General features: G+C 43.9%; 6 protein-coding genes, 1 long non-coding RNA gene and 24 other non-coding genes across 34 annotated transcripts in view; 29 read left to right on the plus strand and 2 right to left on the minus strand.

The window, feature by feature from the left end:
- Positions 1-1131: 1131 nt before the first annotated feature.
- On the plus strand, positions 1132-19055 carry bphl (biphenyl hydrolase like). Of its 4 annotated transcripts, none has more exons than XM_061737321.1 (9): positions 1132-1268; positions 4705-4826; positions 5646-5812; positions 6015-6168; positions 6589-6720; positions 10396-10519; positions 16334-16589; positions 16771-16846; positions 18767-19055. In XM_061737321.1, exons 1-9 carry the CDS (start codon positions 1219-1221, stop codon positions 18886-18888), a joined length of 1203 nt encoding a protein of 400 aa, XP_061593305.1. In that variant the 5' UTR covers positions 1132-1218; the 3' UTR covers positions 18889-19055. The 4 variants fall into 4 exon arrangements, with proteins under 4 accessions (XP_061593305.1, XP_061593304.1, XP_061593306.1 ...); XM_061737320.1 differs by having other exon boundaries at positions 1144-1268; positions 4702-4826; XM_061737322.1 differs by lacking the exons at positions 16334-16589; positions 16771-16846; positions 18767-19055 and adding an exon at positions 10606-11006 and having other exon boundaries at positions 1145-1268; positions 4702-4826.
- Positions 19056-29775: 10720 nt separating this feature from the next.
- trnav-uac (transfer RNA valine (anticodon UAC)) lies at positions 29776-29848 on the plus strand. The gene has a single exon. It is a non-coding gene; the product is annotated as a tRNA-Val (tRNA).
- A 1950-nt stretch (positions 29849-31798) lies between these two features.
- On the plus strand, positions 31799-32819 carry LOC133457937 (uncharacterized). The gene is made up of 5 exons (XR_009783912.1): positions 31799-31926; positions 32017-32050; positions 32314-32441; positions 32585-32647; positions 32759-32819. It is a non-coding gene; the product is annotated as an uncharacterized LOC133457937 (long non-coding RNA).
- Positions 32820-34692: 1873 nt separating this feature from the next.
- trnav-aac (transfer RNA valine (anticodon AAC)) lies at positions 34693-34765 on the plus strand. Its single transcript has one exon. It is a non-coding gene; the product is annotated as a tRNA-Val (tRNA).
- Positions 34766-35927: 1162 nt separating this feature from the next.
- Positions 35928-35999, plus strand: trnad-guc (transfer RNA aspartic acid (anticodon GUC)). Its single transcript has one exon. It is a non-coding gene; the product is annotated as a tRNA-Asp (tRNA).
- Positions 36000-36667: 668 nt separating this feature from the next.
- trnav-aac (transfer RNA valine (anticodon AAC)) lies at positions 36668-36740 on the plus strand. Its single transcript has one exon. It is a non-coding gene; the product is annotated as a tRNA-Val (tRNA).
- A 1163-nt stretch (positions 36741-37903) lies between these two features.
- On the plus strand, positions 37904-37975 carry trnad-guc (transfer RNA aspartic acid (anticodon GUC)). Its single transcript has one exon. It is a non-coding gene; the product is annotated as a tRNA-Asp (tRNA).
- A 668-nt stretch (positions 37976-38643) lies between these two features.
- Positions 38644-38716, plus strand: trnav-aac (transfer RNA valine (anticodon AAC)). Its single transcript has one exon. It is a non-coding gene; the product is annotated as a tRNA-Val (tRNA).
- A 1903-nt stretch (positions 38717-40619) lies between these two features.
- On the plus strand, positions 40620-40692 carry trnav-aac (transfer RNA valine (anticodon AAC)). Its single transcript has one exon. It is a non-coding gene; the product is annotated as a tRNA-Val (tRNA).
- Positions 40693-41855: 1163 nt separating this feature from the next.
- Positions 41856-41927, plus strand: trnad-guc (transfer RNA aspartic acid (anticodon GUC)). The gene has a single exon. It is a non-coding gene; the product is annotated as a tRNA-Asp (tRNA).
- A 668-nt stretch (positions 41928-42595) lies between these two features.
- On the plus strand, positions 42596-42668 carry trnav-aac (transfer RNA valine (anticodon AAC)). The gene has a single exon. It is a non-coding gene; the product is annotated as a tRNA-Val (tRNA).
- A 1163-nt stretch (positions 42669-43831) lies between these two features.
- On the plus strand, positions 43832-43903 carry trnad-guc (transfer RNA aspartic acid (anticodon GUC)). Its single transcript has one exon. It is a non-coding gene; the product is annotated as a tRNA-Asp (tRNA).
- A 668-nt stretch (positions 43904-44571) lies between these two features.
- trnav-aac (transfer RNA valine (anticodon AAC)) lies at positions 44572-44644 on the plus strand. Its single transcript has one exon. It is a non-coding gene; the product is annotated as a tRNA-Val (tRNA).
- Positions 44645-45807: 1163 nt separating this feature from the next.
- Positions 45808-45879, plus strand: trnad-guc (transfer RNA aspartic acid (anticodon GUC)). The gene has a single exon. It is a non-coding gene; the product is annotated as a tRNA-Asp (tRNA).
- A 668-nt stretch (positions 45880-46547) lies between these two features.
- trnav-aac (transfer RNA valine (anticodon AAC)) lies at positions 46548-46620 on the plus strand. Its single transcript has one exon. It is a non-coding gene; the product is annotated as a tRNA-Val (tRNA).
- A 10952-nt stretch (positions 46621-57572) lies between these two features.
- On the plus strand, positions 57573-57644 carry trnad-guc (transfer RNA aspartic acid (anticodon GUC)). Its single transcript has one exon. It is a non-coding gene; the product is annotated as a tRNA-Asp (tRNA).
- A 668-nt stretch (positions 57645-58312) lies between these two features.
- trnav-aac (transfer RNA valine (anticodon AAC)) lies at positions 58313-58385 on the plus strand. The gene has a single exon. It is a non-coding gene; the product is annotated as a tRNA-Val (tRNA).
- Positions 58386-60284: 1899 nt separating this feature from the next.
- trnav-aac (transfer RNA valine (anticodon AAC)) lies at positions 60285-60357 on the plus strand. The gene has a single exon. It is a non-coding gene; the product is annotated as a tRNA-Val (tRNA).
- Positions 60358-62258: 1901 nt separating this feature from the next.
- trnav-aac (transfer RNA valine (anticodon AAC)) lies at positions 62259-62331 on the plus strand. The gene has a single exon. It is a non-coding gene; the product is annotated as a tRNA-Val (tRNA).
- Positions 62332-63495: 1164 nt separating this feature from the next.
- trnad-guc (transfer RNA aspartic acid (anticodon GUC)) lies at positions 63496-63567 on the plus strand. The gene has a single exon. It is a non-coding gene; the product is annotated as a tRNA-Asp (tRNA).
- Positions 63568-64230: 663 nt separating this feature from the next.
- trnav-aac (transfer RNA valine (anticodon AAC)) lies at positions 64231-64303 on the plus strand. The gene has a single exon. It is a non-coding gene; the product is annotated as a tRNA-Val (tRNA).
- A 1899-nt stretch (positions 64304-66202) lies between these two features.
- Positions 66203-66275, plus strand: trnav-aac (transfer RNA valine (anticodon AAC)). The gene has a single exon. It is a non-coding gene; the product is annotated as a tRNA-Val (tRNA).
- A 1165-nt stretch (positions 66276-67440) lies between these two features.
- trnad-guc (transfer RNA aspartic acid (anticodon GUC)) lies at positions 67441-67512 on the plus strand. The gene has a single exon. It is a non-coding gene; the product is annotated as a tRNA-Asp (tRNA).
- Positions 67513-73394: 5882 nt separating this feature from the next.
- trnal-uaa (transfer RNA leucine (anticodon UAA)) lies at positions 73395-73467 on the plus strand. The gene has a single exon. It is a non-coding gene; the product is annotated as a tRNA-Leu (tRNA).
- A 1169-nt stretch (positions 73468-74636) lies between these two features.
- Positions 74637-74708, plus strand: trnad-guc (transfer RNA aspartic acid (anticodon GUC)). Its single transcript has one exon. It is a non-coding gene; the product is annotated as a tRNA-Asp (tRNA).
- Positions 74709-75374: 666 nt separating this feature from the next.
- On the plus strand, positions 75375-75447 carry trnav-uac (transfer RNA valine (anticodon UAC)). The gene has a single exon. It is a non-coding gene; the product is annotated as a tRNA-Val (tRNA).
- A 2255-nt stretch (positions 75448-77702) lies between these two features.
- LOC133458833 (proteasome assembly chaperone 4-like) lies at positions 77703-79624 on the plus strand. The gene is made up of 3 exons (XM_061739033.1): positions 77703-77918; positions 79155-79230; positions 79398-79624. Exons 1-3 carry the CDS (start codon positions 77703-77705, stop codon positions 79481-79483), a joined length of 378 nt encoding a protein of 125 aa, XP_061595017.1. The 3' UTR covers positions 79484-79624.
- Positions 79625-79772: 148 nt separating this feature from the next.
- LOC133458834 (nuclear factor 7, ovary-like) lies at positions 79773-82617 on the plus strand. Its single transcript, XM_061739034.1, has 2 exons — positions 79773-79792; positions 81082-82617. The coding sequence occupies exons 1-2, from the start codon at positions 79773-79775 to the stop codon at positions 82526-82528; spliced, it is 1467 nt and encodes a 488-aa protein (XP_061595018.1). The 3' UTR covers positions 82529-82617.
- Positions 82618-88361: 5744 nt separating this feature from the next.
- LOC133457938 (interferon-induced protein with tetratricopeptide repeats 3-like) lies at positions 88362-89937 on the minus strand. Its single transcript, XM_061737326.1, has one exon. It carries the CDS (start codon positions 89899-89901, stop codon positions 88555-88557), a length of 1347 nt encoding a protein of 448 aa, XP_061593310.1. The 5' UTR covers positions 89902-89937; the 3' UTR covers positions 88362-88554.
- Positions 89938-114762: 24825 nt separating this feature from the next.
- On the plus strand, positions 114763-117671 carry LOC133457940 (forkhead box C1-A-like). Its single transcript, XM_061737327.1, has 2 exons — positions 114763-115060; positions 115526-117671. Exon 2 carries the CDS (start codon positions 115920-115922, stop codon positions 117297-117299), a length of 1380 nt encoding a protein of 459 aa, XP_061593311.1. The 5' UTR covers positions 114763-115060; positions 115526-115919; the 3' UTR covers positions 117300-117671.
- A 9059-nt stretch (positions 117672-126730) lies between these two features.
- gmds (GDP-mannose 4,6-dehydratase) overlaps positions 126731-141581 on the minus strand; it is a 170805-nt gene continuing 155954 nt past the window's right edge. The window contains exons 8-9 of the mRNA XM_061739035.1: positions 131880-131948; positions 126731-127329 (exon numbers count right to left, since the gene is read on the minus strand). Of these exons, the coding sequence (XP_061595019.1) occupies positions 127267-127329; positions 131880-131948 (132 nt within the window). The 3' untranslated portion in view covers positions 126731-127266. The remainder of the gene's footprint in view (positions 127330-131879; positions 131949-141581) is intronic.

A 141581-nucleotide genomic window follows, 5' to 3' on the forward strand; every position in this document is an offset into this window, starting at 1 on the left:
CTGCAATAGATATTCTTTTTTTTATCATTTTAAAATTGACCTGTTGAAAATCATTATTTGTCATTGACCCCAGTGTTTATTTTATCCATATTTGTCACAGCTGCTGTTTAAAGGTCTGAGCTCAGACTTGATCATTCATTTTGATCATTCGTTTTGATAAGTCATCTTAGTTATTAATTATTAATAACTATGGTAAGACAATTATTAATAACCCTCTAATAACTGAACCAGCACCCCCTTTGTGGCACAACATAAATGGTGTGAAGCTTTTAATATACCAGCTTTGTGTCAAGTCTGTGTAAAATAATCCAATATTAATTTTGAAAAAAAAATTACTTAAATTTTTTTTTAATCTTCATTTAAATTTTTTTAAATTATGATTATTGATTATTTTTTACGGTAATTGATACCCCAACTTCTCTGAAACGGAAGCATACATCAGATGAGTTTTGTGTATTTGACGTGACCTGAGGTTGGACTCTTAACACTTTTCCAGCATTTATTGTATTATTGCTTATATAAATATTGTATGGAAGGATATTTATTAATGACATTGCAGTAGTTTATAAAAATCACATTTTTCTTGTGAAAAGGTTCGGCGTCATAAGCTCAGGCTTCAGTCTACACCGTTTGGTCCTTGGTTTTTAGTTAAAATTGCATACAATTGTATATATATATATATATATATATATATATATATATATATATATATATATATATATATATATATATATATATATATATATATATATATATATATATATATATACCAAAAATGATATATATTTTTTGTATAACAAATAATGTGGTTGTGGAAATTGAAAGGACCAATAAACTAAACTAAACTAAATATTCTGTTCTTGTTTGGATCAGTTTCTGTGACAAAGTGCAGAAAAACAAAACACGTGCTTTCGCCGTGACGTCGTTTTAAGGACGTCCCTGATATTTAATGCTGAATGGTGATTGATTAGTTGGTTTTAAAGGAAAATTGCAGACATTATTCTTGAAATAAGCTCTAAAAATTACTTGTGAGGTTTTTCCAGGGAGGATTTCACTTAGAATGTCAGTGATGAAAGTGTGGAAGGATAACAGCAGCTCGGACTTCCTTAAGAGCGCTGGGTCGCAGGACTGCAGGACTGCAGGGCTGCCTGGACTTTGGCCCCGCGGTTCGGCCCCCAGTCCCCGGTTCGGCCCCCAGTCCCGGACCGGAGCTGCAGCATGACGCTGGTCTGGAGACGCCTGTGGACGCGCAGCCTGCACACTCGCTGGTAACTGCTTTATTATTCCAAAACCGTGTCGAGGACACGAGAACCTCCGAGAAAAAACACACGGAGACGAGGCAGGAAATACACGCCGTTCAGCCGGTTATTCCAGGACTCACCACTAGATGGTGCTAAAACCCTGAGATTATAACCACACCGGAAACAGAAACTTTTTTTTTTATTGAAAATATCTTTAACAAGGCATCAAACTTTATCACATTTTTTTTATAAACTTTATTTAACATTTCAAAGTACAAAATTCCTTTGAGGAAACATTTGCTGCATCTGAAACATAACAGCTCACAACACACAAGCGAATATGTACCTATACATTTGCTTTCCACGATAATCTTCTAAGATTAAATAAAATTTAAAAAAATAAATAAAATAATCACAAAATAAAATAATCACAGGGGTTGACATTTCAGCAAAAGTGTTTAAGCGTAGCAAGATTGTAACTTAAAGAGCAAGAGACTCTAACATGGTTTCACATAAATCATGTATAGACTGATTTTATTTTGATAGTACCTTTATAGATGTTATATAATTTTTTATTTCATTTTTGAAACAGACTTTGGAGGGTTTGCTGTTTTTCCATTTATTTGTATGTATATGATGTTTTCCCAAAATGAGAATTATGTTCACCATCTTGGAACCTTCTTTGGCAGACCATCCATATAAATCATGACCTGAACTTGCTATCAAACTGTATCAAAATGCTTCAAGGATCAGGTGCATTTGAGAGAAAACAGGAGGAAAAGAAAATAAGGAAAATGAAAATGAAAATAATCAAGGGGCTCTAGGGCTTATCCAATAAATTATATTCAACAATTATGTTCAAAAGTTGTATTGCATTTCTTTTTGTCATCAGTTTAAGGGCTTTAGAAAAGTGAAGGAATTTGTTATGGAAAACACAAGATCGATATATCTCTGCTGTTTCTCATCATCAGTTGCTGCATGGACTTGGAGTGCAGTCTCCTGACGGCTCTGGTTGAACGGCCCCACAAACCATCTCCGATCGCGCTGTTTTCTTTACTGAGATCACAAGAAAATCAGAACAGTGATCTCCTCTCCATCCTGTTTATTTATCTTTTTTTTTTTTTTATATACACATGTGTTTATTGATTTTCTTTTAAATCAAAACAAAACAGTATTGCACATAGACAGTTGCACATAAAATTAAGCGAAAACCCCACCCTCCCCCCTCCCAAAGGGAAATCAGAAAAAAAAAAAAAAAAAAAAAAAAAAAAACAAACAAACAAACAGGGAACGACATTACTTGTTTGAAATATCAGATAGATGATGCAGAGGTTACATCAATATTTCCAAATGAATATATCTCCTTCAAGATTCTAAAAATTCTCCAAGATCACAGTTCTCCAAGAACGAAAGAAAGGGATTCCAGATCTCATGGAATTTGGCTGATTTCTTTTTCATCGTGTACGTCAGTTTTTCAAGGACAAGGCATGTTGATAACTCCTTCAGCCAGCGACCAATCGTAGGGCTCTTAACATCCTTCCAACATAGAGAGATCAAGCGTCTAGCTTGTACAAGACATAAGTCAGTCATTTTCCTCTCTTTGTTGTTCAGCAGACAGTCTTCCGGATACAAATTGAGAATGCATAGTTCAGGGCAATCAGGGACTGGATTTAAGGTCATTTGAGAAATGCATTTTACAACTTCATTCCAAAACTTATGTATCTCAGGGCAACCCCAAAAGCAGTGAAATAAAGTACCTTTTTCCACATTGCATTTCTGTTTATTTATCTTTTATCACCTGTTGGTGTTTATTTATCTTTACTCCACCAACTCAAAATATTAATCACTTTTCTAAGCGAACGCAGTTCAAACAGCAGGTGTATCCGCCCCTTTAATCTGATTGGTTGCAGATCGTTCCGTGTTGAAAAAAAATATTTGTGGATCGAGTCACGTCAGGGGAGTCTCAAAAGTCACACGCAAATCCAGCACAGCTCACAGACAAAAAAACGTTTGTAAATCAGGTTATATTTGTGTGTGCATCAAAAATACATTTGTATATCTTGTCCTACGCACGTGTGAATTGTTCTGTGCATTTGTGAAACGGTGTGTGTATTTGCAAATTGGTCTGTGCATTTGTAAAACTTGTCCTGTGCATTTGTCAATTATGAGACTGTTCTAGCTCCATAGTTTCCTTCAGAGCAGCCGTGAGATCAGATCTCAGACCGAGGGACTGGCACTGATCCCAGAATACAGATGCACCACCAGGATTCTGAGGGCCGATCACCGATAACCGATCACCGATCTCCAAAATCAGTATATGCCGATCACCGATCACAGCGTGAAATTCATAAATTCTTCAATATTGTTGTCTCATGTACAACACTGACATTGTATTATTGTATCAAAATTAGCAGATGAGAAAGTATCATGAAATTACTGTTTTATTTCAAGCTGAGGCAGCGTGGAATATTTCCCTCTAGAGACTCTTAGAGAGGATTTCGACTCATGTAGATTATTAACTTCAGCTTTCCTGTGGTAATAATTATTTACAACATGTGACCAACACAGAAACAGCAGACATGTCACTCTCTTAGAGTTGATACACGTTGTAAACTATAAACCTTAGTTTTCTTTTGGAACGAGGAATTAAATCCTAAAATAAAAATTAATGATGAATTATTAAGGTTTGCTAAAGGTTTAGCGATAGCATCCGCCGCGTGTGAGGAAACTCTTCACACTAGAATCCAAACGTCACTCGTGAAGCGACTGACACGACGCTTGTCCTGGTTAAAGCTTTGGACTGTATGTAGTTTGGTAAAACTCTGACAGACATTTATCAGTAAAATAATCACGAAGCGGCAGCGTGAACCGGGATCCAAGCAGCTAACGACCCGTTTAAACCCGATATCTTCTACAACCACAAACGGCTGATGATCAAGACGTATGAATCCATTACCTTACGATGTAGTTCTTTATCTTTCTTGCTGTTGTTTATAGGTCTCTGTTACAGCTGAGTTAGCGGCGTTGCTCCTTTTCTGTCTTTGCCTTAGCGGCTCCAACTCTGGTAACTCAATAAACTCCTTGATGAGAGACACTTTCAAATGTCTTATCAGCTTGTTGTGTTGAAATTCTTTTATAACATTCCTCCTCGGGGAATCTCCTTTGGACACTTTGCAAACTGCAAATGTGTTGTCCTTTTTTGACATTGTAAAACTCCCGTACCGTTGACGCCGGTCACGCCTCCTCGGTCTGAGGTGTTTTAACGCAGCGCCGGCGGCATTTGTTGTTGTAAACGTCATCTGATCGGCTGCTTTGAACTATTATGTTCTGATCTCCGATCAAAACCAATAGGGCCATTATCGGCCGATAGCGATCGGTTGCCGTTCGATCGCTGCGTCTCTATCCCAGATGTGCAGAGTGTTGTTCAGTTACAGCTAACCCTAACCCTGTGTTCGTCCAGCAGCTCCTCCTCGTCCTCCTCGTCCTCCACGTCCTCCGGCCGGCGGCGCGTCAACGGCGTGGACCTGTACTACGAGCAGACCGGCGGAGGGAAACACGCTCTGCTGCTGCTTCCTGGAGCTCTGGGTAAAATAAAAGCTTCTAATGACCAAACCCAACATCTCTGGGTAAAATAAATGCTTCTAATTACGAAACCCAACATCTCTGAGTGAAACTCAGCTCCAGCAGGGTCTGAATGATCTGAATGAATGAGCGGTCAATCTGGGACCTTGTGAATACTGGCTCCTACTAAAGCCTGATTTAAGGTTCTGCGTTAAACCAACGCAGAACCTACACCGTTGCCGTGACGCCGTTGCCGTGACGCCGTTGCCGTGACGCCGTTGCCGTGACGCCGTTGCCGTGACGCCGTTGCCGTGACGCCGTTGCCGTGACGCCGTTGCCGTGACGCCGTTGCCGTGACGCCGTTGCCGTGACGCCGTCGTGAACCTTCGGACTTCCCCGTCACTCCATTTCTCCGCGGTGCTAAACCCCCCCAGAGCTAGTTGATACTTTGTTTAGCTTCCGGCTTTTCCGGTCACAGAGAATCAAAGAGATAAGGACAACTATTGTGCAAAAAACCAAAACAACCCAAAAAAAAAGAATCACATACACGAGGAAAAGAGCGCTGAAAGTTCACGACTGCTTCACGAACCGGAACCGGAAATGCGTTGCTACCAAGCGAACCAATCACAGCCCTCTCCGTCTGCGTTGGGTCTGCATCTCCTCCACGCGTAGTTACAATTTTTGGGAGGTGCTTGGAGGCTACGGCATAGCTACGGAGAGACTCCCGCGTAGCCTACGGCGTAGGTTTAACGCAGAACCAGAATTCAGGCTTTAGCCGTGTCCAGTTAGCCGTGTCCAGTTAGCCGTGTCCAGGTGGATAAACATGTCTGTTTCCGGTTCCAGGCAGCACCAAGACAGACTTTGGTCCTCAGCTGAAGTCTCTGAACAAGGAACGCTTCACCGTGGTTGGCTGGGATCCCCGCGGCTACGGCCAATCCCGTCCCCCGGACCGGGACTTCCCCCCAGACTTCTTTGAGAGGGACGCCAAGGACGCCGTGGATCTGATGAAGGTCTGTGGATTTATCTCTGGATTACAACAACCGCGATGCTACAAGCAGCTTCCTCTGAAAGTCTTGACAGGAAACTAGAGACTTTCGAAATAAAAGTTGGAAATATGATCAGGTGTAAAGTTTAAAACAGTGACATGATGTTTGACCCTGAAGCTTCATCTGCAACATGTTTTTATTCAGTTCTTTGTTGTTTCCCCGGCAGACGCTGGGGTTCAACAAGTTCTCTCTCCTGGGCTGGAGCGACGGAGGGATCACCGCTCTGATCGCAGCGGCCAGGAACCCCGACCGGATCAATAAGCTGATCGTCTGGGGAGCCAACTCCTTCGTGACAAAGGACGACCTGAAGCTTTACAACCGTAACTCACTTCCCTTTACTGCCATCGCAGAAACAAGCAGACTTTCTCTGTAAATGATGGTGTTTCTCACGTGTGTTCTTGGGTGTTTCTCACGCATGTTCTTGGGTGTTTCTCACACGTGTTCTTGGGTGTTTCTCACGCGTGTTCTTGGGTGTTTCTCACGCGTGTTCTTGGGTGTTTCTCACGCGTGTTCTTGGGTGTTTCTCACGCGTGTTCTTGGGTGTTTCTCACGCGTGTTCTTGGGTGTTTCTCACGCGTGTTCTTGGGTGTTTCTCACGCATGTTCTTGGGTGTTTCTCATGCGTGTTCTTGGGTGTTTCTCACGCATGTTCTTGGGTGTTTCTCCCGTGTGTTCCTGCAGAGGTCCGAGACGTGTCCAGGTGATAACTGATGGTGTTTCTCCTGTGTGTTTTCTCTCCAGAGGTCCGGGACGTGTCCAGGTGGAGCGCCAAGATGCGTCGGCCCATGGAGGAGGTTTACGGAGCGCAGGCCTTCGCCCAGACCTGGGAGGGCTGGGTGGACGGCATCGCCCAGTTCGCCCAGCGGAGTGAAGGTGAGGACTCATCACGCTTTCCGCCTCGTTACCGTATAGAGGGAATGCATTGATGTCACTTCCCCCCTTTACTCCCACTGAGTGGCAAAAATGTCTGCAACTAGTGGAGAAGAAGAGATAACAGCTTAAATTATGGGCTTAAATTAGCATCAGTTGGACTTGACAGTGACCCGTACAGTTACCAAGAACCAGTGGTCCATGGACATTAATATTTGGTACAGTTACCAAGAACCAGTGGTCCATGGACATTAATATTTGGTACAGTTACCAAGAACCAGTGGTCCATGGACATTAATATTTGGTACAGTTACCAAGAACCAGTGGTCCATGGACATTAATATTTGGTACAGTTACCAAGAACCAGTGGTCCATGGACATTAATATTTGGTACAGTTACCAAGAACCAGTGGTCCATGGACATTAATATTTGGTACAGTTACCAAGAACCAGTGGTCCATGGACATTAATATTTGGTACGGTTACCAAGAACCAGTGGTCCATGGACATTAATATTTGGTACAGTTACCCCAAGAACCAGTGGTCCATGGACATTAATATTTGGTACAGTTACCAAGAACCAGTGGTCCATGGACATTAATATTTGGTACAGTTACCAAGAACCAGTGGTCCATGGACATTAATATTTGGTACAGTTACCAAGAACCAGTGGTCCATGGACATTAATATTTGGTACAGTTACCCCAAGAACCAGTGGTCCATGGACATTAATATTTGGTACAGTTACCAAGAACCAGTGGTCCATGGACATTAATATTTGGTACAGTTACCCCAAGAACCAGTGGTCCATGGACATTAATATTTGGTACAGTTACCCCAAGAACCAGTGGTCCATGGACATTAATATTTGGTACAGTTACCCCAAGAACCAGTGGTCCATGGACATTAATATTTGGTACAGTTACCAAGAACCAGTGGTCCATGGACATTAATATTTGGTACAGTTACCAAGAACCAGTGGTCCATGGACATTAATATTTGGTACAGTTACCAAGAACCAGTGGTCCATGGACATTAATATTTGGTACAGTTACCCCAAGAACCAGTGGTCCATGGACATTAATATTTGGTACAGTTACCAAGAACCACTGGTCCATGACATTAATATTTGGTACAGTTACCAAGAACCAGTGGTCCATGACATTAATATTTGGTACAGTTACCAAGAACCAGTGGTCCATGACATTAATATTTGGTACAGTTACCCCAAGAACCAGTGGTCCATGGACATTAATATTTGGTACAGTTACCAAGAACCAGTGGTCCATGGACATTAATATTTGGTACAGTTACCAAGAACCAGTGGTCCATGGACATTAATATTTGGTCATGAATCCAGTTTCCTGATATTTATATGTACTTAATTTCTACGCCGGGGAAATACACGAAGCAAAGCTTGAAGGCTTACAGAAGTCTTGACGCTTGGTCTGACTTCAAGGCAGGATTTGTTGTAAAAATTAAAGTGATGAGGACACCGAACTTTGTGATTTGACCGTTTAACGTTAGCTACCCAAAAATCCAACATTACCTGATACAAAATGGGAACCACAAATCGTTTCGGTGCCTGGAATCCAGTTGTTTCTGTGAATTGCAGTGATCCATTTGTTTCTCTTAAGCTTATTTTTCGTCAGTCTGTAAAACGATAACTCCGATTTCTTGCTAAATCTATGAGTACAGTCGATCGCACAACAGCTCTTTCCCATTTTAGATGTTTTCCAGTTGCTCAAACTGAAAGTTTACGCTGACACTCAGTCTTTCTGCCACTCAGTCTTTCTGTGACGTCATGCAGATTCCCTCTATTGGCCCGATTATAAGACGATCCTCTTTTTCAAGACTCAAGTTTGAAGAAAGACTTTTTGAACACCAAATTCAATTTTTATACAGAAAATAATGACAGTACATCTGAAACAAATGATTATAACAATATATTGGAGAGAAAAAGCCTGTTATTTTGCCTCATTGAAATCATCATGTTGAAGTTTGCATCATAACTTCTCCTCAGCTGCCGGTTTACCTGCCGATCTTACACCCACTTTTCTCTAGATTGTGGCTACGTTTCTCCATTTTCTGTTATCTCTTCGTTCGCTATTAGGGCCATGCAGGGGAAAAGATATTTGAGAGGGGAAGACTTTTTTGCGAGCAAAAAGTCGAAATGTTGAGAAAAAAGTCGAAATGTCGAGATTAATGTTAAAATACAATTTCAAGAATAAAATCGAAATTTCGAGAATAATTTTCTCGAAGTGCATAATGAAAAAAAAATCTTCCTCCTCTAAAATATTACTTTTATTTTTCTCCTGCCTGGCCCTGATACTCTTCCGTATGCTTTGGCCTGGGGAGTTAAGTTCAGAATTCGCCTCCTCCTACTTCTCCCCTCTGTGGGGTTGCCGGTGGCCTGTGTTCCGGGCTCTTCCGTGTCGGCCTCTGGTCTCGCGGGTGGCGGGGTTGCTCCCCCCCCTCCCCCACTATAGATACACTTCAGGTGGAGCTTTGTTTGGTTTATTACACACACACACACACACACACACACACACACACACACACACACACACACACACACACACACACACACACACACACACACACACACACACACACACACACACATATAGTCACTTAGTCACATGCATTTACACACACACACACACACACACACACACACACACACACACACACACACACACACACACGCATGATCATACACACACACACACACACATAGACATACACACTGGCTTGTTCACCTGCATGCTGGCTCTCTAGTTTTTGGGTTTAGGTAGCGGTAGCGATAGCTTAGCTCAGACTGCGATCAGATCTCAAGATTTAGGTCGATTGCTGTTATTGTTTTGGTTGGCTCCGTGCCGGTTTCGTGCTTTGTTTGTGGTTTTTTGTTGTAGATTTCCAGTGCTTGACGTGTGTCTCCGTGTGTTCCTGCTTCCTGGATTGGCAGTGGATGTCGTCACCCCCCCCCAAAAAAAAAAAAAAAAAAAAAAAAAAAAAAAAAAAAAAAAAAACACTGGGTTTGTATGTGTATATTTATGTATGTGTACGCATATGTGTGCGTATATATGTATATATATTAAATATAGTAATAATGCACACATATACACTTTTGGTTTCTACCGTCATGGTATCAATCAATAATATGTGTGCAGACAAGGTAAAAAAAAAAAAGTTCAGAATTCGCTTTAAAGATATAGAATAGAAGACTTTATTGATCTCCCAGAGGAGAAATTCAATCGTGCAGCAGCCAAACACACACACACGCTCAACGGTTTATACAAAAATATTAAAATAGAAATAACCAATAAATAGCTAAATAATTAAAAAAAGAGCAATATAAAATGTAGAAAAATGAGCAATGTACAAGAGAAAAAATAGTAAACACAAAAAACGGCGCCTCTAGCGTTGTGATGGGTATGATGTCTAGACCCCGAATGTAAGACGACCCCCACTTTTTCAGTCTGATTTCAATGCAAAAAACACCGTCTTATATTCGGGCCAATACGGTACTTTCAAATACGGTACCTTACCAGCAGAGGAAAGCTTCTGGTTGTTGTGTGTTTGAGTGAATCTGTTCCTCGGTAGGGAGTTGTGTGTTTGAGTGAATCTGTTCCTCGGTAGGGAGTTGTGTGTTTGAGTGAATCTGTTCCTCGGTAGGGAGTATCTGCAGGGAGCTGCTGCCCCTGATCCGCTGCTCCACCCTGGTGGTTCACGGGGAGAAAGACCCCATGGTGCCGAGCTTCCACCCCCAGTACCTGCTGAAGAACATCAAGACCTCGCGGTGAGAACCGGCCGCCGTACCACGCCTCGTCTCCAGTCACGGGTTATTCTAGATCAACTGAAACATACTTTCCTCCCCAAATCCAGGCTGCATTTATTCCCAGAAGGAAAACACAATCTCCACCTGAGGTACGCCGACGAGTTCAACAAGCTGGCTGAAGACTTTCTGGACGAGTGAAAACGCCATCTTTTACTCGGCAAGAAGAAGAAGTGAAACCTGAACCGAAGCTCAGCATCGATGTCCGGGGTGCAGAGACGCTCCCTCACAGTGTCCAGCATTAATGTCCAGGGTGCAGAGACGCTCCCTCACAGTGTCACGCATTAATGTCCAGGGTGCAGAGACGCTCCCTCACAGTGTCCAGCATCGATGTCCAGGGTGCAGAGACGCTCCCTCACAGTGTCCAGCATTAAACTCTTTATTAACACGCACCGCAGTCCCTCCTTTTCTCCTAATGCTGCTCTGAAAACCAGACAGGAGATATTAATCCATGTCTCAGAGAGTCCTGCTCTGCTAAAGTTCCTCCGTCTGAGAGTCGTTGTGTTTGCAGATAAAGACACCAGATCCCTGACGATCACTCACTCATTTACATGGGATGTTTAATTCCTCTTTAATTCAGAAATTAAATTAAATCCGATTTAAAATGAGTAAAAATGACCATGTAAACACCTAATTTTGAATGAAAATGGCCATTCTGAATTAAACCTAATTCCGGAGTAAGTGGCTGGTTTATTCTGATTTTAAATCTGAATAGAATAATTCCATGATCATGTTTACACTCATTCTAAAAAATAAAGAAAATAAAGAAATAAAGAAATAAATAAAAGGAAAAAAGAAAAGAAAAAAAGAGAAAAATAATTAAAAGCAATAAAATACAATGTAAAAAATAAAATAAAAAAATAATTAAAGAAAGAAAAATTAAAATAAAATTAAAAAAATGAAAATGAATAAAGAAAAACAATTTTTTTTAAATGTTTACACTCATTCCTCTTTAAATTAATTTAGTCTTTCTTTCTGCTCGTTCCCTCTCCCGTCTGTCTCCATGATCTTATATTCCACTGGGCTGGTTTTCCTAACAAAGTTTCCAGATGCAGCAGCAGTAAACGCTGGTCAAGAGCAGAGACCATTTATTTAAGAAATATAAATCATTAAAAGAACACATGGAAACAGGAAACATCATCATGGTGATCTTTTCAAAGATGTAGCGGCTAAGTTAGTTTTTCTCCCGGTAGTTTAACTTCCGGTCCCCCCCCTATCCAATCAGAACCTTCCCAACCCCCAGACCTGGAGAGGAATTGGAGAAAGACCATCAAACGTGTTTCCATGGAAACCTCAATTCAGAATTACTATTTCTATGGAAACCTCAATTCAGAATTACTATTTCCATGGAAACTCGGAGGAAAATACTTTAATTCGTGATGATTAATGATTAATTCCGAATTAAAACCATCATGTAACCGTGGCCGTTGAGACACGAGTGAATCAGCGTTGAGATTCAGGTCTGGCAGAAACGTTGCAGCCTCCGGCCCGAGACAAACTCAATACATTAATTCAACATTGATTACGTGATGGATTTAGAATTGGGTGATTGATTAATTGATTGTTGATCCAACATCAGTCGTCGACTTTAACCGAACATCAGCCGTTTTTCACCATAATTCAACATTGATTCAACATCTTTTGCTTTTGTTGGAGCCAAAATGAGTGTTTTTGGTTACTTTTTGTTTTTGTTGAAAGACTAGTTAATATACTTTTGGTGTTACTAACATACCAGACCACAAGGGGGCAGTAATCACCTTGGTAACGAGTCACTTCACACAATCAAGTATTAAATAGACACACGTGTGTTTTGAACCACAGAGATAATAATGTTTCTTACCGCACGTTAAACCGAACCTTTAATTAAATGTTCTACAAACCAGGGAAAACAAATTATTTCACCATTGTGCATAGTTCAGAAATAAAAACTGGAATGTACAATTCACACAGAATAAAAAAATCAAGTATCAAAAGAAAGGAAATTATTTTAGAACTGCAGGGGATCATTAGTAACTACGCTTAAATCCACTCTCCATATATTCCATTCCAAGGAGCCCAAATGTTTTAAAATAATGATAGTTTGCTGCTTTTATAATGTAAGTCATCTTTTCCACAGGTAAAGTTGTAGACATTTCCTTAATCCAGTTAAAGAGTTTTGGTTTACTGGTTCTCTTCCATGAAAGAGCTACGACTCTTTGCAGCAGGAAACACAAATCCAGGCCAGTGATTATTTTTCAGAAGCTGCAGATTTAAACTATTTCTACCCAGATCTTCCACATCCAGGTTAAAACAGATTAGTGTCACTTAATCGTGGACATTAAGGCAAGGCAAGTTTATCTGTACAGCACAATCCAACACAAGGTCATTCAAAGAGCTTTACATCAACATTAAAAGCGGCAAGACACAATTAAACAGTAAATAACAAATAAAATGAAATAAAATGATAAGAAAGGAGGTAAAATACTAAAAGCAGCAGTTGTTAGTCAGTAAGGGCAGTAGATCCAGCAGGTTCATCTCATTCTTACAATGGTAATAATTACGTTTCTATACGGTGAAAACGTACAAAGACCAGGTCAAATGTTGACGAACATCCACAGCGTTAAAGTATCTGATTTGATTTGAAGATTTTATTTGGAACATGCAATAAGAGTACAAAAAAGTAAAAAAAACGAATACCTAAACACACATACCTACTTTAATAACTGTTCTATACAGTGATATAATACTCAATTATATGTAAATATAAATATAATCAAAAACAAACTAATCAAAGCAAACAAAATAAAACAAAACAAAGGCCAGTATTTAGTTGTTACTATGTATGTATGTACTAATAGAAGTAATTATAATGTATAGTATTACATTATCATTACTTTACTAAAATACTACAATATAATAGAGAACAATAGACAGCAATGATATAACAATATACTTGATTAACTATATAAGAGTAGATATTCTATATATACTGGTTCATATATTTACCTCCAATTATATTCATAAAAATTACTATAAATCTATATATCGACATATAAATATAAATCAATATTAACAGAGATATAGATATATAAATACTGTACGTATAATACAACTCAATATATCCATATACAACATACTACATATAACATATCTATCTATATCCATAATATACATCTATAAATATACATATATTAATAAATGTACATATCTACATGTTTATTCTCATCTGTATTTTGAATATAAAGTTTCTTTGTATCTTTTTTTAAATAATGATATGTTTCTACTTTTTTTTATCTCCGTGTTCAGGCTGTTCCACAGTTTCATCTGCAGGTCGACATTCAGAAACTCTTCAGTGTTTCTGTTCAGAACTTTATTAATAAGTATTGATAAGTATCAATAAGGGTCTCTGAGGAACAAATGAAACTTTTTTTTTTTACAAGCTTTATTGAATAGTTCTCATATTACAAAAAAACATAAACAGACAGACATACAAAACAGTCATTGATACATAAAAGTACAACAACACGGAGCCAGGGGGATTTTTAAACAAACACATTAAATAGAGAGCATAAATTAACAGTTTTACAGCTTTTTTGTTATTTGAGTCAGAGACGGAACTCAAGTATTGTTTGGTTTCATTCTCAAAAATTAAAAATAGGGGTTTTGAATGACTGAATTTGGATTTATAAATATGAAACTTTGCAAGAATAATTATTAAATTGATTACAAAAGATTCTTTAGATTTGTTTCTTTCATTACTGATGAAACCAAACAATACATTTCTCCAACACAGAGTGAAGCCAGAGTCAATTTTATCTATAATAAATCGGGATACAGGAACAAATGAAACGTTTTAGTTTCCAGTGGCGGAGCCTGGATCGATGGTGCTGCTGCTGCGCATGCGCGCGCCTCTGAGATCGATGGTGCTGCTGCTGCGCATGCGCGCTGCTCGGTGATCCATTGCTTTGGTCTGCCGCTCTGCTACAAGCAGGAAGCAGCTCTGCGCATGCGTGCCCCATACACGGACTATTCAACAGGATTCTCTCCTGGTAAATATAAACACATTTGGAGGTCTAGGTTTTATTTTAAGCTGCAAACTTCCAGTTCAGCTGTCTGTATTCCACCAGCCGCGGCTCTTATATAGAAGCTTAACTTTTACATCATCTGGATTAATATCATTTTAAAAAACACATCACTTTTCTTTGAGACTGGTTTCAGAGTCAGATTTGGCTCCTGAGACAAATGTTTAATGAGAAGTCACTGCTCTCTTACAATCAATTATTAACTAGATAAACCTCCTAGAAACCCCAAATTAATATGCTGCTGTTATTAATGCCATTCCAACAGGAACCTTGGTGTTATCTAGAGTAAACACATTATTTTATTTACACTTGGACATGTTTCTCTCCCCAGTTCAGTTAACTCTCCAGAGGGAATAAATCTGTTTTTTTATTATTACACCCCGAAATACTAACAGGAAAACACGTGCTCTATTCCAAAGAGACATTATGTTACTGCTTATTGGAATCAATTTATTAAACATATTAACTGGAAGAAAGTGTGGATGCTCCTCATAAATGTTTAATTTAAACAAGGTTAAGATTATCCATAAATTGTACCCGGCCAGTCATCATATGCAGAATTAAAAAAATCATTAATACAAACTGCTCATTTTGTGACGTTTATCCAGAAACTGTTTTACATGTTTTGGTTTTTTTCTTACACTAAAACATTTTGGGCAGAACTCGGTAGATTATTATTGATTTATTATTGATCATCTCACCCAAGATTTGTGTTGTGTTTGGTTTCCTAATGTTTCCTAGAGAAGAAGAAAAATGTTACTTTTTAATAAATCTATTTTTAATTTTGGCAACATTTTTTATGTATAAAAGTAAATTAATTAAGAAAAAACCTTGTTTTGTTGTGTTTCAGAAGGAAATGGAAATTTATTTTAAATCACTTGTTGATTCTTCTAATTAAAAGGCGATTAAGACGGTGAATATTTGCAGCCTCTCCAAAGTTATATAATACACTAATGTTGTCTAATGTTGATCTTTATACTGTATATTGTAATCCTTGTCAATAAAGATTTATTTAAAAAAAATATATATATATACCGGTAAACACATTAAACCAAGCGCATTCCAAATTTATTAAATGGCCTATTTTGCCTAAAGTTAAATAAGTAAATTTTAAAATGATGAATAAGGTCTTTTATCCTGTGGCAGAATTTCTTAAACAAAGATTTAAATTTGAGGTTTAGATCAATGTTCCTTCTGCAGAAACGATGAAGAAACACTGGATCATTAGTTTTATCAATGTCCTTTGTCTCATTGTTTCTGACACAATTGGATTTCTCTTCAAATTAATAATGTTCCACCTTTTGAATTAAGGAATTTTCTGTTTCTGATATTAATATAATTTTGTTACTGGGTAAGTACCATATTCATTCTGCCAAATTGAGAAATTATAAACCTCTTTCCTGCCCGGGTTTTATTAACAATTTTGAGATTTTTTCCACACGTCTCAAAAGAGTAGAAAACAAAAATGCAAGTAAAATAAGTCTAGACATTGCTCGTTATTTGTTATTCTGATTTAATAATTCATCTCCTTTTCTAAGCTCCATTATGTGAATTTAAATGCTTAATTTATTTTGTTATTCATATGCACCTTTTAATTCTTGTCTCGCCTTGTTTTTCGTTTTATTGTATTCCTTAAAAGAATCCACATTTTTTATTTTTATTTTCATTTCTTTTCATATTGCATTTAAATTGATATTTTTCCATTGTCTTCTTTGAGAGTTTGTATTGCAGAAATGAGCGCCCCCGTGCCTGCAGACGCCCCCGCGGCCCCCACGGCCCCCGCTGCCCCCACGGCCCCCCTGGCCGGCAGCATCTCCGACCCCCCCACCGGCATCTCGGTCCACGGCTTCTCGGAGCGGATCCTGGAGACGCTGGTCCACTTCCACGTGATGACGCTGCGCGGCGGCTTCTTCCTGTGGGTCGGTTCTGCTCCGGTTCTGTCCAACCTGGCCGTGTCCATGAGCAGCAGATACGTGAGTTTCTCTAAAGCCGTTAAACCTGAGCAACTTACTAACTAACTTTTTGTTGCTTATGTAGTTACGCCGTTGTGCTACGTTGGGATATTTAGACTTTTTAAAGACTTGATACTTAGTAGGATCATTTATGTCAGTCATTTCCTTCTATTGGGACTAAAAGTTCTTCTTGTTCTCGCAGGACTCGATGCCGTTGTCCACGTTAGTGATGGGAGACCCGTCGAACACCGCCGCCACCTCGCTGGCCCAGAGATTAGGTGAATATCAACTTTCTACAGTCCCATCGCTGCAAACATCGGTTACGTCTCTGCTAACGTCAGTTACGTCAGTTACGTCTCTGCTAACGTCAGTTACGTCTCTGCTAACGTCAGTTACATCAGTTACGTCTCTGCTAACGTCAGTTACGTCAGTTACGTCTCTGCTAACGTCAGTTACATCTCTGCTAACGTCAGCTACGTCTCTGCTAACGTCAGTTACGTCTCTGCAAACGTCAGTTACGTCTCTGCAAACGTCAGTTACGTCTCTGCTAACGTCAGTTACATCAGTTACGTCTCTGCTAACGTCAGTTACGTCAGTTACGTCTCTGCTAACGTCAGTTACATCTCTGCTAACGTCAGTTACGTCTCTGCTAACATCAGTTACGTCTCTGCTAACGTCAGTTACGTCTCTGCAAACGTCAGTTACGTCTCTGCTAACGTCAGTTACGTCTCTGCTAACGTCAGTTACGTCTCTGCTAACGTCAGTTACGTCTCTGCTAACGTCAGTTACGTCTCTGCTAACGTCAGTTACGTCTCTTCTAACGTCAGTTACGTCTCTGCTAACGTCAGTTACGTCTCTGTTTAACGTCAGTTACGTCGTTACTAACGTCAGTTACGTCTCTGTTAACGTCAGTTACGTCTCTGCTAACGTCAGTTACGTCTCTGCTAACGTCAGTTACGTCTCTGCTAACGTCAGTTACGTATAACGTCAGTTACGTCAGTTACGTCTCTGCTAACGTCAGTTACGTCTCTGCTAACGTCAGTTACATCAGTTACGTCTCTGCTAACGTCAGTTACATCAGTTACGTCTCTGCTAACGTCAGTTACGTCAGTTACGTCTCTGCTAACGTCAGTTACATCTCTGCTAACGTCAGTTACGTCTCTGCTAACGTCAGTTACGTCTCTGCTAACATCAGTTACGTCTCTGCTAACGTCAGTTACGTCTCTGCAAACGTCAGTTACGTCTCTGCTAACGTCAGTTACGTCTCTGCTAACATCAGTTACGTCTCTGCTAACGTCAGTTACGTCTCTGCAAACGTCAGTTACGTCTCTGCTAATGTCAGTTACGTCAGTTACGTCTCTGCTAACGTCAGTTACATCTCTGCTAACGTCAGTTATGTCTCTGCTAACGTCAGTTACGTCTCTGCTAACGTCAGTTACGTCTCTGCTAACGTCAGTTACGTCTCTGCAAACGTCAGTTACGTCTCTGCTAACGTCAGTTACGTCTCTGCTAACGTCAGTTACGTCTCTGCAAACGTCAGTTACGTCTCTGCTAACGTCAGTTACGTCTCTGCTAACGTCAGTTACGCCTCTGCTAACGTCAGTTACGTCTCTGCTAACGTCAGTTACGTCTCTGCAAACGTCAGTTACGTCTCTGCAAACGTCAGTTACGTCTCTCCAAAAGTCAGTTACGTCTCTGCAAACGTCAGTTACGTCTCTGCTAACGTCAGTTACGTCTCTGCTAACGTCAGTTACGTCTCTGCAAACGTCAGTTACGTCTCTGCTAATGTCAGTTACGTCTCTGCAAACGTCAGTTACGTCTCTGCTAATGTCAGTTACGTCTCTGCTAACGTCAGTTACGTCTCTGCAAACGTCAGTTACGTCTCTGCAAACGTCAGTTACGTCTCTGCTAACGTCAGTTACGTCTCTACTAACGTCAGTTACGTCTCTGCAAACGTCAGTTACATCTCTGCTAACGTCAGTTACGTCTCTGCAAACGTCAGTTACGTCTCTGCTAACGTCAGTTACGTCTCTGCAAACGTCAGTTACGTCCCTGCAAACGTCAGTTACATCTCTGCTAACGTCAGTTACGTCTCTGCAAACGTCAGTTACGTCTCTGCAAACGTCAGTTACGTCTCTACTAACGTCAGTGAATGAAATAAAGAATAAATGAATAAATAAACGTCTGTGTGTTTCCAGCGAAGAGGACCAAGAAGCAGGTGTTTGTGAGCTACAGTCTCCCGGTGACGGACTCCCGCCTCAGTCTGATGGTGGAGAACCGGATCAAGGCGGAGCTGGAGCTCCACCCGGAGCTCTTCTGACCTCCGACCTCTGGAAACGCAGCACCGCCGGCTCCTCCTCTTCATCTCCACGCAAGAATCAAGTCCACAAAAAAACTCACATCCAGTGTTTTTTACTAACAATAAATGAAGTGGTTTATCAAAAACATGTTGGCCGATGGCTTTTTGTACAAATGCATTTTTATTAAAAGAAAAATAACACTTAGAAAACAGCATTAGTGGTTGGCTTCTTTTGTTTTTTTTCTTCTTCTTTGTGTTTAACTCTTAACATACAAACTAGTAAACATACAGGGTTAGGGGTTAGGGTTATGTGCTGAACGTATTTAAAAACGTTAGATCCTGTTGGTCGGACGGCTCATGATGCGTCTACAGTTTGTGCTTCAGTCTGATTATTACGGCCCAAACGTAACGAATCATCAACACCACAGACGGGAAACTCCTCTAGGCTGAGATTAGGCCGTAGTACGACGTATAAATACTAAACACAACTAGGCCTCTGCTGCCCTACTAACCTCCACAAACATCTGGACTGTTGTGCTTCTGGCAGGTTCCAGGTTGCAGGTACGACACCAGGGCACAGGGAGCGAGGCGGGAGTTGCTAACGTGCTAATTAGAGGTATTTCAAGGAAATGAAAACTGGCATCGTTACAAAATAAATACTGAAATGTTCAACGTTAAAAGAAGAGGCTTCACGATAAAGCCATCTAAACGCTGAGACGTCATGAAACGACGGAGCTCCGACCTCCACTCGTGTCTCCGACCTCCACTCGTGTCTCCGACCTCCACTCGGGTGTCGGATCAGTTTCGTCATTAGTCTTTAAAGGCTCCGCGCAGTCAGCCGTGACCTCCGGCGGATGAGGAGGTCACGGTGGCATATTTATTGAAGACAAAGCAGAACACTGGGATGCCGAGTTGGCCAGACTCAGGACCCCCACAGCGGGCATGGTAAATAAACAAACAAGAAATAATTAACAAAAGCAAACCCATAGTCAACACAAATGTGTGCACTAGCAAGTGTGACCATGATGTGCTTAAAATAAAGTCTGTATGACCTATGGAATCAAAGACTATGTGTTATTTGTTTAATGATGTTCATGTTGTGATGTGTGCAGGTCCTAATAATACGAATAATAATGTGCAAAAGTAAACTTAAATGTTAAATTATACTAATAAATAAAGCAAACTGTGTGTAAAGGGGAGGGGTTACCGACAGGCAGACGGTGTTGGTGGTTGCCGTGGTGTGGGCGCGTCTGCGACCACCAGAGTTTGGCCGGCCGCGACCGGAGAAAATTACTAATTTCCACGTCCGGTTCTTCCAGAAAGTGGTTTAGAGCACGTTTCAGATCATTTGGAACACAATGAAAATTCAGAGCAGCCAGGAGAAAACCTGCAGTATCCGTCTTGCTTCCAAGAATTGTAGCAGATTTTTTATAGTATTTTTTTCATTATGCCCGCCTTTTTCAAAGCATGTCAGTTTCCGTAGTGTAGTGGTTATCACGTTTGCCTCACACGTGAAAGGTACCCTGTTTGAAACTGGGCGGAAATATGTATGACTTTACAATAACAATATTTGGATTTGGAAAACCACTGCAGTCCTGTTTTTGGTGCACAGGACAGGAAGGCCGACCATCTCTTTCTCGTGTGGTAAGATGCACTTAAGTGCTTATTTGTGAGTGCGCAGCCTTGACCAATGGCATGCGTCGCCAGCCTATTTAAGGGGAGGTGATGGCGAACCCGGAAACAAAGCGCGACTCTTCGCCCCCGCCCACTGCGGGTTCCGGTCGGTTCCTGTCTCGTTCCTCATCCACCTGTGGCTTTGGCCGGCTCGTGTCAGAAGCGGATCTTGTGGAAAGAATTCATGCAACTGGTACGTAGTCGGCTGGTTACAGCATTCTGTGGCCGCACTCTTTGGTTACTTTTCTTTTAATTTACTGCCGACCTGCACCTGATCACTTTTCCAGCACGTTCGTCGTTCAGCGTCCTTTCAGTCGGTCGCAGCTGCGCCTTCTGAGGATGATTGGCTCGCTGGGAGCGTCTGCAGCGCAGACGACTCGTGAAATGCAGCGAACCGCTTTAGAATAAACTAACTAGCCTTACATCGCCTGGTATGTGTCTTTTTTTTTTATGAATCCCGGTCTTGTTGAAGTTATTAGTGGCATCAATCAAGTGTTTTGTACGTCCTGATAGGTGTTGCTGGTTTTTGCCCCACTGCCGTTCTTGCCAGCGTTCTACGGGAAAAACCCAGAGCCGTGGTCTGGCTGGACTGACGCGGCCGCTCATGTGAAGAGGCTGCAAGACCTTCGAGCATTCAAGACTTTTTGATACACTTAGTTTTTAGCGTGTGTGCGTGTGTGCGTGCGTGTGTGTGCGTGTGCGTGTGCCTGTGCGTGTGTGTGTGTGTGTGTGTGTGTGTTTGGAGCGTGGTGTGAGGGATATTCTTCTTTTGGGTTAATTTGTGTTCTTTTTGTTGCCCCTGCTTTAAACCTATTGGCAGGAGGTCCATTTGTATAACCGCAGATAACAATAAGGTTTTTGGGCCGGGTTTATTGTGTTCTTTTTCTTTCCATATCTGTTATTTGTTTTGGGGCTCGAGAGCTTTTTGAGTTCGTGCGTGGTTGGTAACCACATTGGTTAATTTCTTTATTTTTCTTTCTATTACTTTTGTGCTGTTTCGTATGTTGGTTCATCTCCTAATACCCTTTTTGGTTTCTTTGCTTTCCAGGTGCTGAGCGTCCACGGCAGGGTGGCAAGCCAATCCTTGGGTGATGGTGCTTTATTTTCCGTGTGTGAATTTCACGTATGCTTAGTTTTCCTTAGTTTGCTGTGCCTCTTGATTTATATTATCCTACGTTTGCAGTTCTTGGTTTATTTAACTTACTTTTGGTTTATAGTTAGTGTGACACGTGTGTCTGCATGGTGTGAATCTCTGGACCATTGATCCATTTCTTTGGTAACCCCCCCTGCTGGTGGGCCTCAGCCCTATCCTTAGCGAGGATCCCCTCATCCCTGCCCCAAAATACGGGGATGTGATTGTGTCATATATTGTATTGTTTTAAAAGGAATCCTGGTTTTTATAGAAATTAAATAAAATAAGAATTTGTATTTTCACAACCGTTTCTCTGGTGTATTAGTCATCCGTTTGAAATCTTACGTGCGCCCTTAAAGTCTATAAGGCCTCACTCGCATTGGGTCTCATGCAGAAATTATTTTTTGTTGCACTTCCACAACTGACCAAGAGCCAGTCATTCCCCTTTCACCTACACTTTAAAATGTCCAACTTTGCAGGAAAAAAAGAAACATATTAACTGCCTGACACAGGCTGATGGCTGGTTTCTCAGCAATGCTGGGTGCTGAAGAGGTGAAACAACCGTGGATGAGCGTCTTTGGGGTCCCATAGACCCCGCTGGAGGTCCTCTAAAATTCATGAGAACCGGGCTGAGGACCGGGACTTCCAGCCGACCGAGTCCGACAAAGGCACACCGTTTTCGGACACTTTATTGTCGATCACCGGTCCTCGACTGGAAGTCCCGACCCGAGCGATTTATAGGGTGGCCATTTCCACAACACCAAAAAGGAGGACACTTTGCCGCATTTAGTGAGAAAAGAAAAAATTGCAACATACAACTCTAGTGTACTACCCACTACAATATAATTTACAATACCACAGTGATTCTGAGGTACGCTGTTCATCACAAGACAATTTTATCTATCATATATCACGTATGTGTATGTGTAAGTGAAAGGTGAAAAGTCTTTGTTCACACTATTTGAATTTATTCAATACATTCATCATTCAAAGTGCAGTACCAGTACAGCAGAACATGTAAATAAATAAATGTTTCAAAAAAAATACATTCTGGTTCTTAAATAAATAAAAAAACTTCAAAGTGCACCTGTTTTGAAAAAATATTTGGCATTAAATTGACGTAATCAATCATCTTTATTATCGACCGTAGTCAGCAGGGAAAGAGGGTAAAGGAAAACATACAATACAACAAACACAAAACATACATGGTAATATAAATACACATCAAGCTAACAAATAAAAACACAATTAAAATAAATAAAAGCAATAAAAACTATAAAAGGCATGCGTACCAATGTTTCCACATGTGCGATTGGTAGCGAACCGAGCTGTAGCGAGGGTTGGTCAGTGCTATTAAAATACCATTCCGTGATGCATGTAAGCGACCCTTGAACTTATACATGTGCATTCTCAGCAAGGCTTGAAAGGAGGGTAAGCGCAGGTCCTTAAAAAGCTCACTAGCGCTGCCACCCCTAGGAACTTTCATCAGGATCCTGAGTGCATCATTGTAGGCCACCTGGAGCTTTCGCATACTCCCTTTAGTGTATTTCACCCATAAGGGGGCTGTATATACAGGGGTGCAGTATGCTCTAAACAGATTGACCTTAACCTCAGGAGAGCAGTAGTGAAACCTCCTGACAAGCATGTTGGCTTGAGCATACAGCATCCGCCGTTGCCAGAGGTGGAAAAAGTACAAAAATATTGTACTTAAGTAAAAGTACAAATTTTCTGCTTGAAAATTACTTAAGTAAAAGTAAAAAGTACCCATTAAGAAAAGTACTTAAGTAAAAGTATAAAAGTACCTCAACTTAAATATAATAAAGTACCAAAAGTACATGGTGTAAAATGTACTTAAGTACAAAAGTAAAAAGTACAAAGTACAAAGTACAAAGTACAAAATTCAAAGTACAAAATGATTTTCAAAAGGATTGCAAAGAAATGAAGAATCCAAGAATTTTCTTACAACTCTAAATAATGGTGATATTATTCTGACCCCTTTAGCGTTTGTTTCCATTACACCATTTTAATTTCTCCCTTTTCTCATCACTGCTGCTGTCCCCCATTGGCCCCGCTGACAGGTCCACCCCCAGCCTGTAGTATGCAGTGACAACATTAAGCAACCCCAGCTGATAAAGGATGAGACTTTTGAACTTTTAAATGCCAAAACCACCTTAGAAGGGGTGGAATCAAAGAATGGTGCGCATGGACACGCGTCGGCTGCCGCTCAAGGCTGATTTATGGTTCCGCGTTACACCAACGCAGGGCCCGTACCCTACGGCGAGGCTCTGCGTCGATTTAACGCGGACCATAATTCAGGCTTCAGTCCTCATCGGTACTCGACGCGACGCCGGTTCCTCCGGCCTTCCGGCCCGCCTCTGCGGCGCAACTCTCCCGGGAGATGCGGCTCCTTCTCGGTATATTCACGCGCCCCCCTTCCTTCCCGTCCGCCTTATGGTTCCGCGTTAAATCGACGCACACCCTACGCCGTAGGCTACGGCGTAGGGCGTGCGTCGCCGCGTACCCTACGGCGAAGCTCTGCGCCGGTGTAACGCGGAACCATAAATCAGCCCCCGCTGTGCTGTTCTTTAATTTGTAGCGAGTAACGACGTGTCCAATTTTAAATATAGCGGATTAAAAGTACGATTTTTTCCTTGAAAATGTAACGAAGTAAAAGTAAAAGTACAGAAAAATGAAAGTATCAATAAAAGTACAAATTCTCAAAAATCTTACTTAAGTACAATAACGAAGTACTTGTACTTCGTTACTTTACACCACTGGCCGTTGCCTGCACATGTCAGCATCATCTACCAGCTCATCATTAATGATGTGGCCCAAGTATTTAGTAGAGTTACATACAGAAATAATTTGACCTGACAAATAAAAGAGGGGAAAGTTTAGTTGCTTGTCCTCCTTAGTCCTGCATATCAACACAACACTCTTCTTGGCATTGTATTTTACATCAAATTCAACCCCATAATCAGAGCAAATATTAAGCAGTTGTTGGAACCCTGCACTACTGGGAGAAACAATGGCCGGATCATCAGCATACATAAAATGGTTGATCAAGTTAAAACCTATCATGCAGCCGGTTCTACATTCTCCCAGCTGTAGCGAGAGGTCATCCATATACACATTAAACAGGGCAGGGGAGAGAAGCCCTCCCTGTCGAACGCCATTACCCACACTAAAGGGGGAGGATAGTGTATTTCCCCATTTGACCTGTATGCTCTGTTTGGCGTACCAGTAAGCCAGGATGCGAACAATACAACCAGGGACACCCCTCTGTTTGAGTTTGGCAAATAGCTTGTAGTGGTTGACTCTGTCAAATGCTTTAGAAGCATCAATAAACCCTATCAGCATAGAGGAGCCTCGCCTTCTGTATGTTTCCACCACCTCTTTTAAGGCATATATACAGATGTCTGTGCTGTGCTTAGCCTTAAACCCAAACTGATTGTCAGTGGTAAAATCACGTAGCCTATCTAATAACATTCTTTCTAGCACCTTTGACAGTATGCTAGCTAGGGCAATAGGTCTATAGTTGTCCATACTCCCTACCTTACCAGCCTTGTCCTTGATGACAGGCACCAACATCACTGTCAGCATGGAATCAGGCAGTATACCGTGGGTCATTAGACCGGTAAAGCAGATGGAAAGCAATGCTGCTAATCTGGGGCAAGCTAACTTGAGATGCTCAGCTGTGATATTGTCCAAGCCACCTGCCTTATTATCAGCTAACTGTCTTATAGCTTGAACACTTTCAATAGGACTGAAGTGCACCCCTTCTTCATGTAGCTCATTAACATAGTATGGCTCACTTTTAACACAGTTAAACAGGTCAGCATAGTGCTTCCTCCATAGTTCAGTTATATTAGCAGTACCGGAAACACCTTCGATGTTGCATGGAAGTGTAGCTTTGTTACTATTAGCAGTTTTAACTTCCCTCCAAAAACCTGCATTATTTTGGCCTAGCAGTGACCCTGCCATAGTGTCAGCTCTGATAGATTGCTCATGCTTGCTGATGAAGCGCACAGCGTGTTTATACCTGGCATTAGTTAGTCTTTTAAACTCTAAGTCGGGGCCCTGTCTAGGTTTCCCTGCAATAAGCCAGGCTCTATGTGCTGCCTTAGCTTCAGCATGGTGATCTGCAACATATGCGTTCCAACCTGGCTTATTCCTTGTCTTTCTATGGTTAGTGATAAGCGGCTTACTAGCCTGAGATAAAGCACATACAATATTATCATACATAGAACTCAAGTCATTACAGTGTGAGGTATTACTACAATTAACATTAGCACATAAAATGGCTTCCATGGGTAACTGAACCTGACTTAAAAGGAGCCCTGATCTCCCACCGTAATTAAAAACATCCTCATCAGATAATTTTGACCAGTATACCCTGGCCTCATATTCACCATGGCTCTCATTGGTTATCTCTGGGAGCCTGCCAATGTCTAGAGTCATCTCAATAGGAAAATGGTCAGTTGTAGTAACATCATGCAATATTTTCATGGAAACAAGCGTTGCATGAGCATCTGAAGTACAAATCACATGATCAAGCCAGCTCACTGAATGGTGAGCTTCACTATAATAGGTAAAACTGTCTGCAAAAAAATAAATTAATGCAAAAAATACACATTCCAGGTCTTAACAAGCATAAAGAACATTTGTTTTATGTAAACAACAAAAGACTGAGAAAAAACACCATGTAACAGGTTATCGACCTGAAAAATTTGTAAAAAATGTAACGTTTGTGTGTGTGCAGCAGTCCACCTGTATTTTAACTGATTTGTCCTCAGTATCCTGTTCTCAGTTTCCTGTTCTTAGTCCATGTTCCAGACCAGATATCAGCACCACTCAAGGTGACCAAACTTACTTATGATTTGTGAAAAGATCCATGTCTGTAGATGATATTCTGGTATGATAATCTTCCTGAGTGGCAGCTGGATCAGAGTTATCAGCACATGAAGTTACCACCCCCTTCAGGTTAATTGATGATTCTAAATTGGGTGTATTATACATTTCCTGAATCCTCATGGAAAAAAAAAATAAAAATAAAAAAAAAATACTCACAGTATTACAGTTTTTGTATTTTTTTTTTTTGTATTTTGTGTTCTAATGTTGTTTATAAAACTAAGCTGGTTCCTTATCTCATTGTTATGTCCTTTATATTGTGTATTTGCAGATAAAGAGCAGTTTGTGACATTAGTGGCTGTTATAGTTTCGTAGGAGCCTAATGATGCTCTTCTAGTTTAAGGCTCACAATGACCTGTAACAATGATATAGTAGGGGTATATTATACATTTCCTGAATCCTTATTGTCCTGTCAGTATTCCAGTTTTTGTATTTTGTGTCTCTGTTGTTCCTAGATGACACAGGGATAAAAGATAGTATATCATTCAGGTGAAAATTGTGTAAAAATGTGTGTTGTTTATAGTTTAAAGAGCTGCAGTGAACTCTATGTTGGTCAGAAAGATTCACATCTTAGCTTGAATGAATGCTTAGAAGGTCCAATTTAAAATGAAACCAAAGACAATATTGTGACACGTTGATAAATATCTTGTACATGAGTCTAAACCAGGATATGCAGCAGCATCTAAAGTGTAATTTTCTGAAGGGGGTGGGTAACATGAGCTGATAACTCTGATCCAGCTGCCACTCAGGAAGGTTATCACACCAGAATATCATATAGACATGGATCTTTTCAAAAATCATAAGTAAGTTTGGTCACCTTGAGTGGTACTGACAAGTGAAATTTTGGGCTCTGGCCCCTGGACTATCTTCATTCTGGCCTCAGCACTCAGCAAAATCCACCTTCAGCTGCTGCAGCAGCTCAGGAGACAACAGCACCTTCAGGTTCATCATAGCCAAGCCTCCACTGCAACAATAAACCTAGCAAAAATACTGTTATCAACCTTCAAAAATCTGTATTGTTTTAAACCTAGTACATATTCATTTCATAAAGCCCATGCATAGAATCAAAATGTTGCATTACAAGTGTTAAGTGTATATTTGTTTAATTAAATATAGTACACAAGTAACAAACAAAAGATGATAATATTTTACTCACCAAATAATTGATCCTCTATCTGCAATACTTCTGGCCTTTTCTGGCAGCATCCAACATTTTTTTGTTTCCAAGGAACTTCTGGTACATGCTTGTACAGGGAAAGGTGAAGTTGACACAAACTTGGAGCTCTGCCTCAACCTTATTGCTCTGCAATAAGCATGCAGATCGTCTTTGCTACTTTTGCTTATAATGCTCCCTTTGACCATTCCGCGTTGAACGAAGTCCGTCTTTTCGGCATGCTAACATTTAGAAACGAGACGACACATGGGAACAGGGGGCGGCTTGTTTACATTTTCAACCAATGAGAAATCAGGGAACTGAGTGACACCGCATTTAGCCAATCATATTTTAAACCAATCACCGAAAGTCTTACATCATTGGATGATTTGCAGCGTTGCCTTCAAGTGCAACTCCAAAAAGGAGGACAAATAAGCGTCCGGCTTGAGGCTGCGCAGGACGCCGGACAAGGCATTTAAATTCCGGACTGTCCGGCCTAAATCCGGACGTATGGCCACCCTAGCGATTTAGCGGTCAAAACTCGGGCCCAACGATGCCCTTCTACCCTCCAGAACATTCTAAACTCTTTCGTGGTGGTCTCTGACTCGTATTACGAACCGTGAGCCAGCGCCACGTGGCACCTTCACAACAAAGATGGGAGTTTGGCGGACCGCGACCGGAGTAAATGACTAATTTCCACGTTCGAAAAGGTTCTTCCAGAAAGTGGTTTATAGCACGTTTCAGAGCATTTGGAACACAATGAAATAGGTTTGTATGAAAGTATAAAATAATGTTATTGGCTATATCTGGGGAACCAGGCGAGAATCGTGCGGCTTCATCCGCATTCCTGTCGCGCTGAGGCGGCGGAGACCCAGCGGAGGATAGCGGGGCTTACATCCGTGTTCCAATCGTGCTGAGACGGCTGACAGCCGCGCCTCCCCTCGTCCCGGAGAAAAACTCGCCACAGCCAGCCCGGAGCCACTTAGCCTCGTGGCTTCAGCCCCAAAACAACACCTCCATCCCGGCTCACCCGGTGCCCTCCAAAAACCTGGCTCACCGTCCGACCCCGGGGACCCGCTCTCAAGCCCCCCCTCCGACCGGCCACCGGAGTGAAAGACCCAGCCTGCAGAGCTGGAGGACCAGGGCCCTGGTACCCTAAACACCCAGATGCTACTGGTACCATGAACAGCACTCTGTCAGATGCTCAGGCGCATATTGCTTTTCACTCACGTTCTGGTTTCAGGACCTTCTGTTAGGACCTTCTGTCACCTTCTTCAAAGAAAAAAGAAATGGCTGTCCTCGTTAGTATAGTGGTCAGTATCTCTGCCTGTCACGCAGAAGACCGGGGTTCGATTCCCCTATGGGGAGACTTCTTGTTTAGTACGATGATACCTACATGATTTTATTCAAGTAAACAATGGTCATTAAGAAAATAGACTCTAGCAGTTGCTTCTCAATGCTGCAGCTGGATCAGAGGAAGCTCTGATTGAGGTAGGATTATATACACACAGAAATGTCATTGAAGAAGTTCTGAAAATTTCTGTCAAGTGAAAAGAGCAATTATTTAGGACAGCATAGAGCATCACTCGGATCTGAAAGTCAATCTGCAGCAGAAGATGTCTGAGATATCCAAACAAGGTTTCAGAGGGACAGAGCAGATGTTGTGTCTACATCAGTGGTGGTCAATCTCTTTAAAACTCTGGTTGTTTGGTCGCTCTCCTCTTCTTCCTCACTGCTGATCCGTTCCAGTCCTTGTTCTGGAGCTAGTGATGGTTGATCAGTGGTCCAGCACTGAGAGATGGATGAAAATGCAGGATGATAAAAAGGAATTAAACTTTTTTCCAGGTAGGATCAGAACATTGGGTATGTCAAAGTTGCAGCACAAACCTTTGGATTGGTGCACTTACTTTGTCAGCTGTAATCAGAAACTCCTTTGGACTTTGACTTAACCTGCAGTATCCATCTTGCTGTCAAGAATTGTAACAGATATTTTTCACAGGATTTTTTTCATTATGCCCGCTGTTTTCAAAGCATGTCAGTTTCCGTAGTGTAGTGGTTATCACGTTTGCCTTACACGCAAAAGGTCCCCTGTTCGAAACTGGGTGGAAACATGTATGACTTTGCAATCACATTATATGGACTTGGAAAACCACTGCAGTCCCCTTCTTGGTGCACAGGTCAGGAAGGCCGACCATCTCTTTCTCGCATTGGGTCTCATGCAGAAATTAATTTTTGTTGCAGTTCCACAACTGACCAAGAGCCAGTCATTCTCCTTCACCTACACTTTAAAATGTCCAATTTTCAGGAAAAAAATAAACTTATTAACTGCCTGACACAGGCTGATGGCTGGTTTCTCAGCAATGGTGGGTGCTGAAGAGGTGAAACAACCGTGGATGAGCGTCTTTGGGGTCCCATAGACCCCATTGGAGGTCCTCTAAAACTCATGAGAACCTGGCCGAGGGCCCGGACTTCCAGCCGACCGAGTCCGAGAAAGGTGCACCGTTGTCGGACACTTTTTCGTCGATCACCGGTCCTCGGCTGGAAGTCCCGACCCGAGCGATTTAGCGGTCTAAACTCGGGCCGAACGATGCCCTTCTACCCTCCAGAATATTCTAAACTCTCTCGTGGTGGTCTCTGACTCGTATTACAAACCGTAAGCTAGCGCTACGTGGCACCTTCAGACATGGGAGTTTGGCGGACCGCGACCGGAGTAAATGACTAATTTCCACGTTCGAAAAGGTTCTTCCAGAAAGTGGTTTAGAGCACGTTTCAGAGCATTTGGAACACAATGAAATAGGTTTGTAGGAAAGTATAAAAAAATGTTATTGGCTATATCTGGGGAACCAGGCGAGAATCGCGCGGCTTCATCCGCATTCCCTTTGTGCTGAGGCAGCGGAGACCCAGCGGAGGATAGCGGGGCTTACATCCGCGTTCCAATCGTGCTGAGACGGCTGACAGCCGCGCCTCCCCTCGTCCCGGAGAAAAACTCACCACAGCCGGCCCGAAGCCACTTAGGGTGCGTCCCAATACTCCCCCTCGCCCTCCTTTTCTTCCCTAACCCTAACTTTTGCGCGTTCCCGTGAAGGTAGTGGTGTCCCAATTCCTCTTTTCACCTAGGGGGAGGGGGCATAACGAGGGCTAGGGGCTGAGAATAGCCCCTTCAAATCGAGGGACTTCAGATGCTGACTTGGCGAGCGAGGGGGTATGAAAATCTCCCAGAATGCTTTTCGTCGTCATTTGCGGACTGAATCAAAAAAAAAAACATGGAGGACATTTCTGGTTTTTTTGGGAGTAAAATCAATATTTTGAGTTAGTTTCTGCATAAAAATGCATTTTGATTACATTTCTCGGCGCAAACCGATATTTTACTTTCATAATATTCACTCAGTGAATGTACATAATCCCTTTTTTGTCCGTTGTTCGCTAAGATCGCGCCGGAATATGGTTACGTAAGCTACGTAAGCTACGCCGTAGGTTCCGTAAGCTACGCCGTAGGCTGCGTCTATTCAAAGCTCGCCGACCGAGGAAAACATCCTTTACAGACTCGTCTCGATTTTGAGCAAACAAGCATTTTTTCATTTTTTTGAGTCAAATGGCGAACCGCAAAGAGTAGGAGGATATTGAACCCACAAATGTAAGTATAATGTCCCATGGAATTATAAAAATCACAGTGCTTTTGTATGTTTTAACAGTTTGAACAGTACATAGAAATACCACATTGTTTATTGTTTATTTTTAATACCAAAGAGTGAAATTACCGGAGTCAAATTACTTGTTGGACAATGTTAGAACCTGGCCAATAAAGCTGATTCTGATTCTGAGTTAACGTAAGATAATATGTGGCTGTTCATGATGAGTCGGGTAGATAACATTGCCGTGTCCTGTTAACTACTCGTTAACTCTCATATTTTCTACAAATTTGTTGTATATTTCACATTACTATAAGACAGCAACGTTATTTGGGGGGGGGGGGGTTACGAAGTAATAACGTCGCTTGCTGCCTTGTTATCATAGTTCAAACGTTTTCTTTTTGTTGTTTGTTTTTTTTTTTTTACGAGGACGTTTGTGCATTGCAGTAATCACATTTCATTCCAGGGACTCCGGATCAGGTCCGACACCTAATAAGCTTTAGGACTAACAACGAGGAGAATTTCAATAAGAAGAAATATGCTGCTAAACCACTGTGGGAGTGAGTGATCTAGCTATCTGCTTGCAGAATATCTGTGATGGGGTCCTTAACCATGGTATAACTACTATTCATCACTGTTTTCTGTTACAGGAAACTCATCAAAGAGCTGGAACTGGAGGGAAAGGTGACCACAGCACAAATTGGCAAAAAATTGGAAAATCTTAAAAAAAAATATAAGGTAAGCAATGGTTATGGTAAGTTATATTATCTGCTGAAGAGATGATGCTTAACAAAAAAAAATCCATGTAAAGTATTTATTAATAATCTTCTGTAAATTGTGTGTGTGTGTGTGTGTGTGTGTGTGTGTGTGTGTGTGTGTGTGTGTGTGTGTGTGTGTGTGTGTGTGTGTGTGTGTGTGTGTGTGTGTGTGTGTGTGCTCCGGGACAGACAGTGGGGAGGCCACAGCAGCCTCATGGCCTTTCTACGAAGATATGCATGAGGTTTTGGGGTCCAGACCTTCAATCCAGCCTCCATGTTTGTTGGCGTCTTATGAAGATCCCACGCAAATACTCATGGTAAGTTTAGCAGTAAAAAAGCACAATCTTATTCCCCAGTCCTTCTTCCTATAGCTAGCTTGTGCTACGACCAGTGGTTCCTCCTGATTGTGAGTGATACGACACTACAGTACCTGAAGATCTAACTGTTATTTTCTTTTCAGAACATAATCGACCCTCCATCCTCACCGGTGTCCTCTCTGACAAATTCAGAGGAAAGCACAGAGGTAATTTTTATTTATACAGTGATAATGAACCTGGTATGGTGTTGTGGGTGTGTATGATAGTCCAGTCATGTGTGTAATCAACATGTGTATCCATCTTTTTTTTTATCTCAGAACACTTTGGAAGACGCCAGCACATCGGCCTCAAGCTCTGCCTCACCAGCTGGAAGAGGAAGCTGGAAGCTGCAGGCATCAGGTCCACTTTCCCCCGATCCCCCCAAAAAAAGAAACTCTCTATGCAGGACTTCCTTCAAGCTGAGGCAGCCAAAGAAGACAGAAGATGTCAAAAGAATGAAGAACACATGGACAACCTTTTAGAGAAAATGGTGGACCAGACACCTCATCAGCAGTAGCAGCACATACACTGCAATTTTTTTTTTGTACATATTTCTGTGCAAATTTTTTTATATGGAACAGCACCTTTCTTTGTTCTGCGTGCAATGTTTACTTTTTTTCTTTTTAAAAATGTTATTTGAATATAGCAAATAAAGCCTTTTTTACTGCGGATTCTCTCACTATCCTTATTTTACTATTACTCTTGTTGTACAGTTTATAATTTGAGACATTACCTTACTTTGAGAAACCCCAGAAGAGAAAACTGTTGTGAAACAAGTTTTATTAGACAATCTAAAAGTATTTCCAAGTGAGTAAAACCACACAAGTACAAAACTATATGAAGAACATATGGACAGGTTCCTAAACCTTTTAGAGAAAATGGTGGACAGGACACCTCATCAGCAGTAGCAGCACATACACTGCAAACTTTTTTTTTTGTAAATATTTCTGTGCACATTTTTTTATATGGAATATAAGTGCCATATTAACAGCGCTACAGCTGAAATTAAAACAGCTTTTGGCTCTCAGCTTCCTGATCAGGGTAGGGATGGAAACGAGGGGTAGGGGGAGAATTGGGACAGGGCCCTGGACCAAGTGCCCTAGATTTCAAGTGCCCTAAAATCTCCCCCTTCTTTTTTAGGGCTTAGGGAAGAAAAGAAGTGCGAGTGGAGAAAAGAAGGGCGAGTGAAGGAGAATTGGGATTGGCCCTTAGCCTCGTGGATTCAGCCCCAAAACACCACCTCCATCCCGGCTCACCCGGAGCCCCCCAAAGACCCGGCTCACCGGAGTGAAAGAGCCAGCCTGCGGAGCTGGAGGACCAGGGTCCTGGTACCCTAAACACCCAGACGCTACTGGTACCATGAACAGCACTCTGTCAGATGCTCAACGCATATTGCTTTTCACTCATGTTATGGTTTCAGGACCGTCTGTTAGGACCTTCCGTAATTTTCTTCAAAGAAAAAGAAATGGCTGTCCTTGTTAGTATAGTGGACAGTATCTCTGCCTGTCACGCAGAAGACCGGGGTTCGATTCCCCGACGGGGAGACTTCTTGTTTAGTACGATGATTTTATTCAAGTAAACATTGGTCATTAAGAAAATAGACTCTAGCAGTTGCTTCTCAATGCTGCAGCTGGATCAGAGGAAGCTCTGACTGAGGTAGGATTATATACACACAGAAATATCATTGAAGAAGTTCTGAAGACTGAAAATATTTCTGTCAAGTGAAAAGAGCAATTATTTAGGACAGCATAGAGCATCACTCAGATCTGAAAGTCAATCTGCAGCAGAAGATGTCTGAGATATCCAAACAGGGTTTTAGAGGGACAGAGCAGATGTTGTGTCTACATCGGTGGTGGTAAATCTCTTTGAAACTCTGGTTGTTTGCTCGCTCTCCACTTCTTCCTCACTGCTGATCCGTTCCAGTCCTTGTTCTGGAGCTAGTGATGGTTGATCAGTGGTCCAGCACTGAGAGATGGATGAAAATTCAGGATGATAAAAATAAATTAAACTTTTTTCCAGGTAGGATCAGAACATTGGGTATGTCAAAGTTGCAGCACAAACCTTTGGATTGGTGCACTTACTTTGCCAGCTGTAATCAGAAACTCCTTTGCACTTTGACTTAACCTGCAGTATCCATCTTGCTGTCAAGAATTGTAGAAGATATTTTTTACAGGATTTTTTTCATTATGCCCGCTGTTTTCAAAGCATGTCAGTTTCCGTAGTGTAGTGGTTATCACGTTTGCCTAACACGCAAAAGGTCCCCTGTTCGAAACTGGGCGGAAACGTGTATGACTTTGCAATAACATTATCTGGACTTGGACCACTGCAGTCCTCTTCTTGGTGCACAGGACAGGAAGGCCGACCATCTCTTTCTCGCATTGGGTCTCATGCAGAAATGATTTTTTGTCTCAGTTCCACAACTGACCAAGAGCCAGTCATTCTCCTTTCACCTACACTTTAAAATGTCCAATTTTCAGGAAAAAAATAAACTTATTAACTGCCTGACACAGGCTGATGGCTGGTTTCTCAGCAATGCTGGGTGCTGAAGAGGTGAAACAACCGTGGATGAGCGTCTTTGGTGTCCCAGAGACCCCGTTGGAGGTCCTCTAAAACTCATGAGAACCGGGCCGAGGGCCGGGACTTCCAGCCGACCGAGTCCGAGAAAGGTGCACCGTTGTCGGACACTTTTTCGTCGATCACCGGTCCTCGGCTGGAAGTCCCGACCCGAGCGATTTAGCGGTCTAAACTCGGGCCGAACGATGCCCTTCTACCCTCCAGAATATTCTAAACTATCTCATGGTGGTCTCTGACTCGTATTACAAACCGTAAGCTAGCGCTACGTGGCACCTTCAGACATGGGAGTTTGGCGGACCGCGACCGGAGTAAATGACTAATTTCCACGTTCGAAAAGGTTCTTCCAGAAAGTGGTTTAGAGCACGTTTCGGAGCATTTGGAACACAATGAAATAGGTTTGTAGGAAAGTATAAAAAAATGTTATTGGCTATATCTGGGGAACCAGGCGAGAATCGCGCGGCTTCATCCGCATTCCCTTCGTGCTGAGGCAGCGGAGACCCAGCGGATGATAGCGGGGCTTACATCCGCGTTCCAATCGTGCTGAGACGGCTGACAGCCGCGCCTCCCCTCGTCCCGGAGAAAAACTCACCACAGCCGGCCCGAAGCCACTTAGCCTCGTGGATTCAGCCCCAAAACACCACCTCCATCCCGGCTCACCCGGAGCCCCCCAAAGACCCGGCTCACCGGAGTGAAAGAGCCAGCCTGCGGAGCTGGAGGACCAGGGTCCTGGTACCCTAAACACCCAGACGCTACTGGTACCATGAACAGCACTCTGTCAGATGCTCAACGCATTTTGCTTTTCACTCATGTTATGGTTTCAGAACCGTCTTTTAGGACCTTCCGTAATTTTCTTCAAAGAAAAAGGAATGGCTGTCCTCGTTAGTATAGTGGACAGTATCTCTGCCTGTCACGCAGAAGACCGGGGTTCGATTCCCCGACGGGGAGACTTCTTGTTTAGTACGATGATTTTATTCAAGTAAACATTGGTCATTAAGAAAATAGACTCTAGCAGTTGCTTCTCAATGCTGCAGCTGGATCAGAGGAAGCTCTGACTGAGGTAGGATTATATACACACAGAAATATCATTGAAGAAGTTCTGAAGACTGAAAATATTTCTGTCAAGTGAAAAGAGCAATTATTTAGGACAGCATAGAGCATCACTCGGATCTGAAAGTCAATCTGCAGCAGAAGATGTCTGAGATATCCAAACAAGGTTTTAGAGGGACAGAGCAGATGTTGTGTCTACATCGGTGGTGGTAAATCTCTTTAAAACTCTGGTTGTTTGGTCGCTCTCCTCTTCTTCCTCACTGCTGATCCGTTCCAGTCCTTGTTCTGGAGCTAGTGATGGTTGATCAGTGGTCCAGCACTGAGAGATGGATGAAAATTCAGGATGATAAAAATGAATTAAACTTTTTTCCAGGTAGGATCAGAACATTGGGTATGTCAAAGTTGCAGCACAAACCTTTGGATTGGTGCACTTACTTTGTCAGCTGTAATCAGAAACTCCTTTGGACTTTGACTTAACCTGCAGTATCCATCTTGCTGTCAAGAATTGTTGCAGATATTTTTTACAGGATTTTTTTCATTATGCCCGCTGTTTTCAAAGCATGTCAGTTTCCGTAGTGTAGTGGTTATCACGTTTGCCTAACACGCAAAAGGTCCCCTGTTCGAAACTGGGCGGAAACATGTATGACTTTGCAATAACATTATCTGGACTTGGAAAACCACTGCAGTCCTCTTCTTGGTGCACAGGACAGGAAGGCCGACCATGTCTTTCTCGCATTGGGTCTCATGCAGAAAGGATTTTTTGTCTCAGTTCCACAACTGACCAAGAGCCAGTCATTCTCCTTTCACCTACACTTTAAAATGTCCAATTTTCAGGAAAAAAATAAACTTATTAACTGCCTGACACAGGCTGATGGCTGGTTTCTCAGCAATGCTGGGTGCTGAAGAGGTGAAACAACCGTGGATGAGCGTCTTTGGTGTCCCAGAGACCCCGTTGGAGGTCCTCTAAAACTCATGAGAACCGGGCCGAGGGCCGGGACTTCCAGCCGACCGAGTCCGAGAAAGGTGCACCGTTGTCGGACACTTTTTCGTCGATCACCGGTCCTCGGCTGGAAGTCCCGACCCGAGCGATTTAGCGGTCTAAACTCGGGCCGAACGATGCCCTTCTACCCTCCAGAATATTCTAAACTCTCTCATGGTGGTCTCTGACTCGTATTACAAACCGTAAGCTAGCGCTACGTGGCACCTTCAGACATGGGAGTTTGGCGGACCGCGACCGGAGTAAGTGACTAATTTCCACGTTCGAAAAGGTTCTTCCAGAAAGTGGTTTAGAGCACGTTTCAGAGCATTTGGAACACAATGAAATAGTTTGTAGGAAAGTATAAAAAATGTTATTGGCTATATCTGGGGAACCAGGCAAGAATCGCGCGGCTTCATCCGCATTCCCTTCGTGCTGAGGCAGCGGAGACCCAGCGGAGGATAGCGGGGCTTACATTCGCGTTCCAATCGTGCTGAGACGGCTGACAGCCGCGCCTCCCCTCGTCCCGGAGAAAAACTCACCACAGCCGGCCCAAAGCCACTTAGCCTTGTGGATTCAGCCCCAAAACACCACCTCCATCCCGGCTCACCCGGAGCCCCCCAAAGACCCGGCTCACCGGAGTGAAAGAGCCAGCCTGCGGAGCTGGAGGACCAGGGTCCTGGTACCCTAAACACCCAGACGCTACTGGTACCATGAACAGCACTCTGTCAGATGCTCAACGCATTTTGCTTTTCACTCATGTTATGGTTTCAGAACCGTCTTTTAGGACCTTCCGTAATTTTCTTCAAAGAAAAAGGAATGGCTGTCCTCGTTAGTATAGTGGACAGTATCTCTGCCTGTCACGCAGAAGACCGGGGTTCGATTCCCCGACGGGGAGACTTCTTGTTTAGTACGATGATTTTATTCAAGTAAACATTGGTCATTAAGAAAATAGACTCTAGCAGTTGCTTCTCAATGCTGCAGCTGGATCAGAGGAAGCTCTGACTGAGGTAGGATTATATACACACAGAAATATCATTGAAGAAGTTCTGAAGACTGAAAATATTTCTGTCAAGTGAAAAGAGCAATTATTTAGGACAGCATAGAGCATCACTCGGATCTGAAAGTCAATCTGCAGCAGAAGATGTCTGAGATATCCAAACAAGGTTTTAGAGGGACAGAGCAGATGTTGTGTCTACATCGGTGGTGGTAAATCTCTTTAAAACTCTGGTTGTTTGGTCGCTCTCCTCTTCTTCCTCACTGCTGATCCGTTCCAGTCCTTGTTCTGGAGCTAGTGATGGTTGATCAGTGGTCCAGCACTGAGAGATGGATGAAAATTCAGGATGATAAAAATGAATTAAACTTTTTTCCAGGTAGGATCAGAACATTGGGTATGTCAAAGTTGCAGCACAAACCTTTGGATTGGTGCACTTACTTTGTCAGCTGTAATCAGAAACTCCTTTGGACTTTGACTTAACCTGCAGTATCCATCTTGCTGTCAAGAATTGTTGCAGATATTTTTTACAGGATTTTTTTCATTATGCCCGCTGTTTTCAAAGCATGTCAGTTTCCGTAGTGTAGTGGTTATCACGTTTGCCTAACACGCAAAAGGTCCCCTGTTCGAAACTGGGCGGAAACATGTATGACTTTGCAATAACATTATCTGGACTTGGAAAACCACTGCAGTCCTCTTCTTGGTGCACAGGACAGGAAGGCCGACCATGTCTTTCTCGCATTGGGTCTCATGCAGAAAGGATTTTTTGTCTCAGTTCCACAACTGACCAAGAGCCAGTCATTCTCCTTTCACCTACACTTTAAAATGTCCAATTTTCAGGAAAAAAATAAACTTATTAACTGCCTGACACAGGCTGATGGCTGGTTTCTCAGCAATGCTGGGTGCTGAAGAGGTGAAACAACCGTGGATGAGCGTCTTTGGTGTCCCAGAGACCCCGTTGGAGGTCCTCTAAAACTCATGAGAACCGGGCCGAGGGCCGGGACTTCCAGCCGACCGAGTCCGAGAAAGGTGCACCGTTGTCGGACACTTTTTCGTCGATCACCGGTCCTCGGCTGGAAGTCCCGACCCGAGCGATTTAGCGGTCTAAACTCGGGCCGAACGATGCCCTTCTACCCTCCAGAATATTCTAAACTCTCTCATGGTGGTCTCTGACTCGTATTACAAACCGTAAGCTAGCGCTACGTGGCACCTTCAGACATGGGAGTTTGGCGGACCGCGACCGGAGTAAGTGACTAATTTCCACGTTCGAAAAGGTTCTTCCAGAAAGTGGTTTAGAGCACGTTTCAGAGCATTTGGAACACAATGAAATAGTTTGTAGGAAAGTATAAAAAATGTTATTGGCTATATCTGGGGAACCAGGCAAGAATCGCGCGGCTTCATCCGCATTCCCTTCGTGCTGAGGCAGCGGAGACCCAGCGGAGGATAGCGGGGCTTACATTCGCGTTCCAATCGTGCTGAGACGGCTGACAGCCGCGCCTCCCCTCGTCCCGGAGAAAAACTCACCACAGCCGGCCCAAAGCCACTTAGCCTCGTGGATTCAGCCCCAAAACACCACCTCCATCCCGGCTCACCCGGAGCCCCCCAAAGACCCGGCTCACCGGAGTGAAAGAGCCAGCCTGCGGAGCTGGAGGACCAGGGTCCTGGTACCCTAAACACCCAGACGCTACTGGTACCATGAACAGCACTCTGTCAGATGCTCAACGCATTTTGCTTTTCACTCATGTTATGGTTTCAGAACCGTCTTTTAGGACCTTCCGTAATTTTCTTCAAAGAAAAAGGAATGGCTGTCCTCGTTAGTATAGTGGACAGTATCTCTGCCTGTCACGCAGAAGACCGGGGTTCGATTCCCAGACGGGGAGACTTCTTGTTTAGTACGATGATTTTATTCAAGTAAACATTGGTCATTAAGAAAATAGACTCTAGCAGTTGCTTCTCAATGCTGCAGCTGGATCAGAGGAAGCTCTGACTGAGGTAGGATTATATACACACAGAAATATCATTGAAGAAGTTCTGAAGACTGAAAATATTTCTGTCAAGTGAAAAGAGCAATTATTTAGGACAGCATAGAGCATCACTCGGATCTGAAAGTCAATCTGCAGCAGAAGATGTCTGAGATATCCAAACAAGGTTTTAGAGGGACAGAGCAGATGTTGTGTCTACATCGGTGGTGGTAAATCTCTTTAAAACTCTGGTTGTTTGGTCGCTCTCCTCTTCTTCCTCACTGCTGATCCGTTCCAGTCCTTGTTCTGGAGCTAGTGATGGTTGATCAGTGGTCCAGCACTGAGAGATGGATGAAAATTCAGGATGATAAAAATGAATTAAACTTTTTTCCAGGTAGGATCAGAACATTGGGTATGTCAAAGTTGCAGCACAAACCTTTGGATTGGTGCACTTACTTTGTCAGCTGTAATCAGAAACTCCTTTGGACTTTGACTTAACCTGCAGTATCCATCTTGCTGTCAAGAATTGTTGCAGATATTTTTTACAGGATTTTTTTCATTATGCCCGCTGTTTTCAAAGCATGTCAGTTTCCGTAGTGTAGTGGTTATCACGTTTGCCTAACACGCAAAAGGTCCCCTGTTCGAAACTGGGCGGAAACATGTATGACTTTGCAATAACATTATCTGGACTTGGAAAACCACTGCAGTCCTCTTCTTGGTGCACAGGACAGGAAGGCCGACCATGTCTTTCTCGCATTGGGTCTCATGCAGAAAGGATTTTTTGTCTCAGTTCCACAACTGACCAAGAGCCAGTCATTCTCCTTTCACCTACACTTTAAAATGTCCAATTTTCAGGAAAAAAATAAACTTATTAACTGCCTGACACAGGCTGATGGCTGGTTTCTCAGCAATGCTGGGTGCTGAAGAGGTGAAACAACCGTGGATGAGCGTCTTTGGTGTCCCAGAGACCCCGTTGGAGGTCCTCTAAAACTCATGAGAACCGGGCCGAGGGCCGGGACTTCCAGCCGACCGAGTCCGAGAAAGGTGCACCGTTGTCGGACACTTTTTCGTCGATCACCGGTCCTCGGCTGGAAGTCCCGACCCGAGCGATTTAGCGGTCTAAACTCGGGCCGAACGATGCCCTTCTACCCTCCAGAATATTCTAAACTCTCTCATGGTGGTCTCTGACTCGTATTACAAACCGTAAGCTAGCGCTACGTGGCACCTTCAGACATGGGAGTTTGGCGGACCGCGACCGGAGTAAGTGACTAATTTCCACGTTCGAAAAGGTTCTTCCAGAAAGTGGTTTAGAGCACGTTTCAGAGCATTTGGAACACAATGAAATAGTTTGTAGGAAAGTATAAAAAATGTTATTGGCTATATCTGGGGAACCAGGCAAGAATCGCGCGGCTTCATCCGCATTCCCTTCGTGCTGAGGCAGCGGAGACCCAGCGGAGGATAGCGGGGCTTACATTCGCGTTCCAATCGTGCTGAGACGGCTGACAGCCGCGCCTCCCCTCGTCCCGGAGAAAAACTCACCACAGCCGGCCCAAAGCCACTTAGCCTCGTGGATTCAGCCCCAAAACACCACCTCCATCCCGGCTCACCCGGAGCCCCCCAAAGACCCGGCTCACCGGAGTGAAAGAGCCAGCCTGCGGAGCTGGAGGACCAGGGTCCTGGTACCCTAAACACCCAGACGCTACTGGTACCATGAACAGCACTCTGTCAGATGCTCAACGCATTTTGCTTTTCACTCATGTTATGGTTTCAGAACCGTCTTTTAGGACCTTCCGTAATTTTCTTCAAAGAAAAAGGAATGGCTGTCCTCGTTAGTATAGTGGACAGTATCTCTGCCTGTCACGCAGAAGACCGGGGTTCGATTCCCCGACGGGGAGACTTCTTGTTTAGTACGATGATTTTATTCAAGTAAACATTGGTCATTAAGAAAATAGACTCTAGCAGTTGCTTCTCAATGCTGCAGCTGGATCAGAGGAAGCTCTGACTGAGGTAGGATTATATACACACAGAAATATCATTGAAGAAGTTCTGAAGACTGAAAATATTTCTGTCAAGTGAAAAGAGCAATTATTTAGGACAGCATAGAGCATCACTCGGATCTGAAAGTCAATCTGCAGCAGAAGATGTCTGAGATATCCAAACAAGGTTTTAGAGGGACAGAGCAGATGTTGTGTCTACATCGGTGGTGGTAAATCTCTTTAAAACTCTGGTTGTTTGGTCGCTCTCCTCTTCTTCCTCACTGCTGATCCGTTCCAGTCCTTGTTCTGGAGCTAGTGATGGTTGATCAGTGGTCCAGCACTGAGAGATGGATGAAAATTCAGGATGATAAAAATGAATTAAACTTTTTTCCAGGTAGGATCAGAACATTGGGTATGTCAAAGTTGCAGCACAAACCTTTGGATTGGTGCACTTACTTTGTCAGCTGTAATCAGAAACTCCTTTGGACTTTGACTTAACCTGCAGTATCCATCTTGCTGTCAAGAATTGTAGCAGATATTTTTTACAGGATTTTTTTCATTATGCCCGCTGTTTTCAAAGCATGTCAGTTTCCGTAGTGTAGTGGTTATCACGTTTGCCTAACACGCAAAAGGTCCCCTGTTCGAAACTGGGCGGAAACATGTATGACTTTGCAATAACATTATCTGGACTTGGAAAACCACTGCAGTCCTCTTCTTGGTGCACAGGACAGGAAGGCCGACCATGTCTTTCTCGCATTGGGTCTCATGCAGAAAGGATTTTTTGTCTCAGTTCCACAACTGACCAAGAGCCAGTCATTCTCCTTTCACCTACACTTTAAAATGTCCAATTTTCAGGAAAAAAATAAACTTATTAACTGCCTGACACAGGCTGATGGCTGGTTTCTCAGCAATGCTGGGTGCTGAAGAGGTGAAACAACCGTGGATGAGCGTCTTTGGTGTCCCAGAGACCCCGTTGGAGGTCCTCTAAAACTCATGAGAGCCGGGCCGAGGGCCGGGACTTCCAGCCGACCGAGTCCGAGAAAGGTGCACCGTTGTCGGACACTTTTTCGCCGATCACCGGTCCTCGGCTGGAAGTCCCGACCCGAGCGATTTAGCGGTCTAAACTCGGGCCGAACGATGCCCTTCTACCCTCCAGAATATTCTAAACTCTCTCATGGTGGTCTCTGACTCGTATTACAAACCGTAAGCTAGCGCTACGTGGCACCTTCAGACATGGGAGTTTGGCGGACCGCGACCGGAGTAAGTGACTAATTTCCACGTTCGAAAAGGTTCTTCCAGAAAGTGGTTTAGAGCACGTTTCAGAGCATTTGGAACACAATGAAATAGTTTGTAGGAAAGTATAAAAAATGTTATTGGCTATATCTGGGGAACCAGGCAAGAATCGCGCGGCTTCATCCGCATTCCCTTCGTGCTGAGGCAGCGGAGACCCAGCGGAGGATAGCGGGGCTTACATTCGCGTTCCAATCGTGCTGAGACGGCTGACAGCCGCGCCTCCCCTCGTCCCGGAGAAAAACTCACCACAGCCGGCCCAAAGCCACTTAGCCTTGTGGATTCAGCCCCAAAACACCACCTCCATCCCGGCTCACCCGGAGCCCCCCAAAGACCCGGCTCACCGGAGTGAAAGAGCCAGCCTGCGGAGCTGGAGGACCAGGGTCCTGGTACCCTAAACACCCAGACGCTACTGGTACCATGAACAGCACTCTGTCAGATGCTCAACGCATTTTGCTTTTCACTCATGTTATGGTTTCAGGACCGTCTTTTAGGACCTTCCCTAATTTTCTTCAAAGAAAAAGGAATGGCTGTCCTCGTTAGTATAGTGGACAGTATCTCTGCCTGTCACGCAGAAGACCGGGGTTCGATTCCCCGACGGGGAGACTTCTTGTTTAGTACGATGATTTTATTCAAGTAAACATTGGTCATTAAGAAAATAGACTCTAGCAGTTGCTTCTCAATGCTGCAGCTGGATCAGAGGAAGCTCTGACTGAGGTAGGATTATATACACACAGAAATATCATTGAAGAAGTTCTGAAGACTGAAAATATTTCTGTCAAGTGAAAAGAGCAATTATTTAGGACAGCATAGAGCATCACTCGGATCTGAAAGTCAATCTGCAGCAGAAGATGTCTGAGATATCCAAACAAGGTTTTAGAGGGACAGAGCAGATGTTGTGTCTACATCGGTGGTGGTAAATCTCTTTAAAACTCTGGTTGTTTGGTCGCTCTCCTCTTCTTCCTCACTGCTGATCCGTTCCAGTCCTTGTTCTGGAGCTAGTGATGGTTGATCAGTGGTCCAGCACTGAGAGATGGATGAAAATTCAGGATGATAAAAATGAATTAAACTTTTTTCCAGGTAGGATCAGAACATTGGGTATGTCAAAGTTGCAGCACAAACCTTTGGATTGGTGCACTTACTTTGTCAGCTGTAATCAGAAACTCCTTTGGACTTTGACTTAACCTGCAGTATCCATCTTGCTGTCAAGAATTGTAGCAGATATTTTTTACAGGATTTTTTTCATTATGCCCGCTGTTTTCAAAGCATGTCAGTTTCCGTAGTGTAGTGGTTATCACGTTTGCCTAACACGCAAAAGGTCCCCTGTTCGAAACTGGGCGGAAACATGTATGACTTTGCAATAACATTATCTGGACTTGGAAAACCACTGCAGTCCTCTTCTTGGTGCACAGGACAGGAAGGCCGACCATCTCTTTCTCGCATTGGGTCTCATGCAGAAATTATTTTTTGTCTCAGTTCCACAACTGACCAAGAGCCAGTCATTCTCCTTTCACCTACACTTTAAAATGTCCAATTTTCAGGAAAAAAATAAACTTATTAACTGCCTGACACAGGCTGATGGCTGGTTTCTCAGCAATGCTGGGTGCTGAAGAGGTGAAACAACCGTGGATGAGCGTCTTTGGTGTCCCAGAGACCCCGTTGGAGGTCCTCGAAAACTCATGAGAACCGGGACGAGGGCCGGGACTTCCAGCCGACCGAGTCCGAGAAAGGTGCACCGTTGTCGGACACTTTTTCGTCGATCACCGGTCCTCGGCTGGAAGTCCCGACCCGAGCGATTTAGCGGTCTAAACTCGGGCCGAACGATGCCCTTCTACCCTCCAGAATATTCTAAACTCTCTCATGGTGGTCTCTGACTCGTATTACAAACCGTAAGCTAGCGCTACGTGGCACCTTCAGACATGGGAGTTTGGCGGACCGCGACCGGAGTAAGTGACTAATTTCCACGTTCGAAAAGGTTCTTCCAGAAAGTGGTTTAGAGCACGTTTCAGAGCATTTGGAACACAATGAAATAGTTTGTAGGAAAGTATAAAAAATGTTATTGGCTATATCTGGGGAACCAGGCAAGAATCGCGCGGCTTCATCCGCATTCCCTTCGTGCTGAGGCAGCGGAGACCCAGCGGAGGATAGCGGGGCTTACATTTGCGTTCCAATCGTGCTGAGACGGCTGACAGCCGCGCCTCCCCTCGTCCCGGAGAAAAACTCACCACAGCCGGCCCAAAGCCACTTAGCCTCGTGGATTCAGCCCCAAAACACCACCTCCATCCCGGCTCACCCGGAGCCCCCCAAAGACCCGGCTCACCGGAGTGAAAGAGCCAGCCTGCGGAGCTGGAGGACCAGGGTCCTGGTACCCTAAACACCCAGACGCTACTGGTACCATGAACAGCACTCTGTCAGATGCTCAACGCATTTTGCTTTTCACTCATGTTATGGTTTCAGGACCGTCTTTTAGGACCTTCCGTAATTTTCTTCAAAGAAGAAGGAATGGATGTCCTCGTTAGTATAGTGGACAGTATCTCTGCCTGTCACGCAGAAGACCGGGGTTCGATTCCCCGACGGGGAGACTTCTTGTTTAGTACGATGATTTTATTCAAGTAAACATTGGTCATTAAGAAAATAGACTCTAGCAGTTGCTTCTCAATGCTGCAGCTGGATCAGAGGAAGCTCTGACTGAGGTAGGATTATATACACACAGAAATATCATTGAAGAAGTTCTGAAGACTGAAAATATTTCTGTCAAGTGAAAAGAGCAATTATTTAGGACAGCATAGAGCATCACTCGGATCTGAAAGTCAATCTGCAGCAGAAGATGTCTGAGATATCCAAACAAGGTTTTAGAGGGACAGAGCAGATGTTGTGTCTACATCGGTGGTGGTAAATCTCTTTAAAACTCTGGTTGTTTGGTCGCTCTCCTCTTCTTCCTCACTGCTGATCCGTTCCAGTCCTTGTTCTGGAGCTAGTGATGGTTGATCAGTGGTCCAGCACTGAGAGATGGATGAAAATTCAGGATGATAAAAATGAATTAAACTTTTTTCCAGGTAGGATCAGAACATTGGGTATGTCAAAGTTGCAGCACAAACCTTTGGATTGGTGCACTTACTTTGTCAGCTGTAATCAGAAACTCCTTTGGACTTTGACTTAACCTGCAGTATCCATCTTGCTGTCAAGAATTGTAGCAGATATTTTTTACAGGATTTTTTTCATTATGCCCGCTGTTTTCAAAGCATGTCAGTTTCCGTAGTGTAGTGGTTATCACGTTTGCCTAACACGCAAAAGGTCCCCTGTTCGAAACTGGGCGGAAACATGTATGACTTTGCAATAACATTATCTGGACTTGGAAAACCACTGCAGTCCTGTTAGGTCTTAATCAACATCAAACCCAGCTTCTAACAAAGAAAAACACCAAAGACTTGGAAATGAGTTTTTAAATGCGCTCTTGCAAGAGGGAAGCAAAGTCACAGCTTTCGGAGCAACAAAGACTCTCTTGTGAATGCTGTTGAAAGTGCTTCGACATTCCCTCAGTGCATTGCCCTTTTATTGAGATTTCAAACAGGAAACTTTACCATATTCGGTACACAATGAACAATTAGAAGAAACAGATGGAGAAACAGATCAGATGATTGTTGAAAAGTCATACGTATGACTTTTCAGTTAATTAACAACTTATCTGTGGTGTGCAGAGCAACAGACATCCTTTTAAGAATCCTTAAATGGTCAAGAGGTTATTGTTGTCATCAGATGGTCAACTAACAATGGGATAGTTGTTTGGTCAGACCAAACTCAGGAAGAGCTGGCCTGTCATCTGTTAACATGTGATAACCAGCAGCCAGGGTAAAAGTCTTTAAGAACCACGAAGGTCAAAGGGGTCAAATGAGGCCCCCTCTGGACAACAGGAACTACTGGACAACTGCACAATAGTCAACTGTTTTGACAGAGCGGACAACCCCCCTAAATACCCGCAGGAAATGGTCTGTCCTGTGACTTCTGTTAACAATAGTAAAGATGTGCAAAACGCAGCAGTCAGCTTTCTCTGAGCTGACCTAATTAAGCCTATTCCGATAGTTTTATAATTTCATAAGGACAGACTTGTTTAAACACTTAAGATTAATCTCACAATTCCCTCCTGTTGTTCTTATGAACCTTCAACTAATATCCGTCCATCAGGCTTAGGATATGAGCATCATACTATAAGTTCAACATATGAGAAATATCAAGGGGAAAGTTTATAACATACTTAATGCAAATTTACTAATGCAACTATTGACAAACAAAATGAAACAGTTTACATTCTGGTGCCATCATGGACATTCTCGTCATTAATTCTGTTGGGGTAGCCACATTCTTCAGGTTAGGTTTGTTGGAGTTGCTGGTAATGGACTTCAGAATACTGGACTAATGAAGTTTGGATGGACCTTTGGACCATCGCACGGAGACACGGAATGATACAGGCAGTAAAAACACAGAACAGTACCAGAACAGTAATGAATGGAATCATAATTTTAGTCATTATGTCAGTCCAGTGTCCTGAGATCAGCCAGGACCAAAAAGTGGTACCTGCTGAGCGCCTGTCTTCTGACACGACTTTGGCCAACTGACGTAATTCGGCTATAGCTGTAGTAATATTACCTTCAGTACATCAGGGATGAATGTACAGCAGTGTTCCCCAATCATTGCACAGACTCCACCATCCTTAGCAGTTATCAAATCCAACACAGTTCTATCTTGGAGCTCCATTTCTCTAATGGCAGCCATTTCAGTTGCCACTCCTCCTAAGGCTTTAAGAGTGGAGTTAATGAACAGACCCATGCGATAATTTATAGTCTCAATCCTTAACATGGTCTTTGCGACTCCCAACTGGGGAAGGGCTGACAAAACTATCTTTTGGCTTGTTGACCAGAGTTTATGGTCATCGGGGACATCTCTACCCCAGACTGAGTCATGGGGGAGGATACCTGTGGCACGTTTAGTACGTGCGGGGGTATGGTGTCCACGAAACACAAATGCGTCTTGAACCAATCTTACCATCATACATCTACCTACCCATCCTGGTGGGAGGAGTAGATAGATTGAGTTGCCACACATCCAAGAGATATCATCTTGTGGGTCAGTCCCAACTGCATCAGGAGCTGCATAGTACTCAGTACAAGTGGCATTCGTGGGCAAAAATGTTTTGTCAAATTTGGTCGGGTCAGCTGTGTTCCGGCCGCAAGCGGCTAGATTAATGGAGCACTTAGAGATTGGGACTTCTCCTACGAATGTGGGTTTCCCAAAATCTATTTCGTTGCTGTAACAGACTGCTTTAAGGTGTTGTGGGAACGGTATTTCCTGTATCATGATTGGGGAAGACCAATCGTATGATAGGAGATGGCTAAACCCACGGCCTTTATTAGCTGGGGCCGTCCTGTTGAATCCTTTAACGTAATTTAGCAAATAGCCTGAGCTGTACCTGGATTTCAATATATCAGGGTAGTACGAACCATTGCGTGGGTCTATGGGAATGGGGTGTACTGGTGGGCTACCTGCTGACAAAGGCATTCGGCTACACACATAGCAATTAGACATGTTCTGTTCCTTAGCTATAAACCCAGCAAAATTGTACCACATGTTCATTTCAAACCGAGTCTTGGGTTGTTTGACTTCATACCACTTGCGGATTGGTATGGCCGCTATTGATCTCTTCTCTCGGGGCTCCTCTTCATTCTTCTCCACCAGGAGCCAGATTGTGGTCAAGAGGACCACAATGGCCATGATGATGAGTGGAATTCTCATGATGGCAGTGCAAGGGGGCACGACCCGTGGCTGGCGAGTAGGCGTCAGATGAGTTCTTCGGCGGACAAAGGTTTTGATACCGTCCGACTTCCGGCCTACTCAGGGTCTGGAAAGTTTTTTACTAGTTTGCACTGCGACTGGTGAACCCACGTAGATCGTTCAGCAATCTTTACTGCTGTCGGGGTCGTGATCTGGACGACAAAAGGGCCGTCCCATCGGGGTGATGACCACGTCTTTCGTTTCACCACTCGAACCAGGATCTGGTCACCTGGTTTCAGCAATTCCTGCGTAGAAGGGAGAGGAGAAAGCGGCAGCTTACAGGAACTTTGAACATCTTTCTCAGCAAACAATTTACTCATCCACATCGAAAGTGGATCTGCCTCTTCGGTTTTCTCTTGCCACGGCTCTCCCTCCCATAGGGGGAGTTGGAACGGGCGACCATGCACTACCTCAAAGGGTGTGAGCCCTGATGGGTTTGGAACGATTCTCATGTACATTTTGACTAATGGCAGGCATTCAGGCCATGGTTTTCCAGTTTCTTCCATGGTTTTTCTGAGCCTTAGCTTAACAGTGCCATTAGTTCGTTCCACTAGGCCTGCACTTTGTGGGTGATAGGCACAGTGGTTCTTTAGATTGATACCTAGGTGTTTAGCCATGTTTTGGACTACAGTGTTCACAAAATGTGCACCATTATCACTCCAAATTAATCTTGGAATGCCATGTTCTGGAATTATGTGTTTGCAAATGGCTTTAGCTACTGTGAGTGCGTCAGCTGTTTTGGCCGGGACTATTTCAACCCATTTGGATAATGAGTCAATTAACACTAGGCAATACTTGTATTGCCCACTTCTGGACAGCTCAATGAAATCCATATGGATAACTTCAAATGGATAGGTCCCTTGGGGACACTGACCTCTTTTAGGTCTTACATTGCCTTGCGTGTTGTGCCTGCAACAAGTTAGGCAGCTCCTACAAAATTTTTTAAAGTAGGTATTTAGACCTGGTGATGTATGGAATATTTCATGTACCATACTTTGCATCCCTCCTGTTGAGACATGGGATTTCCCATGGCTCAATTTAGCCACCAGGGGGAACAGATTTTTTGGGAGTACAGGTCTATTTTGCACTACATAGAGGCCTTCTAGAGTTACAGTAGCACCCTCATTTAGCCAAATGTCTTTCTCTCTTTGCGGAGCATTGTTTTGCATGTCAATCAAAATTTGAGTTGGAATGGTGTCCATTTGTGTGTTGGTCATGATGTCAGTTGTGGTTTTTTGAGCTGCTGCTTTGGCCGCTTCATCTGCTTTAGCGTTTCCTTTGGTGATTCTGTCGATTCCTTTGGTGTGAGCCTTGCATTTGCATACTGCTATTTCTTTGGGGAGCAGTACTGATTTGAGGAGTTCTTTCAATAAGGCTGCATGTTCCACTGGTTTCCCTGTGGATGTCTTCATTCCTCGCCGGTTCCATTGGGCGGAGAATACATGGAGGACCGAGTGTGCATATTGGCTGTCTGTGAATATTGTGACTATTTCTCCTTCAAACAGTTGACAGGCTTTTGTCAAGGCTTGGATTTCTGCAGATTGAGCTGATTGATTGGATGGCAGTTTTTCAGCATGCAGAACTTCGTCATCCGTGACTACTGCATAACCGACTTGGTTCTTTCCTTCAGGTGATTTTGAGGCTGATCCATCTACATAGACATATGTGCTGTCTGGAATGGGCATGTCTAGTAGGTCAGGTCTTGGTTTGCAACAGCTGTCTGTTCTTTCCACACAGTGGTGCGGGTCGCCGTCGTCTTCTGTGGGGAGAAGTGTGGCTGGATTCAGAGTGTTGCATCTCTGCAACGTCAGGTGTGGTTGGGATAGCAGTGTTGCAGTAATTGACAAGTGTCTGGCAGGCGACATGAATGACATTTTAGTGCTGGTGATTAGCATATCAACAGCATGTGGCACTTTTAGGGTGAGGGGGTGAAACAACACCAGTTCAGCTGAGGCCTGTATGGCCAATGCAGCTGCGCACACTGCTCTAACACAAGAAGGCAGTGCAGCTGCTACTGGGTCCAACCTTTTGGAGTAGAACGCTACTGGCCTTAGTTTGTCCCCAAATGTCTGTAGTAGCACTGAGGTCATGAATGTACCTTTACAGTCTACTGTCTGGATGAATGCCTTGTTGTAGTTTGGTAGGGCCAGAACTCCAGAGTTCAGAATCACAGTTTTCACCTCCTCAAATGCTTGGGTGCCTTCTGGGGTCCATGGAATTGGGTCTTTCATTGACATTTCCACGGTGTAGATGAGATCCAACAGTGGTTGTGTGAGCTCTGCAAAGTTTGGGATCCAACTTCTGCAATAATTGGTTAATCCTAGGAATGCCATCATCTGTTTTTTGTTAGTGGGTTTTGGACAATTTCTGATGGCTTCCCTCCTGTTCTCAGTCAGGCTCTTTCCTGCTTGAGAGACATTGTGTCCAAGGAAAACCACTTCCTTCTGGCAGAATTGGAGTTTCTTTAATGAGGCTTTGTTTCCAGTTTCCTCCAGGTGCTTGAGCAGAGCAATTGTTTCTTCTTTGCATTCTTCTTCTGTTGGACTGGCTATTAGAATGTCATCTACATATACCAGAATCTGGGTCATTGGTGAATGTTGATGTGTACTCAGACATGCCATTATCTCCTGAGAAAAGATTGTTGGGCTATCACAAAAACCTTGGGGAAGACGGGTATATGTGTATTTGTGGCCTTCAAACGTGAAGCCGAACCAGTGGCGGGCCTGTCGGTTCAGTGGGATGGAGAAGAAGGCGTTGCTGAGGTCTACCACAGTAAAATACTCTTGCTGGGGTTTTAGCTCGTTCAGCAACGTGTATGGGTCTGGTACACAGGGGGCCCTTGATTGGACAGCAGTGTTGACATGTCTGAGGTCATGGACTAGTCTCCATGTTCCAGTTTCAGCCTTCTTGACCGGAAAGATGGGGGTATTGCACTCACATGTGGGATCTTCAACTAGCACACCCGCTTTCACCATATCTTCAATTACTGGTCTTATTCCTTCAATTGCATCTGGTTTTAATGGATATTGTTTTAGTCTAGGTCTATGAGAGGTCTTAGGTATGATGACTACTTCCTTGGCTGTAGTCATCAGTCCTACATCGGTCTTTGATGCTGACCACAAGGTGGCTGGGACACCAGGGAAATCTTCTGCAGTATGGCAGATGAGATTCTGATGTCATTCTGTCAAATGAGTCTTCGTCTGTGCCACAGTGGTCCAGCTGAGGGCTGTTCTCTTTACTAGGCCATATTCTTTGGACTCATATTCAGCAGTTTTTGGTCCAGTTTGTGTCCATTTCTTTTCTGGCATGCTCTTAAATGTGAATGCTATTTGGCCTAGGTCTTTCCAGCGTCTCCCTGGTTTTTTGGAGAGGGAGATGTGTGGTGTGGTGTTTGAGGAGAAACACCAGAGGGTTCTTGCTTTGGTGGGCATACTGACTGTAACCCATGCATCTCCACCGGTGTTAGTGAACAAGTGGTTAACTGTGAGCGTTTGGGGGCCCAAGTGTTCAAACTTGTGGTTGTACTGCTCGTCTCCAGGTCCAACTCTCATGGTGACGTGGAGAGGCCACTTGGTTTGATGTTCACCTTTTACTGCACTGATTTTGCCCTCCAAGGCGCTTACTACTGAACCGGGACCCCCAGGTATGGGGTCCAAGGTGTAGAACTTTTTTGGTTCTCCAGTCCCTTGGATCACATGGACGTTGATCTCGTTACTTAGATCATCAGTGAATTTCCTAGCTTCTATCCCATCGTCGGTCGGGATTAGACTGATCTTTAATTTCAATAGGAGATCTCTCCCTAGAAGGTTTACTGGACAGTGTGGACTTAGCACAAACTCAGTTGTACTAACATCTCCGTCTTCGTCTTCGAAATCAATTGGTTTGGACCATTTCAGTAAACAGGTGTGGCCCCCCGAGGCGACTACTGTGATCAGCTTCTTTCCTGGCTCTACTCCTGGAGCTTTGTCTTTCAGAACTGATTTGTCGGCACCGGAGTCACACAAAAACCTTATGGCTTTTCTTGAGGGGCCTAATCTTAGGGTGTAATATGGCTTCTTTGGATCTGATGAGTTGAGAGAGCACAATTGGGTCAAGTCAAGAATGTCAACAGGGATAGGGGTCTCGTTGTCATCATCCCCTTTTTTCTCCACTGAATTCTTTTGGCGTCATTCTTGGTGGTCACCGTGATGCGGGTTATGTGGTGGTGGACGCTTCCCCCTGGGAGGCTCAGGGCAGTCTCTAGCGTAGTGGCCTAGTTGGTGGCAGTTGAAGCATTTTCCATTAACACGTCTTGGTCTTCTTAAGCGTCCTTCTCCGGGGCGATCAGACTTCCTGGGGAATCTTTTATTTTCTTTGTAAAGAACTTCCTCTTCTTCTTCTTCTTCTTCCTGATCTTTCTCTGAATGGGTCAGGGCTGCCAGAGCTTGGGCCAGGGCGTGGACTTGGGTGGTGGGGGTAGTTTTCTTCTTGTGGACTGACTCAGCATGAGCAGCCCACTCCATCATTTGTGCCATGTTCTGGGTACGATGGGTGACGCAGTGTTTGGTGATGAAACCTGAAATTCGTGGGAGGAAGCCTGCCATGATGCTTTGCTGTAGTTGTCTTTGGTAAGCACCTTCAGGATCCTGGTCTTCCTCCAGCCCACTGTGGGCTTTGAAGATCTCTTCCATTCTTCCTCTGAACATATGGACATCTTCATCTTCCCTTTGGGCGGTGGTATTGATTTTACCATAATCTGGGGCGGCAGTCCAGGCATCGCGGACTCGTCTCATCACTTCATCCACCCGTCCTCTGAGGGCATCTCCTGGTTGTAGAATGTCATTTTGATTATCCCTCGGGTTAAAATTTCCTTTAACCCTCGTCCAATTGTGGCCCAAGCTGGTTCTGAAAGCTCTTTCTACCTCGATCCCATTTAGTCCATATGAATCACAGAGTAGACGGAAATTTTCTATCCATTTTCCGGGGGTGGCAGTGGGGTCTCCCAGGCCTTTGCAGGCATCTCTGCATTCGGTCTCAGTCCACGGGCGAAAAACTCTCAGAGTCCTGTCCTGGTCATTGTCGAGACCATAGTGGGGGTTTGCGACCTGGACTAAGGGGTAGAGCTGGGATGGTGGTGGCCCAGGTTGAAGTTGAGCGGGTGGATATGGTGGTGGGTCTTCATAACCACTTGGGACGGTGAGTAGAGGGTAAAGTCTGTCTTTTCCCTTCATCTGTCGCTGATTTCTGGTCTGTACTGGTGACCAAACCTCGTTTCTTTCATGGGTTGTGGCTCCCTCTAGTGTGCGGACTACAACTGTAGGTGAGGCGCCATGTTGTGGAGGTGGGGCCAGCACTGGGATGGGTTGTGGGGGCGGAGCCAGCACTGGGACATCATCCGGCTGAGCGTTGCGTGAGCGTGCGCCCGTCTCCTCATCTGGTCTAATATTCATCAGAGCTGCAGTATAGCTTTCTTTCGTCAACATTTTTCTTTCTTTCTTCGCTTCACGATCTGCTTCTCTTTGTCTTGCTTGTGCAATCCACACTTCAACATTCTTCAACTGTTTTCGTATTTTATCACCCGCTTTGCCATTCCTTATCCTCTCTTCATGCTGCAATGTTCTTTTTATTTCAAGCAGTTTAGAAGTGTCAAATTTACCATCAAAACCATGTTTCTTCTGCCACTTTTTCACAGGTTTGCAACTTTCAGGAAAACGTTGCATCATAAACCGTGTGTCTGGTGGTACCTTTTTGCTGGACTTTTGTCCCATTTTGAACGTTCAGTCAGTTTTACTTTTAGCCTTGAATTATTTTTTATCTTTTAAGTCCTGTATATTTTTCGCACAATATTTTGATTTACCTATTTTCAGGGACGTCCCGTCAACTAAGAGTTTGTTGGAATATTTTCTTTAGGTTCACTATAAATTTTAGTTTAATCACGTATTTGTTATTTTAGCAATCTTTTGTTTTAACTTTCTTCTAGTTCATACGTTTTGTTTTAACAGTTTGGTTTTTAGTGCTAGTTTATTTAGTGGCAATTGAAACTTTTACTTCATATTTTTAGAAACCACAATATTGTCAATAGACAGTTTCAATCTTTGAACATTTAAACAAGGAACATTTAGACAAGACAAACATTAAACAAACCATTAAAAACCATTTCCAAATAGAAACCCTCCTCTTGTTATCCTGTACTTTAAAATCCCTGATCTTAAAGCCGGTCCTTAGACCGAGTGAGTGTTGGCTTTTGCACTAGCCCCAGGCAATAGTGTCTTTTAAAAGTTCCCTGAACTTAAAAATTGGTCCCAGACCTCGACCAACACTTCTTTCACCAACCAAGTCAGTGTACACAGAATTTCACTCGTATTTTACACAAAAATACTTCAATACTCTAAGTATTTAAGTAAGAGGAGGTCTTACCCGTCTCAGGTGTCTTCCCCGGTTCGTGGACTCGTCACCGGACTCCGGACCAGCGCAGGACCAACTCCTGCTAGCCCCGTTCCTAAAGTCGTAACGGCTGTCGACAGGTAGCCTCTTCGGTCCTACGCCGTTCCCGAGTCTCAGATCTTGAGTCCCGGGTTTCGGCACCAAAAATGTTAGGTCTTAATCAACATCAAACCCAGCTTCTAACAAAGAAAAACACCAAAGACTTGGAAATGAGTTTTTAAATGCGCTCTTGCAAGAGGGAAGCAAAGTCACAGCTTTCGGAGCAACGAAGACTCTCTTGTGAATGCTGTTGAAAGTGCTTCGACATTCCCTCAGTGCATTGCCCTTTTATTGAGATTTCAAACAGGAAACTTTACCATATTCGGTACACAATGAACAATTAGAAGAAACAGATGGAGAAACAGATCAGATGATTGTTGAAAAGTCATACGTATGACTTTTCAGTTAATTAACAACTTATCTGTGGTGTGCAGAGCAACAGACATCCTTTTAAGAATCCTTAAATGGTCAAGAGGTTATTGTTGTCATCAGATGGTCAACTAACAATGGGATAGTTGTTTGGTCAGACCAAACTCAGGAAGAGCTGGCCTGTCATCTGTTAACATGTGATAACCAGCAGCCAGGGTAAAAGTCTTTAAGAACCACGAAGGTCAAAGGGGTCAAATGAGGCCCCCTCTGGACAACAGGAACTACTGGACAACTGCACAATAGTCAACTGTTTTGACAGAGCGGACAACCCCCCTAAATACCCGCAGGAAATGGTCTGTCCTGTGACTTCTGTTAACAATAGTAAAGATGTGCAAAACGCAGCAGTCAGCTTTCTCTGAGCTGACCTAATTAAGCCTATTCCGATAGTTTTATAATTTCATAAGGACAGACTTGTTTAAACACTTAAGATTAATCTCACAGTCCTCTTCTTGGTGCACAGGACAGGAAGGCCGACCATGTCTTTCTCGCATTGGGTCTCATGCAGAAAGGATTTTTTGTCTCAGTTCCACAACTGACCAAGAGCCAGTCATTCTCCTTTCACCTACACTTTAAAATGTCCAATTTTCAGGAAAAAAATAAACTTATTAACTGCCTGACACAGGCTGATGGCTGGTTTCTCAGCAATGCTGGGTGCTGAAGAGGTGAAACAACCGTGGATGAGCGTCTTTGGTGTCCCAGAGACCCCGTTGGAGGTCCTCTAAAACTCATGAGAACCGGGCCGAGGGCCGGGACTTCCAGCCGACCGAGTCCGAGAAAGGTGCACCGTTGTCGGAAACTTTTTCGTCGATCACCGGTCCTCGGCTGGAAGTCCCGACCCGAGCGATTTAGCGGTCTAAACTCGGGCCGAACGATGCCCTTCTACCCTCCAGAATATTCTAAACTCTCTCATGGTGGTCTCTGACTCGTATTACAAACCGTAAGCTAGCGCTACGTGGCACCTTCAGACATGCGAGTTTGGCGGACCGCGCCCGGAGTAAGTGACTAATTTCCACGTTCGAAAAGGTTCTTCCAGAAAGTGGTTTAGAGCACGTTTCAGAGCATTTGGAACACAATGAAATAGTTTGTAGGAAAGTATAAAAAATGTTATTGGCTATATCTGGGGAACCAGGCAAGAATCGCGCGGCTTCATCCGCATTCCCTTCGTGCTGAGGCAGCGGAGACCCAGCGGAGGATAGCGGGGCTTACATCCACGTTCCAATCGTGCTGAGACGGCTGACAGCCGCGCCTCCCCTCGTCCCGGAGAAAAACTCACCACAGCCGGCCCAAAGCCACTTAGCCTTGTGGATTCAGCCCCAAAACACCACCTCCATCCCGGCTCACCCGGAGCCCCCCAAAGACCCGGCTCACCGGAGTGAAAGAGCCAGCCTGCGGAGCTGGAGGACCAGGGTCCTGGTACCCTAAACACCCAGACGCTACTGGTACCATGAACAGCACTCTGTCAGATGCTCAACGCATTTTGCTTTTCACTCATGTTATGGTTTCAGGACCGTCTTTTAGGACCTTCCGTAATTTTCTTCAAAGAAAAAGGAATGGCTGTCCTCGTTAGTATAGTGGACAGTATCTCTGCCTGTCACGCAGAAGACCGGGGTTCGATTCCCCGACGGGGAGACTTCTTGTTTAGTACGATGATTTTATTCAAGTAAACATTGGTCATTAAGAAAATAGACTCTAGCAGTTGCTTCTCAATGCTGCAGCTGGATCAGAGGAAGCTCTGACTGAGGTAGGATTATATACACACAGAAATATCATTGAAGAAGTTCTGAAGACTGAAAATATTTCTGTCAAGTGAAAAGAGCAATTATTTAGGACAGCATAGAGCATCACTCGGATCTGAAAGTCAATCTGCAGCAGAAGATGTCTGAGATATCCAAACAAGATTTTAGAGGGACAGAGCAGATGTTGTGTCTACATCGGTGGTGGTAAATCTCTTTAAAACTCTGGTTGTTTGGTCGCTCTCCTCTTCTTCCTCACTGCTGATCCGTTCCAGTCCTTGTTCTGGAGCTAGTGATGGTTGATCAGTGGTCCAGCACTGAGAGATGGATGAAAATGCAGGATGATAAAAATGAATTAAACTTTTTTCCAGGTAGGATCAGAACATTGGGTATGTCAAAGTTGCAGCACAAACCTTTGGATTGGTGCACTTACTTTGTCAGCTGTAATCAGAAACGACTTTGGACTTTGACTTAACCTGCAGTATCCATCTTGCTGTCAAGAATTGTAGCAGATATTTTTTACAGGATTTTTTTCATTATGCCCGCTGTTTTCAAAGCATGTCAGTTTCCGTAGTGTAGTGGTTATCACGTTTGCCTAACACGCAAAAGGTCCCCTGTTCGAAACTGGGCGGAAACATGTATGACTTTGCAATAACATTATCTGGACTTGGAAAACCACTGCAGTCCTCTTCTTGGTGCACAGGACAGGAAGGCCGACCATCTCTTTCTCGCATTGGGTCTCATGCAGAAAGGATTTTTTGTCTCAGTTCCACAACTGACCAAGAGCCAGTCATTCTCCTTTCACCTACACTTTAAAATGTCCAATTTTCAGGAAAAAAATAAACTTATTAACTGCCTGACACAGGCTGATGGCTGGTTTCTCAGCAATGCTGGGTGCTGAAGAGGTGAAACAACCGTGGATGAGCGTCTTTGGTGTCCCAGAGACCCCGTTGGAGGTCCTCTAAAACTCATGAGAACCGGGCCGAGGGCCGGGACTTCCAGCCGACCGAGTCCGTGAAAGGTGCACCGTTGTCGGATACTTTTTCGTCGATCACCGGTCCTCGGCTGGAAGTCCCGACCCGAGCGATTTAGCGGTCTAAACTCGGGCTGAACGATGCCCTTCTACCCTCCAGAATATTCTAAACTCTCTCATGGTGGTCTCTGACTCGTATTACAAACCGTAAGCTAGCGCTACGTGGCACCTTCAGACATGGGAGTTTGGCGGACCGCGACCGGAGTAAATGACTAATTTCCACGTTCGAAAAAGGTTCTTCCAGAAAGTGGTTTAGAGCACGTTTCAGAGCATTTGGAACACAATGAAATAGTTTGTAGGAAAGTATAAAAAATGTTATTGGCTATATCTGGGGAACCAGGCGAGGATCGCGCGGCTTCATCCGCATTCCCTTCGTGCTGAGGCAGCGGAGACCCAGCGGATGATAGCGGGGCTTACATCCACGTTCAAATCGTACTGAGATGGCTGACAGCCGCGCCTCCCCTCGTCACGGAGAAAAACTCACCACAGCCGGCCCGAAGCCACTTAGCCTCGTGGATTCAGCCCCAAAACACCACCTCCATCCCGGCTCACCCGGAGCCCCCCAAAGACCCGGCTCACCGGAGTGAAAGAGCCAGCCTGCGGAGCTGGAGGACCAGGGTCCTGGTACCCTAAACACCCAGACGCTACTGGTACCATGAACAGCACTCTGTCAGATGCTCAACGCATATTGCTTTTCACTCATGTTATGGTTTCAGGACCGTCTGTTAGGACCTTCCGTAATTTTCTTCAAAGAAAAAGTAATGGCTGTCCTCGTTAGTATAGTGGACAGTATCTCTGCCTGTCACGCAGAAGACCGGGGTTCGATTCCCCGACTGGGGGATTTCTTGTTTAGTACGATGATTTTATTCAAGTAAACATTGGTCATTAAGAAAATAGACTCTAGCAGCTGCTTCTCAATGCTGCAGCTGGAGGAAGCTCTGACTGAGGTAGGATTATTTACACACAGAAATATCATTGAAGAAGTTCTGAAGACTGAAAATATTTCTGTCAAGTGAAAAGAGCAATTATTTAGGACAGCATAGAGCATCACTCGGATCTGAAAGTCAATCTGCAGCAGAAGATGTCTGAGATATCCAAACAAGATTTTAGAGGGACAGAGCAGATGTTGTGTCTACATCGGTGGTGGTAAATCTCTTTAAAACTCTGGTTGTTTGGTCGCTCTCCTCTTCTTCCTCACTGCTGATCCGTTCCAGTCCTTGTTCTGGAGCTAGTGATGGTTGATCAGTGGTCCAGCACTGAGAGATGGATGAAAATGCAGGATGATAAAAATTAATTAAACTTTTTTCCAGGTAGGATCAGAACATTGGGTATGTCAAAGTTGCAGCACAAACCTTTGGATTGGTGCACTTCCTTTGTCAGCTGTAATCAGAAACTCCTTTGGACTTTGACTTAACCTGCAGTATCCATCTTGCTGTCAAGAATTGTAGCAGATATTTTTTACAGGATTTTTTTCATTATGCCCGCTGTTTTCAAAGCATGTCAGTTTCCGTAGTGTAGTGGTTATCACGTTTGCCTAACACGCAAAAGGTCCCCTGTTCGAAACTGGGCGGAAACGTGTATGGCTTTGCAATAACATTATCTGGACTTGGAAACCACTGCAGTCCTCTTCATGGTGCACAGGACAGGAAGGCCGACCATCTCTTTCTCGCATTGGGTCTCATGCAGAAATGATTTTTTTTGTCTCAGTTCCACAACTGACCAAGAGCCAGTCATTCTCCTTTCACCTACACTTTAAAATGTCCAATTTTCAGGAAAAAAATAAACTTATTAACTGCCTGACACAGGCTGATGGCTGGTTTCTCAGCAATGCTGGGTGCTGAAGAGGTGAAACAACCGTGGATGAGCGTCTTTGGTGTCCCAGAGACCCCGTTGGAGGTCCTCTAAAACTCATGAGAACCGGGCCGAGGGCCGGGACTTCTAGCCGACCGAGTCCGAGAAAGGTGCACCGTTGTCGGACACTTTTTCGTCGATCACCGGTCCTCGGCTGGAAGTCCCGACCCGAGCGATTTAGCGGTCTAAACTCGGGCCGAACGATGCCCTTCTACCCTCCAGAATATTCTAAACTCTCTCATGGTGGTCTCTGACTCGTATTACAAACCGTAAGCTAGCGCTACGTGGCACCTTCAGACATGGGAGTTTAGCGGACCGCGACCGGAGTAAATGACTAATTTCCACGTTCGAAAAGGTTCTTCCAGAAAGTGGTTTAGAGCACGTTTCAGAGCATTTGGAACACAATGAAATAGGTTTGTAGGAAAGTATAAAAAAATGTTATTGGCTATATCTGGGGAACCAGGCGAGAATCGCGCGGCTTCATCCGCATTCCCTTTGTGCTGAGGCAGCGGAGACCCAGCGGAGGATAGCGGGGCTTACATCCGCGTTCCAATCGTGCTGAGACGGCTGACAGCCGCGCCTCCCCTCGTCCCGGAGAAAAACTCACCACAGCCGGCCCGAAGCCACTTAGCCTCGTGGATTCAGCCCCAAAACACCACCTCCATCCCGGCTCACCCGGAGCCCCCCAAAGACCCGGCTCACCGGAGTGAAAGAGCCAGCCTGCGGAGCTGGAGGACCAGGGTCCTGGTACCCTAAACACCCAGACGCTACTGGTACCATGAACAGCACTCTGTCAGATGCTCAACGCATATTGCTTTTCACTCATGTTATGGTTTCAGGACCGTCTGTTAGGACCTTCCGTAATTTTCTTCAAAGAAAAAGAAATGGCTGTCCTTGTTAGTATAGTGGACAGTATCTCTGCCTGTCACGCAGAAGACCGGGGTTCGATTCCCCGACGGGGAGACTTCTTGTTTAGTACGATGATTTTATTCAAGTAAACATTGGTCATTAAGAAAATAGACTCTAGCAGCTGCTTCTCAATGCTGCAGCTGGAGGAAGCTCTGACTGAGGTAGGATTATATACACACAGAAATATCATTGAAGAAGTTCTGAAGACTGAAAATATTTCTGTCAAGTGAAAAGAGCAATTATTTAGGACAGCATAGAGCATCACTCGGATCTGAAAGTCAATCTGCAGCAGAAGATGTCTGAGATATCCAAACAAGGTTTTAGAGGGACAGAGCAGATGTTGTGTCTACATCGGTGGTGGTAAATCTCTTTAAAACTCTGGTTGTTTGGTCGCTCTCCTCTTCTTCCTCACTGCTGATCCGTTCCAGTCCTTGTTCTGGAGCTGGTGATGGTTGATCAGTGGTCCAGCACTGAGAGATGGATGAAAATGCAGGATGATAAAAATGAATTAAACTTTTTTCCAGGTAGGATCAGAACATTGGGTATGTCAAAGTTGCAGCACAAACCTTTGGATTGGTGCACTTACTTTGTCAGCTGTAATCAGAAACTCCTTTGGACTTTGACTTAACCTGCAGTATCCATCTTGCTGTCAAGAATTGTAGCAGATATTTTTTACAGGATTTCTTTCATTATGCCTGCTGTTTTCAAAGCATGTCAGTTTCCGTAGTGTAGTGGTTATCACGTTTGCCTAACACGCAAAAGGTCCCCTGTTCGAAACTGGGCGGAAACATGTATGACTTTGCAATAACATTATCTGGACTTGGAAAACCACTGCAGTCCTCTTCTTGGTGCACAGGACAGGAAGTCCGACCATCTCTTTCTCGCATTGGGTCTCATGCAGAAATTATTTTTTGTCTCAGTTCCACAACTAACCAAGAGCCAGTCATTCTCCTTTCACCTACACTTTAAAATGTCCAATTTTCAGGAAAAAAATAAACTTATTAACTGCCTGACACAGTCTGATGGCTGGTTTCTCAGCAATGCTGGGTGCTGAAGAGGTGAAACAACCGTGGATGAGCGTCTTTGGTGTCCCAGAGACCCTGTTGGAGGTCCTCTAAAACTCATGAGAACCGGGCCGAGGGCCGGGACTTCCAGCCGACCGAGTCCGAGAAAGGTGCACCGTTGTCGGATACTTTTTCGTCGATCACCGGTCCTCGGCTGGAAGTCCCGACCCGAGCGATTTAGCGGTCTAAACTCGGGCTGAACGATGCCCTTCTACCCTCCAGAATATTCTAAACTCTTTCATGGTGGTCTCTGACTCGTATTACAAACCGTAAGCTAGCGCTACGTGGCACCTTCAGACATGGGAGTTTGGCGGACCGCGACCGGAGTAAATGACTAATTTCCACGTTCGAAAAAGGTTCTTCCAGAAAGTGGTTTAGAGCACGTTTCAGAGCATTTGGAACACAATGAAATAGTTTGTAGGAAAGTATAAAAAATGTTATTGGCTATATCTGGGGAACCAGGCGAGGATCGCGCGGCTTCATCCGCATTCCCTTCGTGCTGAGGCAGCGGAGACCCAGCGGATGATAGCGGGGCTTACATCCACGTTCCAATCGTACTGAGACGGCTGACAGCCGCGCCTCCCCTCGTCCCGGAGAAAAACTCACCACAGCCGGCCCAAAGCCACTTAGCCCCGTGGATTCAGCCCCAAAACACCACCTCCATCCCGGCTCACCCGGAGCCCCCCAAAGACCCGGCTCACCGGAGTGAAAGAGCCAGCCTGCGGAGCTGGAGGACCAGGGTCCTGGTACCCTAAACACCCAGACGCTACTGGTACCATGAACAGCACTCTGTCAGATGCTCAACGCATATTGCTTTTCACTCATGTTATGGTTTCAGGACCGTCTGTTAGGACCTTCCGTAATTTTCTTCAAAGAAAAAGAAATGGCTGTCCTCGTTAGTATAGTGGACAGTATCTCTGCCTGTCACGCAGAAGACCGGGGTTCGATTCCCCGACGGGGAGACTTCTTGTTTAGTACGATGATTTTATTCAAGTAAACATTGGTCATTAAGAAAATAGACTCTAGCAGCTGCTTCTCAATGCTGCAGCTGGAGGAAGCTCTGACTGAGGTAGGATTATATACACACAGAAATATCATTGAAGAAGTTCTGAAGACTGAAAATATTTCTGTCAAGTGAAAAGAGCAATTATTTAGGACAGCATAGAGCATCACTCGGATCTGAAAGTCAATCTGCAGCAGAAGATGTCTGAGATATCCAAACAAGGTTTTAGAGGGACAAAGCAGATGTTGTGTCTACATCGGTGGTGGTAAATCTCTTTAAAACTCTGGTTGTTTGGTCGCTCTCCTCTTCTTCCTCACTGCTGATCCGTTCCAGTCCTTGTTCTGGAGCTAGTGATGGTTGATCAGTGGTCCAGCACTGAGAAATGGATGAAAATGCAGGATGATAAAAATGAATTAAACTTTTTTCCAGGTAGGATCAGAACATTGGGTATGTCAAAGTTGCAGCACAAACCTTTGGATTGGTGCACTTACTTTGTCAGCTGTAATCAGAAACTCCTTTGGACTTTGACTTAACCTGCAGTATCCATCTTGCTGTCAAGAATTGTAGCAGATATTTTTTACAGGATTTTTTTCATTATGCCCGCTGTTTTCAAAGCATGTCAGTTTCCGTAGTGTAGTGGTTATCACGTTTGCCTAACACGCAAAAGGTCCCCTGTTCGAAACTGGGCGGAAACATGTATGACTTTGCAATAACATTATCTGGACTTGGAAAACCACTGCAGTCCTCTTCTTGGTGCACAGGACAGGAAGGCCGACCATCTCTTTCTCGCATTGGGTCTCATGCAGAAAGGATTTTTTGTCTCAGTTCCACAACTGACCAAGAGCCAGTCATTCTCCTTTCACCTACACTTTAAAATGTCCAATTTTCAGGAAAAAAATAAACTTATTAACTGCCTGACACAGGCTGATGGCTGGTTTCTCAGCAATGCTGGGTGCTGAAGAGGTGAAACAACCGTGGATGAGCGTCTTTGGTGTCCCAGAGACCCCGTTGGAGGTCCTCTAAAACTCATGAGAACCGGGCCGAGGGCCGGGACTTCCAGCCGACCGAGTCCGTGAAAGGTGCACCGTTGTCGGATACTTTTTCGTCGATCACCGGTCCTCGGCTGGAAGTCCCGACCCGAGCGATTTAGCGGTCTAAACTCGGGCTGAACGATGCCCTTCTACCCTCCAGAATATTCTAAACTCTCTCATGGTGGTCTCTGACTCGTATTACAAACCGTAAGCTAGCGCTACGTGGCACCTTCAGACATGGGAGTTTGGCGGACCGCGACCGGAGTAAATGACTAATTTCCACGTTCGAAAAAGGTTCTTCCAGAAAGTGGTTTAGAGCACGTTTCAGAGCATTTGGAACACAATGAAATAGTTTGTAGGAAAGTATAAAAAATGTTATTGGCTATATCTGGGGAACCAGGCGAGGATCGCGCGGCTTCATCCGCATTCCCTTCGTGCTGAGGCAGCGGAGACCCAGCGGATGATAGCGGGGCTTACATCCACGTTCAAATCGTACTGAGATGGCTGACAGCCGCGCCTCCCCTCGTCACGGAGAAAAACTCATCACAGCCGGCCCGAAGCCACTTAGCCTCGTGGATTCAGCCCCAAAACACCACCTCCATCCCGGCTCACCCGGAGCCCCCCAAAGACCCGGCTCACCGGAGTGAAAGAGCCAGCCTGCGGAGCTGGAGGACCAGGGTCCTGGTACCCTAAACACCCAGACGCTACTGGTACCATGAACAGCACTCTGTCAGATGCTCAACGCATATTGCTTTTCACTCATGTTATGGTTTCAGGACCGTCTGTTAGGACCTTCCGTAATTTTCTTCAAAGAAAAAGAAATGGCTGTCCTCGTTAGTATAGTGGACAGTATCTCTGCCTGTCACGCAGAAGACCGGGGTTCGATTCCCCGACTGGGGGATTTCTTGTTTAGTACGATGATTTTATTCAAGTAAACATTGGTCATTAAGAAAATAGACTCTAGCAGCTGCTTCTCAATGCTGCAGCTGGAGGAAGCTCTGACTGAGGTAGGATTATTTACACACAGAAATATCATTGAAGAAGTTCTGAAGACTGAAAATATTTCTGTCAAGTGAAAAGAGCAATTATTTAGGACAGCATAGAGCATCACTCGGATCTGAAAGTCAATCTGCAGCAGAAGATGTCTGAGATATCCAAACAAGATTTTAGAGGGACAGAGCAGATGTTGTGTCTACATCGGTGGTGGTAAATCTCTTTAAAACTCTGGTTGTTTGGTCGCTCTCCTCTTCTTCCTCACTGCTGATCCGTTCCAGTCCTTGTTCTGGAGCTAGTGATGGTTGATCAGTGGTCCAGCACTGAGAGATGGATGAAAATGCAGGATGATAAAAATGAATTAAACTTTTTTCCAGGTAGGATCAGAACATTGGGTATGTCAAAGTTGCAGCACAAACCTTTGGATTGGTGCACTTACTTTGTCAGCTGTAATCAGAAACTCCTTTGGACTTTGACTTAACCTGCAGTATCCATCTTGCTGTCAAGAATTGTAGCAGATATTTTTTACAGGATTTCTTTCATTATGCCCGCTGTTTTCAAAGCATGTCAGTTTCCGTAGTGTAGTGGTTATCACGTTTGCCTAACACGCAAAAGGTCCCCTGTTCGAAACTGGGCGGAAACATGTATGACTTTGCAATAACATTATCTGGACTTGGAAAACCACTGCAGTCCTCTTCTTGGTGCACAGGACAGGAAGGCCGACCATCTCTTTCTCGCATTGGGTCTCATGCAGAAATTATTTTTTGTCTCAGTTCCACAACTGACCAAGAGCCAGTCATTCTCCTTTCACCTACACTTTAAAATGTCCAATTTTCAGGAAAAAAATAAACGTATTAACTGCCTGACACAGTCTGATGGCTGGTTTCTCAGCAATGCTGGGTGCTGAAGAGGTGAAACAACCGTGGATGAGCGTCTTTGGTGTCCCAGAGACCCTGTTGGAGGTCCTCTAAAACTCATGAGAACCGGGCCGAGGGCCGGGACTTCTAGCCGACCGAGTCCGAGAAAGGTGCACCGTTGTCGGACACTTTTTCGTCGATCACCGGTCCTCGGCTGGAAGTCCCGACCCGAGCGATTTAGCGGTCTAAACTCGGGCTGAACGATGCCCTTCTACCCTCCAGAATATTCTAAACTCTCTCATGGTGGTCTCTGACTCGTATTACAAACCGTAAGCTAGCGCTACGTGGCACCTTCAGACATGGGAGTTTAGCGGACCGCGACCGGAGTAAATGACTAATTTCCACGTTCGAAAAGGTTCTTCCAGAAAGTGGTTTAGAGCACGTTTCAGAGCATTTGGAACACAATGAAATAGGTTTGTAGGAAAGTATAAAAAAATGTTATTGGCTATATCTGGGGAACCAGGCGAGAATCGCGCGGCTTCATCCGCATTCCCTTTGTGCTGAGGCAGCGGAGACCCAGCGGAGGATAGCGGGGCTTACATCCGCGTTCCAATCGTGCTGAGACGGCTGACAGCCGCGCCTCCCCTCGTCCCGGAGAAAAACTCACCACAGCCGGCCCGAAGCCACTTAGCCTCGTGGATTCAGCCCCAAAACACCACCTCCATCCCGGCTCACCCGGAGCCCCCCAAAGACCCGGCTCACCGGAGTGAAAGAGCCAGCCTGCGGAGCTGGAGGACCAGGGTCCTGGTACCCTAAACACCCAGACGCTACTGGTACCATGAACAGCACTCTGTCAGATGCTCAACGCATATTGCTTTTCACTCATGTTATGGTTTCAGGACCGTCTGTTAGGACCTTCCGTAATTTTCTTCAAAGAAAAAGAAATGGCTGTCCTCGTTAGTATAGTGGACAGTATCTCTGCCTGTCACGCAGAAGACCGGGGTTCGATTCCCCGACGGGGAGACTTCTTGTTTAGTACGATGATTTTATTCAAGTAAACATTGGTCATTAAGAAAATAGACTCTAGCAGCTGCTTCTCAATGCTGCAGCTGGAGGAAGCTCTGACTGAGGTAGGATTATATACACACAGAAATATCATTGAAGAAGTTCTGAAGACTGAAAATATTTCTGTCAAGTGAAAAGAGCAATTATTTAGGACAGCATAGAGCATCACTCGGATCTGAAAGTCAATCTGCAGCAGAAGATGTCTGAGATATCCAAACAAGGTTTTAGAGGGACAGAGCAGATGTTGTGTCTACATCGGTGGTGGTAAATCTCTTTAAAACTCTGGTTGTTTGGTCGCTCTCCTCTTCTTCCTCACTGCTGATCCGTTCCAGTCCTTGTTCTGGAGCTAGTGATGGTTGATCAGTGGTCCAGCACTGAGAGATGGATGAAAATGCAGGATGATAAAAATGAATTAAACTTTTTTCCAGGTAGGATCAGAACATTGGGTATGTCAAAGTTGCAGCACAAACCTTTGGATTGGTGCACTTACTTTGTCAGCTGTAATCAGAAACTCCTTTGGACTTTGACTTAACCTGCAGTATCGAAAGTTACGCCTGTAACTACGGTTCTATGAGTCCCGGATGACCGCCAGGCGGTGCTGTAAGCACTGGATATCTCCCCCTCGCGCATGCGCATGTCGAGTACAATACCAACAATGTCACGTCACCCGTGACCCCTGCATGACCCCCGGAAGGGTATATCTTCCGGCGTCAGCATGGGATCTTCTCCTAGAATCTTCTCGCGAGAGCACGAGGATTCGGAGTGACCGGCAGGCCTGGCGGTCATCCGGGACTCATAGAACCGTAGTTACAGGCGTAACTTTCGTTCTATTTCGTCCCTACTGACCGCCAGGCGGTGCTGTAAGCACTGGATGACGAATACCAACAATGTCACATAGAATCCCGGTCACATACCTCACTGATCAGGGGCAGAAGGACCCGGGAGTAGAACCACGCCCAATGGTTGGGGAGTGGCGACATTGATCCGGTAAAACCTGGAGAACGTGTCTGGCGACGTCCACGAAGTCGCGGTGCAGATGTCCTCCAGAGGCACCCCCTGCAGGGCAGCCAAGAAGCTGCAACGCTTCTGGCTGAGTGGCACCTCACCCCCACTGGTAAGGGGCGGCCACTGGCCCTGTGGGCGCGTTCGACGGTGTCCACCACCCAGTGGGACGGCGCTGTCCAGAAACAGCACGCCCCCTGTTGGGGCCACCATGGCAGAGAACAAGCTGCTCCGACCGTCGCACAGGCGCGGTAGCATAAGCAGCAAGGACCCGTACGGGGCACAAAGGGCTCGGCCCACTCTCTGCAGGACCTAGGGCAGGAACGCCACGTTCGGCCACAACATAGCCCCTGAGCTGACTGACAGGGCATGTAACTCATCGACTCGCCGATGTCATGGCGAGGAGAAAAGCTATCTCCATAGAGAGCCACTTCAGGCCCACCCGGGCCAAGGGCCCAAAAGGGTGGAGAAGAGAGGGCACCTAGCACCATGGGCAGGTCCCACACTGCTCGGGGGTTTATATTCACGTATATGTTCTGGTTCTCTGGAAAGCGTCTAGAGACAACATCTGTTGTATTAGACGCTATATAAATAAAATCGAATGGAACCAAAAACTGGGGCATTTGGGCCCCTCGGGGGGGTGGGGGGGCGTAGCCTCAGAGCCCCCCTGAGAAAGAGAAACCAGCCGGTGGCACCCCACGGTGGCATTCTCAACCAGGGCGTGTTGCGATGAAATGACCGCCACATGCACCCTTAAAGTGGACTGAGCACGGCCACCATCCAGGAGGGACCGAAAGGAACCCCAGGATCGTGGCCACGGGGCAAAGAACAGGGTCCTCTGCCCCGTCTGCACACCAGGCAGAGAATCTCCCCCACTCGCACTCATACCAGAGGCGGGTGGGAGGCACATGGGCATTCGAGATGCCAGCCCTGACGGGTTCGCAGCGGCCAGACTCAGAGCCAAAAACGACGGGGTCGGGGTGCAAAACCTGAATCCCCGGCTGGAAAAGACGGTCCCTCTGGGGGGCGTCATGTCGTGTCGCAGCAGAGCCTCCGCAGCAGTGGAAACTACGTTTCCCCGGTCGGAAGGGGGCCACCAAGAGGAGCCCGTGAGCCCTCTGGGGGACCCTCTGCAAAGGCGGCTTGCGCCGGGAGAGGAAGTCCGTCACCCGGTTCCTGTCTCCAGGCAGGAACATCGCCCGAAGGCCGGGCAGGCGAGGAGCTGTCCACGCTAGGAGGCCCCGGGACACCTGCAGCAGCTGTGCAGAGTCGGGGCCCCCTCTGGTGGCCGATCAAGGAACAGTGGACACACTGTCTGACTGACCCGGCACGTGCCCCCCCCCACAGGAGTTGCAAAAAAAAATGTTAGTGTGAAGTGCAGAGCCCAGAGCTCCAGCACGTTGATGCGGCGCGTGCGGACCCGGGAGGACCACTGATGACAGCCTCCCGGCAGGGAGGGGACAGCATCTAAGGGCACACCCCTCAGCCGGAATGTCCCGTCTTTCCAGGGTGCAAGGGTATTGACACACACCTGCGAAACCCTGACCAGCCTGCGCCTGTGCGTCTTGCCATCCAGGCGAGGGCTGCACATTGCAGGGGGCGTAGCGACAGCAGGCCCAAAGGTATAAGAGGGGCAAGGGTTGCCACCACGCACCTGGTGAAAAAATCCTCGGTGACAGGGAGGGTCCGCACAGGAGCACCCTGAACCGACAACGGTGGCCCCGGTAGGCGAACCCCCGGAACCACCGGTGACGTGCCGCGACCGGCACGTGAAACAAGCGCCCTGTAGGTCCACAGCTGCAAACCACTTCCTCCTGACCAACGCAGAGCATCTGCTGTGGTCAAGCCTCCGGAAGGGCAGGACCTTCACGTATTCGTCGAGGTCCCTCAGGGCCAAGATGGGACGACGTCCGTCGTCTCTCTTGCTGACGAGAAAGTAGCTCAAGTAGAACCCCCAGGCCGCGGCGGGGGGTCCACCGGCATGATGGTGCTATGATAGGCCAGAATGTTTGCCGGGTCTCTGACGATGGTCATTTCAACCCGGCTGGAGGTAGGAGGCCGGTGTCGGAACTGCAATACGTACCCCTGGGCTAGGGTGGAAACCACCCGGGCCCCGATGAGCAGGCAGCCCAGTAACTGAGCTGCTGCCGGGAAAAGCAGCCGACGACCGGCCCCGTGGCCCTAGCGTCGTCTCCCCCGGCCTCTGGACGTGCCGGGGGGGCGATGGTCGAGGTCAACACCCAGACTCTGCCGGGGCGGTCCGCGCACAGGGGGGCGAAAGCCCCCGGCAGGCTGTCCAACGGGCCATTGGGAGCTGCGCTGGCTCCCGTGGGCAGGTGGTTGGGGGCGACGTCCAGGGGCGGACGAAGGACCCCTCGGTGTACTGGAAGCGGGCGCCCTCCTGTGAAGGTGCACCAGTCGCTGCCTGGTCTCATCGGCCAGGGCGGTGCGGTCCAGAGCTTCCAGGGCAGTTGCCCCAAACAGCTCCCCCGGTTCTGCCGGTGCCTGACGAAGAGCCCTGCGAGCAGTCTCTGTCAGGGGTGACTGCGCCAGCCAGACATGACGGCGCGTGTGCACCAGGGTGGACATCAGCCGCCCCAGCTCCCTCGTCTGGGAGGCAAAAGCCTGTAGGGACACATCACACAAGTCCTGTGTGGAACCGTCCACCTGTGCACCCTGCAGGGAGGTGGAGAGAGCCAGTAGCAGATGAGAAAGGGTGTTCCCCAGCCGGCCGATGCGCGCCGCTGTGTCATAAGCCTTACAAATATGCCCATCAGTAACCCTACACTGGGTAGAGGGGCACTTGGGATCTGGCTTCAGAGCCTCATCAGGAGCCACTATCAGCGCTGCAATGGAGGGCTCGATGGGGGGCATGTGGTGGAGACCAGCCACTGCCGCGTCCTCCATCGCCGTCAGAGCGCGGTCATCAGCTGTCAGCCTGGAGAGGGCTGTGACATCTCTCCAGCATGAGTGCAGCTCCCTCAAAAAATCCGACGACGGCGGAATGGTGAATTCCACCGGAGAAGGATTGCGCCTGTGGAAGGCGCTAGAGGCCACCTCCGCACGCGGTGCATCCAGCTGCAAGTGTGCCAGGGCAGTGCGGATCACGCTCTCCACGGAGGAACAAGCCGTCCCCTCCCGAGAGCTCTGGGCAGATGAGTGCGAGGAGAACCCCGAGCGCTGTGAGGCCGGGTCCCCTGATGGCACGTTGAAGTGGCTCGCCGAGGCTGCAATGGAGATGGCGTCCTCTGGCAGCGGCGGTGGCGACCCCAGAGCAAACTCTGGCATGGCAGGTTCCACCTGGCCAGTACCAGGTTGCAGATTGAGGAGGAGCGCCTTCATCTGCTCCATGTCGGCAGCCAAGCGATCTACCTTCGAGGAGAGCTGGCTCGTCATCCGCCGTCGTTTGGGGGCCCCCACCACTCTCTTTGCCGATCGCTTCAGAGAAGACTGCGGCTGGGATGAGGGGAGGCTGGCCGACGGCCCCGGCTGCTCAGGGCCCAGGCATGACACGCAGAGGTCCTGGTCAACCGCAGGATCCAGGGCGGCCATGCACCCTGAGCATGAACGCTCCATCACAGCGACCGGTGGGAGAGGGAGCGGACACGCTGCCGTCGCCACGGATGTGCTGGCAGGAGAGAGGAGCGGACACGCTGCGTCACCACGTAGGTGTCAGTGGGAGAGGGGAGCGGAAACGCTGCCGTCACCACAGCGAGCACGCTGCCGTCACCACCAATATGCAGGCAGGAGAGGGGAGGGCCACGCTACCGTCAACACAGATGTGTCAGTGGGAGAGGGGAGCGGAAACGCTGCCGTCACCACAGCGAGCACGCTGCCGTCACCACCGATATGCAGGTGGGAGAGGGGAGGGCCACGCTGCCGTCAATACGGGTGTGTCAGTGGGAGAGGGGAGCGGAAACGCTGCCGTCACCACAGCGAGCACGCTGCCGTCACCACCGATGTGCAGGTGGGAGAGGGGAGGGCCACGCTGCCGTCACCACGGCTATGAGAAAAGGCAAAAAAAGGCGTCTTTACTCAAAAGGAAGAGAACAATCCTCTCCTTTTTCTTTTCCTTTTTTTTTTTTTTTTTTTAAGAAAAAATAATTGCAAGGAAAAAAACAATGTTGTCACATTAATAAAGTGGGAGAGGGAGCAAAACGCTGCCGTCACCACAAATGTGCCGGTGGGAGAGGGCGTGGCCTTCACCACGGCTGTAAGAAGGACAAAAAAAAGGTGTTCTTTTTTTTTTTTTTCAAAGAAAAAAATAATCCCTTTCTGTCTTCTTTTTTTTTTTTTTTTCCCAGCAGAAAAAATAACTCCACAGAATGTTCAGGTGTCGGGCGCAGCCAACAGCTTACCTTCTGTCAGCTGGGCCAGGGGGGCGGGGCGGGGAGACGCCGCCGCCGCCGCAACGAACACCAATAAATACCAATAAATACCGCGCGGCCACAGCCTCTTGGAGGACGACAGAGATCGTTACTCCTACCTTACGGCACGAAGCTGCACGGGGCCGGCGGTTTTAGGGAGGAAAGGAAGAAGCTTTCAACCAGCCTTCTATTTCCGTCCTGTACTTCAGCGCGACGCGAGAAGAATAAGGAGAAGATCCCATGCTGACGCCGGAAGATATACCCTTCCGGGGGTCATGCAGGGGTCACGGGTGACGTGACATTGTTGGTATTGTACTCGACATGCGCATGCGCGAGGGGGAGATATCCAGTGCTTACAGCACCGCCTGGCGGTCAGTAGGGACGAAATAGAACCATCTTGCTGTCAAGAATTGTAGCAGATATTTTTTACAGGATTTTTTTCATTATGCCCGCTGTTTTCAAAGCATGTCAGTTTCTGTAGTGTAGTGGTTATCACGTTTGCCTTAAACGCAAAAGGTCCCCAGTTCGAAACTGGGTGGAAACGTGTATGGCTTTGCAATAACATTATCTGGACTTGGAAAACCACTGCAGTCCTCTTCATGGTGCACAGGACAGGAAGGCCGACCATCTCTTTCTCGCATTGGGTCTCATGCAGAAATGATTTTTTTGTCTCAGTTCCACAACTGACCAAGAGCCAGTCATTCTCCTTTCACCTACACTTTAAAATGTCCAATTTTCAGGAAAAAAATAAACTTATTAACTGCCTGACACAGGCTGATGGCTGGTTTCTCAGCAATGCTGGGTGCTGAAGAGGTGAAACAACCGTGGATGAGCGTCTTTGGTGTCCCAGAGACCCCGTTGGAGGTCCTCTAAAACTCATGAGAACCGGGCCGAGGGCCGGGACTTCTAGCCGACCGAGTCCGAGAAAGGTGCACCGTTGTCGGACACTTTTTCGTCGATCACCGGTCCTCGGCTGGAAGTCCCGACCCGAGCGATTTAGCGGTCTAAACTCGGGCCGAACGATGCCCTTCTACCCTCCAGAATATTCTAAACTCTCTCATGGTGGTCTCTGACTCGTATTACAAACCGTAAGCTAGCGCTACGTGGCACCTTCAGACATGGGAGTTTGGCGGACCGCGACCGGAGTAAATGACTAATTTCCACGTTCGAAAAGGTTCTTCCAGAAAGTGGTTTAGAGCACGTTTCAGAGCATTTGGAACACAATGAAATAGGTTTGTAGGAAAGTATAAAAAAAATGTTATTGGCAATATCTGGGGAACCAGGCGAGAATCGCGCGGCTTCATCCGCATTCCCTTTGTGCTGAGGCAGCGGAGAGCCAGCGGAGGATAGTGGGGCTTACATCCGCGTTCCAATCGTGCTGAGACGGCTGACAGCCGCGCCTCCCCTCGTCCCGGAGAAAAACTCACCACAGCCGGCCCGAAGCCACTTAGCCTTGTGGATTCAGCACCAAAACACCACCTCCATCCCGGCTCACCCGGAGCCCCCCAAAGACCCGGCTCACCGGAGTGAAAGAGCCAGCCTGCGGAGCTGGAGGACCAGGGTCCTGGTACCCTAAACACCCAGACGCTACTGGTACCATGAACAGCACTCTGTCAGATGCTCAGGCGCATATTGCTTTTCACTCATGTTATGGTTTCAGGACCGTCTGTTAGGACCTTCCATAATTTTCTTCAAAGAAAAAAGAAATGGCTGTCCTCGTTAGTATAGTGGACAGTATCTCTGCCTGTCACGCAGAAGACCGGGGTTCGATTCCCCGACGGGGAGACTTCTTGTTTAGTACGATGATTTTATTCAAGTCATTGGTCATTAAGAAAATAGACTCTAGCAGTTGCTTCTCAATGGTGCAGCTGGATCAGAGGAAGCTCTGACTGAGGTAGGATTATATACACACAGAAATATCATTGAAGAAGTTCTGAACACTGAAAATATTTCTGTCAAGTGAAAAGAGCAATTATGTAGGACAGCATAGAGCATCACTCGGATCTGAAAGTCAATCTGCAGCAGAAGATGTCAGAGATATCCAAACAAGGTTTTAGAGAGACAGAGCAGATGTTGTGTCTACATCGGTGGTGGTCAATCTCTTTAAAACTCTGGTTGTTTGGTCGCTCTCCTCTTCTTCCTCACTGCTGATCCGTTCCAGTCCTTGTTCTGGAGCTAGTGATGGTTGATCAGTGGTCCAGCACAGAGAGACGGATGAAAATGCAGGATGATAAAAATGAATTAAACTTTTTTCCAGGTAGGATCAAAACATTGGGTATGTCAAAGTTGCAGCACAAACCTTTGGATTCGTGCACTTACTTTGTCAGCTGTAATCAGAAACTCCTTTGGACTTTGACTTAACCTGCAGTATCCATCTTGCTGTCAAGAATTGTAGCAGATATTTTTTACAGGAATTTTTTTCATTATGCCCGCTGTTTTCAAAACATGTCAGTTTCCGTAGTGTAGTGGTTATCACGTTTGCCTTACACGCAAAAGGTCCCCTGTTCGAAATTGGGCGGAAACATGTATGACTTTGCAATAACATTATCTGGACTTGGAAAACCAATGCAGTCCTCTTCTTGGTGCACAGGACAGGAAGGCCGACCATCTCTTTCTCGCATTGGGTCTCATGCAGAAATTAATTTTTGTTGCAGTTCCACAACTGACCAAGAGCCAGTCATTCTCCTTTCACCTACACTTTAAAAGGTCCAACTTTGCAGGAACAATAGAAAACATATTAACTGCCTGACACAGGCTGATGGCTGTTTTCTCAGCCCTGGAAAGTGCTGGAGAGGTGAAACAACCGTGGATGAACATCTTTGGGGTCCCAGAGACCCCACTGGAGGTCCTCTAAAATTCATGAGAACCGGGCCGAGGACCGGGACTTCCAGCCGGCCGAGTCCGAGAAAGGCACACCGTTGTCGGACACTTTTTCGTTCATCACCGGTCTTCGGCTGGAAGTCCCGACCCGAGTGCCAAAACCCGGGCCGAACGACGCTGTTCTACCCCCCAGAATATTCTAAAGCAGGGGTCACCAACCCTGGTCCTCAAGGGCCCCTATCCAGCATGTTTTAGATCTTTCCCTGCTTCAGCACACCATGAAGGAGCTGTGTCAACAACAGAGTTGTCCAGACCTTGATGACAAGTTAATGACGACCATTGATTAGAATCAGGTATGTTCATGCAGGGAGACACCTACAACATGCTGGATAGGGGCCGTCGAGGACCAGGGTTGGTGACCCCTGTTCTAAACTCTCTCGTGGTGGTCTCGGACTTGTATTATGAACCGTGAGCGAGCGCCACGTGGGACCTTCAGAACAGACATGGGAGTTTGGCGAAAATTACTAATTTCCACGTCTGAAAAGGTTCTTCCAGAAAGTGGTTTAGAGTAAGTTTCAGATTATTTGGAGGAAAATAATATAGGTTTGGAGGAAGCTATAAAAAAATGTTATTGGCTATATCTGGGGAGCCAGCCGGGAATCGCGCGGCTTCATCCGCATTCCTGTTGTGGATGAGGTGGAGGCCAGGAAAACTACATTATTTGGTGGTCACAGTAGTGGCATCACTAACAGAAAGAAAGCGAGTGAGTGGCAGCACGTTGTTGCTGCGCTAAACGCCTTGAGTGCCACGGACAGATCTGTGGCAGAAATAAAAAAGAAATGGTGTGTCACGTCTGGGGTATGGTGTGGACCCAAACGCAGGAGAGCAGGAGGCAGGAGACAGGAGTTGGCAAAAAACAAAGATTTATTCCAAAACCAAGATCAAAGTGCTGCTTAGCAGGATCAAAAAATGAACTAAACAGGGATCAAAAAACTTGGGCAGGAAACACGTGGCAGGAAACATGGAGGACAAAACAGTACGGTCCGATAGGGAACAAGGGCATTACAAGACCAGATATACTCAGGGGATAACGAGAGACGACGAGACACAGGTGCAGACAATTAGGGCAGATGGGACACAGGCGAGGCAAAACAGAAACTCAAAGACTGGGGGGGGAAGTCTAAAACCCTGACATGGTGTGATTTGAATGATGCATTCATTCCTTTCTTAATATCATTTTATGTGATGAAGTTCTTTAAATTCCCCTGTACAGTCGTCATGGAGGTGAAATGTAACCACAGAGACCATAACTGTTTCTGTACAAGGCTGTAAATTCTGACTAACAAACTGTAATTACGGAAGTGGTATTTCTTGATGATGGATTTAATGGTAACCAACGGTAACCAGATGATCATCTGGTGGGAGAGGTCACCAAGTGGTTACAGAGGTGGGCTTAGGCCGGCATGACAACAGGTGAACATCCATGGGCCCCTAAACCCCCTACTGCCCCCTGGGTCTAGTCCACTGGTGGTACTGAAACTAGTGTCACTAATGTAACTAGCATAGCGTAACTTGTGTAACTAATGTAACTAGCATAGCGTAACTTGTGTAACTAATGTAACTAGCATAGCGTAACTTGTGTAACTAATGGAACTAGCATAGCGTAACTCGTGTCACTAATGTAACTAGCATAGCGTAACTTGTGTAACTAATGTAACTAGCATAGCGTAACTTGTGTAACTAATGTAACTAGTGTAGTGTAATTTGTGTAACTAGCGTAACTAGTGTAGGCTAACTCATGTAACTAGCGTAGCATAATTCATGATGGCTTAAAAGCAGAGAACTAATCTCAGTGTGTTTCGTGAGATATACACTAACAAACAAAGAGTAATATTTTCTTTTATTCAATGTGTTTATTTGTGGCTCAAATGCACCATTTTGTGCGGTGATTATTTGGACATGGCCACGGCCTCCACGGGCCCCGCGGGCCCCACGGCCCCCCAGGCTGGCAGCATCTCCGACCCCCCCACCGGCATCTCGGTCCACGGCTTCTCGGAGCGGATCCTGGAGACGCTGGTCCACTTCCACGTGATGACGCTGCGCGGCGGCTTCTTCCTGTGGGTCGGTTCTGCTCCGGTTCTGTCCAAACTGGCCGTGTCCATGAGCAGCAGATACGTGAGTTTCTCTAGTCCTGGGGTGTCCAACCAGTCAGAGCCATGATTGGTTCCTGTGTTACTGCAAAGAACCACATCAACTACCCATGATCCTTCACTCCATCAACTACCCATGATCCTTCACTCCATCAACTACCCATGATCCCTCACTTCCTGCTCTCTCTGAGACATAAAAATACCATTAGAAAAAAGAAAGGTGAATCTGATTGGTTGTTAACTGTGGTATAATGAGCATATTATTTTTCAGTCCAATGTAAACAGTATACTGTTTATATTTCGTAATTATATATGTTTTACTTTTTTTTTTTACCCTTTCCCTGCATGTGTGTTAAGTTACTGCTGCTGCTCCAAGTGAATTTCTCCATTGAAGGAGAAATAAAGGACAACCTTATCTTATCTACCACGGCTTCTATTCTAAAGTCTTATCACAGCAGATCATTCCACGTCAGGGAAGCAACAATGTTTCCATGACAACAACCAACTGTTACAGATTTGTTGACGGTTACAGCAGGCAGCAAAAAGTAGCTGGTGTTAAAGTTTATTTTTTATGTATACGTGTCTTTCATTGCACCATCAAATAAAGTCGTAAGAGCCGCATGGTGCCGGGCCAAGAGCTGCATGCGGCTAGCGAGCCGCGGGTTGGCCAGCCCTGCTCTAAAGGTTGTTAAATCTGCACGGTACCGAGCTGCAGATCATCTCTCTGACCGGAGGTTGGACTTTGTTCTGCTGGTTTTACACTTTAGTTTAAGATAAGATAAGATCATCCTTTATTACTCCCTCAATGGGGAAACTCACGTGTTAGCAGCAGTACACACACACACACACACACACACACACACACACACACACACACACACACACACACACACACACACACACACACACACACACACACACACACACACACACACACACACACACACACACACACACACGCAGGGAAGGGGGTAAAAAGGTTAAAAAGTAAAATATATATATATATATATATATATATATATATATATATATATAATTACAAAATATTATATTCATAATATTATATTTAAATTTAATAATTTAATATTATATTTAAATATGAAGATAAACACATATCTGTCTATTTCTTAAATAGTTACGCCGTTGTGCTATTTTGGGATATATAGACTGTTTAAAGACTTGATACTTGTATTTCATCGGCAGTAGGATCATTTATGTAATTTCCTTTTATTGGGACTAAAACTGATTCTTCTTCTTGCAGGACTCGATGCCGTTGTCCACGTTAGTGATGGGAGACCCGTCGAACACCGCTGCCACCTCACTGGCCCAGAGATTAGGTGAATATGAACTTTCTACGGTCCCATCTGCTCCCGGGTAGTGTAGTAGGTGCTGATCCTCCTGCAGCATCAGGAGCTCCTGCAGCGCCCCTGGTGGTGGGAGGTGGAGCTGCGCTCATGGTCACTGTTGGGTCTCACTCACCCCTTTTCCACCAAACTGGTTCCAGGGCTGGTTCTAGTTCACAACTCTACAACTCAACTCAACTGGGAACCAGCTGAGAATCGGTTTACTTTTCCTTATCTCGGGTGCTAAGTGGAGCTATGTCATTTACGTCTCTGCCTCCCGGTGACGGACTCCCGCCTCAGTCTGATGGTGGAGAACCGGATCAGGGCGGAGCTGGAGCTCCACCCGGAGCTCTTCTGACCTCCGACATCCGACCTCTGGAGCTCCACCCGGAGCTGGAGCTCCACCCGGAGCCTTTGGACCTCCGACCTCTGGAAACGCAGCACCGCCGGCTCCTCCTCCTCTTCATCACCATAAGACCACAAAAAACTCATCCAGTGTTTTTTATTCACAATAAATTAAGTGTTTTATCAAAAACATGTTGGCCGATGGCTTTTTGTACAAATACAATTTTAATAAAATAAATAACACCTAGAAAACATCATTAGTGGTTGGCTTCTTTTTTTTCTTCTTTGTGTTTAACTCTTGAAAACATACAAACTAGTAAACATAGTGTTTATGTGCTAATTGTGTTTAAAAACCAGGGTTTCCTACGGGGGCTTGAAATCCTTGAAAGTGCTTATATTTCAATGTTGGGTTTTCAAGGCCTGAAAAGTGCTTGAATTTTAGTTTAAAGTGGTTGAAATTATAACTGTCTAAATATCAGTATCATATCTAATAAAATCAGTAAGATGAAACATAACTAGATGTTTACAGCAAGATACAATGTACATAATTGTGATAAAAAGCGGAAAAAATAATAGTATAAATATTCCTGTAGATATTTTAGCCCAGCGATAAGGTGCTTGAAGATTTTGAAAATGACCCTTGAAAGTGTTTTAAAAGTGCCTGAATTTGACCTTGAAAAATGTGTAGGAACCCTGGATTTCATTAGGGCCCGAGCACTGACAGTGCGAAGGCCCTATTGTATCTGTAGGAATTTTTTTTCTCGTTTTAATTTTTCCAATGAAATGAGGGCCTTTTTTCCCCCTAAACGTTCCCCAAAATTCACCAAATGTTGCACCAAGCCAGTCCTGGTGATAAATGTGATATTTCATGGTTTGCATTAATGGGCGTGGCCTAACGGCTCAACAGCGCCCCCTAGAAAACTTTGTGCCTCAAGCCCCACAATACGGTTTGACGTACACGCACGAAAATCGGTACACACCTGTATCATGTCACAACTTAAAGAAAAGTCTGCTGTGGACATTTTATAAACTGCAGAAAGTAAAGTACTGATCCTTAACAAAACTACAACACCGGTGAGCTCAATATTACCAAGGTTTATTGTAACTGGTGTGCACCAGGAGAGTCAACTGCAGCACAGGCTTGGACAGTCCAGTCTGGGGCAACATGCTGTTACATTTATTTTATATGGGAGTGGGTAAGACTTTTACAGATCATTGAAACAATATCCATTCAATGCAAATTGTGGCCTCCACAATAAAAAAGGCCCCAACTGAAAATTGATAGCATCATGGCAAGTCCACACCTCCTGCTGATAAGAACATATAAATCTATCTGTTGACGTCAGTAAAGTATATAAGTGAAACTCAAAGTTCATTTTTGTGACTGAACGGAGCTGAGACGCCATTTCAGGGTGGAGGTTATGAACTAAACACCCGAAATAAAAGGACTTAAATCTGTGATTCAGAGGGACATTTAACTGGTGAGTCTACCGATTGAAGAATACTTCAAAGATTTGAAGAAATAGATGAAAAAACTCTTAAAGATTACCTGAGCTGCCAGGTGTGTTTAGAGATTTTCAAAGATCCGGTGTCTCTGAGCTGCAGCCACAACTTCTGTTCAAGCTGCCTGAAAAAGTTATGGGAACAAGCTAAAAACAGAAACTGTCCCATCTGTAAAAGAAAATCTTCTAAAGACTATCCTGGTGTGAACTTTTCACTGAAGGAACTTGCCGACTCTTTTGCTGGAAGACAGACAGGTGGATCATCTGAGACTGAAAAAGAAGAAATGAGGCTGGAGGAAGTTTGTAAGAAACACCCAGGAACAACTCCACTGTTCTGTAGAGACGAACAGAGAGCGTTGTGTCCTGTCTGTGAGTTTTCTCTGCACCAGAACCACAAAGTGGTTCCTGTAGAAGAAGCAGTCGGTGAGCTGAAGGAGCTGCTGAAATCTGACTTAAAGTCTCTGCAGGACAAAAGGAACAAATACAAACAAGTGGAGGAAACATATAAAGATGTGGTTCAACACTCGGAGAAGCAGCTGCTGTCCACAGAGAAGCAGATCAGAGCAGAGTTCAACAAACTCCAGCAGTTCCTGAAGGAGGAAGAGGAGTCCAGACTGGCAGCTCTGAGGGAGGAAGAGGAGCAGAAGGGGAGGAGAATCAGCGGGGAGAGGAAGAGGATCCAGGAGCAGATCTCCTCTCTGTCAGACAGCATCTCTGCTGTGGAAGAAGAGCTGCAGAAAGACGACATGTCGTTCCTCAGCAGGTATAAATCCACCCGGGACAGAGCCAGAGAGCAGAGCTCAGTGTCAGATCCACGGCTGCTCTCAGGAACTCTGGTAGACGAGGCCAAACACCTGGGAAACCTGGCCTTCAGAGTCTGGGAGAAGATGGGGGACCAGGTCCACTTCAGCCCGCTGGTTCTGGACCCAAACACTGCAAACCGCTGTCTCTATCTGTCTGCTGATCTGACCAGTGTGAGGAAGGGAGATACAAACCAGCAGCTTCCTGATAATCCAGAGAGAAACGTCAAATACGCCCATGTTTTTGGTTTTGAAGGTTTGACCTCAGGGAAACACAGCTGGGAGGTGGAGGTGGGAGATTATCCTGACTGGAATATTGGTTTGGTTAAAGAGTCAGTTGACAGGAAGGGAGAGGTGTTTGTTTCACCTGAATATGGAATCTGGTGTTTGTTTCATCGTGATGGAAAATACAGCAATGGTTCTGGTAAGATCGTCACGGTGGAGACGAGTCTCCGGAGGATCAGAGTCCAGCTGGACTATGACGGGGGGACGGTTTCCTTCTACAACGCTGAAGAAATGACACACATCTACACTCACAGAGACACTTTCACTGAGAAACTCTTCCCTTTTTTCAGTCTGGGAAAGTCTGGTGATGCAAAAACTTCTGAGATCAGAATCTGTCAGACAAAGAATAGATTAACCTGAGATAAAGAAATATATATTTATGTGTCTTTAATGTTTTGATGGAATAACTTTTCCAAGATCAGGATTATTTTAAGTAAAAAGTTCACATGTACAAAACAAACAAATCTCAAAACTTTGAAAATACGACACATTTAAATATTATTGTAAAACATTCAGCGTATTTGTTCAGCGTTGAATAAGATAACAAAATATAAAGGTTTATAAAGTTGTGATTCATTTTATTCAAGTTTGTATTCATGTTATAAATGTGCTGGAATCACTGGGATTAGATTTGATGTTTTACTTTCAAACTTTACTGTTTAAATAAATGTTGTAACTAGTTAAAAATATGACATAAAAATACACCATGTTCCTAAATCTGAGAGTTATTTTTAATCAACCTGCTGATTTTATAACATTCGAAGAGTAAAAGTCAAATAAAATCGGTATTAAAGAACATATTTCTGTGTAAATGTTGTAAGTGTTCAAATGTCAGAGTTTATAAGTCGCTCCTCAAGTTTCAGTCCAAAGATCAGAGTTTTTAAACAAACTGCAACTAAAAGATACTAAAACATGAAAAACTGTTTAAACGTCTAAAAACACAGCTGGTTCTTATGTGAGTAAATGTTTCATAATTGTTGCTTCATATCTTTTTAAACCGTTAAATGTATAATGTATGTTTATTTTATCATTCTTTAACTGTGGTTCATAAAACCTTCATATGTGAAACATTGATTTTGTTTAAGTTTCTTTCAATCAAACATCTGTATTAACCTGGTAAACAAACATGATCATGATTTATTTTAATTATTTGATATCCTGATATAATAAACTGCATGTAATTTCTTTTTGGGGAAAATAAAACATTAATGAAGTGAACTGACTTCGGTTTAATGAGTCTGTAAAAACAGGGAGACACAGGTTTCTATTTAAATGGTCATTTTATTGATAACAGCTGAACACATTTTCTTGAAGTTAGAGAAACACGTGTAGCACGTAAAGCCAACGCAGCAACAATCCCAAGAATCAGAGAAGTAGAGGATTAATATTATAATACGGAATAAAAGCCAAACTGACAAAAGGAAACAAGTGAAAACTAGGAAGAGAGGAGTGATTGAAGAAGGTTGGAAACAGACGGAGCAGCAGAAAGAGAGAAAGAATCCTACGAGAGAGTCCCAGTCAGGGTTGCAGCTTCATGGCTGCTGCAGAAAGTATGCAGAAGTTCAGAGTGAAGACACTTGATCTCCTCCCTGATGCTTCATATCTGAAGGCACACTGCCCTCTAGAGGCCAGAGGAGAACAGTTCACCTGGTTTCATGTAGGACCCAACAATTGCTGACTCTCAGTCCTGACTCCAGCTGTTCTCACTCCTACACCATCGTATTCTCTCGGCATACACTTTCATTGCTATGCTGATGATACGCAGCTCTATTTGTCTATGAAGCCGGATGAGACAGAACCGTTAGTTAAACTTCAGGCATGTCAGTCTGGACCAAGAATGATAACCTCTGTTTTATCTGAATTTAGAAGCAGGACATTTCTGGACATCCAGTCCTTGATGTCCCTAAGACCATAGGCGCCGGAACCGTGGGTGCTTCGGGGCCCGAGCACCCACGGAGAAGGCCGAGCACCCACGGGGAGAGCAGAGTAGGCGAGCCCTCATGTCAACAATCACTGATTGGCTAAAGCGGTTTTCAAATAGAGGGCGCACAGCCGGCGCCGGCTTTCCCATTCAAGTGTATGTGCTGCCGCTGCGCAAGAGCGCGCTCCTGACGCACGGTGGGCGCAACGCGGCTTTCACCTAGAACTCGGCGCAGAGCCTGCGCGCATACACCTGTGTAGGCTACACATTTGTTGCAAGTTGCTTGGCGACCGAAAAAAAGTTTTTCCGGTCATGGCGCCGTTTTCCCACTCATTTGGACGTACAGTAGCTACAGCTCGGTTTGCAAAATGCATGTGTCCCTGATTCAAAGAAAAGCTCGGCTTTAGTTCTTCTTCTGAGGAGGAGGAGACGAGCAGCAGCAGCAAGGAGGGGATGGGTCCATGAAATCCTCATGAGAACACAGGATTTGGGGGAATACAGGCTCGTTCGGGAGCTACAGCTCCATGATGGCCAGGTCTACTTCAGGCTGAATCATATTTTATTAAAAAACCTTTCCGAACTATTTTGTTGTTTTTTTTAGCTCATGTCAGTCATTTTAGCGGACCTGTAGTGCTTCAGTTTGCAAAAGTATTGACATGTGGTCTTTTCATAACCATATATTGATCAATGATTCAATTGATCCCCAGATGAGGCATGGAAATGCTATATTTTATTTTAAATTGACATTTTATTGTTAAAAGAGCAAAATAATATCACATTTCTACCACTTAAACAGGTGTGTCCAAATTCTGTGAGATTTCTCTCCACTTTTGTCCCTTTTTATTGATGTCCCGATAGTCCTGCAGTCTCATCCCACAGCTCCTCACAGACTCACAGCCAAGATCATTCTTTCTTCCATGTTGATCGTCTCTGATCTACAAGCTGCAACTTTTTTTTCTCCCTCCACCTTCTCTCCTACACCGCCAAGATGCCGTCACAGGGCGCACGGTGAAATTAAAAAAATAATAATTTCTACTGTTGTAGATTAGAAACGATCAAGAGGGAAGAAAGAATGATCTTGGTTATGAACTATAGAAATATAGCCTCCTTTTTCTCAGATGAACACCCAAATTTACCCGATTATTATTTGTGTGTGTGTGTGTGTGTGTGTGCGTGCAGCGTTCATGTCCGTTACCGCTGTTGAATCTACGTTGCTGAATTGCTGAATCTCGTGCGAAACGACACTACATGACATTCAGCACCCACCAGAAAAAACATAATTCGGCGCCTATGGTCCAGAGCATCTTAGGAAGGGATTAAATGGTGTTGCGATGGTTTCCAGTGCAACTGTGAGAAACCTTGGTGTTGTTTTCGATCAGGATTTGTCGTTTAAGCCATATATTAATCAGGTTTGTAGAATAGCATTTTTCCATCTCCGTAATATTGCAAAAATTAGGAAAATCCTCTCGCAGAATGATGCAGAAAAACTAGTTCATGCGTTTGTATCTTCTAGACTAGATTACTGTAATGTGTTGTTAGCAGGATGTCCAAGTAATTTGCTGAATAGGCTCCAGCTGATCCAGAATGCAGCAGCACGAGTGCTGACAGGAACTAGCAGGAGAGACCACGTCTCTCCAGTGTTAGCGTCGCTCCATTGGTTACCCGTAAAATTCAGAATCCAATTTAAAATTTTATTACTTGCATATAAAGCCCAAAACGGCTTAGCTCCGCAGTATTTACAAGACCTGATAGTGCCTTATGTTCCTGGCAGAGCTCTCCGTTCTCAGAGTGCAGGTTTACTCGTAGTTCCTAGAGTATCTAAATGTAGATTTGGAGGGCGGGCGTTCTGCTATCAGGCACCACTACTATGGAACCAACTTCCAATCTGGGTTAAGGAGGCTGACACCACCTCCACCTTTAAAACTAAACTTAAAACCTTTCTGTTTAGTAAAGCCTATAGTTAGTGTTTAGTAAACCTCTAGCTGGTGTTGGTAAATCTCTAGGTCAGGGCTATTCAATTGGCGGCCCGCGGGCCACATGCGGCCCGCCAGGAGCTTTTATGTGGCCCCTGGTCATATTTCAAAAAAGGGGTTGTTTGTTGAAAAAAAAAAAAAAAAAAAAAAAAAAAAAATTTTTTTTTTTTTTTTTTTTTAAATAATAGTGATGCACCTGCGCTGCGCTGAGCTGTGCGTAATTTTGTTGGCCTGCTGCACACCGCTGGCTGACGAGCAGCCTTGAGACACATGCAGACAGACGGGCAGACAGATATGCCAGGAATGCGTTCACACAAGGTGCGATTTTTATTTGTAATGTGTGCAGAGAATGCATATAGCATTTAAGTTTAAGATGCTTGGTAGCCTTTTTTTAGTTGGTTAACGATGCATAGTGTTTGTACATGTTAATCTCTGTTGGAGATGTTTTTTACTTCAGATTTTTGGCCAGTGTTGCACAGTGTTAATGTTTGTCACATTATTATTAACCTCCGTTGTACAGAGGACTTGTTGACATAGGCTTCTAGGATTGGCCTGACATTTTTTTCATTTGAATAAGTGAGGACTTCTAAGCCTCCTATAATTTCATGTGATTGTTTTGTTTTGCTGATATTATGCACAGATGTTTCATTAATAAAGGAGCTTATGGTTAATATTTTGGTTCCTTATTTATAACATCAAACTGGCTACTATGGACTGAAATGCTTGTGCTCAATGCTTAATATAATATTCAAATAAGGAAATCTTGGTGGAAAGTGGTGCTTTGTCATTATGGCGTGTTTTATTAAAAGTAGGTCAATATCAACTTCATTAAGTTTGCACAATGCATGGTTTCAAAATGAACTTGCATTTAAAATAATATTTCTTTATCTGAATATTATATTTAACATTCACAATGACTAAATCTGGAGACAATTAATACATAATTCATATGTAAACTAGATATATTCAAATGTATAATACAAATGTATTATATATAAATAAGTCTTCGTCTTTGAGTGCAAATTACATTTTGAAAACCCCCAAATTTTCAAATTGTGCGGCCCTCTCCATACAGTCCTTTTGCAGATGTGGCCCCCGGCCGAATCTAATTGAATACCCCTGCTCTAGGTAGTGTAAACTCTAGTGTGTTAGAGTCAGTAGTCATAGTTGCAGCTATAGAACAAGACTATAATAGTTAGGCTCAAACATAGCTTCGTGGTAGATATGCTGCTATAGGCCTATGCTGCAGGGGGGCACCGACATGATCCACTGGGCGGTGCTGGAGGGCCCCCCCCCCCCTTATGAACCTGGTCCTCCTCAAGGTTTCTTCCTTCCTAAAAGGGAATTTTTTCTTGCCAATGTTTTGCTTAAGGCTTTCCTCCCACTAGGGGAGTTTTTACCTGCCATTTTTTATGTGATAATATCTCGGGGGTTTATGTTCATGTTCTGGGTCTCTAGAGACAACGTTTGTTGTATTAGAGGATATACATATAAGATTGAATTGAATTGAATTGAATAACATTCATTGAATAAAAATGTGGACAATTTGGACTTGGAAAACCACTGCAGTCCTCTTCTTAGTGCACAGGAAGACCGGCCATCTCTTTCTCGTATTGGGTCTCATGCAGAAATTATTTTTTGTTGCAGTTCCACAACTGACCAAGAGCCAGTTATTCTCCTTTGGGCTACACTTTAAAATGTCCAACTTTTCTGAAAAAAAAATAAACATATTAACTGATGACACAGGCTGATGGCTGGTTTCTCAGCCCTGGAAGTTGCTGGAGAGGTGAAACAACCGTGGATGAGCGTTTTTGGGATCCCAGAGACCCCGCTGGGGGTCCTCTAAAACTCATGAGAACCGGGCCGAGGACCGGGACTTCCAGCCGGCCGAGTCTGAGAAAGGCGCACCGTTGTCGGACACTTTTTCGTCGATCACCAGTCCTCGGCTGGAAGTCCCGACCCGAGCGATTTAGCCCACTGGTGGTACCGTAACTCGTGTAACTAATGTAACTAGTGTAGCAGAATTTGTGTAACTAATGTAAGTAAAATACCGTAACTCGTGTAACTCATGAAACTAGCGTAGCATAATTCATCATGGCTTAAAAGCAGAGAACTAATTTCAGTGTGTTTCGTGAGATATATACTAACAAACAAAGAGTAATATTTTCTTTTATTTAATGTGTTTAGTTGTGGCTCAAATGCACCATTTTGTGTGGTGATTATTTGGACATGGCAGTAACATTTATGTACTATCCATCGATCGATCGAATTATCAAAGAAACGAGCTGTTACTTGTGAGTTCTTAAACTTTATTCAAACATGTTTAAATCACTGAAACATACTTTTATGCAACATATGCATTCTCTGGTAGCAGGTGAATTAAAAAGCCAAATATCTCTTCTCTAATCTGAACATTAATTAAACTCATCTGTTAACGAGTATTTGCAGTTATGAGAAACACACTTTATTGTTTTCCAGCTGTTGCTGAAAGCTCACTCAGGCTGGTCCTCCTGCAGGGTTTCCAGGAACCTCTGGATTTCTCCACACTTCTTGCTTCTGCCTCGCTCGATGATCGTCTTCAGCTGTCCGATGCTTTTCTGTCGGAAGTGGGACTCCAGAGGGATCTCTGCTGTCTTCATGTGGTAGTCGATGGACTTGTCCCTTTTCTGCCAGATGGAGTGTAAGTGTCTGGCGTAGCAGTTGTAGAGCTGCTGCTTATCCGCAGGTTTCAGGTCCAGGATTAGCAGCTCCTGGTAAATCTGATATGCTCTCTTTTTATCCCTGCCTGTTTTTGCACATATGTCTGCGAGGTCGAGCTTCTTCCTGAGGGAACGGCGATCGGGGTAAAGAGCGATCGCCTGCTCATGCAGGCTGATGGCTCTTTCTATGATGCTTGCAGATGGCTTTGGACAACTCTCCCAGAAGGAAAAGATTCTACTTCTGTAGCAGACTGCGGCACACACCTTCAAGTATCGATTATCAGGATGATCCTTCAGGACCCTCTCTGCCAAATCGATGGCCTGTTCGATGTCGTCCAGCTCTTTGTACACCTTGAGCAGGACCTTGATGCCGCTGTAACTGCTGACAGGATTCAGTAAGATCTTTTCCTCCAGCCTGCGAGTTTCATCCTTGACTTGTTTTCCTCTCTTGGCTCTTATGAGCAGCTCCAGGGCAGCGAGGTACGTGTTATCTGGATCCAGCTCCCTGGCCTCCCTCATCTCCTCCCAGATGTCCTGATCCAGGTCAGTGTCGTGCTTGTGAAGGCTCACCCTCCCAATCACATGGCTGGTCCTCCAGTGCACCATGTCCGGCTGCATCTCCACTGCCTTCTGAAAGTAATCTGCAGCCTGCTTCTTGTATTTGTCAAACTTCATCAGGGTCCAGGCCTTCTCTGCACAGATCTCGGGGTGGAGCTTGTCCTGGGATGGAGACGGGTGTTCCCTCAGCAGGGCGTCAACCTTTGACAGGTAATCCTGACTCTGTTCGTCTTCTCCCAGAAGGTGGTGCAGCCAGGCCAGATTCCCAAAGTTCACCACCAACCAGGGACCTTCATCCATGTTCTTCAGCTGTCGGAAGGCCTTGGTGGCCTTGCTGAGGAAACGCCGGGCCTCTTCTTTATCACCGAGCTGATACCAGATGAAACCCTGCAGGTTGTAAATATGACCCAGCCAGAGGTTTCCCTCCTCGGTGCCGATGTCCTCCAGCATGTCCCTGCTGCGGATCAGTCTGGAACGCTTCAAGCCCCAGTTGAAGTGGCACTCCAGGTCCTTCAGTCTGGACTCCAACGTGGACGGGTCCTGAGCAGCACTGAAGGGTAGACATTTAAAAATGTCAAACATCGGGCAGAGTCAAACAATCTGTTCTGAAACCTCGAGAGATGAATGGAGGAAGGAGCTCAAAAGAGAAGAAAGGCAGGGGCAAAGGAAGGAAGGATGAATGAATGGGTGGGTGCTGACCAGGACACCACCAGTGTTGTTACAGATTTACAGTGGTGACTGAATGTTTGGAGGTGAGGGTTTACAGAAGCGGCATCTTGCCGTTGCCATGACGAAAGATGGCAACATCCAGGATCAACACTGTTCATGCATCACAGGGGAAGATTCAATTAATTTACTTTAATCAGTTTCTTCTGGAAAGACAAGAGTTCAGATCTAACTTCTGGTCCCTGTGGAACGATACTCAGCAGCCATTGGCTGATCTGTGGTTAAGGGGCGGGTCCTATTGACAGGTCAGTTGATCTGCTCTTATTCTTTACTGCCAGCTGAGAAATAATCCTGCTGTAACTAAAAAAAAAAAAAGTTTTACAATTGTTGCATAACATCGTTTTTATGGTGTTCTTATGGTGCAGTTTTTACACACACTCAGTGAACGCTGCAAAAAAGGACACAAATAATCTGTTAACTGACACAAGGTAGCGGAGTCTTGTGGGAAAGGGCAAAGTTATTTTTGCTGTATGCTAATGCTTTTTTCATCATCATTTGATTTGAACTTAGTTTCATCACAAAATATTGCTTTTTGTGTCCCTTTTGGCTTGTCATACTCCACCTTTGGGTCCACCTGGACAGATAAGAGGATCACGTGTCCAGGCTGTAAACGAGCAGTAAAACAGGACCGTTTAACTATCAAATAAAGAAGGATGTAGAATTTAAAGCCAGTGTTAAACCCGAAACAAAATGATTTTGAAACATTTAGGATGAATATAATATATATCGGTTAATTTTTAACTCACTGGCAGAGACAACGAGGAGATGATGGGGGAGGGAAGAGGTGAAGATGAAATGAACAATAAGGAAAAAAGAACGAAAATATTGAGACCACTCAAATTAATAAGCAATATATTAAAAGAGAAGAGGGATGAAAAAGAGGATGGGGAGTAAATAAAAGAGACAAAAAGTGAAAAAATCCTGAGGAAGCACCTGAAGGATGATAAAAGGGTTGAGAGGTAGAGAAAAGAGAAAATCCTGATACTCGCCTCATGATCTGAATGTTTTCCGCGAATCAAAAGTCTCTTGTAAGGTTTGATTTGTCGTTTCGTTCCTCCGTCACCTCTGGATCACACCTGGAAAGTCTCCTTTGCGCGCAACACACTTCACACACGCTTTTAAAGGTGCGCACTGTCGCGTCAGCCCCACTTAACTTCCAGTTCCCAGGAATGAAAACTTAAATTCTGATACTGTGGGGAAGTTAGTTTTAGGTTGGATATCCGGCTGACGTTCACCAGGAGCTGACCGTCGGATATCCAACCTAAAACTAACTTCACTGCAGTAATCCACATCAACAACTCAGAGATAAGCTTCACTTTAACCAGCCTGACACGCCCAAACCTTTACGTAACAAGCTGTAAATATAGATCACACATAAATACCAGTCAGCTAATAATAATCATAATAATAAATCTTTACTGTCCACCAGGGTGGAAATTCATCTTTGGCTCACCAAGATACATACAGGCAAGTTATGTGGGGTGCAATACAGCAGTGAGGATCCCATCGTACAGAAGATAAAACTGCACTAAGAAGAAATATACTGTATTTTTGCGACCATTAGGCGCATATAAATGTCTTTTTTTTTTTTAAATGTGCCGCGCGCCCAATGACACAATGCGCCCATTGTATTATTGTAAAGGCTGATTTATGGTTCGCGTTACACCAACACAGAGCCTACGGCATAGGGTTGCGCGGCAACGCGCACTGTACGGTAGGCTCTGTGCCTGAATTATGGTTTAACGCGGAACCATAATTCAGGCTTAAGGCGGACGTTTTGGGGCCACCATGAGAAGTTAAAGGGGGAAGTGGGGCGTGTGAATTGCCCGTGACTGCCCGGCGGCGGCTCCGTGGCGGGACACCTGGAGCGGACGGGGAGACTCGGGCTCGCTGCCGAGAAGGAGACGTAGCCGGAGGAACCACCTGACCGAGTGGCGGGGACGCGTCCCCACGGGCTGGGAGGTCGGCGAGCTTTCGCAAAAGCCGGCATCGGAAAGTGACCCGGCTGCTCAGCACGGCCAGAGCAGCGCTGATCAGTTCTCCCGGTCTCAGTGCTGATCAGTTCTCCCGGTCTCAGTGCTGATCAGTTCTCCCGGTCTCAGCGCTGATCAGTTCTCCCGGTCTCAGTGCTGATCAGTTCTCCCGGTCTCAGCGCTGATCAGTTCTCCCGGTCTCAGTGCTGATCAGTTCTCCCGGTCTCAGCGCTGATCAGTTCTCCCGGTCTCAGCGCTGATCAGTTCTCCCGGTCTCAGTGCTGATCAGTTCTCCCGGTCTCAGTGCTGATCAGTTCTCCCGGTCTCAGTGCTGATCATTTCTCCCGGTCTCAGCGATCAGGCTCCGGATGAAACCTGAAGCGCTGAGTCCTGACAACTGATTAATGTAATAACTGAAATAAAGTACAATCAAACTAAGTTTTGCTCCCGCTCTATTTTTAAATATGCACACTTGTGTGCTTGTGTGTGTTGTTGTGCGGCGCGTGTGTTGTAAGGCGGCGCTCCGTGTGTGTAGACGGCGCCTTTTCGGTCGGTGCGCCGTGTGTGTGTTTTAAATACAGAAATGACACACAAAATTGAGGGTGCGCCTTTCCACGCGGCGCGCCGAATGGTCGCGAAAATACGGTACCAACATTAAAAACCTGTTTCATAATCATCATCATCATCATCATCATCATCATCATCATCATCATCATCATCATCATCATCATCATCATCATCACCATCACCGTCATGCAGTTGGTCATTCTGTCAAATTAAGAATGTTGACTGCTCTGGGGACAAAAGACTTCTTATAAATATTTTTGGTTGCCAGTGGAACTCTGTAGCGCCTACAGAGTTCAGAAGCACAAACTCTCTGGAGAGAGGATGGGAGCCATCAGCTGTGATGTGTCAGGGTTTCACCCTTCCTGTTTTATTTTGAAGCCCGTGTCCTTGTGTTTTAGTTCTGGTTTGACCTTCCTGTTTCCATCTGCCCTGATCGTCTGCAGCTGTGTCTCATTATCCCTTGTGTATATCTAGTCTTGTCTTTCCCCTGCTCCCCACTGGTCCATATTGTTTTCTCCCTCTGTGTTTTTCCCGAGCCCAGTTTTGATCCCAGTGTAAAGCTTTAGTTTTTTGTATCCTGCTAAGCAGCGCCTTTTGTTACTTTGAAATAAATCCTGCATCTTTTGAGAACTCCTGCCTCCTGCTCCCTCCTACATCTGGGTCCGAACGACAACCATATAACAGTTTCATTAAATAGTATTGGGTTTTATGTCCCTTTTGGCTTGCCATACAGTGCCAATGGTAGGGCAACCAGCCAGGTGAGATTCTGGTTTTCGTAGCAGATCTCGGCTATCTTCCTCTTCAGTGTCTGATTGAGCCTCAGAAATTCCAACATTGCTCAGGATCCTTTTGGTCAGTCTGCGCCCCTTTGGCTCTGGACAGTAATGCTCAAATGTCTCCAAGACACAAAGGCAAAGCACGTTTATTTGTATAGCACAATTCATCACAAGGTAATTCAAAGTGCTTTACCTCCCCTGCAGTGGAATCTTCAAATGCAGAGGTCCAAAGGTCAGCTCCAGATATAAGTGGTGGTAGACGCTATACCAGTTGCTATACACCATGAAGGCCACAATGCAAAAAAGATGTGGATGGTAGACTTCCCGGGTCCACCAAAACTGGTGTCTTGTCCTTGTAAGTTGCTGTTGTGGGTTTCTTGAATCACCGCTCAATTTCCTCCAAAGCCCTTGAGGTCAGATTGTTGACCTGTCTCCTGATCTGTTCATCTCTCTCCTCTTCTACATCCAGGAATCCTCAGCAGCCATGATGGAAGGATTGCTGTTGGGATCTTTGACGGTGGAGTTTTCTGGGCTGTAGGTTGGAAGCAGAAGTGGATAAGCCTCCGGTCCTGATGGATGAGGCGGGGTTTGTGGTTTCTCTGCCTCGATGTGAATGGCGTCTTCAACTTGTGTTTTTTCAGATTCTTGTCGGGGGGTAGAACCTGCTGGTTTGGAATGAGCAGGGCTGTCCCTGACCAAAATGGGGCCCTAAGCGGAAAAATTTCTTCGGACCCCCCCCCCCCCAGGTACAAAATGACAGTATAATGAAATGCCATTGAACTTGACAACCTTTATTAGTAAGAACAAAGAACAAAATTATAAACCTAAATTCACACTGAATTAAATAAATAAATAAAATAAATAAAGCGGACTCACAAAGAGTGAGTAAAATGTAAAAGTAACTTCAAAGTAAATGAACAGGCAGGAAAAATAACTTAACACTGAATAAAATAAATAAATCTGAGTCACAAAGAACAATTAAATATTAACAGTAACTTCAACTTGTGTCTACAAAAAACTAACAGTGGTAAGGGCCGCTGGAAAATTACTTTCATCTCCAGACCACAGTCCACATCTACTGGAGGCTAGCAGCATCTCTCCTATACCTGCAGCAGCAGCAGTGCTGAGCATGGAGGATTAGTGCTTGCTTATGCCACAAAGTTTTACATTTTTAATAGTGCTGGAGCACTAACTTCAACAAATACCCACCTTCGAGCAGGGACGGACTGGGACTAAAAAACGGCCCTGGACTTTGACTAGGCCCGGCCCAAAGCAATCAGCGCGTGGAAACTCAACAACAATAACGCCTGGCATGAGTGTCACAATACTTAATTGTGGCTCATGATACTATACCATCCAAATTATAGCAATAGCACTGATTTGACTAGATGTTGTGTTAAGAGCATAGTATTCTAGTTTAACTTGAATACTCTCACATAGAAATGAAGGTCTCACTGCAGTCCCTCTGGTTGAACCAATACAAAACAGGTATCTGAAATACACAACACTGTATGAGTTATGATAAATCACAATGTAAAGAGGGTGTAAATATACAGTTTAACTTGAATACTCACATAGAAATGAAAGTTGAATGTTAACCTATAAAAACAAACCAGCAATGCCATTTTTCTCAATGTTTAGGGATAAGGAGTTTCTTCAACAGGTCACTTTTTTCTGCAACTCTGTCATTGTCAATAGAATAGAATAGAATAGTAGACTTTATTAATCTCCCAGAGATTAATAATCAAGGGACATGAGGATCTTTCTCTGTGGTCATAAGCATGAATGCTTCCAGGTGTTCTTGTGACTGTGTGCTCCCCCCTCACAAAAGAAAAACAGAGAAACATATTTTCTCATGAACAAATTTAATTGTTTGAAAGATGGTTCAAATGTTATTTCATTGCCCAAAAAATATGTTATTTTGTTACTTGGAAAATTTTAAATATGTTTTGTTGGTGAGAAAATATGTTTCTGTATGTTTCTTATTTTTGTGAGGGGGATATATATTGTTTTTCGGCACTACCTTGTTCTCTATAGCTGATACAACATGAATTACTCCTATGTGGGATCAATAAAGTTCTTATTTTTGCCATCTGAGAAAATTAAATGTATTATATTTGGTGCCTAACTGTTTCCAACAATCTTTTTCATGTGGGAAGTCAGGATGACATTCCCTTCATCCAAATGCACTTTTGTTCTTATTCTACCAAAGTCCATGTTGTGCACCTTTTTGATCGATTTCTATTTATGTTTTGAAGATAATTTTAAAAATAAAACCGGGTTAAACTTTAGCCAAAACGAGGCATAGTTAAATAGAAAAACACAGAAAAACTCCCACAGGGAACTCAGAACTTCTTCACAAATAACTTAAAAATCACAGAGGAAAAAAAAACACCAGCAAACTAACAAACAAAGCAACAAAGCTCAGAGTTAACAAAACGAACCAGCAATGACTCGCAGCCGCTCCTTAACTTCTCCTCCTGATTGAGCTGACGGGCTGCAGGTGGTTTAAGGATGATTTATGGTTCCGCGTTAAATCGACGCAGAGCCTACGGCGTAGGTCCGCGGAGACGCGCGCCGTACGTTGTGCGTCGCCGCGTAACCTACGGCGTAGGCTCTGCTTCTCCTGCCTCGCGCTGACAGCTGATCTAGTAGCGCGCACCACGGCTGTGCATATGCGCATCCTTTGCGCAAAACGGGGCCCCTATCGGATCGCGGGGCCCTACGCACTGTGCGTGATCTGCGTGTAGGCAGGGGCGGCCCTGGGAATGAGCTTTCTTTACTTTTGTCATGAGGATGCAGATGGACAATGGTCAGTTCAGCCATGGCTGTTTTCTCCATTGCCTTCATTGGACCCCAAAATGCCAACCAACATCCTCCCAAACAGTTTTTGCTTCTCTGTATTCCCCGTTCACTACTATAACAATACTGGTGATGTCTTGGGGACTTGGTAGAGGGCCATCTGGGGTGTTGCCGATGAATCCCTGATCCTGCCATTTCTGGCACATCTTGTTGAGTTTCTTGTCTAAAACCTTTTGTTCTTCTGTTCCGAGGATCACTAGTTGCTGAAGCATCCAAGCCTTCAGTTCTACCCCATTGATTGTCGGGGCAGGTGACCTGGAGTCCATTGTGTCTTTTATTTTTTCGTCTTTATTTTCTTTCAAACTTCTCTGGACCAGAGGTTGTGTAAGAAACCAATTTGGTCTGCAGTGTCACTTGCAGAACTCTCAATGATTGCACTTCTTCCTCAAGGTGGTGGAGTCTCTGGCGTAGATCTGTCATTTTCAGTGGGATCTCCTTCCAGCTGAAAATTAAGTTTTTTGGCATTTTTTGAGTGTAAAGGAGTGAATATACTTGCTGTTTGAGCCTGCGTTCGCGTCCGTTTGCACTTACAACCAGCTGTGTTGTGAACGGACCTCGCTTAACCACCACGTGGAGAGAGCCCGTTTTACCGGAGGTAACTGGCTGGGGGGCAGTATGCTGAGCCAAAGTTAGAAAAGTAATGAAATATTTGGTAAGAGTCTAATAAACCGCTGGTGGATTAACGGATAAATACACAAGACAGCATCACTGGATGAAGAGGAGATCACTGCATTACTCTGCTTTTGATCTCGGTAAAGAAAACGGCGCCTTCAGAGATGGTTTGTTAGGCCGTTCAACCAAAACCTTCAGGAGACTGGAGACCTTGTCCGTCTTGCTGATGCAGGAAATTGATGATGACAAAAACCGGCGATATTTCCGCATGTCCTCCGTTTTGTTTGACAACTTGTTACATCGGATTGTCCTGTTAATTCAGCTCAAAACCACACACGGCGAGTCCGAGACCGCAGCAGAGAGCTGGCTGTCACCCTGCGCTACGTGGCGACAGGGACGAGCTGCAGCAGCCAGTTATAAGCTTGGAGCGTGAACGCGCATGTCGCCCCGAGATTAATTTACCGAAATAAATGACTGACGAACCTCTATATCCAGCTCAGACCTTTGATCATCGGTTGGCGGAACACCCCACCAGCACCATCACTGTCGTGACATGGACATAACGGTCATGCAGTTGTTTCCACTTCTCTTTGCATCTCTCCATATCTGCACTGTGTGGCGGTGATGTCACATGTCATGACCTTTTTGGCGTCTAGCGTCGCCACGATAATGCTTTTGACTGAGAAAAGTAATGCGCATTGTTGCAGGATGGAGACGCATATTTTGATGTATAACACACCCTGGGTGCACGTTACGGTTCGGGCCGTATTATCTGCCGAACAAATGGCATAAATTGCGCAAAGATTACACAATTCTTTCAAAATGTTCAAAATGGCCGACTTCCTGTTCGGTTTCGGCCATGACTCCAAGAGACTTTTCTTTAAGTTGCCCCATGATACAGGCGTGTACCGATTTTCGTGCATGTACGTCAAATCGTATTGTGGGGCTTGAGGCACAAAGTTTTCTAGGGGGCGCTGTTGAGCCGTTAGGCCACGCCCATTAATGCAAACCATTAAATATCACATTTTTCACCAGGCCTGGCTTGGTGCAAAATTTGGTGACTTTTGGGGCACGTTTAGGGGGAAAAAAGGCCCTCATTTCGTCGAAAGAAAGGTCGAAAGAAAAATTCCTACAGATACAATAAGGCCTTCACACTGTAAGTGCTCGGGCCCTAATTGAAAGCAAACCTAAAGAGGTAGCATATAAAAAAAGAAAGGAAAAACAGAAAATTAGGAAAAAATAAAAAGTAATTCCGTTTAACATTTAGATAAAAAAAAAAAACAATACATATTCATACATTTTATAACATCAACAAATTCAAACAATGTATAGATATCATAGTTTGTATATACTGTACACACACACACACACACACACACACACACACACACACACACACACATACTACATACTACATACTACTGATTACGGACCTATCTTAGTTCATTATCTTTTGTTAATAAATTTACTTTTATTATACTGTCATCCTCGTCTCGTCTCTCTCCTTGTCGCTGCCTATGAGCCGGGCTGTGACAATATATATATATATATATATATATATATATATATATATATATATATATATATATATATATATATATATATATACATACACACACATACACACACACACACACATACCCATATACTATCTACATTTATTATTATTTATTTATTTAATGATAATTAAATATGTTTTATATGTATCTAATTGTAATAATGTTAAGTGAATTTGGAGTGTTACTCTGCCCGCCCACAGGGGGGCAGTAGTGTTCAGAGTCAGTTCAGTTTACTAAGGGCCTGATTTACTAAGATCCTAAATAAAGAGTACTAAATTGCGTGTGCACTGAAAAAGTTTGCACGTGCTGTTGTTGTGTGTTTTGCAGGTGATCAACTAAGAATAATTGCGCAATTGATAACAGGTGCAAACCGCAGTATTTAAATGAGGTGTTGCGTGTCTTACGGTTTGCGCCATGGAGAGTCTGGATTGAAAGCAGGATATAGTCGCAAGCGCAAAATGAAATTTGACGAGTTAGAGTTAGAGATATTAGTGGAAGAGGCAAATAAACACATTCATGAACTACAGCAAAGAAATTTAAACATTACAAGTGTTACATTACTGCCGTGAAAAGCACCCCCTCGTCGACATATATTACCCACAGATGTCTTATTCACGAGTAAATGTCAAAAAGGACTAAATGCTCATGTTTAATTTACTACAAATGACAACGTACACACAATAACAAAAATGATATTCTCATTCCGTGTCATGTTCTGTTTAGCGTCCAATTTTGTGTTGATGATTCATGTTTAAATGCGCTCATGGATTCCACAATAGTCATACTTTCCCACAATCACAGTCACAGATAACAAAAATCGGGTAAATGGTTATTGATGTCATTAATTAATAGCCTGCTTACTGTGTTGTCTTCCATAATATTTGTAAATATATATAATATAAACTCCTAAGTATGTGTTTGTGTGAGTGTGTATGAGGGGGTGCTTGTTAGGTTCAAAAGTCATCACAATATTAATAACTTAGAAAAAGACACCGGAAACTGTCAGAAATGATTTTCAATGGCCTTCTGCAGAAGGTTGGAGATAAATCCTGAGAAGCTTTAGGCAACACGGCCCTCCTCTTAGCTCGTCAGAACTTCTCTCAACTGGCTGTCTGCAGAGCTGGCGCTTTTATTCAGCACGGAGGACATGAAAAACCATATTTGGTAGATAACAGACGTTGGGGGTAAAAGACACCCAATAGTAAATAGTTTAATGGACAATAGACAGAAACAGGAAACAGGTGGTCACACACATGACTTTTCAGTTGAAGAGGCTTGGTATGAAGAAACAAACAGACATCCTTAAAACACAAAGAGTCAAGGGGTCAACTAAAACAGTACCTCTCTTTGGAGGTTTGAACAGATGGTTCTAAAGACACTGGGTTATTTACAAACCAGAAGTCACCAGGCCAACCTTCATGGGGGTCTCGTGTTATCAGATGGTCCAACTAAACCTAGCTAACCTTTAAGTCAGCTTAAAGTCTTGAAACAACATGAAGGGTCAATAAATGAGCACCTTCTGGACAAACAAGAACTCTGTGAGGCTTTGCACAGATGTGTCTAAAGACACTGCTCAGCTGTTAACAAAGCCCTAAATACCTAAATACCATCAGGGAATGGCCTGTCTGGTGACTTCTGTTCCTATTCTGATAGTTTTTTATTTTCACAATGACAATCTTAATTCAAAAGAGCTGATTAACCTCACATTTCCCTCCTCTTGTCATTTTGAAACTTCACAGCACCCAAAATAAAACACTCCAGTGTCATTGTAAACATACAGGTAATGAAAACACAGAAAAGTACAAAGACAGTGATAGTCAGAATCGTAATTTCAGTCGTTATGTCAGCATGACTCAGTAATGAAAAAGTCTCTTCCATTCCTCGAACTCCTCTCCTAGTTTGTTGTCGCAAGTCAGTTTGGCTAGTCATATTCTTCAGGCTGTGGCTGGCGAGATAGGCATCAGATGATTTCTTCAGCGGGCAAGGGTTTTGGAACCGCCCGACTTCCTGCCTACTCAAGCCTGGAATTTCTCTGCTAGCTTTCACTGCAACTGGTGAACACAGTAGATCATTCAGCAGCCTTTACTGCTTTTGGTGTCCTGATCTGGACAGCAAAAAGGGCCCGTCCTGATGGAGTGATGACGTTTCACCACTCGACTCAGGATCCGGTCACCCAGTTTCAGCAGTTCCTGCTTTAGGAGAGGGAGAGAGGAAGAAACAGCAGCCTAACAAGAAGACGATTCTCATGTACAGTTCGACTAATGGCCGTCATTCAGGCCATGGCTTTCTTGAGCCTTAACTTAACATCCATTAGTTCACTCCAAGAATCAAATCCATATGAACAACTTCAAATGGATAGGTCCTTTCATGTTGTATCTGCAACATGTCGGAAAGCTCCTACTAAAAATTTTTTAAAGGGTATTTAGTATTTAATCCTCATGATGTATCATATGTACCCCTACTCCCTCCTGTTGAGCCATAGAAACTCCCTATGGCTCAACTTAGCCACCAGGGGGAACAACTTCCTTGGAAGCACCGGTCTGCTTCGCAGCATTATTTCGCATGCCGACAGGGGTGGGGGTTTCGTGTCATCAGACCCCCTCCTTGTTGACTTTTCCCTGGAAGGGTCAGCTGCCAGAGTCAGGCTCCCCAGATAAGTGGCCCTCCCACTTCTTGACCTTCGCACCCTGGCAAGTCTGCAGGTCTGACCCTCTAGGGACAAGAGGTCTCCATGTCCTTCAAATCCCCCCTCCCATCACCAGATTAGATGGGGCAAAAACCCTGTTAAATTCTGTCTCCCACCGTAGATTAGACTACAGAATTTCTCATTGAAAAACGTTCTTATTTCAACCCAAGTGGGTTATGATCTTATTAAAGTAACACACAAAAACTGTCAGTGCAGCAACTCTCCTGCAACCTAAACAGTAGTCTTCAGTGAACTTATATATATATATAAACAATAAGTCATAGTCACAAAACGTCGGACTGAAAGGAGCATTCTATCAAATAATGTCTTCTCAACTGTTGTTGAGCTCTATTTTCCCCAAATCAAAAAGAAATGCCAGAAAATTGTCAGAAAATTGTCAGAAAATTATCTCCAGATTAAGCATATAGTCTTCAGGAGATTCTTAATCTTCTGTTTGCATGCTGCAACGCAAATGCATGCTCTTCTATGAAAACTCATAGAAGTCTTAAGAAAATTGTGGGATAAATCCCCATGTGTAAACTACACATAGACAAAAACCCACTAACATTAAACACACACTTCAGATCATCTATATGTGGGTTCATGTTTCAGTGCAAGTGTGTAAATTACTTCTCCTCAAACTACACTAACCAAACTCAATTGGTGTATTTCAAATGAACTCCAAAACTAAATGGTAACAACACTGATCACAAATGTACACATTTTCAGTGTGAATAGCTAATATGCACTCAGAGTTCTTCTTTTCTAAAAAAGATTGTACAACGGGTTTGTTACTCCTGCATACAATCCGAGTCAAATACAGTATTACAAAAGTAATCTGCAAATTAAATGATGAATTAACCCAATTTAAAACTTCTATGATTCTATGCCTTCATTCAGGGCTTAGAATGATAGAACAAACTATATTATTCCACATCTCTACGTCTCCTCCAAAAGGAGAGCTCACTTCACATCACTTCACCACTGAAAACCCCCCTTTTTCCAGAAACACAAAAAAGTTCTCCCTCAGACACAGAGCCTTGCAGCCGCTCGTAAAGCGGAGAATCCTCTCACGCACACACAGACACACAGCTGCAGTCGTTATCATTTTAACAAAACCTTCGACAGAGAAGCTCATACGAATTTAAACTTTTTACCTCTTAACATATTATCTTATAATATCCAAACATATTCTAACATGTTTCTTCTATTCAACCCCTAACTAATATTTTGTGCTACAGGCAGACCCAAACAGCCCCTCCTCCTCTATTGGAGGAACAGGCTCCATCTCCAAGCACCATAAAATCTGCTCAAGCAGATCACGATCTGAATGAGGACTTTTATGTATCTCACCTTTCTGTCTTTATTCAATTTCTCATTTTAACGCACAACTATGAGGTCAATAGAATCATATTTCTTTTTCTCTTAAAATGACAGAAACTTTCAGCTGTTCACAACGTGTCATGAATACACCCACACAGACAGTGTCTCTCGCATACACACACACACAGAGACACACACAGAGAGCTGCAGCTTGACACACACAGAGAGTCACACCCTGCTGCAGCCCGCACTTCTCCCCAATTTCACGTAGCTTTCTTTACCTTTTTCTTTCTTGCTAAACCTTGTCCCGTTTTGGACATTTAATCAGTTTTCTTTTAGTCTTAAATTAGTCAATTTTCTTCTTTTTGTATATTATTTCGCAAGATTTTACCTAAAGTTTTTAGGGACGTCTCCCCATCAATTAAGCATCTTTTAGAGATTCTTTAAGCATAAGTTTCAGCTTAACCACGCCTCTGCTATTTTTAACCAGTTATTTTTCTTTCCTAAGTTTCTCTCAGAACACAAGTTTCCTTTTTCAACAGTTTGGTTTTAGCCTGATCTTTAGTGAACAATTTAAATTTTGCCCTTTCAATTTTGGAAGCCCCACATAAACATCAGACAAACATTAGACAAGACGAACATTGAACAAAACCATTAAAACTCATTTCCAAATAGAAACCCCTTCTCGTAATTCTGTACTTTTAAAGTCCCAGACTTCAAAAGCCGGTCCCCGACCGAGTTAGATGTTGGTCTTACGCACTGCTCTTAGGCAGTATTTTTAGAGGCCCCTATGCCTTCATAAAAATCGGGTCCCCGACCCGCCGCCAAACACCGTTTTCGCTAACCCTCGTGGTTAGTATACACAGAAATTTCACTAAAAAGAGGTCTCTCACCAGTCTCCTAGTGCCTTCCCCTGGCTCGGAAATCTCGTCGTCTGGACTCCGGAACAGCGCAAGATCAACCTGGCCCCGTCCCTGAAGTCGGGAACGGCTGTCGACAGATTTAGATCGCCCGTTGAATCTTACGCCACCCCAATCGTCGCAGCTCGAGAGATCCCGGGTTTCGGCACCAAAATGTTAGGTTCAAAAGTCATCACAATATTAATAACTTAGAAAAAGACACCGGAAACTGTCAGAAATGATTTTCAATGGCCTTCTGCAGAAGGTTGGAGAGAAATCCTGAGAAGCTTTAGGCAACACGGCCCTCCTCTTAGCTCGTCAGAACTTCTCTCAACTGGCTGTCTGCAGAGCTGGCGCTTTTATTCAGCACGGAGGACATGAAAAACCATATTTGGTAGATAACAGACGTTGGGGGTAAAAGACACCCAATAGTAAATAGTTTAATGGACAATAGACAGAAACAGGAAACAGATGGTCACACACATGACTTTTCAGTTGAAGAGGCTTGGTATGAAGAAACAAACAGACATCCTTAAAACACAAAGAGTCAAGGGGTCAACTAAAACAGTACCTCTCTTTGGAGGTTTGAACAGATGGTTCTAAAGACACTGGGTTATTTACAAACCAGAAGTCACCAGGCCAACCTTCATGGGGGTCTCGTGTTATCAGATGGTCCAACTAAACCTAGCTAACCTTTAAGTCAGCTTAAAGTCTTGAAACAACATGAAGGGTCAATAAATGAGCACCTTCTGGACAAACAAGAACTCTGTGAGGCTTTGCACAGATGTGTCTAAAGACACTGCTCAGCTGTTAACAAAGCCCTAAATACCTAAATACCATCAGGGAATGGCCTGTCTGGTGACTTCTGTTCCTATTCTGATAGTTTTTTATTTTCATAATGACAATCTTAATTCAAAAGAGTTGATTAACCTCACACTTTTCACGGCAGGGGTGCTGAATACGGCACAACACCACAATAACAGCAGCCATCGGTGCGTAATGCTGGGCAGATTAGCACCTTCCTTTCGAACGTATTAAATACAGACACAATCACAATCCCTGCAATTACTTTCAGGCTTGGTAAATCTCATTGCGTGTGGTAAATGAACCTATTTGCATTTTCCCCTCCCAGTATTTAGCGCTTTCTGGCGGGTACGCCCCATATTGATTATTCATCAGGGCAAAAGTACTAAATGAACAGCGTGTGCTATTTTGCTCATTTGAGAGGCGCAGTCCTCTTTGCACGCCGTTAGTAGATCAGCTTGCACATTGGTTTGCGGGTGATGTCAAGTTTGCACACGTTTTTACACATGCAAACCTTTAGTAAATCGGGCCCTAAGAGTGCAAACCAAGTGGGGGATGCTGTTGTTGTTCTGAAGGTGGAATAAATGTTACGCTGTGAAATAACCAAGTAGTCCCTGAAGTTACTACACTATTCAAGAGATGTTTCTTTACTAAAAATTTGAGTTATTTTATGTTAATAGTTTGCCTAAAGTAGGATCTGTGCTCCAAGCACATGTTACAGGTGCTGCAGAAAGTCCTGTTCCTTATTCATCACATTTATCTGGAATCGTGCAGACGAGGATCAGATCAGAGCATTTTCACATGAGAACATATTTCCAGTCCGAGTAAATCAGAAACAGCTCTGTCCGTCTTAATTTGATTCCTGCGGGATTATATTTCCACCAAGTCCTTATTTGGGATTCCAGAGAGGCATTTTTCCCTCAGCTGAGGGTAAAGTTGGGTTTGGTCTGCGGCCTTGGGAACAGATCTACCCTCCTCAGGCTGGAGCCGCGACAGCACATTAATGCCTTGCACATGGGTGATTGGCAGATATTTATTTGAAAAGCCCTCCCAGCCTGTGCGGTGGGTTCGTGCCTGCGGGGAACCGGGAGATGTGGAGCATTTGTCTGCGTTTAATCAGACACTTTACATAAACACTGAAGCGGCCGCAGAAATCTGAATCAATTGTACAGAAGGAAGAAAACAGCTGGAACACACAACAATGTAATTCAATGAAAACTTGTGTTCATGCCCAACATGTTGGGGGGGGGGGGCGTAACTGCAACGGTTGATGGGGGAGGATTTATTAAGGACTTCAGTCATTAGAGCCAGGTTTTCTGAATCCGACTGATGCTGCGCATGCGCCAAGTAGACAGCAGGGGGCGCCATTAGATTAGATTCAACTTTATTGTCATTGCACATGTCAAAGGTACAGGGCAACGGAATGCAGTTAATATCTAACCAGAAGTGCTTATGCAGTAAAAATAAACACATATATACACAGGACTGTCTCAGAAAATTAGAATATTGTGATAAAGTCCTTTATTTTCTGTAATGCAAAAATGTCATACATTCTGGATTCATTACAAATCAACTGAAATATTGCAAGCCTTTTATTATTTTAATATTGCTGATCATGGCTTACAGCTTAAGAAAACTCAAATATCCTATCTCAAAAAATTAGAATATTCTGGGAATCTTAATCTTAAACTGTAAACCATAATCAGCAATATTAAAATAATAAAAGGCTTGCAATATTTCAGTTGATTTGTAATGAATCCAGAATGTATGAAATTTTGTTTTTTTAATTGCATTACAGAAAATAAAGAACTTCATCACAATATTCAAATTTTCTGAGACAGTCCTGTATATATTATGAACAGATGAGATGTGACCATTCAGCATCCATACAAAATTAAGGAGACCACACAGATAATAATGGATTAAAGAAACAAACCCAACTAGATTATATGACAGTAGTAATTAAATGACAGTAGTAGTAATATCAGTCATGCAGTGGGTGGGGGGGGAGGTTGGAATGTGTGAAGTAAAATAGCTGTAACTGAACCTAAAACACAACCAAACCAACATCCCGTTGCCTGGGAGGAGCTATTGTTAAACTATTGTTAACTATTTTGTAACTATTGTTTTACGTTGCAGGAGAGTTGCTACACGGACAGTTTTGAGTGATTCACCCCGCATGACCAGGTTGGCCTGTAATGTTATTGACCTGGTGCTGAAGATATAATAAACTATAACCCACTTGCGTTGAAATAAGAAATTCTGTAGTCGTTGAGTAATGAAGGAGACAGAATTTAACATGGTGGCAGCGGTAGTGAACAGTGGCGGAGCGCGGTCTCAGTACAGAGTTCTCCATGGGCCTTAGATAGTCATTTTAACGTTCAACAACACCTCATCCTGCCCATCAAACTACATTTATTCTCACTTTTATTGAGCCAAGCCTATAGGCCTATGCAGAAAGCAGAGTAAAGTCACACACACACACACACACACACACACACACACACACACACACACACACACACACACACACACACACACACACACACACACACACACACACAGACAGCTGTCAATCACATGGCTCTGAAAACTCAGATAGTCACAGACTGACTCAGTTCCATCTTTGATTCAGTTTAAATACAAAAAAACATAACTGGTCTAAAATGATACAATCTATTTAGATAGATAGACACAGTGGTCTATAACATCATTTCTGATTCTATAACAGAGAATAGACTCTAGTCTAGTTGACAACAACACAAACATTCAGATAGGGAGGTGGTCAAGGCTACACAACATTCTGATAAAGAAATTAGGTAACACTTTACAATAAGGGTCCCTTAATTAACGTTAGTTAATGCATTATTAAGCATTAATTAACAGTTTAATAATAGTTAAATAACCATTATTATGTATTACTTAACATGAATTAGCATATTAGTTAATGCATTAATAAACAGTTAATTAATGCCTACTGCTCAGAGTTGATTAATACATTAGTAAGCATTAATAAACGTTACATGATGTAATTATTTATCCTTATGTATGCATTACTTAGTATTAAGTAATACATTAGTTAATACATGAGTAAAACGTTAATAATGTCCCTAGTAATCATTTACTAATGGTGTTTATTTGGAGTGAATATGCATTAAGTAACAGCTACCTAATACATCTACTAATCATTCACTAATGGTGTACATGTTTACTGGATGGGCATTATTAAACAACTATTTAGAGTCTTAAGTAATCATTTCCTAATGGTGCTGTGTATGTTATCAGGTAGCTTACCTGACCTTATGAACGGTAACCTGACATAAACCTTAATAAATGTATAGGAGTGGCTCATAACCATTACTTAACCATTAGTTAAGGCTTGCTGGACCCTTATTGTAAAGTGTAACACATTTATACCTTAGGTAACACATTATTAATGCTTAACTGCCTCATAAGCATTACTTAGCATTACTTAACCATAATTAACCATTAGTAAATACTATTCTGGACCCTTATTGTAAAGTGTAACACATTTACCCCTTAGGTACATAGTATTTACTAATGGTTAATTATGGTTAAGTAATGCTTATGAGGCAGTTAAGCATTAATAATGTGTTACCTAAGGGATAAATGTGTTACACTTTACAATAAGGGTCCATCAAGCCTTTACTAATGGTTAAGTAATGGTTATGAGCCACTCCTATACATTTATTAAGGTTTATGTCAGGTTACCGTTCATAAGGTCAGGTAAGCTACCTGATAACATACACAGCACCATTAGGAAATGATTACTTAAGACTCTAAATAGTTGTTTAATAATGCCCATCCAGTAAACATGTACACCATTAGTGAATGATTAGTAGATGTATTAGGTAGCTGTTACTTAATGCTTATTCACTCCAAATAAACACCATTAGTAAATGATTACTAGGGACATTATTAACGTTTTACTTATGTATTAACTAATGTATTACTTAATACTAAGTAATGCATACATATGGATAAATAATTACATCATGTAACGTTTATTAATGCTTACTAATGTATTAATTAACTCTGAGCAGTAGGCATTAATTAACTGTTTATTAATGCATTAACTAATATGCTAATTCATGTTATGTAATACATAATAATGGTTATTTAACTATTATTAAACTGTTAATTAATGCTTAATAATGCATTAACTAACGTTAATTAAGGGACCCTTATTGTAAAGTGTTACCAGAAATTATTTATGAAGGTTACACTGACTCACCATAGTTGACTCTTCCATAACCCAAAATAATCCAGGTAACGTGGAAAACAGGGTAACATTCAAAACTTTGTACATGCTTAGTCCTCTTTTAAAGTTTAGCACTCGTCTCGTTCATGGCAGCCAAATTGCCGAGTCGGCAAATTGGCTGATTTATGGTTCCGCGTTACACCAACGCAGAGCCTATGGTGTAGGGTACGCGGCTATGCGCACGTACGGTGCGCATAGCCGCGTACCCTACGCCGTACCCTACGGCGTATGCTCTGCGTCCGCAGAACCATAAATCAGTCTTTACAGCCATTCAGCGTTGGCTCACAACCCCGATGCGTTCAGGCCACTTGTAAAGTAAGAATTAGCCTACTTGTCCACACAATGCACATTTTATCGTAATTATAGCTTACAATTTACGATTATATGAACATATCACACAAAACGGGGCCCTCTCATTGGGCCCTATGAGCTTGTGGGCCCCATGGCCGCCGGCCCCTAATCCCCTCTGGCTCCGCTACAGGTAGTGAACATTAGTGAACGTTACCTGCAGAGTCAGCGTGGTCGGAGCGACGTTGCAGCAGTAATTAGCGGACAAGCCAACGCTTCGAGACGAGCCTGCCGAGTGACATGGACGGACTAAAGCCACCGCAAACGCTGCATTTGGACTCAATCTCTTGAAAATGTGGAAGACGTGGAGAGACAAGTTTATACTGTATGTGGATCTGTCACTAACATCCCAGTGAAAGGATAAAAAGAAAAAAGTGAAACTTTTCTGCTACCTCGTCAGCGAGAGTGGCAGAGAACGTTTGGACACGCTTATGGGTGAGACAGCCAAAGATGAATGGAAGTTAAATGAGATCATTAAAAAATGTGATGATCATTGTAACCCCAGCGTTAATGAGACTGTGGAAAGGTTTCGTTTCTTTACAAGAAATGAAGGTGCAAGTGAAAATATTGACAGTTATGTTACAGAACTGAAATTGTTAGCAAAACCATGCAACTTTGTGACTTTGAGAGACTCTCATTAGAGATTAGATTGTTTGTGGGCACAACAACTCAGCCATGAGAGAGAGAAACCACGACGTGTAAAAAAAACATGACACTTGACACGTGTGTACAACTTTGCCGGGCTGCAGAGTTGTCGTGGGAAAATATCAGAGCCATCTCCGGACCGACGGTAGAGGGAGGTGCATGCAATACAAGGAGCATCGCTCCAAAGACAAAGTGAAAATACAGTGTTATGCAAGTTTTTGTGGGAGAAAGCATGAAAGAAGCAAACAGAAATGCCCAGCATACGGTAAACAATGCAAAAAGTGTGGCAAAGAGAACCATTTTGCAGTGAAATGAAGCTCCCATACCCCTGAGGTTCATCTGGATCTGGTTTGTTGTGGTTCCCAAGAACCAGAACCAAGCAATGGTTCAGTTATTCTGCTCCTCACCGGTGGAACAAACTTCCTGTAGACCTGAGGTCTGCTCCAACTGTAGATCCTTTAAATCAGGATAAAAACATTACTGTTTCATTAAATACTTACCTGCTGGATCTACTGCCCTTACTGCCTACCAACTGGTGCTTTTTTTATTATTTTACCTCTTTTCCTATCATTTTATTTCATTTTATTTGTTATTTATGTTTTAATTGTGTCTTGCCGCTTTTAATGTTGATGTAAAGCACTTTGAATTACCTTGTGTTGAATTGTGCTGTATAAATAAACTTGCCTTGACTTGCCTTGAAATGTAGAGCAAGCCCAGAACAAAGGAAGAAGTAACAAGTACACAGTGTAGCACAATACGAGAGTGATGTAGACTTCTCTGTGTTACTGAAGCAGGAGCGAGGGAGGAGACTACAGAGCGAAAGACACTCAGCTCTTTGCTGGAATGCTTTTGGGCAAATAGGTAGTGAAACTCCAAATGGACTGCGGTGCTACTTGCAATGTTATACCAATTCACATGCTCAATCCTGACACTAAACTTGAAGACACAAAGACTGTACTGGTAATGTATAACAAAAGCAAACTGAAACCACTGGGAAAATGCAAAGTGAAATTAAGAAACCCAAGAAACCAAAAACTGTACCAGTTAGAGTTCCCGGTGGTGGATAAGGACTGTACAGTGCCAATAATTTGTAGGAGAGCCAGTGAGGCCATGAAACTGGTAAATTTTCCCCTTTAAGTTTCACTACAATCAAATATTTAAGTCTAAAATAATAGACAGTCATTGTCAATATTGTAATTTGTTTGGAAAATACAATAAAACAATTTTATTTTTAAAAATCAGGATCATGTCCTAGTAATTAAATATATCACTTAATCATCTGCTGTTACCCACCGCATTTACCTTACATCAGTTGAATAAGGGGAGTACCGGTGTCGTGCCAAAAAGTGATTGCCTGCCAGAATCTGATTTCTCCCCTGAAAATGGGTCTTTTTACCTGCCAAAAATTGATTGAAGGCCAAATACAGTTAATGAAAGGTTGTTTCTACCTAAATATGATTTGATCTTATTCTTAAACTTCATAATATAAACACTAGAGCTCACAGGATTGCTTTTAACTCTTTTAAAGGACAATTACAACACAAAATAGGCATTTTCACCTGCCAAAAATTGATTGAAGGCCAAATACAGTTAATGAAAAGTTGTTTCTGCCTAAATATGACTTGATCTCATTCTTGAGCTTCATAATCTGAAGATCTGACGTTTTAGCGCTATCGCTCAACGGGCTGCTGTGTGCGCTCCCGTGGCCAGAAATCAGAAGAGATCAGATTCTGGCAGGCAATCACTTTTTGGCACAACACCGGCACTTATTTTTGTTCCACTTAAAGCACTGGGAACAACCCAACTCCTGAGACAGCAAGAGTATATTTTGATCCATTGGTTACCCGTAAAATTCAGAATCCAATTTAAAATTTTATTACTTGCGTATAAAGCCCAAAACGGCTTAGCTCCGCATTATTTGCAAGACCTGATAGTGCCTTATGTTCCTGGCAGAGCTCTCCGTTCTCAGAGTGCAGGTTTACTCGTAGTTCCTAGAGTATCCAAATGTAGATTTGGAGGGCGGGCGTTCTGCTATCAGGCACCATTACTATGGAACCAACTTCCAATCTGGGTTAAGGAGGCTGGCACCACCTCCACCTTTAAAACTAAACTTAAAACCTTTCTGTTTAGTAAAGCCTATAGTTAGTGTTTAGTAAACCTCTAGCTGGTGTTGGTAAATCTCTAGGTAGTGTAAACTCTAGTGTGTTAGAGTCGCTGGTCCAGGTTTCTTCCCTCCTAAAGGGGAGTTTTGCCTTGCCACTGTTTGGCTTAAGGTTTTTCTCCCACTAGGGGAGTTTCTACCTGCCATTGTTTATGTAATAATTGCTTGGGGGTTTATGTTCATGTTCTGGGTCTCTGGAAAGCGTCTAGAGACAACTTTTGTTGTTTTAGACACTATATAAATAAAATTGAATTGAATTGAATTGAATTGAATTGATACCATGATCAAACCACACATGTCCTACTGCAGAACCAGCTGGGCAACAGCCTAGAAGACAACACTAGAACGAATTGAAATAATAACTGAGGTGGAGACTCCGTCGTGCGTCATTCAGCTCCGCTGGTTCTGGAATCAGGAATCTTCCTGCTGCACCTTCACGGTCTGACCATCAGGGGGCGGAAGCGTGTCGTTCCAGACAGAAACAGAAAGTTTCAGCTGAAACTGACGTTTCTGTCACCGACGTGGATTCTTCCCCCCCAAACAAGAGCTCAGGACCCTGAACGGGTTACCAGACCTGGTCCCGAATGACGTCACACCTGTACCTGCAGCCTGTCCACGTGGTTGTTGCCATGGAGACGGCATCAGTGACCCGTGATGATGCTGCGCTGCTGCGGAGCAGCTGCTGCGGCAGCGGGGGGCGCGCTCCCGCCGCAGCCGCGCGCCTCCGCGGCCGGACCTCACAGGTTTACCCCCCCCCCAGGTTTACCCCCCCACTCCGACTCCTGTGGCCCTGCAGACACATGCAAACCCCCCCCGACCCCCCCCCCCCCCGAAAAAAAAGAAAAGAAAAGAAAAGAAAACACTAAAGTGAGAAGGAAATTCTTTTACATTTTGCCAACTTATTTGGAGCTACTTTATCACCTTTTCTTTCCCTTTTTTACTCTAACTTTAATGTCATTTATCTCCCCCCCCCCCCCCCCCCCCCCACCCACTTTAATGTCATTTATACCCCCCCTCCACCGTCTCAGAGATAAGTTATTGCAGCAGTTTAGACGTTTTATCGTTGCTACAATTTACCTCCAAAAGTTTCTCAATACAGCATAAAAATAATAATTTCCCGTCCTTCTGTGATTTTAACTGTAACCGTCAGCAGTTTGAGCGAGAATTGTTTAGATTTTTTTAATCAAATACATGTGGAATGTTTTTAAAAACAGATGCTCGGTTTTAACTAAAGATGCTTTATTTAGTCTTTGCGTGAAGAGACAACCTTTAATATGTATTTTTTTATCTGTTCAATCTGACACTAAAACCATTTTCACGTGTATCATCTAAATAACGACATGCAAAGAATAAAAAAAATCAGATTTTTTGTTTCCTTTTTCAGACATATTTTAAAGTTGTAAAGCAAAATAAAATAAAGTAAATGTCATCCAAAATAAAAATAAATGAGGAGTTACATACATAGATTTCTTTCTATCTATCTATCTATCTATCTATCTATCTATCTATCTATCTATCTATCTATCTATCTATCTATCTATCTATCTATATATATATATATATATATATATATATATATATATATATATATATATATATATATATATAGATATAGATATAGAGCTGTAGCTGAAGAAAATAATATTTACAACAAATAATAGTCATATATAAGCCTACATAAACTAAGTCTTAAACAAGGTTTTTTTTTAATGCTGAAAGATAATTGTGGGACTTTTGTGTCATTTTTCCTAATTTAGGCTAAAAAGATAATATACTTCTAAAATTATCTCTCTTTATTTAATCCGTCCTTCCCTTTAAATATGCAGGATTGTCCCATGAAGAGGTTTGTTAACATTTGTTGTTTCTAGTCCAAACAGACGCATCAGTCTCCGTTAACACTTTAAACACTTTAAACACTTTAAACACCTCGCAGTGTGGAGACATTTGGAGGATTTCACCCCCAGGACCAGCAGCAGCAGCTCTGCCCCCGCGGAGCCTGTTCTCACCCTGCCGGCCCAAACCATGTTCATTTAACCTTTAATTAGTTTCCCCAGCCCGCCCACCGTGGTGGGGGTCCGGGGGGGGTTCGGGGGGGTTCGGGGGGGTCCGGGGGGGTCGGGGGGGTTCGGGGGAAACTGCGCTCTTTCATCCGCCTGTTTATTCAGCGGCTGCAGCAGCTGACGGCGCTTCTCACGGATACGGGACTGATAGCTGCTCCTTTTGCTCCCGAATCACCAATACGTGTAATTTACCCCCACACCCCACCAAAAAAAAAAAAAAGTTTTAACAAAATTATACTTTAAAAATGCATTTAATTTGTGCAGCAGCTTGTTTTTTCTGTTAAAAGGCCGGTGGTTTATTTTTATTTAGGAGTGTTTCCCTGTGACGCACCGCTCAGACTTATCTCTTAACTCTAATCTAATCATGTCTACCTCGTTCTGCTGCACCTTTCTCTTTTTTAATTGTATATATGTTAATAAGTGCCACATTTGTTTAATTACTGTGCTATTTTTTAAATCTGGGTACAGTGAGCGAAATAACCGGAGTCAAATTGCTTGTCGGGGAATGTTCAAACTTGGCCAATAATTCTGATTCTGATTCTGATTCTTTAAAGAAACGAAATATTAAACCTCACAATATATCCAAGGTCTCATTTTTCCAAAATGTATAAAACTCTATCGAAACCAAAAAGGAGTCAATAATATCACGGTTAAGGTCATTAAATTACATTTTTTTAGGCATTTCGGCACTCCCTTAAAAGCGTTTTAATAACTCCGAGTCTGAAGTTGAAATGAGGGGCAAAGTGTGTGTGTGTGTGTGTGTGTGTGTGTGTGTGTGTGTGTGGTGTGTGTGTGTGTGTGTGTGTGTGTGTGTGTGTGTGTGTGTGTGTGTGTGTGTGTGTGTGTGTGTGTGTGTGTGTGTGTGTGTGTGTGTGTGTGTGTGTGTGTGTTTGGGTAGTAACTTTTATCGCTGTCCTCGTTTCCACAGGTTCATTTCGTTTGTCCCATTGGATGATGGAGCATACACACACACACACACACACACACACACACACACACACACACACACACACACACACACACACACACACACACACACACACACACACTCGGGTTCGGGGTGGAGCAGCTGCGGCGGTCAGAGGGGAGTGAAAAATGTGAGTAGTAAGAGAGAGAGAGAGAGAGAGAGAGAGAGAGAGAGAGAGGGAGAGAGAGAGAAAAAGGCAGAGGAGAAAAGAAAAAAAAGGAAAAGGTTTCTTTAGTGTAGTAGCTCCACCAGCTCCGCCGACATTCCTCTGGTTCCTCTTAATGTTGACTGAAGCAGCAGAGCGCTCTGCTGTCTGCGCTCCCCGGCGGCCCACGGCGGCTTGAGAGAGAGATTATTCCAGAGAGAGAGGAGAGGACTGCGGGAGGAGAAGTGCGGGAGAAGTGTGGGAAAAGTGCGGAGGAGGAATACCGGAGAGTTGCGGGAGCAACGGAGGCACCGGGGCGACTTTGGAGCCACTTTGGAGAGCTTTGGTACGGCAACTTTAACAAAAAAATAAGAAAAAATAAGATGCAAGCTACAAAGAAGAGTGAATCTATAGCCTGAAAAATAACAGGGAAGACACAGAGAAACTAAAGTATTTATAAGGAAGCGATTGGGGGAAAAAAGCTGCTAGGATAGTAAATTATCCTAAACTCAGCCTCTGCAGCTTTACAGTTTAAATGACTTCCCTCAGGTAGACGGTAACTTATTTTAAAAACTCATTCATTCCCAATAACGCCGTTAAGGCTCTGATTGACGGACGTGTCGTAGATAAACCTGTCTTTTATTTACATGCGCTCGTTTGTTCCTCTTTTTCTGCCACTATAGATGTTTTGCGGTTAAATGTGAAGTGTTTGTTTCTGTGTCATGTTACTGTTGTTGTTGTAATGTGAGACAAAAGACAAATTTTCCACTTGTGGACAAAGTAAACTAACTTTTAACTCACTTTTACGCAGCGCGCTTGTTCCACGCGGCGCAGGGAGGAGAGGAGAAGTGCGGGAGGAGAAGTGTTGGAGGAGAAGTTCGGGAGAGCTGCGGGAGAAGTGTTGGAGGAGAAGTTCGGGAGAGCTGCGGGAGAAGTGCGGGAGGAGAAGTGCGGGAGGAGAAGTGCGGGAGAGCCGCGGGAGGAATACCGGAGGAGCTGCCGGAGCACCGGAGCCGCTTTGGAAAGCTTTTACGCAGCGCGCAGTGCTGTCTCAACTGCGGCTTGAAAAGAGAGACTTCCAGGCGGCTCCGAGAGGGAGAGGACTGCGGGAGAGAAGTGCGGGAGAGCTGCGGGAGAGCTGCGGGAGAGCTGCCGGAGGCACCGGAGCCGCTTTGGAGAGCGTTTACGCTGCGTAAAAGCGCAGAATGCAGGCGCGCTACTCCGTCTCCAGCCCCCCCAGCTCCCTGGGAGTCGTGCCGTACATCAGCAGCGAGCAGAGCTACTACCGCGCCGGCGGGGGGGGCTACGCCGGCCTGCCGGCGCCCATGAGCATGTACTCCCACCCCCCCCACGAGCAGCCGTACCCGGCCGGCGTGGCCCGCGCCTTCCACCACGGCCCGTACGCGCACCAGCACCAGCACCAGCACCACCAGGCCAAGGACCTGGTGAAGCCGCCCTACTCCTACATCGCCCTGATCACCATGGCCATCCAGAACTCCGCGGAGAAGAAGATCACCCTGAACGGCATCTACCAGTTCATCATGGAGCGCTTCCCGTTCTACCGGGACAACAAGCAGGGCTGGCAGAACTCCATCCGGCACAACCTCTCCCTCAACGAGTGCTTCGTCAAGGTCCCGCGGGACGACAAGAAGCCCGGGAAGGGCAGCTACTGGACCCTGGACCCGGACTCCTACAACATGTTCGAGAACGGCAGCTTCCTGCGCCGCCGCAGGCGCTTCAAGAAGAAGGACGTGGTGCGGGAGAAGGAGGAGGAGGACCGGGGCCGGCGCGGGGGGAAGGACCCGTGCGGGGCCCCGGAGCCGGTGTCGGGGCCCGGGGGCCCGGGCCCGGGGCCGCTGCGGCTCCAGGACATTAAGACGGAGAGCGGGGGCTCCACGCCCCCCCAGGCCGAGTCCCCCGCGCTGGGGGCCGCGGCCAAGACGGAGAGCCCGTCCGGCTCCAGCGGCGCGTCCTCGGGGAGCCCCGTCCCGTCCTCCCGCGCCCTGGGCCTGGAGCCCCCGCAGGGCTTCACTGTGGACAACATCATGACCTCGCTGCGGGGGGGGTCCCCGCAGGCCGAGCTGCTCTCCCCGTCCCGGACAGGCCTCAGCTACTCCCCCCCCGGGGGCCCCGGGGGCCCCGCGGGCCCCGCCGCGTACGGGAACAACCAGGGCGCCACGTACCACTGCAACATGCAGGCCATGAGCGTGTACGCGGGGGAGCGCGGGCCCGGGGGGGTCGAGGAGCCGCTGCCCGACTACTGCATCACCGCGGCCGCGGGGCCGAACCTGCAGGGCCCCGGGGGCCCCGCCGCGGGCCCCGCCGCGGGCCCCGCCGGGGGGGGCCAGGACCAGGCCCGCCTGGTTCCGTCCTGGTACGCGGACCTGGGCCACCTCAGCCCCGGATACCCGTCCGCGCAGCAGCAGAACTTCCACTCGGTGCGGGAGATGATGTTCGAGTCCCAGCAGCGGCTCGGGCTCAACGGCTCCCCGGCAGGAGGAACCAGCAGCTGCCAGATGTTTCCGTCCGGCCAGCCGCTCTACCGAACCCCCGGGGCCTTCGTTTATGACTGCAGCAAGTTCTGAGAGAGAGAGAGGCCTTTTTTCAGATAAATAATATATATTTCCCCGTATTTTTGTGCCTTTTTTCTGCTTTTCTCCCTCCGAATTCACGGACACGAGGTTTAAGGGAATTTTTGACATTTTTTTATTCTTTCTGAGAGCTGTGTAACACCAAAAACACGTAAGTTGCCTTCACCTCTCACTTTGAGGATTGTTTTATGACCAGACTGTAAATTATAGCCTAATATAGTAATTTATTTTGTAGGAAAAGGGAGTGGATGTTGAGGACCAAACTTTTTAAGCCAGTTTTCTTATTGTTGCTGCAGTTTTTGTAAAGATGTGCGGGGGGAGGAGGGAGAGGAGGGGGAATTGTAGACTATACTGACCTTATTTTATTCATGCTGTTGTTAATCGTTTGAATCTTGAAGGCATTACAATTTGTTTTTGTTGAATAAAGTGCCGTCTATTTGATTTTTAAGCTGAGTGATTTATTAGAAACGAGCGTGAAGAGTCAGAGGCCGCTGTTTAAAAAGGTTTAAATTCCTTTAGTTCAAATTTATAACGTGCTTAATTCGGGATAAATCCCCAGAAAAATGGTGTCCTCTTAAAAAATGAGTATTTCTTTTGGAGCAAACTGAGCCCCGGGAGAGGGATCGTCCTCAGGAGGTTTTTATTCAGGAAAAACTTGGCTGTTGCGCTGAAACTTTTGACCCAGAATCACCTCCAGATCCAACTCAAAGAGGTGAAACAGAGTTTCTTTCTTTCCTCTGTGTTTTATTTGATGCACATTCGGGTCGTGCTGTGCTCAGCTGCAGCTGCAGCTGCACTTCTGCAGGTTTTCCGTGTGTTTTGCTCGCGCGTAAAAGGCCTCGCTGTCAGCGGCCAGCGCGTCCTGAGACGGGACAGGCTTCCGTTTGTGACTGAACCCAGGGCTGGGGTGGGAGGGGGGGTCTGGGGGGGTTTGGGGGAGAAGGGGGGTCTGTAGAGACCGGTTTTGCGGCAGGTCTGGACCCTGAAAGGTCCCCGCTGACGCACGCGCCGCGACGCGCTGATGGAAATCAAACCCGACGGCGGGATTTAAACTCCGTCTGCTTTGCATCTCCAGAAAAGAACCAGCAGCCGCGGCGGCTGATTGAAATATCACTGCTGGCAGATGTTTATTTATTTCACTGCTTCCTTGATCACGTGGGAACCCCCCCCCCCCCACCCCGCCTTAAAAATAAGTATCCAGGCTCTGACCTTCTCTCCCTTTCCCTTTCTATCAATACATATCGCGCATGTGCAGTTTTAGATACGATAATTCAAATATTTTATACTATTATTTATACAATTATGAGGAAAAATAAACTAAATTATATAATATTTGAACCCACTCTTGTTTAGCGTGTGAAATAATGATATAATACTTTATTGTCACTATTCATAAAAGCTGCATCACATTTCCAGTGCAAGACAAGAAATATAAATAATATAAAAATGTTAAGGTTGCATTTTTAAATAGTCAAATCAAGACCTGAGATCCTATAATTAAACATATTTACACATGTGGTGGAATATTGCACAGATAGGCCGGGGAAATTAGTATTGCAGGGTAAAAACAGTAATTGCACAGACAAACAATATTAATAATGGAGTTTTTTTCTTGCCACTTGGTTTAAGGTTTTTCTCCCACTAGGGGAGTTTTTACCTGCCATTATTTATGTAATAATTAGTCGGGGGTTCATGTTCTGGTTCTGGAAAGATGTTAGAGACAACTTTTGTTGTATTAGACGCTATAAATAAAATTGAATTGAATTAAATTGAATTGAATTGAATTGAGCTGATCTTATATTTGCAACAGCTGTCTGGCGGAGTGAAAGCTGCTGTCACTTAGGTGTTTATGGATGTGCAGAAGTGTGTAGAAGAGTGTATAAGTGTGTGTATAAGTGTGTGTGACTCAGGGAAACAAAGGGAGCTCATCCCTGCGGCCTCGCTGCGTAAACAGCGCGTTATTAGAGTGTGTGTGTGTGTGTGTGTGTGTGTGTGTGTGTGTGTGTGTGTGTGTGTGTGTGTGTGTGTGTGTGTGTGTGTGTGTGTGTGTTGGGGGGAGGGGGGGGGGTTGCGGTTAAACTACAGCCTTAAGGCTTAAACTCCCCAAAATGACAGGCTGGTTGTGTTCAGGGAGCTCCCTGATAATGACGTTATTGCTCCCAGACGCACGTCTGCGTGATTGATGCCGTCGGGGGGGAATCCCGGGAACCCGCGCTCGGATCGTTCCTGCTGGGGGGGGGTCGAGGTTAGGGGGGTGTCAACAATCATCAACTATTACTTACTTAGGAAGGACTGAGCGTTACGGCCTGGCTGTCACGGCCTCGTCTCACGCACCTCCAGCCGCGGCGGCCGAGACGCGGCTGGAGCGGAGACTAACGAATAGAAATAGAATAGAAAGCCTTTATTCAGGCAGCAGTTCCATAAAAGTGCACACATGCAAAGACTGTAAACACCAAAATAAGACACAAGAAACATAAATATATATACACTATGAAAATGAATGATTGAGAGAATAATGCAGTTGAATGGTGGAAGAATATTGCACAGTAAGAGGCTTATTGGTTCAGAAAGTTCACAGGAAAGAAGCTAAAGCCTCCTGGAGGAGGAGGAGAATAAGAAAAGGATGAGGTGGAGGAGGAGAAGAAGAGGAGGAGGAGAAGAAGCGCAAAGCGCAAAAAAGCGCAACGCGCCGTGTCCAAAAAGGCCCGATGAAGGAGTGAATGTTGCGTCGGGAGTTTCAGGTTCAGCTCGGTGTCAGAGTGTGTTCCGGTACCGGCCGGGTGGCGTCTCATCAGAGGTGTAAAAGTGTATAATCCAGACTATAGGTTTATAATCCAGGTGCCATAAAGTAAAAATCCAGCAGCAGTTGTTCCAACCGGTCACTAAATTCTATTCAATTCAATTCAATTGTATTTATATAGCGTCTAATACAACAGCTGTTGTCTCTAGTGTTTCCAGAGACCCAGAACATGATCATGACCCCTGAGCAATTATTACATAAACAATGGCAGGTAAAAACTCCCCTAGTGGGATAAAAACCTTAAACCAAACCAAAGCAGCTCCTCTGCAGGTAAATGGTCGTTAGTGAAAACACCTGTTTTAAATGTACTGGCTGATCCAGAAACACGGCAGCGTTTTTACTTTTTGGCACCTGGATTAAACACCTGGATTAAACACCTGGATTAAACACCTGGATTAGACACCTCTGGAATGTGCTTTAATGTTGTTGTTTTTTACAAAATCAAAAATAGTTTTGAATCAATGTTAATTTAAGACCAATTTTGAAGTGGGGTCAGTCTCAAAGCACCAGTAGTCAAATCATTTTCTTTACATCAAGTTGATATTTGCTCATTAAAACATAAACCTGTGGATCAGCCACATTTAAAACAGGTGTTTTCACTAACGACCATTTACCTGCAGGAGCTGGTTTAGTAATGGTTGGAACAATTCAATTCAATTCAATTTACTTTATTTGTTGAACAGGGACCGTACACATTAATGAACACATGTGTAAATATTCACGGTTATAGCCGGAGACTAATTTCCAGCATTCATCCCCGCGGCAAATTAATGCCAGACACAGAACTGGACATTAGCAGACAAAGGAGACGAGATATGACATTAATACCTACAAAAACACAACATTAAAAAACAAGACTGGGCTAGATAAAAATCATTAAGCAATAAAACTGAACCAGTAATTAAGTGTCCATAAACCAACCAACTGAGGGACAGGATTTTTACTTTGGCACCTGGATTATACACCATCTAATTGAAGACATAATGAACACAATACAACTAGATTATACACCTCTGGCGTCTCTGCAGATGTTTCTACACCCCAGAAATCATGCAGATGTTTCCACACCTCAGAAAAATCACCTACCAGCTGGGTGGCGTCTCTGCAGATGTTTCTGCACCTCAGAAATCTGGGTGGCGTCTCTGCAGATGTTTCCACCCCAGGAATCACCTCGGCCTCTGGTGAAACAGCAGTTGCAGCGGCCGCAGCAGCGCCTGCAGGATTTATTGCGGGAACCTGATAGCCCACACCACGAGCATTAAAGGCTTCGCAGCTTTTAGAGGAAATCAAGACAAAAACGCTCCTGAAAGACGGGGCCATTTTTCACACGAGGAGGAACTAGTTTCTGCACGAAAGCAACCGTGGAAGCGACCCCTGAAATAGGCATTTTTTAATCTAAATAAAACTCAGTTTAAGGTTAATCGAATTTGCTAAATAACACAATCATTTGTATTTTTTTTAAATATATTTTATATGGTATATTTTAGCATTTTGGTTTTTCCACGTCGACATTAAAATCCCACTGGTTTTCACTGATCTTTCTGTTCAGAATGAAACACATTTGTGTCTGAGAAAGCTTTTTATTAAACCCTGATAAACCGCTGCTGGCGGGACATCAGAGAGAAGCAGGTCTGGGGCAGGAAGCTGCTCGTCCCGGGACCCGGAGACTCGGAGACCCGGAGACCCGGAGAACCAGAGCTCCTGGGCATCAGCGGGGCTCCGCGCTGCAGCTGCCCGCGCAGGGCGCGCTCCGCTCGGCCGGCCGAGTCCCGAGGGGCCGCTGCCGCCCCGGAGCTCGCTTCTCTGCCAAGTCCCCAAAAAATTCTGACCAAATCGAGAATTTGTTGTCTTTTATTTTTAATTTGTACATTTCTATCTTCAAAGAGAAAAAATCCTGCTGCTACTAGTTACTGATTTAGTTTACACATCAAGTCAATTAACGGCCTCCAGGCGCGAGTGGAATAAGAGGTTCAATGTGTGTTAGGAGGTTAATCTGAGTTGTTTTATGTCGTTTTTAGCATTTATATGAAACAAGTTTGAACAAAGATTCACTTTTCTGATTTTCAAACGTTATAACTGGATTTTTATCTTTCCAGAATTGTTATTCTTCCTTTTACGGATTTTTTTCCATCTTTTTTATTTTGATTCATTCATTCAGCATTTTTTAACAATTATTTTTCCTTCTTGAGCGTTTCCCTGCGGTGTTTTGAAAGCAGGGAATAAAAGGCGCAACAGTTGCGCCGTTTTGATCAGATTCTCTTCTCCCGAGGAACAACTAGACAGCTGCGTGATGTTGGTGATCAAGGCCCAATGAAAACATCTCTTTTTTCCACCCAGGAAAAAAACTGTTGATAAAAACTGACGCCAGGCAGTTATGAATTTTTAATATCCCCAGAGGGAAACTTCCATGTTTGTGTGAGAATCTTAACCCTTCGTTTTTAGAGAAGGCGCTTCTCGTTCTGTCTGTTCCATGTCATTGGAGCCGATGGATTATCAGATTTCATAAAGAAAAATAAAACTAATGATTTATTTCTAAAATATTTATAAAATTGTCGGCCAATCCATGACAATGAAGCCCGTTTAATGCGTTGAAAGGTTTATTTGGTCGCCTGGAAGTTTATTTCATGTTCCTGCTCCTGAAGCTCCTCCAGCCTCTTTCTCTCTTTCCTTCTCTCTCTCTCTCTCTTTCTTTCCTTCTCTTTCTCTCCGTCTTTCCTCCTCTCAAATTCAAATTGGCTTTATTGGCATGAATGGTAACCATTTTTATGCTGAAAGCATATATAGATACAACAAACCACAATACAATTAATACATGAAATATTAAGACAATTACAATAAATTCAAAAACAAATACAATAAATAAATTATTCTCTCTCTTTCTTTCCTCCTTTCTCTCTTTCTTTCCTCCTCTCTTTCATTCTTTCTCTCTTTCTTTCCTCCTCTCTTTCTCTCCTCCTCTCCTTCCTTCTTTCTCTCTTTCTTTCCTCCTCTCTTTCCTTCTTTCTCTCTTTCTTTCCTCCTCTTCTCTCCCTCCCAGCGGGTCCCGGGTCCGAGGTGGGGGTCCAGACCCGCTGCACCTGCGTGGAGCTCCGTGTTTTTCTGCACCAGCTCCGTGTTTTTCTCCACGGTGGTTTTTCAGGGGCCACATCTGGTTCCAATCCCGCGCCTGCGCACACGCAGCGCTGTCCAGCCCGATCACAGGGAGACAGTACCGGTGTTGTGCCGTATTCAGCACCCCTGCCGTGAAAAGCACCCCCTCGTCGACATATATTACCCACAGATCTCTTATTCACGAGTAAATGTCAAAAAGGACTAAATGCTCATGTTTAATTTACTACAAATGACAACGTACACACAATGACAAAAATGATATTCTCATTCCGTGTCACGTTCTGTTTAGCGTCCAGTTTTGTGTTAATGATTCATGTTTAAATGCGCTCATGGATTCCACAATAGTCATACTTTCCCACAATCACAGTCACAGATAACAAAAATCGGGTAAATGGTTATTGATGTCATTAATTAATAGCCTGCTTACTGTGTTGTCTTCCATAATATTTGTAAATATATATAATATAAACTCCTAAGTATGTGTTTGAGTGAGTGTGTATAGGGGGGTATGAGGGGGTGCTTTTCACGGCAGGGGTGCTGAATACGGCACAACACCGGCCTGTAGGTGTTGCTCCCACCCCCCAACCCTCCAATCCAAGGAAACGAGCGGCTCCCGGAGACCCCGCCGGGCTCCGGGTCGGGCCGGCAGCGCGCATGCGTCCACTGACCTACTCCTAATAATAATAAACTATTTGCACCAGGACCAGGGTACAAATAGCAAATAGTCCCCACTATCTGAGCTATTCACACCCTGTTGACTTATGAAAACAAATGCGCATGCGTGTCTGCAACCAAAGGCGCTTTTTCACTTGCCCTATAATCATTTTATATTATTTTATCTTCCAACTTTAGAGTGGTGCACATGCGCATGCGCACCACTCTAAAACTGGAACCATGAGCCAGGAAAACGTCTGCTTTTGTTCACCTTTTTATGAACAATTTTTGCTCTTATGATATTTTGAAGAGATTAAATTAAGTTTATCAAAAGTGGCGTGAACACCTGTCAATCATGTTGAGCTGATGGATTTTTTTTTTTTATAAATAATTATTTTACTTTTTTTTTTTCCTAATGATACATGGGTGCAAATAGCAAACATTGATATTGGTAGCAGGCTGTAAATAGCCTAAGCCTAATAATAATATTCAATATAATAGACAATAAAAAGAAAAACAACTTACCCCTTTGGGGTCTTTTTAAATCTAAACTGAAAACTTATTTATTCAGGGTGGCTTTTAATACGCAGTAGAGTGTCGACACTTTTCTATACTTTGGTCTTGAAATAAAGTACATTTACATTTGTGGAATCTGTAGTGTTTTCGTGGAATAAAAGTAAAAGTCATAGCCGAGACCTAAAAAAGACCTTTAACCAGATTAAATCTCTCCGCCCGTTTGAGATTCTTCCTCTTCTACAATAAATAAATAAATAAATACAGACACCACGCCGGATCCTGGAGTTTTGTTTTACTTGAGACAGTTGGTATATTTTCTCATTGTTTCCCACTGATAGATCCACTTTGGCTTATTTTATAACTTTATTGAACCTCTGTCATCTCCGTCGAGCTGAAATGTCACTTTCACGTCTTCAGTGTAAGTTATTTTAGATAAAACATTGTTTCTATTTACAGCTACGCTGCACATTGTCTCAACCCAAAAAACTGTTTGAATCTTGTCTTAAATGAAATTTGGGAGTGTTTTTAGGACTAGAAGAGAACACCTGGTTAACTTTGACCCCAAACTAAAGAATCCTAATTAACATGGTGTCAGATTTCTCCTAAAAACAATAAAGAAGTTCCATCTGTTCCTGGTTGTGAAGGTCAGAATAAACACCAGCCCTCGCTCGTACTGGGTTTGAACATGCTTTTATTTTATCAGAGGTGGAAGAATCTGGGCGTGAAAACCTGCAGGCTGAATAATAAATAGATTTAAAATTTGATAAAACAACAAATAATATGATATCATGATCAGATATCATATTATTTAGCAATAAAATATAAATACATTTAGAGTTTTATCAGCAAACCAAGAGACGTCTCAGTGTTGTGATCGATTGTTGCAGAAACTTTAAGTAAAAAGAGGCAAAAAAAAACAAAAAATAAGATGTTTCAGACTCTAAAACATCTCGTTTCTCTAAAACGTCTTAAAAACCGGAATAAAACCCGGAATAAAAATCGTAATAAAACCGGAATAAAAACCGGAATAAAACCGGAATAAAAACCAGAATAAAACCGTAATAAAAACCGGAATAAAAACCGGATAAAAACCGGAATAAAACTGGAATAAAACCGGAATAAAAACCGGAATAAAACCGTAATAAAAACCGGAATAAAACCGGAATAAAAACCAGAATAAAACCGGAATGAAAACCGGAATAAAACCAGAATAAAAACCAGAATAAAACCGGAATAAAAACCGGAATAAAAACCGGATAAAAACCAGAATAAAACCGTAATAAAACCGGAATGAAAACCGGAATAAAAACCAGAATAAAACCGGAATAAAAACCGGAATAAAAACCGGATAAAAACCAGAATAAAACCGTAATAAAACCGGAATAAAAACCGGAATAAAACCGGAATAAAAACCGGATAAAAACCGGAATAAAACCGGAGTAAAAACCGGAATAAAACCGGAATAAAAACCGGAATAAAACCGGAATAAAAACTGGAATAAAACCGGAATAAAAACCGGAATGAAAACCGGAATAAAAACGGAATAAAATTGGAATAAAACCGGAATAAAACCGGAATAAAAACCGGAATAAAACCGGAATAAAACCGTAATAAAAACCGTAATAAAAACCGGAATAAAACCGGAATAAAAACCGGAATAAAAACCGGAATAAAACTGGAATAAAAACCGGATAAAAACCGGAATAAAACTGGAATAAAACCGGAATAAAAACAGGAATGAAACCGGAATAAAAACCAGAATAAAACCGGAATAAAAACCGGAATAAAAACCAGAATAAAACCGGAATAAAAACCGGAATAAAACCGGAATAAAACCGTAATAAAACCGGAATAAAAACCGTAATAAAACCGTAATAAAAACCGGAATAAAACCGGAATGAAAACCAGAATAAAACCGGAGTGAAAACCGGAATAAAAACCAGAATAAAACCGGAATAAAAACCGGAATAAAACCGGAATAAAAACCGGAATAAAAACCGGAATAAAACTGGAATAAAACCGGAATAAAAACCGGAATAAAACCGGAATAAAACCGGAATAAAAACCGGAATGAAAACCGGAATAAAAACCGGAATAAAACCGGAATAAAAACCGGAATAAAAACCAGAATTAAACCGGAATAAAACCGAAATAAAAACCGAATAAAAACCGGAATAAAAACCAGAATAAACAGCAGTTTCAGAAGGTCAGGATCAGAATAAAGAAAGAAAAAACTAAACAAAACACACACACACACACACACACACACACACACACACACACACACACACACACACACACACACACACACACACACCTGAAACGATAAAAAAACACAACGATGTGCCAAATACCAGATTTTTGCTTTTATTTTATTTTCCTTCTTAAACCCTTTTTTCATTTCTCGTACAGTAAAAAACAATCATTTCATGAGAGAAAATGGCTCGTTAATATTTTTATGTAGAAAAGAAAAACCAAAAACCTTCATTTATGAACTTCATCACCATATTCTTTATAATCATCATCTTTAAAGTAAGTAAATAAAAACAGACAGCACTTTTCCATCACCATGAAAAAACAACAACAAATAAACCCATTTAACTCGATTTATAAATTACGACACGATCAAGTGTTTGGATATAAAAGGCCTTAAAACGGAGAGAATAAAACAACAATAAAACAGAAACATAAAGCAGAGACGACAAGGCAACGATTGGTTCCCAGTAAAAGAGGAGAGGAGGATGGAGAGGATGAGAGGAGGACAATCTCCCCATCTGAGGATGGGGAGGTGGGAATGAGGTCAAGTAAAGGGCAGGTCTTCAGGTCTGGACCAGGTCTGGACCAGGTCTGGAACGGTCCCCGGTACCAGGCCCTTGGTCCTCAGGCGTTGGGGTTCTGCCTCATCAGCTCCACGTCTGCGTCCACCATCTCCTTCACCAGCTCCTGCAGACGAGGATCAGGGATTAGTTCAGCCTTTCTCAGGCCTCGTTTCCTCGTATCAAAAACGCTGGTGTTTTCCTGCGTTTTGGTCGTTCGTTTACACGAAAACGAAGCTCAAAGTCTCCAAAAACCATAATTCCTGAAAACTCCGGCCAAAGTGTAGATTTTTAAAACCTCCGTCTTCACGTTTGCTTGTAAACGGAGAGAAACGGACATTTATTCTTCAGAACGTCACATTATGAGACAGAAACGTCACCAGCGTCATGAGTGACACCTGTGGTTACAATTAGTTTGTAACCGTCAATATTTTCTTGTATTTTACCTGTTTTATATTCTAAAGTCACACTTAAAAGTAACTCCACTTCTCTGTCACTCCAAACCAAAGACTCTGGTTCATCTTGGAAGTAACTGGAAGTTACTCGTGTCATTTGTTGATGTTTTTTTCCAGGATTCTGATTGGCTAGCATGACTTTATCTTCTCGTTACACTGCCCCCTGTAGGTTTGGCTGCTCATAGCACCTTAACAGATATTTATGCAGGTTCCTGGAAATGATGGCATTTTTATAAACGTAGAGGGGGAAATATCCGTTTTTGAGAAATTTTGAGAAAAAAGTCGAAATTTTGAGAAAAAGTCGAAATTTTGAGAAAAAAGTCGAAATGTTGAGAAAAAAGTCGAGAAAAAAGTCAAAATTTTAAGAAAAAAAGTCAAAATGTTGAGAAAAAAGTCGAGAAAAAAGTCAAAATTTTGAGAAAAAAGTCAAAATTTTGAGAAAAAAAGTCGAGAAGAAAGTCAAAATTTTGAGAAAAAAGTCGAGAAAAAAGTCAACATTTTGAGAAAAAATCGAGAAAAAAGTCAAAATTTTGAGAAAAAAGTTGAGAAAAAAGTCAACATTTTGAGAAGTAACTCCACTTCTCTGTCACTCCAAACGAAAGACTCTGGTTCATCTTGGAAGTAACTGGAAGTTACTCGTGTCATTTGTTGATGTTTTTTTCCAGGATTCTGATTGGCTAGCATGACTTTATCTTCTCGTTACACTGCCCCCTGTAGGTTTGGCTGCTCATAGCACCTTAACAGATATTTATGCAGGTTCCTGGAAATGACGGGATTTTTATAAACGTAGAGGAGGAAATATCCGTTTTTGAGAAATTTTGAGAAAAAAGTCGAAATTTTGAGAAAAAAGTCGAAATTTTGAGAAAAAAGTTGATATCTTGAGAAAAAAGTCAAAATTTTGAGAAAAAAGTCGAGAAAAAAAGTCAAAATTTTGAGAAGAAAAGTCGAGGAAAAAAGACGAAATCTTAATAAACGTAGAGGGGGAAATATCCGTTTTTGAGAAATTTTGAGAAAAAAGTCGAAATTTTGAGAAAAAAGTTGAAATTTTGAGAAAAAAGTTGAAATTTTGAGAAAAAAGTTGATATTTTGAGAAAAAAGTTGAGAAAAAAAGTCAAAATTTTGAGAAAAAAGTCGAGAAAAAGGTCAACATTTTCAGAAAAAAGTCAAAATTTTGAGAAAAAAGTCGAGAAAAAAGTCAAAATTTAGAGTAAAAAGTCGAGAAAAAGTCAAAATTTTTCGAAAAAATAGAGAAAAAAGTCAAAATTTTGAGAAAAAAGTTGAGAAAAAAGTCAAAATTTTGAGAAAAAAGTCAAAATGTTGAGAAGTAACTCCACTTCTCTGTCACTCCAAACCAAAGACTCTGGTTCATCTTGGAAGTAACTGGAAGTTACTCGTGTCATTTGTTGATGTTTTTTTCCAGGATTGTGATTGGCTAGCATGACTTTATCTTCTCGTTACACTGCCCCCTGTAGGTTTGGCTGCTCATAGCACCTTAACAGATATTTATGCAGGTTCCTGGAAATGATGGGATTTGTATAAACGTAGAGGGGGAAATATCCGTTTTTGGAAATACCAGCTACGTGGAGACGTGGCCTTAGGGTGTTTTCAGACCTGTGGCCCGTTTGTTTTGTTCCGATTCAGGGGCTAAATCCATACAAACTACGTTTCCAGCATCAATAACCCTTTTAAAACCGGAATATGATCAATAACCCGGTTACACGGCCATGTAAACACCAATAACCCCTTTGAATAACCAGAATTTGCTCATATTCTGGTTTTTAAAAACCCAAATATGAACCCTGGGTTACTCCTTTTAAAACGGAATATTTGGTCATAGTAAACGCCAAACGGAATATTACGGAAGAGTATTAGGGCCAAGCAAGAGAAAAATAAAATTAATATTTCAGAGGAGGAAGATTTTTTTTTCATTATGCAGCTCGAGAAAAAAGTCGAAATATCGAAATTAATGTTGAAGTACAATTTTGAGAAAAAACTCGAGAAAAAATGTAAAATTTCATGAATAAAGTCGAAATGTCGAGAAAAAAGTCGAAATGGAATGGAAACAGATTATTCCCAATGTTTCAGTAACCGGAATATTGACCTTAACCCCAATTTTGACTGCATGGAAACGTAGCCACAGTTGTTTGGTTTCTCGTTTGAGGGGTTTGTGTTCACAACCGTCTGTAGCTGAAGCTGATAACTAATGAACTGTTCTCTCATTGGTCAGAAATGAAGGAAGGAGTTTCCTCGTCCGTACCCGGAAAAACCACAAGACAACATAACAGTTATGAGTGACTACGTTTCCATGCAGTCAGAACTCGGGTTATTGCTAATATTCCGGTTTTAAAGGGTTATTGATGCTGGAAACGTAGTCGGTGAGTTGTGTCGTTTAACGTGTGGATTCCAACCTGATCTCACAAAAATCTGTGAAATGCCCACGACCTCTCACCACTATTTTCCGTGGTATATACACGGAAAATGGTATAATTCCGTGTGAGCACCACGGATATTGTACCATGCAAAGTCAATGGGATCCGTGGTCGTGATATATACACGGATTATGACATTATTATTATTTATATATTATTCTTTGTTATGTACGAATTTTATATATGTTACATTTATATGTATTTTATGTGTAGACCCCAGGAAGACTAGCTGTTACCATGGGTGACAGCTAATGGGGATCTTAATAAACAATAAACAAACAATAAACAATAGTGGCTAAATTATGAGTTTTTGTCATGCAAGGTACTGTTTGTTACTGTCAGTTTGTAAAAGCACATTTTTAACGCTGTTTTAGCAGTGTTTTATTGAGGTTTTAATGGGAGCATCACGGATATAGTACTATGCGAAGTCAATGGGATCCGTGGTCGTGATACAAACTGACAGTAACAAACAGTACCTTGCGCAACAAAAACTCATAATTTAGCCACTATAACAAAGAATAATATATAAATAATAATAATGTGATAATCCGTGTATATATCACGACCACGGATCCCATTGACTTTGCATGGTACAATATCTGTGGTGCTCACACGGAATTATACCACTTTCCGTGTATATACCACGGAAAATAGCGGTGAGAGGTCGTGGGCATTTCACAGATTTTTGTGAAATCAGGTTGGTGGATTCTGTTCTCACTGCAAACGAACCGATCCGTTTTGGAACAGCTGCTCCAATCGGGACAGAGGTGAAAGAAACCCTTTGTTTGAGGCTGAATGAACAAATACACAAACCTTTACCAGCTTTGGGGCAGAAATCCCTCGGCTGGCGACGGATTCAGGCGACATTTGTGTGATTTTAGTCTCAGGATGCCGACGTTCAGAACACGTTAATGACCTTCACCCTCCTGCACTCGAATAAACCGTCTCCAGAAACATGAACGGAGGAGTTTCAGACTCGTCATGGGATGTTTGTTTGGTTAAGTTAAAGATTTAAAGTCATATTGGTCTATTATCAGAGTATAAATGAGTTCAGTGTGAATTTCCTACGTTCTTGATGGATGTTAAATCAGAAATCTACCGCGGCAACCGCCATCCATCACATCAGCTGCTGGTTCTCACGTCTCTGTCTGAACCTTTTACTGTGAAGTTCTGGTGACTGAACTCAACGTGTCTCGTGCTAATAGAGATTTTTATATTATATATTTTACATAAATATACATGCAGGCCCAACACTATTTATTATTTTTCTATGTTTTTATTCCATGTACTATTTTATGTACAGGACTGTCTTAGAATATTGTGATAAAGTTCTTTATTTTCTGTAATTCAATTAAAAAAACTAATGTCATCCATTCTGGATTCATTACAAATCAACTGAAATATTACAAGCCTTTTATTATTTTAATATTGCTGATCATGGATTACAATTTAAGAAAACTCAAATATCCTATTTCAAAAAATTAGAATATTCTGGGAATCTTAATCTTAAACTGTAAACCATAATCAACAATATTAAAATAATAAAAGGCTTGTAATATTTCAGTTGATTTGTAATGAATCCAGAATGTATGACATTTTTGTTTTTTTTAATTGCATTACAGAAAATAAAGAACTTTATCACAATATTCAGTAATATGATGTGACAATAAAGATTGATTGATTGATTGATTGATTGATTGTTAGCGGTTCTGTTAGCGGTCCTGTTAGCGGTTCTGTTAGCGGTTCTGTTAGCGGTCCTGTTATTACTGCGGCGGTTCTGACCCGACACCCACCTGGAACGTGACCTTGGGTTTCCAGCCGATCTTCTGGAAGGCCTTGCTGCCGTCGCCCTGCAGGTAATCCTGGAGAAGAGAGGGGGAGAGGGGGATTTAGTTCAATTCAAGTGCATTTATATAGCGTCTAATACAACAAAAGGTGTTTCTAGGCGCTTTCCAGGGATGAGGAGGGTGAGGAGGAGGAGAGGAAGAGAGGAAGAGAAAAGGAAGGAAAGGGGGGACAAACAAGCCATCCGTCATGTCTGACGGCTGATCCTGCCGACGGACCGAGAGATGGAGGGATGACAACTTTCTCTCTTTTTCTTTAACACACACACACACACACACACACACACACACACACACACACACACACACACACACACACACACACACACACACACACACACACACACACACACACACACACACACACACACACACACACAGGGAGGATGGGGTCACCCCCCCCCCGTCAGAGCATGATGAATTGTGGGACTCTGGTGGTGTAACCTCCTCCTCCTCCCCTCCACTCCCTCCATTTCCCCCCGCCGGGTTTTGCTCCGGGTTCAACCTCCAGGAGACCCTGGTGTAGACCACCAAGGAGAAACCAAGGAGACAGGAGACCCCCCCACCAAGGAGACCCCCCACTCCCCGACCCGAGGTTTCCATCTTCTCACCGTGTCAGAAACATTATTATAGCACTGCACTTTTTATTTTGTATTTGTATTTTTGTTTTTATTTTGGTATTTGTATTTTTGTTTTTATATTTTTATATTGTTGTTTTTATTTTAATTTTAATATTGGTTTTTATTTTCATTTCTATTTTTGTTTTGATATTTCTATTTTTGTTTTTATTTTGATTCTTTTATTTATATTTTTGTTTTAATTTTCATATTTTAATTGTAATTTATTATTTCTATTTCTATTTTTTTATTTTTTGTTTCTATTTTTGTTTTTATTTATATTTTTGTTTTTATTTAATTTTTTATATTTTAATTGTAATTTATTATTTATATTTTTGTTTTTATTTTTGTATTTCTATTTCTATTTTTGTTTTTATTTTTTGTTTCTATTTTTGTTTTTATTTTTCTATTACTACTTCTATTTTTGTTTTTATTTCTATTTCTATTTTTGCTTTTATTTGTAATTTATTAATCTTTTCATCTTTATACGGGTGTTTGGTTTCTGGGGTGTTTTATCTGTAAATGTCAGTGCGAGTGAGATGGAGATGTTTCTCCAGGAAACTCCCAAAGGATCAATAAAGTCTGAATCAGAAACAGGAGCGTCGCCTACAGAGATTCTTCTCTCCTTCACCTCCCGGGTTTATTCCTCCATCGTTTCTCTCAGCAGCAGCTGCAGATTTGAACCCATTAATCTGCTGCTCCGGTACCGAACCGGGTCCCCGTGTTCGGGTCGGTTATTCAGATTTTAAAGGTCATTCCAGGTTTTCTGCAGCAGCTGCTGGTTTTATCGGTGACTACGACCTCGGAAAAGCAGAACTGGACCGAGTATAAACCCGGACCCGGTCCTGCTGGGCCGGTATTTTTGTTTTTATTTTTATATTTATATTTCTGTATTTGTATTTTTATACTATTATTTTGGTTTTTATTTTTGTATTTCTATCTTTGTTTTTATTTTTTTATTTCTTCTATTTTTGTTTTTATAATAAAATGTTTGTTTTTATTTAAATTTTTTTTTTATTTCTATTTTTGTTTTTATTTTTTATTTCTGGTTCTATTTTTATTTTTATTTTTTTGCTGGGCTGGTACCGGCTGATCAAGGCCCGGTCCAGCATCAGTCCAGCCGGGCCGGTTCTGCAGCCAGAACATTTCCAGACTAATTACTGCAGGAGACGAATCAATCACAGTAATTATTCTGCACAATTACTGGAAATAACGACCCGCTGCAGGAAATATGGATCCAGTTTGATGGAGAACGTTTGGTTCTGGCACGAAGAGACGGGTCGGGTCGTCACGGAGGGAGAGACGGCTCCGTGACGACCCGTCTCTTTTTATTATTATTATTATTATTATTGTTATTATTATTTGTATTATTATTATTATTTTTATTATTATTACTCTTATGATTATTATTATTGGTATTAGGCCAACCCGTCTCTCCCTCCCTGACGACCCCTCCCCCTGAGAGACGGGTCGTCACGGAGGGAGAGACGGGTCGGCCTAATACCTATGATAATAATAATAATAATAATAATAATAATAATAATAATAATAATAATAATAATAATAATAACACCACCAGTCCAACTCTCCCTCCACAATCCGGCCTAAAGATGAACTATTACTCCTAGTGAAGTGTCCACAAGCCCCCCCACCCCCCGATATTATCCACTCTAATAAAACCAGCAGCCATAGAAACAACCCGAGAGAAGAAACGAGAGACCAACAGCGAGATCACGGCCCATAAAGCACACGTCCCGTAAAAGCCGTCTAAACATTTAACGCCGAGGAATTCTGGTGAAGGAATCAGTTTATGGAACAATCTGAACAAAGAAACCAAAGAATCAAATCAAACATTACATTCAAAGGAACAATTAAAGCCAGAATGTTAAGGAAATATAATGAAATATGTTAGTTACGTTTGATTGACAGACATGAAAGGTATAAACATGGTTTGTTGTTGTTGAATGGGATTAACTGAATTGTAACTTGGGAACTAAACATGAATGTTTGTGTCTGTGTCGCCGGCAGATATTTTATTTTAGTTTTTAGTTTACTTTGTTGTTGTTTTTTTAATTTACGTTCTTTGTAAATTGATTTGTTGGGAAAAAAGGGGCAGATTAAATAAGATTATTCTTCTTTCTGCTCCTTTCATTCAGAATTCAGGAAACGTTTGTGTTTATATTAAATTGTTTGCTGTTTTATTTTATCAATGAATGAAATAAAGAATAAATAAAATAAAAATAACCCCCCGACACCCACGGAGCCCGGCACAAATAACGTCTGTGAGAGGATAGATGTCGCAAACCGCTGGTGGGAGGCAGATCAAACACCCCCCCCCTCGGAGCAAGGCATGCTGGGAGGCTGTGATGTGGTCTGGGAAGTCCAGTAGCGTCTCTGGTATTTGTTCAGTAGTGGACATGAGACGAGACTTCAAAGCACATCAGACAGAACGTCCGAGAGCGCAGCGGCGTGAGAGTCTGGAGCCCACGGCCTCCCAGAATCCCCTGCAGCCTCCCAGAGTTCCCAGAATCCCCTGCAGCCTCCTAGAATAATAATAATAATTAAAGCTGCAAGCAGCGATGAACGGGCCCTCGCTCGTGCAATATTCACCAATAAAAGTCAAGGACTCAAAACTAAGTCCGATGACTCCACCATGACTCTTTATGTCAAACCATTCAAAAGTTATAGCAGAAAGTAGAAACTATCAAATATGGACCAATCAGATGAAGGGGGGGTGCGCGTTTTTTGGCGTCTATCGTCGCCATGGTAACGCTTGTGAAAGAGAAAAGTAATGCGTGGTGTCGCAGGATGGAGACGCACATTTTGATGTATAACACACCTGGGTGCACGTTACGGTTCGGGTTGTATTAATTGCTGAAGGAATGGCATAAATTTTGCCAAAATTCACGATTAATTCAAAATGGCCGACTTCCTGTTGGGTTTCGGCCATGGCTCCAAGAGACTTTTCTTTAAGTTGTGACATGATACAGGTGTGTACCGATTTTCGTGCATGTACGTCAAACCGTATTGTGGGGCTTGAGGCACAAAGTTTTCTAGGGGGCGCTGTTGAGCCGTTAGGCCACGCCCATTAATACAAACCATTAAATATCACATTTATCACCAGGCCTGACTTGGTGCAAAATTTGGTGACTTTTGGGGCACGTTTAGGGGAAAAAAGACCCTCATTTCGTCGGAAGAAAAACGAGAAAAACAAGAACGAGAACAATTCCTACAGATACAATAGGGCCTTCGCACTGTCAGCGCTCGGGCCCTAAATATAATAATAATAATAATAATACATATAATAATAATACATATAATACAGCCTCCCAGAATCCCCTGCAGCCTCCCAGATTTCCCAGAATCCCCTGCAGCTCCAGATGTTCCAGCTCTGACCCGGTTCTGCTGGAACGACCATCAAACGCTTTTTATAACCAAGATGAGACGCTGGTGGGGGAGGAGGGCGGTTACAGGTGTGCAGGTGGGACACACACACACACACACACACACACACACACACACACACACACACACACACACACACACACCGGGAGCTACAAATCTGTCACTGGTCAGTATCTCCGCCTGCATCGCCTCAACGCATCACTTCCTGTGCAGAACAAAGGCTCTCAGTGGAGCTGCAGGGGGGCGGGGCCTGGTCATGAGGGGGCGGGGCCTGGTCACCAGGGGGCGGGGCCTGATCACCAGGGGGAGGGCCATGCCGCCAGGGGGCGGGGCCTGGTTCAGACACCTGAGGAGCATCTGAACTACGTCCCACCTGCAGCTCTGATGCCGCAGCATCAGCATCAGCTCTCTGGTTGCCTAGCAACAGGGAGCTGGAGACAGGACGGCGTTAGCTGCTCACCATCACGCTTAATCTCAATTTTTTTTTTCCAGAGACCCTCACAGAAGCAAAGATTTGAGACATGTAAACAACAAAAACACGGGCCGAACCACAATAAAATAACTTTTCATAAGTTTCAACACAAAATATGACGTGATGATATGAAGTTAATCATTTGCTTGCATGTTTTACCAACTCTGGAGCAGCGTTAGCATGCTGCTATGTTCGGACGGGAACAGGAAGTTAAGCATCGTCAATAATGGAAGTAACAGAGGAAAAACGGTGCTCTTCAAAATAAAACCATAAAAATAAAACGTAAAATGACAGAAGTGCTTAATTCACTCTGTATGTAATCTGCGGTCATTTACACGCACCACCAGCTGAAAAATAGCAGATCTACAAACTTATAGCGCAGCACTCTGCCCTGAGTGCAGCGATATGAGCTTGTACAGTATATCTGCTATTTTTTTAACACCTACTTTAAATATTGTAAAGTAGCTGTTGAAAACTTATAGCGCAGCATTCTGCCCTGAGTGTTGCGGTTTAAGTTTGCTGATCTGCTATTTTTCAGCTGGTGGTTATGGAAACAACACACGCTTTCTTTTACAGTCCAGTTTCACTTTAATTACTGAGTAAAACCAGGTAAAAATGTCTGTACTTATTGGGTAAATACTTAGGAAATAGAATTACTGGGCAAGTAACTACAAGGTAAGTACCTGGATTAGCAGGTAAAACATGGTAACTATCAGGTTAATTACAAGGTCAATAGAGTCATTTACACCCTCGGGGGTACATGCACCAATCCATTGATAATACATAAATCAATAATGAATGGGTAAATACCCGGTAGTTATCCATGAAATGTATAGTAAATACAAGGTAACTACATGGTAATTGCAGTGTAATTAGCTGGTAAATACCTCAAATATAGCTTATAATTTCCTGGTAGTTTGCAGAAAAATACTTAGTAATTACCTGGTACTTACTTAGAAATAATTCATGTAATTTCAGAGTAATTACATGGTAAATTGACTGGTAGTTACCAATATTAACCTAGTAAATACCTGTAATTTCCCTCATAGTTCCATCTAATGTCTTTGTAATTACCTAGTAGGGGTGTCACGGTACACACAAGTCACGGTTCGGTACGTACCTCGGTACAGGGGTCACGGTTCGGTACGGGTTCGGTACGGGTTCGGTACAACGGGAAAAAAATACAAAAAGTCCCAAATGTATAAGACGAGTTTTTTCTTCCTTTATTTTGATCATAGCATTTGAAAGTTAAAGTTTGTTCAATTGGCTACAAAACTAAAAAGCATCTCTTATTAAAGTGTAAAATAAATAGAATAAAACATTTAACTTGTGCATTAGTGTTTTTAATTTTACCACGGACTGGTTTATGTGAGCGCGGGATGGGACATTGTAACGAGGCTCGTGCACTTGTAATAAATACTTGAACCCGGGCTCCTCTACTGCTGCATATGGGCAGAGCCGTCTGGGGGCGGAGCATTCTCCATGGGCCTTATGATAGTCATTTTAACGTTCAACAACACCTCATCCTACCCATCAAACAACATTTATTCTCACTTTTATTGAGCCAAGCCTATAGGCCTATGCTGCAGAAAGCAGAGTAAAGTCACAAACTTGTTCAGAAGAACACACACACACACACACACACACACACACACACACACACACACACACACACACACACACACACACACACACACACACACACACACACACACACACACACACACACACACACACACACACACACACACACACACACACACACAGGCCTGACAGCTGTCAATCACACGACTCTGAAAACTCAGATAGTCACGGACTGACTCAGTTCATTCTTTGATACAATTTAAATACAAAAAAAACATAACTGGTCTAAATTACACAATCAATTTAGATAGATATAGACACATCGGTCTATAACATCATTTCTGAGCTCTATAACAGAGAATAGACTCGGCGGTCTCGTTCACAACAACACAAGCACATTAAAATAGGCAGCTGGTCAAGAAACTGATAAATAAATTATTTATGAAGGTTACACTCACTCACCAACGGTAGTTGACTCTTCCATAACCCAAAATAATCCAGGTAACGTGGAAAACGGGGTAACATTCAAAACTTTGTACAAATTTAGTCCTCTTTTAAACTTTAGCGCTAATCTCCTTCACTGTGACTGTTAAGGCTGATTTATGGTACCGCGTTACACCAACGCAGTGCCTACGGCGAAGGTTGCGCGTCGCCGCATAACCTCGCCGTAGACTGCGCCGTACCCTACGGCGTATGCTCTGCGTCGTTTTAACGCAGAACCATAAATCAGGCTTTACTCCCAATCCGCGCTGGCACACGACCCTGATGCGTTCAGGACAGTTGTAAATTAAGAATTAGAACATTTTATCGTTATTATAGCCTACAATTTATGATGATATATGAATTGCACATATATTTATTGATATGCACAGACTAGCACACATTTAGGTCTGTAATGGAACGTGACTGTTGATATTTATAAGGGGGAAAAAAAACGATGATTGATTTTTTTTTTTTTTTTTTTTTAACTCAGTCAGACGTATTCGCCGTATGACTGCGTGAACCGAACCGTGACCCCCGTACCGTGACGGGACGGGACGAATACAAATACCGTTACACCCCTATTACCTAGTAATGTTTAGTTTAAACAACCAGGTATTTACCATGTTATTACATGGTACTTTTCATAAAATAATCTCAAAGTGCTACAGAAACCAGCAAACAAAATAAACAAAAGGGAATAAAATCATGATGTCACACTCCATCAGGGCTCATTAAAATTCCTGGACTCCTGTGATAAATACTTGTTCTGAGGACACACACACACACACACATACACACACACACACACACGCACACACACACACACACATACACACACACACACACACACACACACACACACACACACACACACACACACACACACACACACACACACACACTCACACACTCACACACTCACACACTCACACACTCACACACACACACACACACACACACACACACACACACACTCTGGAGTGGATCTGCTGATAGTGTTAAGTGCCCAGCGGTGGGGGGGGGGGCTCGTGAGGTGTTTGCTGTCCAGATAGTGTGTGTGTGTGTGTGTGTGTGTGTGTGTGTGTGTGTGTGTGTGTGTGTGTGTGTGTGTGTGTGTGTGTGTGTGTGTGTGTGTGTGTGTGTGTGTGTGTGTGCGTGCGTGCGTGCGTGTGTGTACAGCCATGTTTCCTCCACCAGCCTCTCGGCGTGTGAAGTTTACGGGGACGAGGAGGGAAACATCTGCTCACATCTGTAGCCTGGAACCTTCGGTGGAGCTGGAGTCCTGGCTGATGTTCCAGACCCCCCCCCCCCCTCGAAACCCCCACCCCGCCCCCCACCGGCCCCCCCCGAACCCTCAACCCCCCCCGTACTCTATTATTCCTGCGGACGGGAAACGGATCATAATTCCTGGAGTCAGCAGAAAACTGCAGACGGAGAGATGGAGGGAGGGATGGAGGGATGGAGGGAGGGAAGGAGGGATGGGGGGGGCAGCTGAGAGACGGAGGGGGGTTCCAGGGGGCTCAGGTGACGCCCGCCCCCCCCCCTCTGCAGTTAAGTGATTTCCAGTGGAAAGTGAAATCTGTGTTTAGTCTGTTTGCACCCTTGTATAATAGTTCAGGGGGTGGTGGGGACGGACGGACGGACGGACGGACGGACGGGGGGGGGGGGGTCGAGGACAAACGGGGGGGGCTGCAGGTCTGGGGGGGGGCGGTGTTTATGGGGTGGTGGGGACGGACGGACGGACGGGGGGGGGCTCGAGGACAAACGGGGGGCTGCAGGTCTGGGGGGGGGGGGGTGGTTATGGGGGGGCCAGGGACGGACGGACGGACGGAGGGGGGGGGGGGGGGTCGAGGACAAACGGGGGCGGCAGGTCTGGGGTGTTTCGTGTTTCAGGGGCGTCAGCTGAACTTGACGTCTCCTTAAAGATTGAAATTACATTATTTACCATTAAAGTAATCAGATTACACCGTATATGAGCATCACTGAAATGGACCTGAGGCTAAATCAATCACGATATGCAAATATCATTGATATATTATATATATCGATATCAATATTATATATTGATAGATATATTAAAGTAATCAGATTACACAGAAGGACCCAAGGACCAAAACCCTCACATGTTCCTCCCGCTAGGACGGTCTCACAACAAGACTCTGCCTCTAGAGGTTATTAACAGGGGTGCACACAAGCCGGGACTCCAGAGTCTACTGCACGTTGTAGATGTTTCTGCCTCAACACAACCCTGACAGACAAGGCTGTGTCACCAACAGAGTTGTGTAAACCTTGATGACATGTTGATGACGACCAGTGATTAGAATCAGGTGTGTTGAAGACGGGGAAACATCTAAAACCTGCAGTAGACCAGCCCTGGAGTCCCGGCTTGTGTGCACCCCTGGTTATTAAAACACCAAAACAATAAGACGTTCATCCTGAATGATACTTATTAAGCTGTTTATGTCATCAGCTGTTCACCATCAGACACCCAGAGGCCCGTAACACAACCCAGAGGCCCGTAACACCACCCAGAGGCCCGTAACAGGTCCGTAACACCACCCAGAGGTCCGTAACACCACCCAGAGGTCCATAACACCACCCAGAGGTCCGTAACAGGTCCGTAACACCACCCAGAGGTCCATAACAGGTCCGTAACACTACCCAGAGGTCCATAACAGGTCCGTAACACCACCCAGAGGCCCGTAACACCACCCAGAGGCCCGTAACACCACCCAGAGGTCCGTAACACCACCCAGAGGCCCGTAACACCACCCAGAGGTCCGTAACACCACCCAGAGGTCCGTAACACCACCCAGAGGTCCATAACAGGTCTGTAACACCACCCAGAGGTCCATAACAGGTCCGTAACACCACCCAGAGACCCGTAACACCACCCAGAGGTCCGTAACAGGCCCGTAACACCACCCAGAGGCCCGTAACACCACCCAGAGGCCCGTAACAGGTCCGTAACACCACCCAGAGGTCCGTAACAGGTCCGTAACACCACCCAGAGGTCCGTAACAGGTCCGTAACACCACCCAGAGGTCCATAACAGGTCCGTAACACCACCCAGAGGTCCGTAACACCACC

Source organism: Cololabis saira, chromosome 13 (assembly GCF_033807715.1).
Source record: "Cololabis saira isolate AMF1-May2022 chromosome 13, fColSai1.1, whole genome shotgun sequence".
Lineage (NCBI taxonomy): Eukaryota > Metazoa > Chordata > Actinopteri > Beloniformes > Belonidae > Cololabis > Cololabis saira.

Coding starts and splice junctions, on each gene's coding strand:
- bphl (XM_061737320.1), top strand. CDS start 1,219: ATGACGCTGGTCTGGAGACGCCTGTGGACGCGCAGCCTGCACACTCGC. Junction 1,269..4,701: donor CGCAGCCTGCACACTCGCTG/GTAACTGCTTTA, acceptor GTGTTCGTCCAG/CAGCTCCTCCTCGTCCTCCT. Junction 6,169..6,588: donor CGACCTGAAGCTTTACAACC/GTAACTCACTTC, acceptor TTTTCTCTCCAG/AGGTCCGGGACGTGTCCAGG.
- LOC133458833 (XM_061739033.1), top strand. CDS start 77,703: ATGGCCACGGCCTCCACGGGCCCCGCGGGCCCCACGGCCCCCCAGGCT. Junction 77,919..79,154: donor TGTCCATGAGCAGCAGATAC/GTGAGTTTCTCT, acceptor TTCTTCTTGCAG/GACTCGATGCCGTTGTCCAC. Junction 79,231..79,397: donor CTCACTGGCCCAGAGATTAG/GTGAATATGAAC, acceptor AACTGGTTCCAG/GGCTGGTTCTAGTTCACAAC.
- LOC133458834 (XM_061739034.1), top strand. CDS start 79,773: ATGTTGGCCGATGGCTTTTT. Junction 79,793..81,081: donor ATGTTGGCCGATGGCTTTTT/GTACAAATACAA, acceptor TACCGATTGAAG/AATACTTCAAAGATTTGAAG.
- LOC133457938 (XM_061737326.1), bottom strand. CDS start 89,901: ATGTTTGACATTTTTAAATGTCTACCCTTCAGTGCTGCTCAGGACCCG.
- LOC133457940 (XM_061737327.1), top strand. CDS start 115,920: ATGCAGGCGCGCTACTCCGTCTCCAGCCCCCCCAGCTCCCTGGGAGTC.